The 128,859-nt window shown below is 43.6% G+C and overlaps 2 protein-coding genes and 1 pseudogene across 5 annotated transcripts; 1 reads left to right on the top strand and 2 right to left on the bottom strand.

Annotated features, from left to right (window-relative positions):
* Window positions 1-21,539: 21,539 nt before the first annotated feature.
* On the bottom strand, window positions 21,540-53,470 carry LOC100677068 (CTP synthase 1-like; annotated as a pseudogene).
* A 17,772-nt stretch (window positions 53,471-71,242) lies between these two features.
* Window positions 71,243-73,506, top strand: LOC135228448 (schlafen-like protein 1). Its single transcript, XM_064274244.1, has 2 exons — window positions 71,243-71,626; window positions 73,195-73,506. Exons 1-2 carry the CDS (start codon window positions 71,312-71,314, stop codon window positions 73,504-73,506), a joined length of 627 nt encoding a protein of 208 aa, XP_064130314.1. The 5' UTR covers window positions 71,243-71,311.
* LOC100676789 (CTP synthase 1-like) lies at window positions 71,944-115,861 on the bottom strand. Of its 4 annotated transcripts, XM_064274595.1 has the most exons (19): window positions 115,722-115,860; window positions 111,750-111,928; window positions 109,587-109,757; window positions 98,850-98,950; window positions 97,922-98,038; window positions 95,101-95,184; window positions 94,517-94,597; window positions 89,195-89,346; window positions 87,289-87,421; window positions 86,027-86,115; window positions 85,120-85,214; window positions 84,346-84,408; window positions 82,268-82,311; window positions 81,878-81,974; window positions 80,578-80,633; window positions 80,383-80,479; window positions 79,724-79,868; window positions 78,807-78,901; window positions 71,952-76,958 (listed from the first exon to the last, which is right to left on the bottom strand). In XM_064274595.1, the coding sequence occupies exons 2-18, from the start codon at window positions 111,913-111,915 to the stop codon at window positions 78,817-78,819; spliced, it is 1,776 nt and encodes a 591-aa protein (XP_064130665.1). In that variant the 5' UTR covers window positions 111,916-111,928; window positions 115,722-115,860; the 3' UTR covers window positions 71,952-76,958; window positions 78,807-78,816. The 4 variants fall into 4 exon arrangements, 3 of the variants coding, with proteins under 3 accessions (XP_064130666.1, XP_064130667.1, XP_064130665.1); XM_064274596.1 differs by lacking the exon at window positions 80,383-80,479 and having other exon boundaries at window positions 71,944-76,958; XM_064274597.1 differs by lacking the exon at window positions 115,722-115,860 and having other exon boundaries at window positions 71,950-76,958.
* Between the last annotated feature and the right edge of the window lie 12,998 nt (window positions 115,862-128,859).

The following is a 128,859-nucleotide window of genomic DNA, read 5'->3' as shown; positions in this document are numbered from 1 at the left end:
TTTTCCTGCCTTCTCTGGGGCCTAAGTGCCAAAATTTGGCCTGTGTTCTTTGAGAAAGAAGGCCCAAATTAAGTGGTTTTGAAACTGGCTGATCCACAGAACTTCAGGCAGTTCATTTCTAACTTAGACTTGGCTTATAATGACCCAGTAATTGGGAGCTCTTTGCAACAATTTGTTGATAGAGAGCTGCTAAGATATTTTTGTAGGATTTTCCCTACTTTCATAGTGACTGGTGTTTTGAAAGATTTGGGACTAACTTATCCAAGAGGACATTCAGAAATCTGTCCAGAGATGGAGGAGAGGTGACTTCTCCTGGGCCATAGAAAGGGAGAAGAGAGAGTGTAGTGGAGGAGACCATTGAACAGCGAGGCTTCCTTTGGAATTTATTCCATGTGTTCCAAATCCAGTGGAAATTGTGGGATGCCTGCCACACCTAAAACACCAGGCACCAGGAGACTGATAAAAGAAGTACTCAATGAAACACACTCACAAACTAAAATACCTGTAGGGATGAGACAGGTAAGACAAATGAGTAAGTGGATGAAACCAAGAAGCACATGGCACCCAGGTCTTATATTTACCTATGTTTGAAATGTCTAACTTTTCTTTTTCCTTTAAGTAAACAGCACACCATAATGATTCCGGGCAATTGATTCTACTTTGGTATCAAGAACACAATAGAGGGCTGTGTGCACCTTGGAAAGTACAGGTCCCATCTAAGGTGGGTAGGAGAGGCAGCCTCTATTAGTCTCTGACTAAAGTTAAGGAGCCCTGGTGGCTTGATGGTCAGCCCCTGGACTGCTAACTCTAAGGTTGGCAGTTCAAACCCACCCAGTGGCTCCTTGAGAGAAAAGATCTGGTGATCTGCTCCTATAAAGATTACAGCCTGGGAAACCCTATGGGGAAGTTGTGCTCTGTCATATAGGGTTGCTATGAGTTGGAATCAACTCAACAGCATACAACAATGACATAGTCAAGTCACTGAGGTGGTTCAGGTAACAACATTATTACTATTATTAAAAGGGCAAGTGGTTGTCTCAATCATGTTGAAAGCTGATTACTGAAAGAGAATTTTTATTACTTTCTTTGTATATTTCATATCAAGGGAGAAAAGCCATCATACATATAATAAAGGAAATGAATTCCATTAGACAGCTGGGTTCAAAACTCATCTTGATCACTCATCAGCCACTAGTCTTGGCAAGTTACTTACATCTGAGAGTCTGTTTCCTTCTTTTCCAGCCAGATCAATAATACCTGCCTCCCAGGCCTCACAGAACTACTGAGAGGTGACATGGGATAGTGGTTTGAGAAAGATCTCAAGTAATATTCCAGTGAAAGGCATAATTGTTTCAATGCAGGAAGATGAGCTTCTGGGGGCGGGTTTTGATTTGTGTTTCAGCTTGGGGGTAAGTGTAAGGAAAATCATTTCCTTCCTGCTCATTTTTTTAACCCTAGGGCACTTTGGCAGTATTCAAAATGTTGATTGATTTTGCTAAGAAACCAGCTAGGAATACTGAATCTCACTCATCTCTCTCTTTCCTTTGTCTTCCTCCAGTACCTTTACTTGGGTTTGATTTTCCTCCCATATAATTTTATTTCATTGTTGGCAGGGACTATTGGTTTCATCTATTGTGCTCCACATGCCTAGAGCACTAAAAGTAACTAACACTCTTCTTCATTGGATGTCAAAGCGGGAATTGCTTTGCTTTCAGAGAGCCATAGAAAGCTCTCTGCATTGGAAGGGTGCCTGCAAAAGCCCCCAGGGCAGGGTGCAAATGTTTCACAAACCCCTCAACAAATTCCACTAGGCTTAGGAGCAAGTTCAGAATCCTCAAAGTGACCTTGGATGCCTTCCTGGATTAGGCTCCTGCCTGTGTCTCCAGGCCAATATCAAGCCTCTTCACATGATCATGTTGTTTAATCATTTCCCCTTTGTCTGCCTGGGTATGTTTCATCTTAACCACGATCATTCTGTCCTGACTGAAAAATGTTCCTCAAATGTGGCCCTGTTCATTAAGATATTCCCCATAAGCCTACTCACCCTGAAGATGAGGCCTATTAGCTCAGCAAGGTGAAGAAAACAATTATTATTAACCAAAGCTCCTCAAGAAAACACGCATAAATCCTTGCAGAAGAAAGACTACTCAATTGTGGGTGGTCAGAGCCCCTAGAAGAGGCTTGATAGGAAGGGGGCAATGTAAATGGAAAAGTCACAGTCTAGAGGCACTCAAGAGAGATGAGGAATGATGGGGCCAACACACATTCTCAGAAACAAAAGGTCAGGATGTAAACCATTTAGGAAGAGTGTGTCAAGATGTAAATAATTGTTCTTGGGAAGAATGTGTTCATAACTAATCTAATTGACCAGGATGTGAACTATTCGGGAAGAAGATGTAAACAATTTGCTCCAGAAAACTGTGTTCATGACTACAGTTGTATAATTGAACCTCACCTAAGTGGCAATTCATTCTTTCCTAGCCAAGTGGCCCGCCTTTACATTTCGAAGGGTTTCAAGATGAAGTGGATCTCATCTTTAATCCTTTGGTCACCCATTTCAATTCTCTATCAAACCATTACTCTGATGGTGGTATGCAACATGTTATGTCCATTTAATGTGATGTTTCTTGGCCCACCGCTGCACCCTGTGGACTGTAACGTGTGATCCTTGGTCTGATGAAATTTAACTCAGTGGCTCAAATTGGTACACTATTTTTGTTTCAATCCCTAATGATGTTTTTGGCATTTGCATTTGTCACAGGATATGCAAAGCCCAGTCCAGATTAAGTATCTGTTCCCTTGAGGACCCATTTGTAGCAATTCAGTGTTATTGACATCACTGGTCCAATGTAATCAACTTGCCAGCTATGTGCAGGGCCTTCCCCCTAGGGAATCTGCCCCATAGCCATCTACGACCTCTGTCTTTCTTGCTGGCACAAAGAGCAATCCTTATTGGCATTTTGTGCCTCAGAGGGTGCAAGAGGGATGTGTCTAAATTCCGCCCATCTCTGCATTGCTGCAGCACCCCCATGTCCACTCATTTCATGGACCCAATTGGCCAAGAAAAGTGAGCATAGCATACCAATAGGTCCACCTGCTGATCTAAATCACCTTCCAATCCAGGAAGGGGCTTCTTTGGATGGGCGTTGACATGTCCTACAAAATACGCCCTTTAAATTCCCAGAGTGCTTTCCATAGGTCCGTGCCCCACGTGGGTGTCATTAATAGTCCAATTTTTCATTGCCCATTTGCCTGACCATATAGTCAGGCCACTGGCTACTACCAATGAATCAGTAAAAATCCAAACATATGGACTCTCACCATTGTGCAATTTTGCCATCACAGCTAGGAAGACAGCATGCAATTCACCCCTGAGCATTGAGCTGGTCTGTTCTTACCTTCTTCAATCAGAGTTTTTTCATCTCCTGGTCTGAACGCAGCAGCTATCCACATAACACGTCCACGTAACCTGGAACTGCCATCGGTGAACCAAGCAGCCTTCTGCTGGTCAGCAGAAAGTTGTTTTCAGGACACTGTCCATGTAGCAATGAGCCCAGGCAACTTCTCAGGTGGTTCCAGGGTAGGACCTATGGGAAAAGAGGCTACCTGCTTGTGGATACAGTGGGTGTCTCCCTGCATTCCCCCAGTAGATTGTTCTTGTATGAGCCATTTTCATTTTATTACGAAATTCTTTTGGGCACTATCTTCCTCATTAGAGTGTTTCTTTGACATTGCCCAAGTCATTATGGATATTTCAGATCTTATGATGATGTTATGTGCTTCTGTTATCAAGGCAGTCTCAATGAATGCCCAAGACCAGGCAAGTAATTGTCCTTCAAATGGCATGTATCATGCTACCCAAACAGTTTCTGTAAATTTTCTAGTCCAGAATGCCAGTGGTCACTGTGCAGCAGCATTCTCAGGTTTTGCCATAAGCTTGTCTGCATAAGCACATGTGGCAGACAACTCCAAAATCATCTCTGAATGTGGATCATAACAGCCTAAATGCAAGGAGCGTGAGACTACTTCCTGTAATTTAGACAGCCTGCTGTTGCTCTGGTACCCATTCGAAACCAGTTTTCTTCCAAGTGGTTTTATGGATAGGGGCGAGTGATATTCCCAGGTATGGAATATGAGTTCTCCAAAATTCAAATAAATCAACCAATTGTTGGGCCTCCTGCTTAGTCTTGGGGGCAGGTATCCACAACTTGTTCTTGGTTGACTGTAAAATGTCCTGGGTTGCTTAAGCCCAAGTTATTCCCAAGAATTTCACCATTTGGGCAGGGCCCTGGATTTTTGCTACATTTATTAACCAGCCTCTGTTGGTCATGTGGGCCACCACTGTGTTCAAATCAGGCCTAGCTTGTTCTTCGGTGTTTGATATTAACATAATATCGTCAATGTAATGTATCATTACACTTGAGATCTGCACTAAGTCCAAGTCTCTTCTAACTAAACTATGACAGTAAACCGGTGAATTCAAATAACCATGTGATGACGCAGATAATGTCTACCTCAAAGGGTGGTGGTTGTTGAGAAAACAGCAGGGGGTTGTGGCACTTTATCATCAGGTGAGTGCCCTGTCTCTCCAGCCCATGGCACAGAACAGCTGCTGCACAGGGTCTGACTTCCATTCCAAGTGCTCCTCACACCCGGAAAGGATTCCTGCCCTAGCCTTTTCCCTGCTATCTCCACCAGCAGAGCCAAAGACACTATTAAAACTAATGCCCAATCATGTCACTCCTGTGCTCAGACCCCTCCTAAAGCTCCCCATTTCATCAAGAGCAAAGGCCAAGTAATGGCCTATACAATCCTACATGACATGGCTCACCTGACCGCAACTCCTCAGTCTGCCCCTTGTTTATGCCACTCCAACCATCGACCAACTTGTTTCATGAACTCCTGCATCAGGGCCTTTGCACTGGCTGCTCCTCTCCCACTAGAATACTCTTCCTCCCAATACCTGCATGACTTCATTTCCTCTCCTCTCCACCTGCAAGTCCATGATCAACTTTCTAACCACCCTATTTTAAATTATACCTCCCTTCCCAGCACTTTCACTCCCTCCTTCCATCTTTTTTCTCCATAGCACTTGTTACCATCTGACACACTATGGCTTTTGTCTATTTCCCCTCACTGGAATACACACTCCAGGGGACAGCGGCGTTTGGTCAGCATTGTTCACTGGTATATCTTCAGAACCTAAAACTGGTATATCTTCAGAACTTAAAATTGGTATATTTTCAGAACCATATGCCGGGCATGTGGTAGACACCCAATGAATATTTGCTGAATGAAGCAACCAGGGTACTCCTGAATTTGGGTCTGAGGCACTGGGAAATCATGGATTCTTGTTGAACAGGGCATTTAACAGGACTGGAGTACCACTGAATACACTTTAGTTAATCTCTCACATCCTCCAGGTCTATAGGGAGTAGAGGTAGACATAGAAGATAACAGCTTTGGAACTCCAGCCCCTCCAGTCACTAGCAAGGTGACATCTACTGAGCCAAACACAACTTTTCTGAGACTTGATTTTCCCTCTTAGCAAACAGTTTACAGCCCCTGCTTTGGCCATCACTCACGCTGGTTACAGGGACCAAAGGTGAGAATGGATGTCTGTCTCACAACAGATTATCAAACTCCTGTCATTCACCCCACTGAGCTACCCTAGTGTCACCAACCACAGAGGCTAAACCAGGTTTTTCAAAGGCAGTTTGAGAACTGCACGAACAAAGGACTCGTTACTCAAGAAGTCAGAGGAACAGACATTTCTGAGCACCTCCCACGTGCCAAGGACCAAACTAGCTGCTAGCCCAGGCCTCACAAGGAGGAAGGGAAATGGGACTTCAGCAATCCTCAGAAATGGCAAACAGCTGGTTTCTACAAAGGCAGGAGAGTCATGTTTTCATTCAACTGCTCCGGACAACTGTGAGCCTGCCCAGATCATCCAGGTGAGGAGTTTACTGTAAGGACCCAGAAGCAGTTCTGCCTGTTTCCTCCCCACCAAGGAGAGGCCCGTGGGCACTGGTTAGTCAATAGTAGGCTGCAGCTGAGTGTCAAGGCCAACGGAGCTTTGAGAGCTCCTGAGAGCCACTTGGGGTCCCTTTTCTCAGAAAGGGTTTGTAATTGGCCGCCACACAACAGTTAGTTGGCTGAGGCTTTTAAATGCAAGGCGCAAACATTGATGGCCAGAGGATTTTCAAACCAACCATGCCCAACCAAATGTCCTCTTCTATAAAGGGAGCTCTATTGGCACCAATGGGAATGTCAATGCACTCAGTTTGGGGAATGGTTTTAGAAAAATCATTAAAAAAAAATATGACTGAAGGCTGTGTGACAGGACCACTAAGTGGGAAAAGAGGCTAACATTATGCCAAATCAACCACAAAGTGCCAAGTCTGAAGACCTCTGTATGATGGAAGATGTTTTATTTTTTTAATATGTAAACATTTTTATTCAATTCAGAAAAAAATGTATATATATATTTTTTCGCGGTTACAGTTTGGGATCAGGATCAGGAAGCATGTAGGCAAAGGGTCCCTTCTTCAGTGCAGTACAACTCTCTCTGTTCCTCTCGGCCCTCTAAGGACAGGCTTCACTCAGCCACCTGAGAACAGGCTCCCTCTCTTGGCCTACAGCCTGGCCTCTCTCCTGCTCAGTCAAGTGTTACAAAGCTCTTTAGCTCCTCTGATAATGGAAGATGTTTTATTTTAAACATATGAGAAATGGAGATGGACGAAGGTAGCTTAGTTGCACTTCATCAGGAGGCAAGGAACACGGGCTTCCAGGTGATGGTGGCCTTAGGCTAGTGAGTGGAAGAATAAAAGGGAGCCCACTGCGTTTCTGGGTCTTTCTCATGTAGGACTTGGGCCAGATGGCAAGAAAGAAAAACCGTCTTCGCCCCAGTCCCTAGTGTCAAATTTCAGTGTAGTAAAGCCTGTTGAACACTAAGCATGCCGGGCATGTGGTAGACAAGCAATACGTGCTGAACAAAGCAATCACAGCTACTCCTAAATTTGGGATCTGAGGCACTGGGAAATCATGGAACTTATCAAACAGGGCATTTAATACGACTGGGTTCCATGGAGCTCAGTTTAGTTAAGCCCCTCACACTCCTTCAGTCTCCAGGAGTAGGGGTAGACACAGAAGAGACCAGCTGTGGAACCCCAGTCTGAGATCTGAGCCCGTACCTCGGACAGACTTCTTTGTGGAGGATGCTGCTCATTCCTAAGTAGGTGTGTTCAGTGGCTAGAGGGTGAAAGGGTACCAATGTCACCAATGCCCTACAAAGAGCACAGATTCAATGGCATTAATGTCACTTTCCACTACTTGTCTGTCAGTTTGTCGTACTGTGGTGGCTTGCATGTTCCTGTGATACTGGAAGCTTTCCCACTGGTATTTCAAATACCAGCAGGGTCAACCTTGGTGGACAGGTTTCAGAGGTGCTTTCAGGCTAAGACAGACAAGAAAGAAAGACCTGGCAGTCTACTTCTGAAAAAAGCTGGCCAGTAAACCTTATGAACAGCAGCAGAATATTGTCTGCTATAGTGCTGGAAGATGAACCCCTCAGATTGGAAGGCACTCAAAAGGTAACTGGTGAGGAGCTATCTCCTCAAAGTAGAGTAGACCTTAATAATGTGGATTGACTCAAGCTTTCAGGATCTACATTTGCTGATGTGGCATGACTGAAAATGAGAAGAAACAGCTGCAAACATCCACTAATAACTGGGACGTGGAATGCACGAAGTATAAATCTAGGAAAACTGGAAGTCGTCAAAAATGAAATGGAACACATAAAGATCGACATTCTAAGCATTAGTGAGGTGAGATGGACTTGTATTAGCCATTTTGAATGAGACAATTATATGATCTACTATGCTAAGAATGACAACTTGAAGAGGAATAGCATCTAGTTCATCGCCAAAAAGAACATTTCAAGATTTATCCTGAAAAACAATGCTGTCAGTGATGGGATAATATACATACGCCTACAAAGAAAACCAGTTAATATGACTATTATTCAAATTTATGCACCAACCATTAAGGCCAAAGATAAAGGAAATTGAAGATTGTTACCAACTTCTGCAGTCTGAAATAGATCAAACATGCAATCACAATGCATTCATAATTACTGGAGACTGGAATGCAAAAGTCAGAAACAAAGAAGGATTAGTAGTTGGAAAACATGGCCTTGGTGATAGCAACAATGCCAGAGATCGCATGATAGACTTTTGCAAGGCCATTGACTTCTTCATTGCAAATACCTTTTTTCAACAACATAAATGGCGACTATACACAGGGACCTTACCAGATGCAATGCACAGGAATCAAATTGATTACATCCGTGGAATGAGATGATGGAAAGGCTCAATATCATCAGTCAGAACAAGGTCACGAGCTGACTGTGGAACAGACCATCAACTGCTCATATCCAAGTTCACGCTGAAGCTTAAGAAAATTAGAACAAGTCCATGAAAGCCAAAATATGACCTTGAGTATATCCCACCTGAATTTAGAGACCACCTGAAGAACAGATTTGATGTGTTGAACACTAATAACTGAAGACCAGACAAGTTATGGAATGACATCAACAACATCACAGATGAAGAAAGCAAGAGGTTATTTAAAAGAGAGAAAAGACCAAAATGGATGTCAGAAGAGCCTCTGAAAGTTGCTCTTGAACATAGAGTAGCTAAAGTGAAAGGAAGAAATGATGAAGTAAAAGAGCTGAACAGAAGATTTCAAAGGGGGGCTTGAGAAGACGAAGTAAAGTGTTAACAATGACATATACAAAGATCTGAAGATAGAAAACGAAAAAGGAAGAACACAGTCAGCATTTCTCAAGCTGAAAGAACTGAAGAAAAACTTCAAGCCTTGAGTTGCAATTTTGAAGGTTTCTATAGGGAAAATATTAAAAGACACAGGAAATATCCAAAGAAAAGGAAAGGAATATAGAGAGTAACTGTACCAAAAAGAATTGGTCGATGTTCAACCCTTTAAGAAGATGGCTTATGATCAAGGCCTGATGGTATGGAATGAAGAAGTCTAAGCTGCACTGAAAGCGTTGGTGAAAAATGAGCCTCCAGGAATTGATAGAATATCAACTGAGATGTTTCAACAAATGGATGCAGTGCTGGAAGTGCTCACTTCTCTATGCCAAGAAATGTGGAAGACAGCTGCCTGGCCAACCAACTGTAAGAGATCCATATTTGTGCCCATTCCTATAAAAGGTGATCTAGCAAAATGCAGAAATTATTGAAGAATATCAATATCACGTGCAAGCAAAATTTTGCTGAAGATCATTCAAAAGTGGTTGCAGCAGTACATCGACAGAGAACTGCCAGAAATTCAACCTGTATTCAGAATAGGACATGGAACAAAGTATATAATTGTTGACGTCAGATGGATCATGGCTGAAACAGAGAATACCTGAAAGATGTTTACCTGTGTTTTGACTACGCAAAGGTATTTGACTGTACGGATTATAACAAATTATGGCTAACAGTGAGAAGAATCGAATTTCCAGAACACTTAATCGTGCTCATGAGGAACCTGTACATAGACCAAGAGGCATTCATTCGAACAGAACAAAGGGATACTACATGGTTTAAAGTCAAGAAAGGTGTGCATCAGGGTTGCATCCTTTCATCACGCTTATTCAATCCGTATGCTGAGCAAATAATCAGGGAAACTGGACTATATGAAGAACGTGGCATCAAGATTAGAGACAGACTCATTAACAACCTGTGATATGCAGATGACACAACCTTGCTTGCAGAAAGTGAAGAGGACTTGGAACACTTACTGATGAAGATCAAAGGCCATAGCCTTCAGTTTATATTACATCTCAAGGTCAAGAAAACAAAAATTGTCACAACTGGACCAACAAGCAACATCTTAACAAACAGAAAAGACTGAAGTTGTCAAGGACTGCATTTTACTTGGATCCACAATCAACACCCATGGAAGCAACAGTCAAGAAACCAAATGACGTATAGCACTGAGCAAATCTGCTGAAAAAGATCTCTTTGAAGTGTTTGAAAGCAAGGATGTCACTTTGAGGACTAAGGTACACGTGACCCAAGTCATGGATTTTTCAATCACCTCATATGCATGTGAAAGCTGTAAAATGAATAAGGAAGACCAAAGAAGAATTGACACATTTGAATTATGGTGCTGACAAAGAATACTGAATATAACCTAGACTGCCAGAAGAATGTACAAATCTGTCTTGGAAGAAGTACAGCCAGAATGCGCCTTAGAGGCAAGGATGGTGAGACTCCATCTCACATACCTCGGACATGTTATCAGGACAGACCAGTCCCTGGAGAAGGACATCAAGCTCAGTAAAGCAGAGGGTCAGCAAAAAAGAGGAAGACCCTCAATGAGATGGACTGACACAGTGGTTGTTGCAAGAATGGGCTCAAGCATAACAATTCTGAGGATGGCAAAGGACCAGGCGGTGTTTTGTTCTCTTGTACATAGGGTCACTATGAGTCGGAACTGACTTGATGGCACCTAACAGCAACGTCACTTTGAGGGGAGAAAATCACCCAGGACAGCGCCGTTGAGCTGCTGGGTCTGTACTCAGGAGGCTGGGGGTGGAGGAAGAATTGCTGGTTAAAGCAGTCCTACTGGTTAACACACAACCTATAGTCCAGTGCTCCTTGGCTATGTGGGTGAAGTGGCCAAGTCCAGTGCCTGGCCAAGTGACACACCTCCATAATAAACACTAAATGCCCATTTCCCGCCCCTCCCCCTTTTCTAAGTCAACCAGCATAGTCAACATCCATAACTTTTCATCTCTATCATTCTGTCCCCAATGTGTCCGTCAGTTTGTCGTATTGTAGGGGCTTCTGTGTTGCTGTGATGCTGGAAGCTATGCCACTGGTATTCAGGTACCAGCAGGGTCACCCATGGAGGACAGCTTTCAGCTGAGCTTCCAGACTAAGACAGACTAGGAAGAAGGACCCGGCAGTCTACTTCTGAAAAGCATTAGCCAGTGAAAACCTTATGAATAGCAGCAGAACACTGATATAGTGCTGGAAGATGAGCCCCCCAGGTTGGAAGGCACTCGTCTGGGGAAGAGCTGCCTCCTCAAAACAGAGTCGACCTTAATGACATGGATAGAGCAAAGCTTTCGTGACCTTCATTTGCTGATGTGGCATGACTCAAAATGAGAAGAAACAGCTGCAAACATCCATTAATAATCGGAACCTGGAGTGTACGAAGTATGAATTTAGGAAAATTAGAAATCGTCAAAAATGAAATGTAACACATGAACATTGATATCCTAAGCATTAGTGAGCTGAAATGGACTGGTATTGGCCATTTTGAATCGGACAATCATATAGTCTACTATGCTGGGAATGACAACTCAAAGAGGAATGGTATTGCATTCATCATCAAAAAGAATGTTTCAAGATCTATCCTGAAGTACAATGCTGTCAGTGATAGGATAATATCCATATGCCTACAAGGAAGACCAGTTAATACGACTATTATTCAAATATACACACCAACCACTAGGGCCAAAGATGAAGAAACAGAAGATTTTTATCAGCTGCTGCAGTCTGAAAATTGATCGAACATGCAATCAAGATGCATTGGTAATTACTGGCGATTAGAATGCGAAAGTTGGAAACAAAGAAGAAGGACCAGTAGTTGGAAACTATGGCCTTGGTGATGGAAACAACGCAGGAGATAGAATGATAGAATTTTGCAAACCAACGACTTCTTCATTGTGAATACCTTCTTTCACCAACATAAACGGCAACTACACACATGGACCTCACCAGATGGAACACACAGAGATCAAATTGACTACATCTGTGGAAAGAGATGATGGAAAAGCTCAATATCATCAGTCAGAACAAGGCCAGGGGCCAACTGTGGAACAGACCATCAATTGCTCATACGCAAGTTCAAGCTGAAACTGAAGAAAATCAGAGCAAGTCCACGAGAGCCAAAATATGACCTCGAGTATATCCCACCTGAATTTACAGACCATCTGAAGAATAGATTTGACCCATCAAACACCAGTGACTGAAGACCAGATGAGTTGTGGAATGACATCATACATGAAGAAAGCAAGAGGTCACTGAAAAGATAGGAAAGAAAGAAAAGATCAAGCTGGATGTCAGAGGAGACTCTGAAACTTGTTCTTGAGCATCAAGCAGCTAAAGCAAAAGGAAGAATTGATGAAGTAAAAGAACTGAATAGAAAATTTCAAAGGGCGTCTCAAGAACACAAAGTAAAGTATTATAGTGACAAGTGCAAAGAGCTGGAGACGGAAAACCAAAAGGGAAGAACGCGCTCGGCGTTTCTCAAGCTGAAAGAACTGAAGAAAAAATTCAAGCCTCCAGTTGCAATACTGAAGGATTCTATGGGGAAAATATTAAACGACGCAGGAAGCATCTAAAGAAGATGGAAGGAATACACAGAGTCATTATACTAAAAAGAATTAGTTGATCTTCAACCATTTCAAGAGGTGGCATATGATCGGGAACCGATGGTACTGAAGGAAGAAGTCCAAGCTGCTCTGAAGGCATTGGTGAAAAACAAGGCTCCAGGAATTGATGGAATATCAATTAGATGTTTCAACAAACAGATGCAGCGCTGGAGGTGCTCACTCGTCTATGCCAAGAAATATGGAAGACACCTTCCTGGCCAACTGAGTGGAAGAGATCCATATTTATGCCTATTCCCAAGAAAGGTGATCCAACCAAATGTGGAAATTATAGAACGATATCATTAATATCACACGCAAGCAAAATTTTGCTGAAGATCATTCAAAAACGGCTGCAGCAGTATATCAACAGGGAACTGCCAGGAATTCAGGCTGGTTTCAGAAGAGGACATGGAACCAGGGATATCATTGCTCATGTCAGATGGATCCTGGCTGAAAGCAAAGAATACCAGAAGGATGTCTACCTGTGTTTTATTGACTATGCAAAAGGCATTCGACTGTGTGGATCATAACAAACTATGGATAACATTGTGAAGAATGGGAATTCCAGAACACTTAATTGTGCTCATGAAGAATCTTTACATAGATCAAGAGGTGGTTGTTCGGAGAGAACAAGGGGATACTGATTGGTTTAAAGTCAGGAAAGGTGTGCGTCAGGGCTGTATTCTTTCACCATACCTATTTAATTTGTATGCTCAGCAAATAATCCGAGAAGCTAGACTATATGAAGAAGAACGGGGCATTAGGATTGGAGGAAGACTCATTAACAACCTGCGTTATGCAGATGACACAACCTTGCTTGCTGAAAGTGAAGAGGACTTGAAGCACTTACTAATGAAGATCAAAGACCACAGCCTTCAGTATGGATTGCACCTCAACATAAAGAAAACAAAAATCCTTAAACTGGATCAAGGAGCAACATCATGAGAAACAGAGAAAAGACTGAAGTTGTCAAGGATTTCATTTTACTTGGATCCACAATCAACAGCCATGGAAGCAGCAGTCAAGAAATCAAAAGACCTATTGCATTGGGCAAATCTGCTGCAAAGGACCTCTTCAAAGTGTTGAAGAGCAAAGAGGTCACCTTGAAGACTAAGATGCACCTGACCCAAGCCATGGTATTTTCAATCGTGTCATATGCATGTAAAAGCTGGACAAGGAATAAGGAAGATGGAAGAAGAGTTGACGCCTTTGAATTGTGGTGTTGGCCAAGAATACTGAATATACCGTGTACTGCCAAAAGAACGAACAAATCTGTATTGGAAGAAGTGCAGCCAGAATGCTCCTTAAGGCAAGTATAACGAGACAGCATTTTACATACTTTGGACATGTTGTCAGAAGGGATCAGTCCCTGCAGAAGGACATCATGCTTGGCAGGGTACAGGGTCAGCAGAAAAGAGGAAGACCCTCAATGAGGTAGATTGACACAGTGGCTGCAACAATGGGGTCAAGCATAACAAATGATGGTGCAGGACCAGGCAGTGTTTTGTTCTGTTGTGCATAAGGTTGCTATGAGTCGGAAGCGACTCGATAGCAGCAAACAACATCATTCTGTGCTGAGAACCTCTACTTGAAGCCTTCTCAGAAAATTCTGATTCCTATTAGAAAGACAGGCTTCCCTCTGAGTTTTTGAACAAATGATCCCTCACTGAAGGCTGCTCACCTGGAGGGGAGCCTCCACCACAGTTCAGCAGACTGAGCACAGGCACATCCCGCATAGTGCTCAGATATTTCCACCTAGCCGAGGACAGAAAGAGAATGAAGAGCAAACCATGCCTCTCATTCTGCATTATTTATTTCTCATGTTAGAGAGCACATGTTAATTCCGGCCAGAACACAGTAGGCATACAGCTGTGGCTATAGTTACATCACACTAAGGAAATAGCTTTTCATATCGCATTTCAACTGCAGTAACACCATTCTGGAAAAAAGATTTCCCCTTGAGGCAAAGCTGTCTCTCCATGAGGGTTTCAGAGGCAGTTTCTCAAAGTTTTTTGTTTTTTTTTTAAAGCAACCCCTTGATGCAAGGAGTATCTCCCAGCTCCAGGAAGAGGAAGCATGGCCAAAGGCATGGGGGTTTAAAGTTGCACTTCAGAGAGGAAGATTTCTCAACATTTCATGTGACATCAAAGTGACTGTCCCTTTGGACAAGTACCAGCCACAGTTGGCACTGAAAGTTCCCATAGCTCAGGGCAGTGTCTACATTTTGACTCTGGTTTCACTATTCTTGGCGGCAAGCAATGCCTTCAAGGCACCAGCACCAAAGTGTGCTAAGTACTAGCTAAGCATACCTTTCCATGCTTTTAAGTCCACGTGGCACACTTTCTATAATGGCCCAGGCATTCAAGGGAAAAGGAACAGGTAATGCACTCGAATCCACAATGACACAAGGTAGTTGGAGAAACATGATGGAGGGGCGCTCTACCAGGCCCCACCTATCATCAGCTCCCTTCCAGACCTGCTGCTGCTCTTCACAGAAACTCAAGAACTGCACAACAGTGTCAACAGCAGTACACTGCATGGGAGTCAATACACATAATTGACATAGCAATGGTTAAGACTGTGTGTCAACTTGGCTGGGCCGTGATTCTCAGTGGTTTGGCAGTCATATGATGTTGTGATCACATCCATGATGGGATCTGCTGTGAGTAGCCAATCAGTTGAAAGGGAGCTTCGTTGGGTGTGTAGCCTTCATCAAGTATGTGGACATTCTGGCAAGGCTCATGGTTTTGCTCACTCTGGATCCTGCAGCTAGCTCCCCTTTGTCTGACCTCTGGTTCTTGGGACTCGAGCCAGAACCTTACCTGCGGCCTTGCCTGCCGATCTTGGGATTCATCGATCTTCGCAGCCTGTGAGCAACACCCCTGCTTTCTGACCTGCCAGTCTTGGGTTCATCAGCCCCTGCAGCAATGTTAATCAGGAGAAGCCTCTAGCACGACCCACGGACTTGGGACATTCTAATCTCTCCAACCACATGAGCCATTTCCTTAATAAATACGTACATATTTATACATTTTACTGGTTTTGCTTCTCTAGAGAACCCAGCCTAAGATGTTTGGTGCCAAGACTGGTTCTAGAGAAACAAAATTGTAAGGATGAGTTTTCTAAATTGGTTCTCAAGTCCAGTGAAAGATGCTGATGGCTCAGCTTCCAGCAGTAAAAAGGGCACTGCTAATCTATGGCATGAGGTGGCAATACAAATATGCAAAATATCACCAAAAATCAGGTAGTGGTGAAAGGCGAGGCTCTGGGTGAACACGTGTGATACCTTTCTACAGTTTTGTCATAACAAGAAGTATAAGGGAGCTGGTTGGTTGGTCCTACTTTCACTAGACAAACTGGTGAAAGAGATGAGGTCAGGGCTTCAAAGTAAAACTCAAGTGCCACATAAACAACCTTAAAGTTTTTACTTGTGCCTTGAAAAGAATGCCTGATTTCTTGTAGAAACAGAGCTGATAGTGCCCAAAACCAAACCAAGTCTTTTTGTAAAAGTGGCTAAATTACAACATCAACTCAATTGCCAATCCTGAGAGGTGTCTGAAGTTAAAGTGAAGGCATTGACTGGAAAGAAATGGGATCCCGAAACTTGGGATGGAGACATATGGACCGATAATCAGGAAGCTGCAGACACTGAGCCCCTAAACTCCATTGAATCATTCCTGCCAACAGAACTAGCCCTCTCACTCCCATCTGAAGAGTTTATTCCATATTTGTCTGCTAAACTACCCTCCCCAGTAAAATCATTAGCCCCTCCACCCCCATCTAATGAGATCAAACCAGCTGCATCTAAAGACCCTTTGAGTCATCATTGCCTGGGGCATCACCTGAGGCAGATGCTAGAGGGAGACAATACTGAATGTGCTCAAAACACTTCCCCACCTATTTTGGCTTCTAGACCTATAACTAGACTTAAGACCCAGCAAGCCTTAAAAGGTGAAGTATAAAGTGTGATCCAGGAGGAGGTACACTACACGCCAAAAGAACTGTTTGACTTTTCTAGTATGTGCAGACAGAAGTTAAAGGAATATGTGTGGGAATAGATATTACAGGTGTGAGATAATGGCAAAAGGAACATAAAAATGGATCAGTTTACTGACATGGGCCCACTAAGCACAGATTCTTCATTCAATGTTTCAGCTCGGAAGTTAGGAAGGGATCTAATAGTTTATTTGGTTGGGTCGCTGAACCATGGGTTACACAGTGGCTTACGCTAAATCAAGTTGAAGTACCAGACCTGTCTTGGTATACTGTAGAGGAAGGCATCACTTGAAAGTGGACAGTGGCAGCACTACAGCCCCTTTCTGGGACCTCCCTGAAGGACACTGGTGAAGGGAAATCCTCCCAATGGGCAGAACTTCGAGCAGGGCACCTGGTTGTTCACTTTGCTTAGAAGGAGAAACAGCTAGATGTATGATTGTATATTGATTCATGGGCTGCGGCCAATGGTTTAGCTGGATGGCCTGGGACTTGGAAGGTACATGATTGGAAAATTGGAGACAAGGAGGTATGTGGAAGAGGTATGTGGATAGATCTCTCTGAATAGGCCAAAGGACTGAAGATACCTGTCTCATGCGAATGCTCAACAAAGGTGACCTCAGCAGAGAAGGATTTTAACAATCAAATGGATAGGATGACGTATCTGGAAACCAGTCTTCTTTCCCCAGGCACACCCATCAGTGCCCAGTGGGCTCATAAACAAACTGGACATGGTGGCAGAGATGAAGGTTATGCATGGGCTCAGCAACATGGACTTCCACTCACCGAGGCTGATGATTTAGCTGCAACCACTGCTGAGTGCCCAATCTGCCAGCAGCAGAGACCAACAATGAGTGCCTGATATGGCACCATCCCTCAAGGTGATCAGCCAGCAACCTGGTGTAAATTGATTACATTGGACTGCATCCATCATGGAAAGGGGAGCTTTTTGTTCTTACTGGAATGGACACTTACTCTGGATATGGATTTGCCTTCCCTGCATGCAACGCTTTTGCCAAAACTACCATCCGTGGACTCGCATAATGCTTTATCCACTGTCATGGTATCCTACACAGCATTGCCTCGGATCAAGGGACTGACTTCACAGCAAAAGAAGAATTCCACGCTCATGGAATTCACTGGTCTTACCATGTTCCCCATCATCCCGAAGCAGCTGGCTTGACAGAACAATGGCATGGCCTCCTAAAGACACAATTACATCGCCAGCTAGATGGAGATACCTTGCAGGTTTGGGGCAATGTTCCCCAGGGGGCTGTATATGCTCTAAACCAGCGTCCAATATATGGTGCTGTTCCTCCTATAGCCAGGATTCATGGGTCAAGGAATCAAGGGGAGGAAATGGGACTGGCACCACTCACTATTACCCCCTAGTGACCCACTCGCAAGATTTTTGTCTCCTGTTCCTGCGATGTTATGCTCTGCAGGTCTAGAGGTCTTAGTTCCAAAGGCAGAAATGCTCCCACCTGGAGACACATCACTGATTCCATTGAACTGAAAACTAAGAATGCCACCTGGCCATTTTGGGCTCCTTATGGCTCTGGATCAACAGGAAAAGAAGGGAGTTACCATACTGGCTGATGTGATTGATCCTGATTACCAAGAGGAAACCGGATTGATATTACATAATGAAGGTAAAGAAGAGTATGTCTGGAATGCAGGAGATCCCTTAGGACATCTCTTGGTACTACCATGCCCTGTGTTTAAAAACAGTGTAAAGCTACAGCAACCCAATTGTGACATGACCACTAATGGCCCAGACCCTTCAGGAATGAAGGTTGGGGTCACCCCACCAGACAAAGAACCACCACCAGCTGAGGTGATTCCTAAGGGCAAAGGGAATACAGAATGCATGGTGGAAGAAGGTAGTTCTAAATACCAGCTACGACCACGAGACCAGTTGCAGAAACAAGGACTGTAATTGTTATGAGTATTTCTGCTTTGTATGTGTGCTTCAAATAATTTTTGTTTTCTTCTCTTATAAAATATGAGATGTAAACATAGCTAGTGCATTTTTGGTTGTATTGTGTTCATTGTATCATGTTAGGTGTATGTATGACTTTATAATTGTCTTTATTCAGAGATTATGCATGGTTTAAGGAGATGTGCACAGGTGCCAGACTGACAAGGGGGGCTGTGATGATTAAGATTATGTGTCAACTTGGCTGGGCCATGATTCTCAGTGGTTTGGCAGTCATAAAATGTTGTGATCGCACCCATGATGTGATCTGCTGTGAGTAGCCAATCAGTTGAAAGGGAGTTTCCTTGCGTGTGTGGCCGGCATGGAAAATGTGGACATTCTGGCAAGGCTCACAGCTTTTGCTCACTCTGGATCCTGCAGCTGGCTCCTATTCCTCTGACCTCTGGTTCTTGGGACTTGAGCTAACAGCTTACCTGCAGTCTTGTCTGCTGCTCTTGGGATTCATTGACCTTTGCAGCCTGTAAGCAACAACCCTGCTCTCTGAACTGCCTGCTATGGATCATCAACTTGACTAAGCCACGGTTCCCAGAATTATGTGATTCCCCATCAGTTAGTCTTCTGATGTGATTTTCCTATGTGTTGTAAATCCTATTACTATGATGTTAATGAGGTGGGATTAGCAGCATTTATGTTAATAAGGCAGGACTTAATTTATAAGATTAGGTTGTTTTAAGCCCATCTCTTTTGAGATATAAAAGAGAGAAGCCAGCAGAGAGACATGGAGACCTCATACCACCAAGGTAGCAGTGCTGGCAGCAGAGTGCGTCCTTTGGACCCAGGGTTCCTGCACCTGAAAAGCTCCTAGACCAGGGGAAAACTGATGACAAGGACCTTCCTCCAGAGCTGACAGAGAGAAAGCATTCTCCTGGAGCCGATGCCCTGCATTTGGACTTCTAGCCTACTAGACTGTGAGAAAACAAACTTCTGTTTGTTGAAGCCATCCACTTGTGGTATTTCTGTTATAGCAGCACTAGATAACTAAGACATTGCCAATCTTGGGTTCGCCAGCCCCTGCACCTATGTGAATCAGTAGAAGCCTCCAGCCTGACCCCCGGACTTGGAATATTCCAGTCGCTACAACTGCGTGAGCCATTTCCTTATACAAAGCTCTCTCTATGTATTTATACACTTCACTGATTTTGCTTCTCTAAAGAACCCAGCCTAAGACAGACATGCCGGTAACAGTTTTCCAAACACACTTCTCTCATAATAAAATAATTTTAATAAAAACAATTTAAAGGAAGTGTCAAAAGCTGAGTGTAAAATCAAATCTGTAAACTCTATCGAAGTTCAAAGGTTCTCTTGAAGAATCATCCCTGTTTTAAAAAAAAAAAAGCAAACATTTCAGCAATTACATGATGTCTGTTAAGGCAGAAACGTTAGGAGTTATAGTCAGTTGCCTGGTAAACTATACACCTGCTTTTTACTGAAGAACAGTCGTAGGAGTCTGGTATAAGTAAGAGCTAAAGCCATAATTCCTACAGAAGCATACATTTTCAAGATCTTCCGTCAACTCCTGCCTCCGCCCCTGTAATACAAGTGTTCTATTTCACAGCACCCAGCCTCTTAACAGTGCCGCCAACGGGGAATTCTCTACTTAGCAAGGCAGTTAGAAATTCCATATAATTGACCAAGTATTGGCCACCTTTACTGTTAAGGTTTCCTTTCTCTTTATATCAGCAGCTTAGACTGTCAAATAGCCTATGGCCAAGGGCAGGTTACCCAATAAGCAAGGTAAGCACAGGCTTACTGGTGCTTACTTAGTAATCTGCAGTGAATAGCTTTACATTTTTTCACATCAAAGATTCTGCTTCTAGGTATGGCTGGCCTCTGTCTCTCTCCCAACCCGTAGAACCTTCTTACAGAATCAAATGCTCTTCTCAAATTTACAGTTCCTGACAGGGACAGATTACTCAGTAAGCAAGGTAAGTACAGGCTGACTTGTGCTTACTGATCTGTAGCAATGGGGTAAAAACCATGTGAAATTGTTTACTACAAATTAGTAAGTATACACAAGTCAGCCCATATATACCTTCCTTATCGGGTAATCTGACCTAGATTCTCATACCCACTCACATACTTAAGGTTAAGGCCAAGTGGCTTATCAACCAAGGCAGAAGGGAAAACATGCCAATCATGTGATCATGCAGATCAGACCAGCACAGTAAGAGGCCAGCAGATAGGCGGTGAAAGGCATGCAGGATTCAGGGAGGCCTGCCTACCCGAAGGAAACCCTGGTGGTGTAGTGGTTAAGAGCTACGGCTGTTAACCAAAAGGTCAGCAATTCAAATTCACCAGGAGCTCCTTGGAAACCTATGGGGCAGTTCTATTCTGTCATATAGGGTCACTATGAGTTGGAATCAACTCAACAGCAATGGGTTTGGTTTGGTTTTGGTTTACCTAACCGAAAGGAGCCCTGGTGGTGCAATGGTTTGCTTCCATAAAGATTACAGCCTCAGAAACCCTGTGGGGCAGCTCTATTCTGCTCTATTGGATGGGTATGAGTTGGGATCAACTCATGGCAATAGGTTTACCTGCCTGAGCCTTGGGGCAAGAACTCGTTTCACCTGTGGTTGGACCCCAATTGTGGAGCCACACCCATAAACCTGGTTCTCCTTTCAGAGCCCACAGATTCCTGATCGACACCCCAAACCCCTTCTGATAGATACCCTCCCCAGCAGAATATGCTGTTCTGCTGACACCATCCTATCAGGTCACCTTAACAGGGCTTTATACGACCCACCGCACTGCCCATATAGTCACTCCACGTCACAAATCTACAGACCTTGTCACTATAAAGACAAATATTCAAAGTCTGTTCAATAATTGTTCAGATTTTGAAGGATTTCAGAATAAGCAGCAATTAACATACAAATTTTATTTTATAAGCAATATCAGGTTTGAATCACTACAACTGATGAAAACATGAGGTTTGGCAAAAATGACAAATGCCGTAACGTCACCCCGTCCCCTCCTTCAAGATCTCCCAAGATTATGACCAAGTAAAATAAAGAAGGTTCCCCTAGAACTGATCAGACTGGCACCTGCATGTACAATCAGGAAATGAGGCAACAGTATAAATCAGCTGAAAAAACGAACTACCCAGTGCCTGGTGCCCTCCCCTTCTTGAGGCCCCCAAAGCAGGGCAGATAGGTGCAGTGTAACCTGGAGGAGGTGTCCTCTTCCCTCACCCTCCTCAGCAAGGGGTACCTGTCCCTCATCTGACGTCCACAGTGACTTTGCCACTCTCATTCTCTGGCAGATAAAAATTTTCCGCACTAAACTTCCTTGTAATCCTACTATATTATCACCATTTAAAATCAATAATAATAAATATCACTTACATTGCCAGGTTCAGTCATGATTTATTGATGGGAATTTCAATTCCATGATTTCAGAGTCAGGGGAGCTGCTTTCACTTCTGTCACTGTAGGTGTCCCTGTAGAATTCAGATGGTTAAGTCATCATCTCCCACCCAAGGCTCACTTTACTTCCCTGATTTTGTAACCACCATTACTTAGGGCCCTTGTCTGTACACAGCAGGATTAGAAAGACTCCTTACTGCATTACACATTTAGCATGAGGCTGGAGAGGGATTTCCTTCTAATTACTGAAGACACACCATCAATTTAAACTTCAGTCATGATGCCCTAGTCATCAAATCAGAGAAAGTAACTGGTGTCTGATAAAGGTGGCAATGGGGTGTGATCCGCCCCCGAGCATTGACCACAGGGTCCTACTGCCAAATGTGATCAGTTCAGCATCGCCGGAACCCAGATGCTGCAGGAGGGGGACCTGGCCACTAAGCTGGGGCAGCAGAGGCAGCACAGCAGCAGCCTGAGCAAACCCTAGGAAAGGGAATGTATGCGTAGATGTGAGGAGGAGCACAGGGCATGCCGCCCAAGGACCCTCGGCAGGAAAGATGCCCTGGTTCCCATGGCTTTTCTCAATAATAACCATGTGATGCCTCATCACAATGGGTTAGTGACCACCTAAAGGACTGAAATGAGCCCTCACGGCACAGCGGTTAAGCAAGAGCCTGGCTGCTAAACGAAAGGTCGGCGGTTCCAACCCATCAGCTGCTCCACAGGAGAAAGATGTGGCAGTCTGCTTCCATAAAGCTTAACAGTCTTAGAAACCCTACGAGGCAGTTATACCCTGTCCTATACGGTTGCTATGAGTTGGAACTGACTCGGTGGCAACAATTTGGTTTTTGGTCTTTAAAGGACTGGAGAGGATGAGAAATTGGTGACTGGGGGACCAGTGAACCCACCTGGGTGAGAGCCAACAGCCATTCTGGAGGTAATGTGGGAGCCTCCCTACAGAGGCCAGGAGAAGGCCCAAGTAGGGTGGGGAAGGCTTGATAGGTCTGGGCAGGAACTTAGGGTAGTACTGAACCCCAACAAAAAAAGGATGATCTGAAACAGAAATTCACAAGAAACAGCTCCATTATGAATGTTAGAGACGGTAAAGAGGATGAAAAAAAATCGCGTTAAATATTCCTATTTCCATCAACCCTAACTTATTAAAAAATAATTTAGTCGTAGGCAAAAAGCAACCCCAAAACATGAGAGATTTATGACCTTTCCTCCAACAGAAGGGTCTCCTCTCCTGGCTCTTGATCCCTGCTTCCCTAGCTCCCATGACTTTCAAAGGACTGGGTCATGCATTTCCTGTAAGATCTGAAAGGGCTTTAATACCAAGTCCAAGTATCATTTGAGAACAAGGAACTGAGATCTAGAGATTAAACAGCTGCCCGAGGAAAACCATGGTACAAAGATGAACCTCCCAGGGTTCCAGACACATTGTCCACCAAGGCCCTTCCTAATTCTGTGAGGTCATGGCAACACCTTGCATTCTTATACTTTCCCACATGCCAAGAAACTAAATTTTCCATTAAATACAACTACCCAAGTAATCACCTTCCAACTCCACAATTTCCAACTCTCTCCTTCCACATCCTGGCCAACAAACTTCAAGCCTTGCTCTTCCAAAAGCTTTTTTTTTTTAAATAATTTTTATTGTGCTTCAAGTGAAAGTTTACAAATCAAGTCAGTCTCTCACACAAAAACCCATATACACCTTGCTACACACTCCCAATTACTCTCCCCATAATGAGACAGCCTGCTCTCTCCCTCCACTCTCTCTTTTCATGTCCTTTTCACCAGCTTCTAACCCCCTCCACCCTCTCATCTCCCCTCCAGGCAGGAGATGCCAACATAGTCTCAAGTGTCCACCTGATCCAAGAAGCTCACTCCTCACCAGTATCCCTCTCCAAACCATTGTCCAGTCTAATCCATGTCTGAAGAGTTGGCTTCGGGAATGGTTCCTGTCCTGGGCCAAAAGAAGGTCTGGGGGCCATGACCACCAGGGTCCTTTCAGTCTCAGTCAGACCATTAAGTCTGGTCTCAAGAGAATTTGGGGTCTGCATCCCACTGATCTCCTGCTCCCTCAGGGGTTCTCTGTTGTGTTCCCTGTCAGGGCAGTCATCGGTTGTAGCTGGGCACCATCTAGTTCTTCTGGTCTCAGGATGATGTAGTCTCTGGTTCATGTGGCCCTTTCTGTCTCTTGGGCTCGTAATCGCCTTGTGTCCTTGGTGTTCTTCATTCTCCTTTGCTCCAGGTGGGTTGAGACCAATTGATGCATCTTAGATGGCTGCTTGCTAACATTTAAGACCCCAGACGGCACTCTTCAAAGTGGGATGCAGAATGTTTTCTTAATAGATTTTATTATGCCAGTTGACTTAGATGTCCCCTGAAACCACGGTCCCCAGACCCCTGCCCCTGCTACACTGGCCTTCAAAGCATTCAGTTCATTCAGGAAACTTCTCTGCTTTTGGTTTAGTCCAATTGTGCTGACCTCCCCTGTATTATGTGCTGTCTTTCCCTTCACCTAAAGTAGTTCTTATCTACTATGTAATTAGTGAATACCCATCTCCCACCCTCCCTCCCTCCCCCCTCTTGTAACCACAAAAGGATGTTTTCTTCTCAGTTTAAACTATTTCTCAAGTTCTTATAATAGTGGTCTTATACGATATTTGTCCTTTTGCAACTGACTAATTTCACTTAGCATAATGCCTTCCAGGTTCCTCCATGTTATGAAATGTTTCACAGATTCCTCACTGTTCTTTATCGATGTGTAGTATTTCATTGTGTGAATATACCATAATTTATTTATCCATTCATCCATTGATGGGCACCTTGGTTGCTTCCAGCTTTTTGCTATTGTAAACAGTGCTGCAATAAACATGGGTGTGCATACATCTGTTCGTGTAAAGGCTCTTACTTCTCTAGGATATATTCCAAGGAGTGGGATTGCTGGATCATATGGTAGTTCTATTTCTAGCTTTTTAAGGAAGCGCCAAATCGATTTCCAAAGTGGTTGTACCATTTGACATTCCCACCAGCAGTGCAGAAGTGTTCCAATCTCTCCACAGCCTCTCCAACATTTATTATTTTGTGTTTTTTGGATTAATGCCAGCCTTGTTGGAGTGAGATGAAATCTCATTGTAGTTTTGATCTGCATTTCTCTAATGGCTAATGATCGTGAACATTTCCTCATATATCTTTTAGCTACCTGAATGTCTTCTTTAGTGAAGTGTCTATTCATATCTTTTGCCTCTTCCAAATACTTTTTCAAGACTGGATTTACCTGTTGAAGCATGAAAGATAATTCTTCTGGTCTCTCAGCTGTGATTCCAGAGTAACAGAAAGGAGAACATTTTAAAGGTCACAGGCTCAAATCTTCACCTCAAATCTGTGACAGTGCCTCTCCTCCCTGAATTCTGGATCTCCATAGAGTTTTCCTGGCAAACAAGCATCTGATGTAAGAAACTCTCATTTCACCACATAATGTGTTCACGACCACACCCTGCTCCTAGTTTCCATTTCATCATCTATACTGCCAGGCTTATGAAGGTAGTTTTGCGATTCTCCTACCAACCACATTCACCAGCTTTTAACAGCACAATTTAGACTATTCTCGGGCTACCGACTCTTTCTGAGCCCTCCAAGGAAAATCATAACAGATGCAGACTTTTCCCACCACCCTCAAACACACGATCAGTGAAGTACACAGCACTATTCTACTGCAAACTGCCATGGAAAACAAATCAGAATGTACCAAACGGCCGAAGCCCTGAGAGTGAACAGGGAAAGGAAGACATTTTAAGAGCTACACAGAAGACGCTCAGGGCCAGCACCGTGCGGTTCAAGCCACAGTGCCTCACAGCATCGAAGGTGACTGGTGGCTGTGGGTGAGCAAGCTCTGCATTTGCAAATGGGCTGGTTTACTGACTCATTCGCAGCCACCTGGTGAGATCCCCAAACCACAGAACATTGGAGTTGAAAATTTCAAGACTTGAAGATCATCTACTCAAGTGATTCTCAAAGTTTGCTGCTATGAAACCCCCAGTCAGACACAGGGGTGCTATTGCTAACAGATTAAAGGTGGAATTTGCCCAGCCGGCAAGTAAAAAAATCCCAGCTAATAGAGTATTTTTCTTAAATATTTCCCTCGTTCAATTTTCCCTAAATCTTTAGCACCTATTAGTAATTTGTTATAATAAAATCTATTTAGATTGAGGATGGCGCAGGACTGGGCAGTGTTTTGTTCTGTTGTACATAGGGTCGCTATAAGTAGCAACTGACTCGGTGGCACCTAAAAACATTTAGATCGAACCGTATGAAACTGCCGTTTTTGTGGGATGAACATGGTCAAATATCAGCAATTCCACACAGGTCAACCTAACAGTATAATAAAGGAACAGATTATAATGGACTGAACCCAACTGCCTCATTGCAGTGAGTGGTCCATAAGCAAGGTGCCCAGGTCTCTGTGTGCATAGCCAGTGACGTTTCCCAGACCCACACTGCTTCTTTGGCTGTCATAGCGCATTCTGAAAGAGCAAGAATAGGAGTGGAATAAATAGAACTTTAAAAGCAAGAACAAAACCAAAAAAGCCAGCCTGGTCTTTCAGAGCCATGGCACCACCCGAGTCCCAGGTGTGCTGAGCCAAAGACCCAGGTTGGCACGAGGCAGCTCTTACTCATGACTGAGTTCTTGGTCTGGAACACGGTTCTCCTCTTGCCCAGCCTCATGGTTCCGCCCATCTGCCCAGGATTGTGTTTGGGCATGTCTATGACCTGAAGGTGTTCAGAAAACAAACATGGAATGCCCAAACTCTACTTGTTATGAGACAGACTGCCTTGTGGAATGAACTAAGCCAGTGAGTAGGTTCTATTTCCCAGCCTTTCCTTATAAGAGCTGCTTTGTCACAGGGTAAAGCACCCCTATTATCATGTGAAAGCTTTTGTTGGGTAGGAGTTTTACACTTCAGCCTATCCTTAGGGTCTGCAGGACTGGACACAGCTCCCTCCTCTAGCCATTCCCATTCCCACCTCCAGCACTGTGGATCACTACTGCGGCTAGAGAGCACATTCCAGTGAAGACTAATACAAGAGAGTGTGTCTGAGACTAACCAGTGATCAGCTACCTTTGAGTCGATTCTGACTGATGGTTATTCCATGTGTTTCAGAATAGAACTAAACTCCATAGGGTTTTCAATGGCTGATTTTTTGGAAGTGGATTGCCAGGTCAGTCTTCCAAGGTACCTCTGGGTGGACCTGAACCACCAACCTTTCAGTTAGCAGCCGTGCACGTTAACCGCTCGGGGACTCCAGTATAACACTATATGTTATACCGTGACATGTCTGTCTCCCCCACCAGACGATGAGCTGCTCTAAGGCAAGAATGTTCATCTCTGGTCCGCTGTGTCAGGAGCAGGGCTAGCTGTCAGCAGGAGCTTGGCAGGCGACTGTGAAATGAATGACGAGGGAGTGGGTCGCCATGGTATTCCAGCAGTGACGCCTCAGCTCAGCTCACAGGGCACCACTCCTCTGAGCACTGCTGACCTCAAGGACCTTCCCTGTGCCCTGGCTCCCCACTCCCGCAAGGCTCCACACTTCAACACCTGTGCCCTTCTTCACGTAATGGCCTGGTCTTTGTAACCTAACTATATCAATAAGTGAGGAGTGGGTATATATATGTGTTTCATATCAATATTATTATAAAGTGCTCCTAGGAGCTGAGAGGACCTGGGGTGGAGAAGTATTTTAAACAGGAATCCCCTGCAGCTGGCTATGGCGGTACCTGTCTTAAAATTTTCTGTGGCAAATTGGGAAGATTACTAAAGAATTATATAATGAAAAGTAGAAGTTTTTCCTGTCCAGTAAGCCTAAAAGAGCAAACCTCAGGGTTCTCTGGGATGGACTGAAGTGGTCTCACTTCCTGTTTCTAACCATCCATCCCTTTCATAAAAGGCCCTTCCACACCTTCTAAGTCGTACTGAGATTTGAACACTGGACTCACCACCAGGTGACTTGTCTTAGAGTCAAACTCTGTAGAATTGGCATCTGAAAAATCAAGGTACCTGTGTCACAAACAAAGCCGTTTATTTAATGGTTTCATTCCTAAGCTCTAAACTGCAACTGCCCTCCTCAGTTTAGAGTCATTCAGTGATTAAAACAGAACCCAGGGACAGCAGTTTTAAGGCTTGAAATACTCAGCACGCCAACTCCAGTCAATTTTTCTATTCAACCTGCAACTCTCTGGGAAGTCGAGCGGTACAAAATGGGGACGCCAAACCCAGTGGCATAACCCAATAACCTCTATTTAGAGAATGCATCTTTGTGACAGTTCTTATATTACTGTCTTAGTTTTTTCACTTTTTGTTTCAAGACTCTCTCTCCATCTCCATTTCTTTCATCCTCAGCATCTAATACATTGCCTTATTCACTCGCCTTGCTCAATAGCGAAATCAGAAACTAACTGATTTCAAAACCCAAATAGCCTTTCTATCCTTCACTGAATTTACCATCTAACCATACGCAAAAACTAATGACTAAAAGGGAAGGAACCAATTTCCTGGTACTGCGTGTCTGGTTCCTTCTGTGTCAAAGATAGGTACTATTCCCTCCTGGGCCTGAACTGGGGCCGAGTCTCAACTGAAGGGTAAGCTCATGCCCAGGTCAGTCACCTATCTGGGAACCAGAGTAGGAGGCACGGGGATCACAGCTGGGAAGGTCCAGGGTGCCTGGAAGGCCAGCTCTGGGGTACCAGGTGGTAAGACAGTACCTGTCAAGAGCTAAGAAGTCAGAAACCAAAGGACATGCCACCTACAAAACTGAGCTCCCGCCCCTCGGGGTTACTGTGAAGCAGCCTCAGGAAAAATGCAAAATGGGAGCCCAGCCTAACAGCAAGCTGGCTTCAGAGTACATTCCTGCAGGTTGCTTTGTTTTTCTTAGAACTTATAAAGTCTCTCTGAAAATCTAGTATTTGTTGGTCAAGCTAAGGAAATGAAGGGGCTGTGGCCGACTATGATATCAGAGGCCCCATGAACCACATCCTCATGTACTCCCTTCCACACTGACTCTGGGCTTGGCCATGTGACCTGATGGCACGTTGGGCTTGTCATTTTGGAAGCCAGCCACCATGCCATGACGAAGTTTGGGCTGAACTAGCAAATAGTGAGCTGCCACATGGGAAGACCACCTCGAGGTCCCTGCCTGAACACAGGGCAGGAGTGGTCGCAGATACACCATGTGGAGCAGAGAAAGTGTCCCCCCAGTCCAGTCAGCCCAGGGAACACTGACAAATACTAAAGCACTGCCACATGAAGCCACTCTGTTGGGGGTGGTCTGTTACGCAGTATTGCACAGCTAGCTAGGCGGAGAGCTGGTATTACTGGGCATTTTCTATAGGCCAGGCAGTGCTGAGGACTATTTACATGAATTATTTCACTTAGTTTTTACAACCATGTGAAGTAGGTGCCGTTGTTATCCTCAGAATACAGAAAGAAACAAACAAAAAAAGGCCCAGAGAAGATAAGGGGCAGGGAAACCAGACTACTGGAAATGGAACAACCAGAACAGAAAGAGAATGTTGACACACTGAGAAAAATGTAGCTAATGTCACTGAACAATTTGTGTGGAAATTGTCAAATGGGAACCTAACTTGCTGTGCAAACTTTCACCAAAAACACAAGAAAATATTAAGAAAAAATTTAAAAAAAGGCTCAGAAAGCCTGAGTAATTTGCCTAAAACCACTCAATTAATTATCCACTTTAAGTCAGAATTTGAGGCCAGGTCTGAAGGCTCCAGAGCCAGAGTTCCCAGTAACTAAGCTTCACTTAGGCCCGTTTCCTCACTGGGCACAGCCCCATGATGGTGGCCATGGTAACCACCATGATTCAGGAACAGAAAGCTGGGCTTCATGCTCAGCAGTGCTCCCTCCTTCCTGTGCTGTGGGCCTTGAGGAACCAGGCTCCGCCTCTACGAACATGACAGTCCCCCTGTGCTGTACCCTGTGAGGCACTGAGAAACCAGGCCTGTCCCCTTCCTCTGCTCCCACTGCCCAGTGGGCAACAGGCTTCCCACCCTTCCAGGGAAAATGTGAGCGGGAACTTAAAGTGGTCTAATATTAGGCATAAGGTTTTAAATGGACACTTAACCTTGCCATCCCAGCACATTTCTTGAGAATTCCACCACAGCCAGCTGCATTCCTAAGCACACACCTTCCGAGTGGGGAGGAAAACAAATGAAGCTCCATTGAAAAGGCACCTCCCATGTTTCTAACCAGCTGCTGTGGACTTTGTGCCCCATTTGGTCACAGAACTACAGTCACGATCAAACTTCCACCATCTCCTGCTATAAACAAGACCCCCTGCCCTTAGGTTTTATCTGTATCAGACTCCAAACACTGGGTCCAAGTGCATATAAGGCTTTCAAGTTTGGGAAAACTATTCCATTTACAGATAAGCAATATTATTTCGACACTTAAAAATTCAGGTTAACTTATGGACCACAGCTACCACAGGCTCCACCAGACTAAGTCCAGCACAACTAGATGGAGCCCAGCTACCATCACTGACTGCTCTGACAGGAATCACAGCAAAGGGTCCGGGATATAGCTGGAGAAAAATGTAGAACAAAATTCTAAATCACAAAAAAAGACCACACTTACTGGCCTGACAGAGACTGGAGAAACCCCGAGTATGGCCCCCGACACGCTTTCAGCTCAGTACTGAAGTCACTCCTGAGGTTCACCCTTCAGTCAAAGATTAGACAGGTCCATAAAACGAAACAAGACTAAAGGGGCACACCAGCCCATGAGCATTGACTAGAAGGCAGGAGGGGACAGAAAAGCTGGTGATTGAGAACCCAAGGTCAAGAAAGGAGAGTGTTGACAAGCTGTGGGGTTGGTAACCAATGTCACAAAACAATATGTGTACTAATTGTTTAATGAGAAGCTAGTTTGTTCTGTAAACCTTCATCTAAAGTACAATTAAAAAAGAAATTCAAGTTAAGAAAACCTTTCATCAAGTCCCCACTTACAACTGATCAGGGTGAAAATTACTAAAATTTACAGCACCAGGAAGCATCCTAAGTCACGTTGTCCAATTACAGTCAGCTGGCATGCCAAGTGAGAAGGTTTTAATACTCGATATTACATGAATGATCAAATAGTCCTTAAGTGGACAGAACTTCCTAATTGATATTTCATCCCACCCAAAATTCCATGACATCTACATGTAGCTCCCAAGCTTGTACATTTTGAAGGTGAGTTTGAATTTCTCCCCAACAGAACCAACAAGGCTTCTTGAGCTTCTGTCTAGAAAGAAAGCATCTATGGTTTGTTTCAATGACCTTCCAGTGTTATGTATGGGTGCTCTTTCCTGCTCAGGCTGGAGAGTGCACTGAGTAGCTCCTTACCTAAAGAAGGCTTTTTCTGTTTTCAAGCCCAGCCAATTGCTTGGATTTTTCCTTCCACTCCTCGAACACCGAACCTGCCTGGAACCAGCACTCCACTGCACAACAGAACAAACCACATGGCAACTCCCCTTCCACCAGTCCAGCCTTCAGTACACACCTACCCAGCCATTACTGAGACACTGGCGCCATGAACATACTCCATGTATTTTGTGCCTGGGACTGTGTTATTTAAAGACTGCCAACGAGCTGTGTGCAAACACCATGAACTTAAAAAACAAACAAAATCATGGACTCTTCTTAATAACATTAGAAAATGCTTATAACAAGTGAAAAAAAAATACAATATACACAATAAAAAAACACAGTAACTGCACAATTAATATTTGCCCCAGGTACTGATTCTTTCATAATTTTACTTTCTATTAACATCATTTATTTTACCTCTTGGCTTAAAGTACTCCCCCTCTATAACGCACCATTTCTATGTGTGATGGAGTAGGAAGGGCCTTTCCACATCAGCTCTGTGTGCCAAACTGGCCAAAAGTCTCAGTAATAGCTGCAGTGGCTCCATAACATTCAATTGTTTAGCAAAATAGAAATTATTCCTAATTTTTCATTATTATAAATAATAGCTGCCCAAAGCAAAATATTTTTTAGAGTCTATTTTATTGAGGGGCACTCATCGAATACTACAGATAAAAAAATCTTTAAATAAGCCTCATCAACGTATACATGTAGCAAAGAAGACCAATAAAATGAGGACATGTTTTCCTCAGGCTGAACTATACTGGTAAATTGTATTTTTGTAAGGCTTAAACCATATAGCATATAGCCTTTTTGGTCAAGGGCTATGGCTGCCAACCAAAATGTCAACAGTTCGAATCCACCGCCTGCTTCTTAGAAACCCTATGGGCAGTTCTACTCTGTCCTATAGAGTCACTATGAGTCAGAATTGACTGGATGCCAACAGGTTCAGGTTTTTATAGTCTTTTCAGTAATAAAAATATTAAAACAAGTAGAGGCAGTTGTTTGGACAGTACAAGGAGATACTGATTGGTTTAAAGTCAGGAAAGGTGTACGCCAGGTTTGTATTCTTTCACCATACCTATTTAATCTGTATGCTGAACAAATAATACGAGAAGCTGGACTATATGAAGAAGAACGGGGCATTAGGATTGGAGGAAGACTCATTAACAACCTGCGTTATGCAGATGACACAACCTTGCTTGCTGAAAGTGAAGAGGACTTGAAGCACTTACTAATGAAGATCAAAGACCACAGCCTTCAGTACAGATTACACCCCAACATAAAGAAAACAAAAAACCTCACAACTGGACCAAGGAGCAACATCATGATAGACGGAGAAAAGACTGAAGTTGTCAAGGATTTCATTTTACTTGGATCCACAATCAACAGCCATGGAAGCAGCAGTCAAGAAATCAAAAGACGCATTGCATTGGGCAAATCTGCTGCAAAGGACCTCTTCAAAGTGTTGAAGAGCAAAGATGTCACCTTGAAGACTAAGGTGCACCTGTCCCAAGCCATGGTATTTTCAATCGCATCATATGCGTGTGAAAGCTTGACAATGAATAAGGAAGACGGAAGAAGAGTTGACACCTTTGAATTGTGGTGTTGGTGAAGAATGTTGAATATACCATGGACTGCCAAAAGAACGAACAAATATGTCTTGGAAGAAGTGCGGCCAGAATGCTCCTTAGAAGCAAGGATGGCAAGACTGCATCTTACATACTTTGGACATGTTGTTAGGAGGGATCAGTCCCTGGAGAAGGACATCATGCTTGGCAGAGTACAGGGTCAGTGGAAAAGAGGAAGACCCTCAACAAGGTGGATTGACACAGTGGCCGCAACAATGAGCTCAAGCATAACAACGATTTTAAGGATGGCACAGGACCGGGCAGTGTTTCGTTCTGTTGTGCATAGGGTCGCTATGAGTCTCATGAGACTCAACAGCACCTAACAAAAGCAACAATAGGACACAAAAGCATAGTATTTTGTTCTTTAAAAAAAGAAAAAAACAGGAAGCCAGAGGTAGAGAACACGACTTACTGAGCACTGCAGAGCTTCTGACACACTTCGCAGTACAGGCTGGGATCTTCGTGTAAGGTGCTTGGCTCCAGGTCTGTAAAATCTCTGCACTGGGGGTTGTTCAGACAAGAGAGGAAGAAGCCGGCTCATGTCTCCAGAGCCACATTCTTCCACAATTAAAAAAAAAAAAAAAAAAAAATTTTTTTTTAATTTTGTCGATACTCCATCTTTCTTAGTTTTAAAAGAATAAAGTCAATATGTTTATAATTAATTATAATTTTAAAATAAATTTGAAAATCTTTCTTATATTTTAAAATACAAGAGTTTCCTTCAACATCATCCAGCTCCCATATCCAGCTCTCCATCTGCACATACTTGAGTCTGCTTAGGATCCCGTCTCGGCTAAGCCACTGGAATAGGCTCTCAAGTGTTCTCTATCCAAGTGACACTTTCCCTACTTCATCTTCCACCCAGATTCTTTTCATTTTTCAAAACTTTACTGAAGTATAATTTTACATATGATAAAATGTAAAAATTTAAGTGGACACTTCTATGACTTTTGTCAAATGTATACACATGCCCCAGTCATCCTCAAAAGAAAGGTATTATCACTATCTCTTTTTAAAGATGACGGATATGAGGCACAAAGAAGGTGAAGTAACCTGCCAGGGTCACACAGCTCATAAGTGGCAGGGACAGAATTTGGGCCACCTGGCTCCAGGGCCCATGCTCTGAACCTTGACACTCTACTGCCTGTGTAGAGGCCGGGAGGGCCACTGCCCTCACATTCCACAGCTCAGCTGCTGCTCACCACTTTACAAACCAGAACATAAGAACTACTACTGACCAAGTGCCACCCATGTTCCAGGCCCCAGTTTATGAGATGGATATTATTACCCCCACCTTACAGATGAGGAAAATGGTACCAGCACAATTTAAGAAAGGGAGTCCAAAGATTCAGAGCCTCAAAGGCATGGCCTCAGAATCACAAGGCATCTAGAATGGCTCCTAGGCAGTGTCTTCAACTGTGCAACCCACCTCTGGCCCATTTCCATGGGCTATTTTACTGGGTCCCTGATATTCAGATCCAAGCATTCACTCTCATCCAGTGTCTACTCTGACCATGTCTCCCCTTCACTCTTTCATCAAAATGCCCTACTGCTCTCTCAAAGCCAGGAGCCGACCACAAATCTTTTCATCCCTAAAGAGAAACTCTGAGGCAGGGCCAAGATGGTGGAGTAGTCAGATGCTTCCTGTGGTCCCTCTTACAATAAAGACTCAAAAAAAAAAACAAGTGAATTGAATATATATGACAATCTAGGAGCCCTGAACATCAAAGACAAAGTTGAGGAATCAGGCCAAGCTGCAGGAGGAGGGAGAGACAGTTCAGAAACAGCAACGAGTTGCCAGATCTGACCTGGCCGGCACCAGCACACGGCAGGCTGAATTGGCTAGCGCGAGTAGTGAGGCAAGCAGTGGCACTCAGGATACATCTTCCACATCAGGAGAAACCAAGAGGCAGAGAGTCTGCTCAAACCTCTAGAACCACCGAGAAACTGGGCTTGGTTGGCAAAAGAGAAGTACAAGTGTCTAATCTACCGCACAGATCAAAATACAAAGATTAAAAAAAAAAAAACCTTTTGGGATGTAGATCTTTCCCATTTACCCACCCCCTCCCTGCTCTCCTTTGGGTCCCAGTCTGCTTCAGCGATTGCTGCTCTCCCTGGGCTGGAAGTAGGACCCGTCACACGCTCTGAGCCATTCTCCTAGCTTTGGAGAGGGAACAAAGTAACTAACAGGAAAAAAAGAACCTGCCAGCTACCCTAAGCCAGGAACTCAGGGCAGACATAGCCCCTTTGCCTAAGCACAGGCATAAGGGGCCCACGGACTTTGAATGCCTTTCACCCCTGCATAGACCTGTGTGGGCCCATTTCAAGAATGCAGGCCCTCATTAGCACAGTATAACACAGTATATACCCGAAGCCTATTTTCATCTGCATCTGCTATAAGGGGGAGTGGCAGATTCATGACACTTGACACTGCCCTGCCCATTAAGCAGGATCCTCACCTATTCACATCAGAGGCCTGAGGGCTGGTGGCTCCACCCACTCCACCCAGCCACCTACAACAGGGGTCCAAGAATAAGTGGTGACTCCAAGTTCTTACAGCCAACAGCATTGGGTACCCATAGTCCGACTGCAAAATCCACCTACCTATGCACTGTAGGGACATACCTTTCACCCAGACAGGGGTAGCAGTCAGCCCCCTGCCTTGATCAGCGCATGACCCCCTACTCTAGCCAGATACCTGTGTCTAATCCAATTACCCCTGCTCGTCTAGGGCTGTAGGCGAGAGCCTGCACCACACACTTGGTGGCCGACTACCTGGACTCCTGAGCTGAATCCACACAAGAAAAGTAAATGCACTCCTGGGCTCGCATACCTAGTAACAGCTCTAGCCACTTGGAGACAGGACATGAGAGCTTCAAAGATGCCAATAATCAAACTAGTTCACATGACCAGCTTATTTGGGCATATCAAAACAAAACAAGAAGCTAGGACACAGTAAGCAAACATAAAATAAATATATATAATAACTTATTGATGGCTCAGAGACAACAGTCAATATCAAATCACATAAAGAGGCAGACCATGATGGCTTCAGCAAGCCACCAAAACAAAGAATCAAACCTTCTGGAGGAAGATAATTTCTTGGAATTACCAGAGGTAGAATTCAAAAGACTAATATACAGAACTCTTCAGGAGATCAGGCAAAATGCAGAACAAGCCAAGGAACACACGGACAAAGCAACAGAGGAACTTCAGAAGGTTATACAAGAGCATAATGGCAAATTTAACAGGTTGCAAGAATCCACAGACAGAAAACTGAAATCCAAAAAATTAACAATAAAATTTCAGAATTAGACAACTCAACAGAAAGTCATAGGAGCAGAACTGAGGCACTGGAAGTCAGAATTAGTGAGGCTGAAGATAAAGCACTTGACACCAACTTATTTGAGGAAAAATCAGATAAAATAATTTAAAAAAATGAAGAAACCCTAAGAATTATGTGGGACTCTAATATCAAGAGGAATAACCTATAAGTGACTGGAGTACCAGAACGGGGTGGGGGGGGGGATAACAGAAAATACAGAGAGAATTGTAGAAGATTTATTGGCAGAAAACTTCCCCGATATCATGAAAGAAAAGAAGATACCTATCCAAGAAGCTCATCAAACCCCACACAAAGTAGATCCCAAAAGAAAGTCACCAAGACACACTATAATCAAACTTGCCAAAACCAAAGATAACGAGAGAATTTTAAGAGCAGCTAGGGATAAATGAAAAGTCACCTACAAAGGAGAGTCAATAAGACTTAACTCTGACTAGTCAGCAGAAACCATGCAGGCAAGAAGGCAATGAGATGAGATATATAAAGCCTTGAAGTAAAAAACTCCCAACCAAGAATTATATATTCAGCAAAATTGTCTCTCAAATATGAGGGTGAAATTAGAACATTTCCAGATAAACACAAGTTTAGGGAATTTGTAAAAACCAAACCAAAATTACAAGAAATACTAAAATGAGTCCTCTGGTTAGAAAATGAGTAACATCAGGTAACAACCCAAGACTAGAGCAACTAGATATCAACCCAGATAGGGAAGTCACAAAAATAAATCAAAGCTTAACACTGAAAATGGGGAAATAGATATGTCAATATGTTAAAGAAGACAACATTAAAACAAAATAGAGGGACTAAAAAATGTAGTCCTAAAGAGAAATTCTGAGCTCCAAAAGTGTGAAGCATGTATGCACAGCATCTGCTCATATCGAATCTGCCACCCTGTTCACCCCTTGGCTGCACCCACACCATTCCACCTTACCTTGATTTCCAATTTGTGGTTAATGGCCAGCACAGAGTGCTCCAAAGCTTTAGTGACAGATACATATGAGTTCAAGTTTTTGGTGTATTTGCCCACGAGGGCAATAGAGCAGGTCTTGAGTAAGCAATCATCTCTACCAAACAAAGGTCAACAAATACCCGTTTACTTAGACTGTACATAACCTCTTCAGACCACACTTGCTTTTTTAAGGAGAAGAAAAACATGTTGGGAAAAAATATAATAGGAGCAGATATTAACTGATTTCTATGCACCGACCAGCAAATAGGATGCAATTTTCAGATCAATATGGAAGGCTATTTAAAGAAAGTAGATTTCAGAAGCTGTTACAGACTATTTGAAAACCTCATATGAGAGGGTGGGGTGAAAATAACAGAGTAGTCAGACACTTCCTGTCGTCCCTCATAATGAAGACCAAAAACAAAAAGTGATTCGATTATATATGACAATCTTGGAGCCCTGAACATCAAAGACAAAGGTGAAGCGTTGCCAGTTGCAAGGTCGCCAGCACCTTGCTGCCTGGGTTGGTAGGCACATGAGGGCTGAGGTGAGCAGTAGCATTTGAGATGCATCCCGCCACACTGGGGGAGGCCAGGTGGCAGAGTCTACACAAGCCTCCTGAGCCCATGCAAGGGCAAAATAACCCCTCCCCCACAGTTTCACGAAGGGAGAGGTGCTTCTTTCCCCTCACCCACCCCCAACTGGCTCCACAGCAGTCCAGCAGTATTCAACAACTGCCATGCCTACTAAGCCGGTACTCAGGATAGGTCGGGGGGCCCTGCCCTTTCATCCAGCCACTGGTATGAGGGGTCCACAGATGCACAGCACCCTTCACCCCTGCCTAGACCTGTATGGGCTGATTCAATACTCTAAGTCCTCATTAGCATAAAACAGCAGGGCACACACCTGAAGCTCATTTTCAACTGCAGCAGCCAGGGGGGAGCTGCAGATTTGATCATATTTGACCCCACCCTTCCCCTTCAGCAGGGACCTCACCCACCCATAGCAGGGGCCTGAGGGCTGGCAGTACCACCCACTCTATCTAGCCACCCACAACAGGAGTCTGAGAATAAGTTGTACCTCCCAGTCCTTTCAGCCAACAGCACTGGGTGCAATACCACCCACCCAACTATACACTCTGGGAGGTAGGGACAAGCCCTCCACCTAGGCACCTGGGAGTAGCCTTCTGCCCCCTGCCTTGCTCTGCACATAGCCTCCTCCTGCAGCCAGATACCAACGCCTGCTCTGAACACCCCTATATAGCCCTGCCCATGTAAGACTGTAGGTGAGAGTCTGCACCACATGCTCAGTGACCAACGACCTGGATACCTGTGCCACACCTGCACAAGAAAAGTGAACAGGCTCCTGGGCTCATGCACCTGGTAGCTGCACTAACCACCTGGGGACAGGATGTGAGAGCTTCAAAGACACCAATAACCAAAGTAGCTCACACACACCCAGCCTACTGGGGCATATCAAATCAAAAGAAAACAAAAACCTAGAACACAGTAAACAAACACATAATAAATAAATACGTTACTGATGGCTCTGAGGCAATAGTCAATGTCAAATCATATAAAGAAGCAGGTCAAGATGGCTCCAACAAGCAGCCAATATAAAGAACCAGGAAACCTTCGGGAGGAAGACAAGGTCATGGAATTACCTGAGACAGAATTCAAAAGACTAACATACAGAGCTCTCCAAGAGATCAGGAAGTATATCAGGCAAAACTCAGACCAAGCCAAGGAACACACAGACGAAGCAATACGGGAATTCAGGAACATGTTACAGGAACAAAACGACAAATTTACCAGACTGCTAGAAACCATAAAGAGACAATAACTAAAAATCCTAAAGATTAATAATAAAATTTCGGAATTAGACCACTCAGTAGAAGGTCATAGGTGCAGAATTGAGGCAACGGAATGCATAATTAGTGAGACTGAAGATAAATCCCTTGACATCGATTTGAGGAAAAATCAGAAAATAGAACTTAAAAAACGAAGAAAGTGTAAGAATTATGTGGAATACTATCAGAAGGAAAAACCTATGAGTTATCAGAGTACCAGAACAGGGGGGAAGAATGGAAAACACAAAGAGAACAGTTGAAGATTTCCCAGCAGAAAACTTCCCTGATATTATGAAAGATGGGAAGATATCTATCCAAGAAGCTCAACAAGCCCCATAAAAGGTAGATTCAAACTTGCCAAAACCAAAGACGACGATAGACTCTTGAAAGCGGCTACGTATAAATGAAAAGTCACCTAAAAAGAAGAGTCAATAAACTAAGCTCTGATTAATCAGAAGAAACCATGCAGGCAAGAAGGCAATGGGATGACATACACAAAGCTTTGAAAGAAAAAAATTGCCAGCCAAGAATTACATATGCATCAAAACTGTCTCTCAAATATGATGGTGAAATTAGATTTCCAGACAAACGGAAGGTAAGGGAATTTTTAAACACCAAACCAAAATTACAAGAAATATTAAAAGAGAGTCCTCTGGTTAGAGAACCAACAATATCATACAGCAACCCAAGACTAGAACACAGGACAGATCAACCAGTTATCAACTCAGATAGGGAAGTCGCAAAACAAAGTCAAAGCTAAAAGACTAAAAACAGGGAACCAGAGGTGCCAATATGTAAACAATGACAATGTCAAAACTGAAAAGAGGGAATAAACAGTACAGTCAGAACTTCTATATGGAGAGGAAGTTAAGGTGATAACAAGAAATAGAAGTTTAAACTTAGAAAAATAAAGGTAAATTTTAAGGAAACTAGCAAACCTACACATCAAAATAAAAAAGAATAAAAACATAAGGACTGAGCAAATACAAAAGCAATAATAATGAAAAAGATGAAAACAAAACACATAAAGAAAAACAACTCAGCACAGAAAATTAAGTGGAAAAAGAAACTGTCAACAACACAAAAAAACACATCAAAATGACAGTAGTGAACTCATGCCTATCAATAATCACACTGAATGTAAATGGACTAAATGCACCAATAAAGAGACAGAGAGTGGCAGAACGGATTAAAACAAAACACGCTTCATCTATATGCTACCTCCATACCTTAGATTTAAAGACACAAACAAACTAAAACTCAAAGGATGAAAAAATATATATCAACCAAACAACAACCAAAAAAAAGAAGGAGTGGCAATATTAATCTCTGACAAAATAGATTTTAAAGGAAAATCCACCACAAAGGATAAGGGAGGACATTGTATAATCATTAAAGGGTCAACACACCAGGAGGACATAACAGTAATATATGTTTATGCACCTAATGACAGGGCTCCAAAATATATAAAACGCACTCCAACAGCACTGAAAAGAGAAATAGCTCCACGATAATAGTAGGAGACTTCAACACACCACTTTTGGTGGAGGACAAAACATCTAGACAGAAACTCAATAAAGATAGAGAAGATTTAAATGATTACATCAATCAACTTGACCTCATAGGCATACACACAACACTCCACCCAACGGCAGCCGAGTATACATTCTTTTACAAAGCACATGGAACATTCTCCAGAACAGACCACATATTAGGCCACAAAGCAAGCCGGAACAGAATCCAAATCATCAAAATAATACAAAGCATCTTTTCCGACTATAATGCCATAAAAACAGAAATCAATGCTAGAAGCAGCAAGGAAAAAAAGATCAAGTACACAGAAACTGAATAACACTTTGCTCAAAAACAACTGGGGGTTACAGAAGAAATCGAGGATGGAAAAAGGAAATTCATAGAACCAAATTAGAATGAAAACACATCTTACGAGAACCTTCGGGACACAGCAAAAGCAGTGCTTAGAGGTCAATTTATATCAACAAATGCACAAATCTGAAAAGAAGAAAGGGCCAAAATTAAAACATTAACCCTACAACTCAAACAAATAGAAAGAGAGCAGCAAAAAAAGCCCTCGGGCACCAGAAAAAAAGGAAATAATAAAAATTGGAGCAGAAATAATGAAATACACAATAAAAAACAATTGAGTCAACAACACCAAAAGCTGGCTCTTTGAAAAGATCAACAAAATCGATAAACCATTGGCCAAACTGACAAAAGAAAAACAGGAGAGGAAGAAAATAACCCAAATAAGAAATGAGACAGGCGTTATCACAACAGACCCAACTGATAAAAAGGATTACAACAGAATACTACGAAATACTGTACTCAAACAGTTTTGAAAACCTAGAGGAAATGGGTAAATTTCTAGAAACACACTACCTACCTAAACTAATACAAATCGAGGTAGAAAAACTAAATAAACCCATAACAAAACAAGAGATCAAAGAGGTAATTAAAAAAACTCCCAACACCAACAGAAAAAAAAAACTCTGGCCTGGGCTTCTTCGCCTTAGAATTCTACCAAACTTTCCAAGAAGAGTTAACACCACTACTACTAAAGGTATTTCAGAGCATAGAAGAGGAAAGAATATTCCTGAACTCATTCTACGAAGCCAGCATAACCCTGATACCAAAACCAGGTAAATACACCATAAAGAAAGAAAATTGCAGACCAATATCCCTCATGAACATGGATGCAAAAATCCTCAAAAAATTCTAGCCAATAGAATGCAATAATATATCAAAAAAATAATTCATCGTGACCAAGCGGGATTCATACCAGGTATGCAGGGATGGTTTAACATTAGAAAATCAACCAATGTAATCCATCGCATAAATAAAACAAAAGAGAAGAACCCCATGATCTTATCAGTTGATGCAGAAAAGGCATTTGACAAAGTCCAACACCCATTCCTGATAAAAACTCTCAGTAAAATAATAGAAGGGAAATTCCTTGACATTATAAAGGATGTTTATAAGAGCCAACAGCCCACATCATTCTAAAGGGAGAGAGAGACTGAAAGCATCCCCCTTGAGAATGCGAACCAGACAAGAATGCCCTTTATCACCATTCTTATTCAGTATTGTGCTGGAAATCCTAGCCAGAGCAATAAGTCAAGAAAAAGGAATAAAGGGCATCCAAATTGGTAAAGAAGAAGAAAAGGTGTCCCCATCTGCAGATGATACAATCTTATACACAGAAAACTCCAAAGAATCCACAAAAAAAAAACTACTGGAATTAATAGAAGATTTCAACAAAGTATCAGGATACAAGATAAACATACAAAAATCAGTTGGATTCCTCTACACCAAGATGAGAAGTTCAAAAAGAAAATCATCAAATCAATACCATTTACAATAGCCCCCAAGAAGATAAAATACTTACGAATGTATCTAACCAGACATGTAAAAGACCTATACGAAGAAAGTTATAAGACACTACTGCAAGAAACCAAAAGAGACCTACGTAAATGGAAAATCATACCTTGTCCATGGATAGGAAGATTCAACATTGTGAAAATGTCTATTCTACCCAAAGCAATCTATAGGTACAATGCAAATTCCAATGGCATTTTTTAATGAGATGGAGAAACAAATCACCAACTTCATATCGAAAGGGGAGACGCCCCAGATAAGTAAAGCATTACTGAGTAAGAACAAAGTGGGAGGCCTCACACTACCTGATTTTAGAACCTATTATACCACCACTGTAGTCGAAACAGCCTGGTACTGGTACAACAAGAGACACACAGACCAATGGAATAGAATTGAGAACCCAGACATAAATCCATCCACCTATGAGCACCTGATATTTGACAAAGGCTGAAAGTCCGTTAAAGAGGGAAAAAACGGTCTTTAACAAAAGGTACTGGCATAACTAGATATCCATCTGTAAAAAAATGAAACAGGACCCATACCTCACACCATACACAAGAACTAACTCAAAATGATCAAAGACCTAAATATAAAATCTAAAACGATAACAGATCAGGGAAGAAAAAATAGGGACAACACCAGGAGTCCTATTACCTGGCGTAAATAGTATACAAACTGCAACAATGCACAAACACCAGAAGAGAAACTAGATAACTAGGAGCTCCTAAAAATCAAACACTTATGCTCTTCAAAAGACTTCACAAAGAGTAAAAAGAGAACCTGCAGAAAAAGTTTTTGATATATCTAATAAGGGTCTAATCTCTAAAATCTATAAGATACTGCAACACTGCAAAAACAAAAAGACAAATAATCCAATTAAAAAATGGGCAAAGGCTGTGAACTGGCACTTGACCAAAGACATTCAGGCGGCTAACAGACACATGAGGAAATGCTCATGGTCATTAGCCATTAGAGAAATGCAAATCAAAACTACAATGAGATACCATCTCACTCCAAAAAGGCTAGCATTAATCCAAAAAACACAAAATAATAAATGTTGGAGATGTTGTAGAGAGGCCGGAACACTTACACACTGCTGGTGGGAATGTAAATGGTACTACTTTGGAAATTGATCTGGCCCTTCCTTAAAAAGCTAGAAATAGAAGTACCATATGATCCAGCAATCTCACTATTTGGAATATATAGTAGAGAAATAAGAACCCTCACACGAATAGATACATGCACACCCATGTTCACTGCAGCACTGCTCCCAACAGCAAAAAGATGGAAACAACCTAGATGCCCATCAACGGATGAATGGATAAACAAATTATGGTATATTCACACAATGGAATACTACGCAAAAATAAAGAACAAGGATGAATCCACAAAACATCTCACAACATGGATGAATCTGGAAGGCGTTATGCTGAGTGAAATTAGTCAGTTGCAAAAGGACTAATATTGTATGAGACAATCATTGTGAGAACTCAAGAAAAGGCTTAAACACAGAAGAAAACATTCTTTAACGGTTATGAGGGTGGGAGGAAGGAAGAAGGGTATTCACTAACTAGATAAACTAGATAGTAGACAAGAATTATTCTAGGTGAAGGGAAGGGCAACACACAATACAGAAGTCTGCACAACTGGACTAAACCAAATGCTAAGAAGTTTCCTATTCAACAACCAAACACTTAGAGGGACAAGACTAGCAGGGGCAGGGGTCTGGGAACCACAGTTTCAAGGGACATCTAGGTCAACTGACATAACAACGTTTATTAAGAAAATGTTCTGCATCCCACTTAGGTGAGTGGCGTTGGGGGTCTTAAAGCTAGTAAACAGCCATTTAAAATGCATCAATTGGTCCAAACCAACCTGGAGCAAAGGAGAATGAAGAACACCAAAGACACAAGGAAAATACATGCCCAAGAGACAGAAAGGGCCACATAAACCAGAGACTCCATCAGCCTGAGACCAGAATAACTAGATGGTGCCCATCTACCACCAATGACCACCCTGACAGGGTACACAACAGAGAATCCCTGATGCAGCAGGAGAAAAGTGGGGTAAAGAACTCAAATTCTAGTAAAAAGACCGGACTTAATGGTCTCACTGGGACTGGAGGGACCCCAGAAGACATGGCCCCTGGACTCCCTGTTAGCCCAGAACTAAAACCACTCTTGAAGCCAACTTTTCAGACAAAGATTAGACTGGACTATAAGACATAAAACGATACTGGTGAGAAGTGGGCTTCTTAGCTCAAGTAGACACATGAGACTAAATAAGCAGCTCCTGTCCAGATGCAAGATGAAAAGGCAGAAAGGGACAGGGGCTGGTCGAATGAACATGGGAAATACAGGGTAGACACACAGATACAGGGTGAACATTATAGGGAGAGCAACTAGGGTCACATAACAATGTGTGTATAAATTTTTGTATGAGAAACTAACTTGAACTGTAAACTTTCACTTAAAGCACAATTTTTAAAAAATGAAAAATTATAATTATAAAGTATAATTAGTAACAGCAAAATGTTTGTAATGTTTTATGAAGAAAAGATCATAAAAACATACCTGTAAATGGACAAACTGAATGAGAACAGGTCAGAGCAATGGGAGGAGTGCTCCCTTCCCAAATGCTAAAACCAGGCACACCCACCGCTCTGAAACACTGTGTGATGGGTGTGGATGATTAGGCAACGTAAGGCATCACAGAACTTCAACAGGAAACTGGAGTGGAGACAGTCCTTCAGGTAATGAGTTTCGGCGCAATAATAAGAGAAGGGCATCCCTGGGGGGTGCACATGGTGAACATGCTCGCTGCTAACCAAAAAGTAGGTGGTTTGAATCCACCCGGAAGAAAGACCTGGCAATTTACTTCTGAAAAAAATTAAAAATCTGTCACTGAATATCCTGTGGAGCACAGCTCTGCTCTGACACACATGGAACCGTCATGAGTTGGAAACAACTCAGTGGTAACTGGTTCTTTTTTTTAGTAAGCCTGCGCACCCTTGCTGATCCCTTCTGGTGTGGGTGAGCAGCATGTTCCCAAACACAGAGTGCTCCAGCCAGGGTCGGCCCAGAAAGAGGAGCCTAATCTAGGGCTTCAGGGCTGTGCGCCAGCCCACTGCACTAGGACGTCTTGTCTGAATTGATTTGCTAGCTCATGAGAGACAAGTGTGATAGAAAGTAATCTGGACTTGCTGTCTGAGACCTGGGACCCGGCCCCAGCTCTACCAGGACTCCCTCAACCAGAAAGCAACTTCCTGACAGCTAAGAGGCCCTCTTAACAACCGTGACATCTCTTCCCATTAAAACCTTTTCCAATACACGTTGACAGCAGAAACGCTGAAGTGCAGCAGCGAGAGCTGGATTCCCTGAGGCCTTACAAACAAGAAAAATAAAGCTCCTTCTAGAGCTTTTCACTGAGGCATACCTGTCAGCCATCTCTTTCCACTTCCTCAGCATTTTTTGTGGCTGCCTCTTAATAGGGAGATTGAGTCTTCGAAGAAAATAATCTGAGTCTTGGAAGAAAATAATCTACAACCCCTTGTTCTTCTAATAACAAGGGGACTCAGTAGATGAGTGAGACAGCGTGAACACAGATGGCCTGTTTTAAAAAAAGAAAAAACGCTATTTAATAAAAACAAACAAAAACTAATTGGCGTCATAGCCTCCTACTGGCTGTATGTTCTTGGGAAAATATCTGTTCTCAACTTGAAAACATAAAAATGACCAATTTCTCAAAAAATGTAAATAACTGAAGCCAACTCAAAAAGAAGAGAACAGAAAATTAATGGCTACTCTATTAAGAAAATGGATTTAAAAAAAAAAAGTCACAAACTAAACCATAAATGTAATAACACCATACCCAAGTAAGACCTGTTCCGAGAATGCTGGAATAGCTTACCAGAGGACCAGTGGTTCTCAGACTAGGCTGTTTGTTAGAATCACTTGGGAGCTTATATAAATCCTGAAGCCCACCCTGCACCCCAGGCCGCTTCACTCAGAATCCTGGGAGGAGGCAGCCCAGCACCCCAGGCTGCTTCACTCGGAATCCTGGGAGGAGGCAACACCAGCGTGTGTTAAAGCTCCCCGAGTGATTCTGATGTGTAGCCAAGTTGAGACCCACCTGTTACAGAATGAACCGTGTCCCCCAAAATTACATGTGGGAAATCCTCACTCTTATGCCATGGATGTAATCCCATTTGGGAATAGGGATTTCCTTATGGTAACGAGGCCAAGTCAGTGCAGGGTGTATCTCAAGCCCATAACTTTATGAGATACAAAAGAGCAGATCAGGCCCAGAAGCACGCAAGCACTAATGGAGAAGGACTGATGCCACGTGGAGACCACCAAGGAACCGAGGAAGAAAGGCTGAAGGAGACGAGGATTTCCCCTCAGAGCAGACAGAGCCTATACCTAAGGCCAGCACCCGAAAGTCAGACTTCTAGCCTCCTAAGTTGTGAGAACATAAATTTCTATCCATTAAAGCCTGTGGCATTTCTGTTATAGCAGCACTAACAAACTAACGAATGACCACATAGGAAATTTAACAGTGTAATTCAAGTATCCAATAACCTAGCCTCAAAATTCCTTGATCATAACTTCCCATCCCCTCTGCTTCAGCTAAACCCGAACGACGCCACCATGTCAACTTATCACCCCCTAGAATTTCCATACTAAGCACCATGCTTACATATATTACAGGTTCCAACATTTTGGATTTCCTGCACCACAGGTCCCCACCATGAGCACAGCTAATAGAAAGACTAAAATATGTCTGACAGCCTACAACGCCCTCTACAACTGGCACCAGGTACACAAGGTTGATGAGCGGGTCTTTACCCTGAAGAAGCTCACAGTCTACTAAGGGAGGCAAACAGAGACACACACATTCAGGGGCCATGTGATAAGCTCAATCCCTGGGTTGTGTAAACAGTTCAGCGCTCAGCTATTAACCAAAAAGTTGACAGTTCAAGCTCACACAGAGGTACCTTGGAAGAATGGCCTGGCGATCGACTCCTGAAAAATTAGCCATTGAAAACCCCATGGAGCACAGTTCTACTCCGCCATAAGTTGGAATCAATTAGACTTCTACTCGTACTACTTCGATAAGCTCACTACCAGCAGGTATGACACACACAGGGGGCCTCAAGAAGGAAGTGGTTAACCATGAAGTTTGAGGTCAAGGAGGTCTGGCAAGTAAAGCTTTTCTGAAAATGCCATGTCCTAGCTAGGCCCTGAAGGATGACAATGAAGAAGAGATTGCTAGACCAACAGGGAGAGAGAGCACTGATTGCTCACAGAAATCAGGAAGTGCAAAAACCCAGCAAGGAGAAAAGAGGCAGGAGTGGTAAAGGTAGGACTGGGGAACCACAAGAGATAAGAAAATGATGAGTCAAAAAGCCCAGGGGTATCAGTTCTTCTAGGAACCGTCTACTGTCTCAAACTATAAAACAACTGGTTAGGAGACTCTAGGACAATGAAAAGCAAAAAAGATTTACATGGAGATCGAATTGCTACTTGCTCGCTTAGGTTCAGCATGACAGAACATCGATATTTTGTCTTTCACTGATGTCTTGAGAGGATTTGAGCACCCTCACACAACCTAGCAGTAAAGAAAACAAGTAGGTTTAGATAGAAATAAGGGGTGACAAAGTTGTTTTATTCCTGAATGAAATTAAAGCAGACATCACATTGCTAAGATGGATTAAAATGTTAACAATGAGCAAAACACAAGTAAACTATGAAAACATATTTTCAGAACTTAAATCCCTAAACCCCAAATGCCAAGAGAATGGCAATATAAATGGCAGGATATTAAACAGACAGATGAATGAAACACACGAGCTAAGTGGGGTTTTCCTCCTTCGTTGCTGTTCTTAGGTTGGAAGGAAAAGAGGAAATGAAGGAATGAGAGGAGAGAGAAGGCATGGAGAGTCCAAGGCCTCACACATGCCAGGTACGGAAATCCTGTAAAGTAAGAGCCCAGTTCAGAGCACTGTACCTATTTTCTCCACCATCAATTAAAATCCAAAGCAGGCCAAGAAAACAAAGGTTTTATCTTTCATGGAGGAGAGATCTGAATCAGACATATAAGATTACACCGAAACCAGGTAATCAGAAAATCTTACCAGATCTGGGGAAAGCCCAAGCTCTCTAAGTTTCTGAACACTGTACTGAGTGGGTTTACTCTCTTCTGTTCCCATGTGGAGCTTAGCTATTTTACAGAAGAAAAAGAGAATTAATTTCTTTATAATAAGGAATTTTCAAGTATGACTTTTCCCTGAACACTTTTTTCTAAGGAAATAAATAATTTGACCATTTGTAGAATTTAATTTTAACTGTTGTCAAAGTGACACTGGCACACATTTTAAAGTCAAATAGTTCTAAAGGTTTGTCTTAAAGAACGGTGGTACCCAGTCCTCATCTACCCCCTCCCATTCTCCAAGCCCCACAGGCAACCACTCTGCAACTCTTCTAACTGATCCTTCTGGCACGCTTTATTGCTATGCCTTGACATTTAATTTGAGACATTTTCTACTGATTTCACTGGTTGACAACGATCCCACCCTCTCTCCTTCCCCTACCCCCACTACATGTATACCCCTCCTGTGCCTGCAGCCCCAGTTCAGGATTTTGGTTAGATCTCTCAGCAGGGTTCACATATTTTTGAGTATTTAATTGCTATTCAATTAAACCTTGTCCCATACTTTTCCGTTCTGGTCTAATTTTTTGTTTTCCCTCACATTAATAAATATTTTGTTTCTGTCATTTTGTTTTTGGTACTCTCAAGTTTTTTTTTTTTTTAATTGTGTTTTAGGTGAAAGTTCATAGCACAAATTAGTTTATCATTCAAAAATTTTATACACAAATTGTTCTGTGATATTGGTTACAATCCCCACAATGTTTCAGCACTCTCCCCCTTTCCCTTAACACCCTGGGTTCTCAGTGTCCATTCATCCAGTTTTCCTGTCCCTTCCTGCCTTTTCATCTTAGCTTTTGGGTAGGTGTTGCCCATTTGGTCTCATATACTTCATTGAACCAAGTTGCACATTCTTCATGAGTGTTATTGTGTGTTTCATAGGCCTGTCTAATCTTTGGCTGATAAGTGGACTTCCAGAATAACTTCAGTTCTGAGTTAGCAGAGTGTCCAGGGGCCACAGTCTGGGTGGTCAGTACTCTGAGTTTTCTATGTACTAAATATCTTTAGTCTCCTTTCACATTTTAATCAATATGTTTGCTGGGTATAAAATTCTAGGTTGGAAGTCCTTTTCCCACACTAGCTTTAAAGAAATAGCTTCGTTATCTTTAAGTTGCCAGTACTGAAAAGTCTAATTCCATTCTGATTCCTGATGTTTCTCTTTAGAAAACTTTACTTTTCTCTTTAGAGGCTTTTAGAATTTCTGTCCCGTTACTCTCAAAGTTCACGATGACGTGCCTTTGTGTGTGCATGTGTATGTGTTCTTGCAATAAGCTGGGAATTCAGTGGGCTGTTTCAAACTAGAAGCTCATCTTTGGAAATTTCCATGGACTGTTTTGTTCAAAGGTCAGAATATGTTTTCTGTAATGGGCCAGATAGCAAACATTTTAGGCTTTGTGGCCCACAGAGTCTCTGTCACAACTCTGCTGTTGCACTGCAAAAGCAGCCATAGACAATACGGAAACAATAGGCATGGCTCTATTTCGATAAATCATTGTTTTACAAACAGGTGGCAAGCTGACTCCCGGTGCAAATTGCCACTTCTCTGTTTCTCTGTTTATTTTCTGGAACTCCTATTATCTGGTTGTTAGAACTCCTGGACCAGTTATCTAATTTTCTCTCCTGCTTTCTGTCTCTGCTTTCTGGGATATTTCCTCAGCTTTCTTTCTCTTAAGTTTTTCATTTCTGGTAACCAACTTTTAATATCCTAGAGTTATTTGTTGTTCTCTGAGTTCCCCTACGGCATTCACATCTTGTTTAATGCATGTAGTTTCTCTCCTCTGAATTCTCAGAGGACATTACTGACAGGTGTTTTTTTCTAAGTTTCCTGCTCCCCGCAGAGCCTCAGTTTCCTCTAAGGATCCCGTTATCCAGTTGTTTTGGCCTCTTACATGTTAGAAACTTTCTCCAAATGTCTGGGGACCACTGGATGCCACCTCCTATTAAAGGCCGAACTGTTTCACTGGGAAGCCCCTGAGACAGGGCTGTTTCTCCAGGGCTAGTCAGATTTTCAGAGAAGACTCTTACAGTCTCTTCTAGGAACCAAGTGGCAGAAGAAGAAAGGGTATCTCAACAGCACTAAGTTGCACTTAATCCTCATGTTTTGAGTTCAGTACTACTGCCCTCAACTGTCCCTAGTGTGTGCCCATCCAGAAACTCTCTCTATAGAAAAATCCTACAGTTCTCTGCCAAGGTGGGAGAGGGGCTGATGCCAGGCTATACACATTAGAGAAGAAAATATGTGGGTCTAACCATAACAGCACTTATGAGTCCTTCCCCTTCCCCCCCACCACTGACCCCACTTACAGATGTGTCTGGTGCTGCCAGTTCCTAAGCCTTCTGGGGTTCTACGAGGCGAACAGGGTTGCTTCTCTACTTTCCAGGATTCAGTTCCCCCAGGTCTGCTAGGTTGGTGTCTACTTGCCCATCTGCTTTCCAGCTTCTAATTTTGTTACTATTGACTCCTCTCACATTCTATTTATCTTTGTAAATCTTTGTGCTAAAATAAACCCTCTACTTTAGTTACAGTGAGGTTTTTCCATGTAGTAAAGACAAATGCACACGTTCAACCCACTGTCACTTAACCGCAACTGCCCTTTCAAATGTTTCCATCTGAAACTTTCAAAAAATATAATTATAATTTTTAATTCACAAAAAAGTTCTTTTTCCCTGCTTCCTGCACTTAAAAATGTCAGAAAAGGAGTGAAAATTATCCTTTTCTCCCTCCTGTCCGCTTTTCCCAAAGTACAACTTGAATACCTTACCTCAGGACTAGACTGACAAGAATATTACAAAAGTTCTCTCTTTTCACTTTGAATTGGAATTGACAGAAAGCCTCAATAAAAGGTCTGCTTTCTATATTTCCCACTGTTCCACCGAGCTGGAAGAACAAAGTTATTTTAGAGGTTAACGCTAAACCTTCCTCTGGTGGTTTCATTATTTAACAACTGTTTCCTGTCATCTCAATCCAATATCAGTAACAGCAGTAATACAGACAGACTCTCTAGCCCTGTACAATGTTAGTTAACTGTAATCAAACATTTCCTTGTGCTAAAACATAACTTTTCAGACAGGCTCACCATTCCTCAAGGTTATGGATCCTTCTGTATCACTTCAAGAAAAAGGTCAGGTGAGAGAAGTACTAGGAATTTTGCTTGTATGGGGCTCACAAAGCAAAGAAGCCTAAAGCCTATCTCCTTAGGTAAACACAATTAACTTTCGTATTGAAAAGCATCAATTATAAACAAACCACTGGAACTTTTGAGTCTCCCATCTTTGAAGGAACACTGCAATCCAATAGCCTAAATCAACATTGCAAGAGCACAGAAAAGCCCAAGAGCTTCAGTGGTAGTTGTCTCACTGGTTGTTGATGACTAAGGAAATGAGTGTGTATGCTTGTTCATATAGACAGGAACTATAGAATTTAGGAAAGACGCGTACCAACCTCAATAACACACACTTGAGGTTCCAGGCCATCTTCGTCTACAGGAATTAACGCCTGTCTCGTTACCCACTCCTGGATTGCATCCGTGACATGAGGGACAACTGGGAAAGAGAAATGTGTCACCTACACTTTTCCATCAGCACTGATTTTAACCAGAGGGTCCAGTCAAGATCCAGGCAGATACAGCTTGTGTTAAACTGCTACACTCTGCCTTAACAGAATAGCAGTAGGGTCACTTTTTTCACTGGTCCCAAAAAATCTTTGGCTTCACACTCCCGACTGCTTCCTTTCCAGGTTTCCAGGTTGTGGCTGGAACCACCACAAGGGAGCAAGGCCAAGCTCGGCATCCTAAGCCACACCAGGCCATCTGTCCCTCTACATTTGCAGAGTCCATCCTCGGGATGCATGCCAGCATGACAGGCCACACAGCCACCCATGTTGCTTATAGCCAAGGCTGAAAGTGGGAACATCACACCTGAGTGCTTTCCCAGACTGCTGGGACCCTGTTCCACCATGTTTCTAGTCACCACGGGTTGACACTCCAGTGCAGAGGGCATTACAGGACAGCAGTGGTTTGGGCAGAGCACCTGGCGTCAGAATGCCTGCATTCCAATCTCAGTTCCACCACTCATTAGCTGTGATCTTTGGGCAAATTATGTTAACTATTTCTAAGCAACTCTTCCTAAACTCAGTTTCCCCAACTGTTAAGTGGAGGTAATAGCTCCAATTAACACAAAGCTGTGGAAATTTTATGAGATAGAGCTTATAAAATGCTAAGCAAAGTGCTCAACAAGTGCTGGCTATTGTTAAAAACTTGGTAAAAATCATAGTCATAGAGCTGAGACTGCAAGTTAAGGTGCAGAGATTACAGTTGAATTTGCTAGGCACGTAACCAGCAGGGCCTCAGGCACAAGGATAGTCATTATCTATTTCATATACAGGAGTCAAAGCAATCTTTTAACAATGCAAAGCTGAATTCATCGAAGCCCTCCCTCTGCTCCTTGAGCAACCAAGCCCTTTGTGGCCTTGGGCCTCTGCACTTGCCAAGGCCACCTCCCCCGCTCTTCCCATGGTGGGCCTCTTTCCATGCCATTCACAGAGCCATCATGGCCTCTCCAAGTAATTTCTGAGTAAACTGCAAACAACTCTAAATTATCAACTGAAGCCATATTTCAGTAACAGTACTTTGACACATCCATGCTGAAATTACAGAAAACGTAAATGTTTGTACTTAGATGGAAATAAACATCTCAATGGTAAATCCAACATTACCTTGGAGTGTTTTTCCCAAGTAATCTCCGTTGCGTTCCTTGTTAATGACGTGCTGGTATATCTTTCCAGTGGTCAGACTATTGTCCTGACCAGATGTAAAGGAAACGTTCATAGTTACCCAGGTCAAGGTCTACTTCCCCACCATCATCCAGCACAAAAACTTCCCCTGCAGGGAACAGTAAACTGTTTAGGTAAGATATACACATATATTAAGGTCATGTTGATTATAAATCACCTCTGGGCTACACTGTAACCCTAAACAAAGTTGTGAAACTGAAGTTTCCCCTTACTCCTTTGCTGGGCATTCTTTCCTTGAATCTTTGTTTTAGAAATTTTACACAGAATGGTTCATTGCCACCATCACAATGGGTGACAAGCTTAAAAGTCGGGACAAAAAAATGTCTCATATTCCCCTTCAAATAGCTCATCCCTTGCTCAAGAATTTTGTATTAAATATCGCTCCAGTCTGTCAGGCTTTTCTTGACTCTATTTGTTACAAAAAGATTTTTGCTCTATTGATACTTATCCTTTAAAACTTAGAGGTATGTTTTAACAGCACATTTACTCCCAATTTTAAGCAATCCAACCTTTAGGTATTGTCTTAATTATCTAGTGTTGCTATAACAGAAATACCAGAAGAGGGTGGCTTTAACAAACAGAAATTAATTTTCTCACAGTTTAGGAGTCTAGAAGTCCAAATTCAGGGCACCAGCTCTAGGGGAAGGCTTTCTCTCACTGTTGGCTCAGGGGGAAGGTCCTTGTCTCTTTTCAGCTTCTGTTCCTTGGTTCCTTGGCAATCTTCATGTGGTGTGGCATCTATCTTGCCCCATCTCTGCTTGCTTCTCTCTGCCTAACCTGCTCGTGTTATTTCTCAAAGGTTACTGTCCTGAGACACACGCTACACTGATATGGCCTCATCAACACAGCAAAGAAAACCCTATTCCCAAATGTGATTACATCCACAAATATAGGGGTTAGGATTTACAACACATATTTCTGGGAGACACAATTCAATTCATAACAGGTATCTGAGACAAGTTCTTACAACACATCATCGATGTTGTTGGTAGGTGCTGTCGAGTCAGTTCCAACTCATAGCAACCCTATGTACACCAGAACAAAACACTGTCTGGTCCTCCACCATCCTCACAATCGTTGTTATGCTTGAACTCACTGTTGCAGCCACTGTGTCAATCCATGTCGTTGAGAGTCTTCCTCTTTTTCACTGACCCTCCACTTTTTGAAGCATGACGTCCTTCTCCAGGGACTGATCTCCCCTGATAACATGTCCAAAGTATGTGAGATGAAGTCTTGCCATCCTTGCTTCTCAGGAGCACTCTGGTTGTACTTCTTCCAAGACACATTTGTTCATTCTTTTGGCAGTTCATGATATATTCAATATTCTTCTCCAACCCCACAATTCAAAGGTCTCAATTCTTATTCAGTCTTCCTTATTCATTGTTCATCTTTCACTTGCGTATGAGGTAACAGAAAACACCATGCCTTGGGTCAGGCACACCTTAGTCCTCAAGGTGACATCAACACGTTAAAGACATCTTTTGCAGCGGATTTGCCCAATGCAATGCGTCTTTTGATTTTTGACTGCTGCTTCCATGGGTGTTGATTATGGATCCAAGTAAAATGAAATCCTTGACAACTTCAACCTTCTCTCCACTTATCATGAGGTTGCTCATTGGTCCAGTTGTGAGGATTTTTGTTTTCTTTATGTTGAGGTGTAACCCATACTGAAGGCTGTGGTCTTTGATCTTCATCAGTAAGTGCTTCAAGTCCTCTTCACTTTCAGCAAGCAAGGTTGTGTCATCTGCATAATGCAGGTTGCTAATGAGTCCTCCTCCAATCCTGATGCCCTGTTCTTCTTCATACAGTCCAGCTTCTCAGATTATTTGCTCAGCACACAGACTAAATAAGTATGATAAAAGGGTACAACCCTAATGCACACCTTTCCAGACTCTAAACCACACAGAATTCCCTTGTTCTGTTTGAAAGACTGCCTCTTGATCTCTGTACAGGTTCCTCATGAGCACGATTAAGTGTTCTGGAATTTCCATTCTTCGCAATGTTATCCATAATTTGTTATGATCCACAAATTCGAATGCCTTTGCATAATCACTAAAACATAGGTAGACATCTTTCTGGTATTCTCTGCTTTGAGCTAGGATCCATCTGACATCAGCAATGATATTCCTAGTCCCACGTAATCTTCTGAATTTGCCTCAAATTTCTGGCAGTTATTTCCTGTGGCTATACTGCTGCAGCTACTTTTGAATGACCTTCAGCAAAATTTTACTTACATGTGATATTCATGAAATTGTGCTGTAACTTCCACATTCAGTTGGATCACCTTTCTTGGGAATAGCCATAAATGTAGATCTCTTCCAGTTGGTTGGCCAGGTAGCTGTTGATAGGTACTTAATAATAACAAACTAGTACAATACTATTTTTCTACCCTCCCTTAACAGCTTCAACTGTTGCACTCACCTTAAAGAGCCTGGCTTATATTGTCCAAGATGCATTACCAAAACAGAATCTCCAGCTTACAGGTCATCTAAACCCAGCATCTGTCTGTTGCTTGAATTCCCTACAAAGTAGCCATTTAACCTCTGACTGAACACCTCTTCCAATACGAACCCATGACTTCTTAAAATTGGTCACCACACTATTGAAGAGCACTTGCTAATAAAAAGCTTCCCACAGGCTGTCAGCCAGAACCCTTTGATCGTGCAACGTCCGCCCTGTGATCACAACGTTCTCCGCTGCTGGTAGTGCGACCCCAGCCCATTTCTTCTGCTGGGACTCTGGACCTAGGATCACCTGCAGTGTCACCCCGGCCTCTAAAAGGGAAGTCCAAGAAAGAAGACTGCTGGGCGCTGACTCCCTCCTGAGTCCCTTTTACCCACATCTCCCCTGACACTGGCTGCTTTAGATAAACAAAGGGTCCAGAGACGTACGGGTCATCCAGCTAACATTCACTGAACACCCACAATGTGCCACGCACTGTCCTGGGCACCAAGGGACACAGCAGTGAACAAGACCGACACAGACCGTGTGCCCAGAGGTCTAAAGGTGTAGTTAAGACAGGCTAGAACCATAGAGCCATTTTTCTTAGCCTCAGGCCAGCTCCTCACCCAGCCCATTTCCTAGAGCTCTTTTTTCTTTTCCTCCTCAGAACCTTCTTAAAGATAAACAGCCACGGGCTAGCCGGAATCAGCTGAAACAGGTCCTGCTCTCCATCCTGACATTCCAATGACCTGTAGCTCATTAACTGCTTCATGCATAGTAAATTCTCTGCCCCTGGGTGGAGCTGGCGTGCTGATAAAAATGACTAAGTAATCTCCTGCAGGGAGAATCGAACCCAGGCATTAGAAAGTGCCTACTCATTCTAAAACGCCGCACGCCTGCATATGCGCCATTTTGTATTGTGAAACTGATCCTAGCTATATAACCACCCTTGACAAGCTGCCTGCGAGGCAGTCTTGGATGGCATGCGTCCCCGTCTGTCTCCTCACTTGGCCAACCAATACAGTTGCTTTTCCTTCACCCCAAGTCGGTCCCTGTCTTTTTGGCCCTGATGGAGTTATGCCAAGCAGAACCTGGAGTTCCAGGCAACATAGCGAGGCAAAATGATAAGCTAATTACACTATTTATTGCGATATTCATAAGTGCTTGGTGATGAAGCGCCACGTGGCCAGGGGAATCCCCAGCCGGGACTGACCAAGTCTGGTGAGGACTGGGCATACAGTTGGGAAGTCTTCCTGAAATGGTGACTTTAAAGCTGAGACCTGAAGTTTACTGGCAAAGAAAGGGGAGAGAGAGATGGGAGTAAGAATGCCTTAGGCAGAAGGAAAAGCACTTGTAAAGACTGAGGTGGAGGAGAGCCTAGGCCAGCTGAACTGAAAGGCCAGTGTAGTTGGTTGAAGATAGTGTGAGATCAGGCTGGAGAGGCCAACAAGGGCACACCATGCAGAGCATTAAAAGACCAAGTTAAGGATTTTTGTTCTCCTGAGGACAGCGGAAAGCCATAGAAACTTATCTGAGGAGGAGGTTTTGTTTTCTTTTGAATAGTGAATACATGCTCATCGTTAAATTTTTTTTCCCCAACATTACACCAGCATATACGTGAACACCCCAGTGCTCTTATCTTCTTCCCCAGAAACAATTTGTCACAAGTTCTTACATATTTTCAGTGAAGGATTTAAAGCAAGGGTGTGACATAATCAGATTATATTTCAGGGCAATTGAGACAGATAGGGTTAACCATGCTGGTGGAACAAAAGAGCTATTAAAAGGTTACCATCTAGAGGCTGGGTAAACAGGAACCACACCCTGTCAACATGAGACACTGTCTCCTTCTTAGTGTTTTTCTAGTCCCTCACCCTTTTTCACCCCTTTACAGGCTCCCTCATGTGCAGAACAAAGTGTGACCGCTGTTTAACATTCCTTAGACCTCCGAAGATGGTGATGTAGTGCCAAAGATCAGTGCGCTTATGCTATATCCCATAGTAAGTGATAAAAAGCGCTGCCGAGAGGACTCCATCTTGAGTATCAGCAGGTTCCATCTTGGATTCCAGATGCCTGGGCAACCTAATTAACATGCACTGCCATTCTGAGAAGTACCCACCCCTTGAAAGAAGCCCACTAAATATTCAGTACTCTATTGTCTCCACCAAACCCATGTAAGCCCTAGCCTTGCTTCCCTTTTCGAGTCAGTCTTTTGGAGAGGCTGAGATCCCCCCTGACTCCTTTTGCTTGACTCAAGCAAAATAAAGCTTACTGAAGATAGTTTGTCTTTCACCTGTATTCTTACTCAGGAAAAGACAAGGACCCTTTGTATCAGATTGGCGATTGGTAACACAATCACTCAAACAGATCCCAAGAGACCAGTTAGGAGACTTCTGCAGTGCCCCAGAAGAGAGGCTTCTGGTTCCTTCCATCTCTGGATCAACACTGCTCCTACCCTGCCAAATTGCCCAAGCTGCTCTCAGCTCCAAGTCTAAGAAATATTCAGGATGGGTTTCACAAGCTCTAGGGCCACATATTCTATGGGACATAAAAGACACTGAGAATGAACTTCCTGGAGTAATGAAGATGCTGTGGGAGATACCAGTATGAACCATTCACTTGGCAACTTTTCTGGATGACCACTTTAGACTATCCTTTTCTTCCTCAGACCTCTACTATCTCCTCCTTTATATACTGTCTCTCAGCTGATGGCCTTGCTTCCTATTTATTTCATTGAGAAAATTGAAGCCATGAGAAGAGAACCTTCCACAAGCTCCCACCACCATATCCATCAACCTACTTTTATCCCAACATGTAAGTTCTGCCTTCTCTCCTGTTACTGTGGACAAACTTCTCATGCTCTTGGAGAAGGTCAGCCTTTTCTGGTTGCATGGAGTACCCTATCATCTCACCAACTCAAGAACACCACCCTAGCAATTCTCCTCCCTCCTGCATCATCAATTTTTCCTTCTCTACTGGATTATTTCCACTAGCATGGTGCAAACATGGTGTAATTTCTTCCATCTTGAAAGAAAACAAAACCCCTCTCTTGACTCCACATCCTTCTCCGGCCACTCCTCCATTTCTCTCTGCTCCTTTTCAGCACAACTCCTAGAAAGAGTTGTTTGTACTTGTCACAGATTCCTTTCCTCCCATACTCTTCACTCACTCTGGTCGTGCTTTGCTCATGTATTTCCACAGAACCTGCTTTTGTCAGAAATTACCTCCATGTTCTCAGACCTCTTCTGGATACATTAACCCAAACTCTAACCTCTAATGCTTGTTCACAATGTTCACAAGCCTGAGATAAAGATAACAGTGTGGCAGTATGTGCATGGCATGGGTGCACGGTGTGTGTGTTTGCATAGTTGGGCTGTCCTCTCTCCCACCTTGGGCTCACAGACTCCCTGTGGGCTTCTGGGTACAGCTATATTGCCCCTAGAGCTGCCCCCAAACTGACCCTGTAACAGTATCTGTGACAGTTGGTCACTCCCTCTTGAAACATGTTCTTCACTAGCTTCTGGGAAAGCACATTCTCAGTTTTTCTCCTATTTCCCAGGCCTGTCTGCTGGGTCTCCCTTCCTAGATCCTCTTTCTGACCTATAAGCACAGGTGCGTCCCAGGGCTCAGTCCTAAGATCTCGATCTACAGTCATTCTCTACATGACAAGGTTATATACCAGACTTCTGGACTACTATTTATATTCTGATGACTCCCAAAGTTATAGTTCTAACCTGGACCTCTCCCCTGAACTCCAAGTATGGGGTCCTTCTAGGCACAGAGCCCTGAAGTCAGCCCTGTACAAGGGTATAAAAGGCCAGCCCCTTTGTCTTCAGGTGGGGCAATTCCATGGTGCCATTCGTGAGTTCTACAGCTGCCCATGGGATCTGGCTGAGGCTAGATTCAGCAAAACTGGGCATCAGCAAACACTTTCCTTAAAACACCAGATATTAAATATTTTAGGCTTCGTAGGTCATACAATCTCTGTTGCAGCTACTCAACTGTGTAGCTATAGCTCAAAAGTAGGCATAGACAATATGTAAATGAAATAAGTGTGGCTGTGTTCCAATAAAACTTTATTTACAGAAATAAATGGTGGGCCAGATTCAGCCCAAAGGCTGAAGTTTGCTAACCCCTGAGCTAAACAAACTTCTTGTCTAACTTCTTTCCTGCCCTTACACTCTGTTACAGCTTTCACCTGAGAGCGCTTCCTCAAATCATTCACTTGTTCAAGAATTCTGTCTCAGACTTTGTTTCTCAGGAACCCAACCTGAGACAGCACCCCTCCTACGTGCCTGTAGAGTGCCTGATGCTCACTCTAAGGCATTTATCACCAAAAAAAACCCTACTGCCAGCAAGACGAATCCGACTCATAGCGACCTTATAGGACAGAGTAGAGCTGCCCCGTAGGGTTTCCAAAGAGTGCCTGGTGGATTCAAACTGCGACCTTCTGGTTAGCAGCCATCACACTTAACCACTACACCACCAGGTTTTCCGCATTTATCACAGTGTGTTGAAATTGCTTATTGACACATCTGTCTCCTCCACACCAGACTGTAATGAGATTACTTAACCTTTCTGTGCCTCAGTTTCCTTATCAGGTACAGTGTCTATCTACCTTTTAATAACCAGGGTCTAACACATTTAATTCTCACTACTACACTATAATCCAAATGCCATCATTGTCACTGCATTACCCATGATGAAGCAAAAAATGAACGCATATCCATGATATAGGAAGGTTCACTTTGAATCCTCTTTCAGTTTTGCCCCCCTCTTCTATCCATCACCAAATCTTGCTAACTGCTTCTCCATCAAGGCTTCTCTGAGGAACATTTTTCCTGTTTACAGCAACATGTTGTCACTCTAGTATGGTATTTTCATAGATTATCTGGGTGGAAAGGGGGACAGGAGGGAGATGGCAATTATTGACTTGAATTTGTTGACTGGGGTTAATTATTCTAAAATTAAATTTTATTTAGTTTTCAATCTATAAATGGCACAAAATTCAAAAGGCAAAAACCAATACACAGTAAAAGCCTCCCTCCCATACCTACTCCCCCAGTCACCTAGCTTCCCTCCCAGAGGCAACCATGTTTATCCTTCTTGTTTATCCTTCAAAAGATATTCTGTGCATCTGTACATATCCTTCTTTGTTGATTCTATATTGCCTTCATTCAGGTGGATTATGTGGGATTTTCTTCACTTGAGCTAGCTTTCATTAATGGTATTATTAATGAATTAATTGGTTATACCCTTACCTGGTTCCAGAAAGTATTAAAGACCATTTACGTGTGTGGGGGGCAGGGGGGATATGAGAGAGGAATGAGGCAAAGAAAAAATAAGGGTAGGAATTTTTCTCTTCAGTGACACTCCATCTCCTTCAGGATAAAGTCAAAGCCATGATGTATGAGACATGCACAAACTGGCCTCAGTTTACCTCTCCAGTCACATCACCCCCTGTGTCTAGCCACACTGTACTCTTTCAGTTCTTTGAATATCTCATTGACAAACCAGATTAGGTTGCATGAGTGTGTAAGCGTGTATATCCGGAGAATGGAGAACATTCAAGGGATCCTAGAATGCAGCCCGCAAGGATGCATCCTTAAGAACTGGGAGCAGACAGTTGGACAGACATGGCTCTGGCAGCCTGCTTGTCTGTTTGCTACTTTTGCCTCTTTAAATATATGTCAAATAAAACCTTTCTTTTTGCTTTACTAAACTTTGTGGTGTTCTCACCCTACAACACTTGATGGTGTAGTTGTTGCAGAGATTCTAAAGCCATAAATCCAGTCGACCTCGAGGGGACCTGGACTGTGGAGCAGAAGCCAGCAAGCAGAGGTCCTGTCTTCTGGCCACATGTGTTCCCATTTCATGTCCCTTTGACACCAGCGGGGTGAGTGCTCTTGGAAAATGAGCCTTTGCTTATTCTTTTTGTTCTCTTTCTCATGTTTTCTTTAGTTTTGTTTGGCATATTTGTTTTAAAAACTGATTGATTAAGTAGAATCTTTCTTAGATTTTTGTTTGATCATTTGGTTAAGAGTGACATTTACTAACTCTGGATTCAGGCACTTGAAACATTAAAGAGGTAATTCTATTTCCAAAGAGTTCTGGGTCACTATAAGCTGCAAAATTTGGGCATGGGTCAACCAGTAAAAGCCATTAGGGTGGTCACCAGCGCTCATCATGAGCATTAAAGACTCCCATGACAGCATAAGATGGTCTCAAGACAGGCGAGAGCACTAGCCTGCCACCCAAAAGCCAACTCTCACTCAACAGAGGTACACATTGGCTCGAGCTAAACACTGTCCAGCCCCGAGGCATTCCCCATTAGGGTTCTTTTTGTGACTCAGAGAAAACCTGGGAAATAGTGCTCTATTTTGCCAAATTTACAGGGGGAAATAATAGCTCCTGACCTGTTTATGAAACGTGCAGGGTGAAGTGGTAGCTCCAAACCTGTTTTATGATAGTTTCTCAATAAAGAATCACGGTGTTAAAATTAAAATCACGGATACCTACTTTAAAATACTTTCCAGTTGAAGGAACTAGTATATTTAAGGTCTAAAATAAGAGACTAAGTCTCTAGCCAGCAGAATGAATTAAGTTCAAAAAGAAGAAAACCAAAGACTTGAATCTTAGAGCTTAACATCTTTGATAAATGAGCCTGGACTTTCCGCCTGCTACAAATTGAACACACGAGAAATAATTTGGAACTTCAGTGACCATGTTGGGAAAATGGGCTTGCATTTGTATTGTCTTTTCCTTTTCGGGGAACTTTTGCTTGATGCTCAGGTTTTGTCAGAAGCCCTAATATTCCTCCATCTGAAAAAAATGGGGCTCTGGCAAATTAGTAAGTTTTATCCAGAACCTGTTTTTTCCATTGAATTGAGTTGATTTTACCAAAAATTGCTATATACACTTTAAGAAACTAGGATCCCCACATCCTTGTTTTGTGTGGTATTGTCTGGTGAGTTTATGTGGTCTTTCTGTCGTGATTTGTTCTGAGAGCTTGCTTCTGGTCCACAACATTGTGTCTTAGTTTCTGTCTTGTATCACATTGGAGGCTATGGCTCAGAGTTACTGTTTTTTTGTAAAGCTGTTTCAGAACCTCAGTTCTTTCCTTGTCCCAGAAAAACTGTGCCTTGTGTCTGTCTTAGGATTTAGACTTTTAGTAGCTACTCTGAAAAACTTTACATTCTGTATGTCAATCTTAAAAGCAAAGCCTTTCTAACTAACTTAAGCTAGATATTATAAAATTTGTTTTATTTAAGGAAAAAGGATAATTTTGTCTTAAGGTAAAGCTAGCAGCTCCAGATTATGGAAATGGAGGCATAGGACAAGCCTAGGGGGGAAAAAGGCTAGCCAAGAATTGATGGATTTCTTTACAAAAGTGCTAAAGAGCTTTGATATTTATGGGGTAGATAAAAGGTTGTGATAAAGAGAAAGCAAAACTGCTTACCAAGAGAGTAAGAAAAGGGAAAGAAATTAGTTATCTTTTGCCCTTCAAAATGCCTAGGTCAATTTCAACATACGTAAATGAAGTTTGTTGTTGTTAGGTACCCTCGAGTGGGACCCTATGTACAACAAACCAAACACTGCTGGGTCCTGCGCCATCCTCACAATCTTTGTTAAGCTTGAGCCCATTGTTGCAGCTACTGTGTCAATCCCTCTTGTTGAGGGTCTTCTTCTTTTTCACTGATCCTCTACTCTACTAAGCTTGATGTCCTTCTCCAGGGACTGATCCCTCCTGATAACACGTCCAAGGTATGTGAGACATAGTCTCACCATCCTTGCTTCCAAGGAGCATTCTGGTTGCACTTCTTCCAATACAGATTTGTTCATTCTTTTGGTAGTCCATCATATACTCAATATTCTCCACCAACAGCACAATTCAAAGGCGTCAATTCTTCAGTCTTATTCGTTCCTTATCTAGCTTTTACCTGCATATGAGCTGATTGAAAACACCATGGCTTGGGTCAGGCACACCTTAGTCTTCAAGGTGACATCTTTGCTTTTCAACACTTTAAAAATGTCTTTTGCAGCAGATTTGCCCAATGCAATGCGTCTTTTGATTTCTTGACTGCTGCTTCCATGGCTGTGGATTGTGAATCCAAGTAAAATGAAATCCTTGACAACTTCAGTCTTTTCTCCGTTTATTGTGATGTTGCTTTTTGGTCCAATTGTGAGGCTTTTTGTTTTCTTTATGTTGAGGTGTAATCCATACTGAAGGCTGTGGTCGTTGATTCTCATCAGTAAGTGCTTGAAGTCCTCTTCACTTTCAGCAAGCAAGGCTGTGTTATCTGCATATCACAGGTTGTTAATGAGTCTTCCTCCAATCCTGATCCTGCATTCTTCTTCATATAGTCCGGCTTCTCGGATTATTTGCTCAGCATACCGAGTGAGTATGGCGAAAGGATACAACCCTGACGCACACCTTTCCTGACTTTAAACCACTCAGTATCCCCTTGTTCTGTTGGAATGATTGCCTCCTGATCTATGTACAGGTTCCTCATGAACACAATTAAGTGTTCTGGAATTCCCATTCTTTGCAATGTTATCCATAATTCATCATGACCCACACAGTCAAATGCATAGTCAATGAAATACAGGTAAACATCTTTCTGGTAGTCTCTGCTTTCAGCCAGGATCCAGCTGATATCAGCAATGATATCCCTAGTTCCATGTCCTCTTGTGAGTCCTGCTTGAATTTCTAGCAGTTCCCTATTGATATACTGCTACAGCCACTTTTGAATGATCTTCAGCAAAATTTTACTTGCCTGTGATATTAATGATATTGTTCAATAATTTCTGCATTTGGTTGAATCGCGTTTTTTGGGAATGGGCATAATATGGATCTCTTCCAGTCAGTTGGCCAGGTAGCTGTCTTCCAAATTTCTTGACATAGACGAGTGAGTACTCCCAGTGCTGCATCAATTTGTTGAAACATCTCAATTGGTATTCCGTCCACTCTGGGAGCATTTTTTTTTTTTTTTGCCAATGCCTTCAGTGCAGCATGGACTTCTTCCCTCAGTACCATTGCTTCCTGATCATATGCTACTTCCTGAAATGGTTGAATGTCGACCAATTCTTTTTGGTACAGTGACTCTGTATTCCTTCCCTCTTCTTTTCATGCTTCCTTCGTCATTTAAAAATTTCCCCGTAGAATCCTTCAGTATTGCAACTGGAGGCTTGAATATTCTCTTCAGTTCTTTCAGCTTGAGAAATGCCAAGCATGTTCTTCCCTTTTGGTTTTCTATCTCCAAATCTTTGCACCTGTCATCATAATACTTTGCTTTGTCTTCTTGAGCGGCCCTCTGAAATCTTCTGTTCAGCTCTTTTACGTCATCATTTCTTCCTTTTGCTTTAGCTGCTTGACATTCAAGAGCAAATTTCAGAGTCTCTTCTGACATTCATTTTGGTCTTTTCTTTCTTTCCTGTCTTTTTAATGACCTCTTGCTTTCTACATGTATGATGTCCTTGATGTCATTCCACAATACATCTGGTCTTTGCTCATTAGTGTTCAATGTGTCAAATCTATTTTTGAGGTGGTTTCTAAATTCAGAGGGATATACTCAAGGTCGTATTTTGGCTCTTGTGACTTGTTCTAAATTTCTTCAGCTTCTACTTGAACTTGGATATAAGCAATTGATGGTCTGTTCCGCGGTTGGCCCCTGGCCTTGTTCTGACTGATATTGAGCTTTTCCATCATCTCTTTCCAGAGATGTAGTCAATTTGATTGCTGTGTATTCCATCTGGTGAGGTCCACATTTATAGTTGCTGTTTATGTTGGTGAAAAAAAATTTTTTTCAATGAATTAGTCATTGGTCTTGCAAAATTCTATCATGCAATCTCAGACTTCATTTCTATCACCAAGGCCGTATTTTCCAACTACTAATCCTTCTTCATTACAACTTTCACATTCCAATTACCAGTAATTATCAATGAATCTTGATTGCATGTTGGATCAATTTCAGACTGCAGAAGGTGGTAACAATCTTCAATTTCTTCATCTTTGGCTAGTAGTTGTTGCAAAAATTTGAATAATAGTCATATTAACTGGTCTTCATTGTAGGCATATGGATATTATCCTATGACTGACAACATGGTACTTCAGGATAGATCTTGAAATGTTCTTTTTGACAATGAATGTGACACCATTCCTCTTCAATTTTTCATTCCTGGCATAGTAGATCCTATGACTGTCCAATTCAAAATGGCCAATACCAGTCCATTTCTGCTCAGTAATGACTAGGATATCAATGTTTATGTGTTTCATTTTTGGTGACTTCCCATTTTCCTAGATTCATACTTTGTACATTCCATGTTCTGATTATTAATGGATGTTTGCAGCTGTTTCATCTCATACCTTATGTGATGGTTAAGATTGTGTGTCAGCGTGGCTGGGTCACGATTCTCAGTGTTTTGGCAGTTGTATAATGTTGTGATCACTTCCCTGTTGAAATTTGATATGTGATCGTCCCCATGATGGAATCTGCTGAGTGGTACCAGCAGGGGTGGGGCCTGTGGCAGCTCACCATTCCCTCAGCCTTCATCTCTCTGTCTTCTACTGCCTACTTCCTTTCTGCTCACCTTGCAAACGTTGTTAGCTTGTTCTGGATCCAGCAGTTCTCTCGTCTGATCTCTGGTTCTTGGAACTTGAGCTAGCAGCTTACCTGTCCATCTTGGGATTCACTGATCTTCATGGCCTGCAAGCAAGAGTCTTGCTCCCCAACCTGTTGATCTTGGGTCTGCCAGCCCCTGTAGCTACGTGAATCAGGAGAAATCTTGTGGTCTTGCCTGCTAACCTTGGGGATTCCTTGACCTTCACAGTCTGTGAGCAGGAGCCCTGCTTTCCGACCTGCTCATCTTGGGTTTACCAGCTTCCACAGTTCCATGAATTAGGAAAGGCCTCTATCCTGACCCAAGGACTTGGGACATTCCAACCCCTACAATCGTGTGAGCTGTTTCCTTGGTATAAATTCTCTCTATATATGTTTATACACTTTACTGGTTTTGCTTCTCTAGAGAACGCAGCCTAAGACACCTTACAACGACATAATGAAAAGCACCTGTCAAAAGGTAGGTCTTCCCCAAAAAGATTTCTGCAATAATTAAGACTTGTGTGTCACCCAGGCCTTCATCCCTGTCATATAGCAGGTCACAACCTTGTCCTTCTAAAGCTAGGGCAATGCTTAACCTATCCCTCAGAGGTCTCTAGAGAGCAACCTCTATCCTGGGCACAGAGTAGGACCTGGTGCCAGGGGCCTCAGGAGCCAGCCCTGTGCATTCTGATCCCTCCTGGAACAGCTGGGCCTGCCAGTTCCAGGGGAGCCTGGGATCAGTGACCAAAGGGGAGCTGAGGGCTTTGGACTGGGCAGTGGGGTGGCCTGGAAAGAGAGGTGGCCTGGAGAGACATGACAGAGGGAAGAAGTGTGTCTTCAGCCATGGGATTCTAGGACTGCCCAAGAGAGCACCATGGCCAAGCTGTGTGAGTGGTAGGTGGGTAGCTGTATCTGCTCAGGCTGGGTGGGATGGAAGAAAAGTTTTCCTTTGGACTGCCCCCATTCTGCCTGCCTGAGGCTGGCCAAGAAGGCATTGTTGCCTCACATGAGATCACAGGGATAGGTGAGCTGGCCCCACCCATTTCCTCAGTCATGGCTCAGGCTGTCCCCCTGCCACGCTTGAGTGTGGGACCCAGTGCCCTGGGAGCTGCTGACCAGGAGACAGGCACTGTAGGTGCTCAGGGCTGGTTTTCCCCAGGAACCATCAGGACATGTAGGTCACAGGCCTCCCCTTTCCTCTTACTCCTGTTGGCCCTCCATGCACCCATCCTAGCTGTGGTGGCCCCCAGGCCCTGACTGCCTCAAGCATCGGATCTGAAAAGATGCAGTCTGGTGGGACCTACCATACAAGCCAGAGGCTGGGTGTGTGGGGGGTGAGTGGAGGGCCGTGTGTGCACATACAGGCACAGCTCAGGAGTGAGGCCCCCAGCATGGAGGAAGGCAAGAGTCCCAACTCCAACTTCTTTCTGCTCTGCCTCACTTCTCCTTTCTGGGCCCAAAATGGAGGACTTAGTCTAGACTGTTGTTATGTGTCATCACAGCAATTCCATGTGATGCAGTAGAACTGCCCTGTAGGGTTTTCTTGGCTGTAACCTTTATGGAAGCAGATTACCAGGTGTTTCTCGGGCAGGAGATGGCTAGGAGTTCTTAAACAGGATACCAGAACCTCCTAGAATTTTATGTATATGTACATAAGGCCATCTTTCGTGGGAGGAGGTACAGCTTTCATCTTATGCCAAAAACATCAGAGCTCTGCTCTAAGGCCCTCTGCTGCCGCCCTGACTCTCTCGTTCCAGAGCCTCTGCTGGGCTCAAGCTGAGCTGCAGACCAGCCAGAGAGAGAAGCAGTCATGGGGTCTCTGGTCAATCCTCCCCTAGAAGTAGACTTAAGGCCTCCTTTCCATAAGGCCCTCTTTTACAAGTTTCTCTGGTTCCTGGAGGCAGCAATCGTCTTCTGATGAACAGGAAACACTGAGGGCACGTAGGTGGGCAGGCCTGTGGATAGGAAAGGTTGGAGAAGATGAGGTCTCTGGGACTGTTGAAAGAATACCAGTGGGGCCCTATAACACCTGAGTCTTGTGGGCCTGTCTTCCCTTCTATGAAAGGAAGGGGCAAGGCCACATGCTCTGTTCACTGGCACAGCCCTACATGACTCTCCTCTTTCCTGTCCTAGGCTCAGTTAGGTGACCAGCCCTTTCCTGTTGGTCCTCTGCTTTCCCCCTCCCACCACGGCCCTGCCCAGCCCCTACTAATTGGTCGGCCTCTCAGGAGCCTTGGCATCCTCTGAGTCCCTCTGGGAGGCTCTGGACCCAGCTGAGAGCCCAGGGCCCTGGGAGGAGCAGCCAGCGATGAGGAATTGAGGAATGCCTTCTGAGGGAGACTCCTCCAGAGACCCCCAGGAAGAGACCATGAACACAGGTGCTGGAGCTTCCCATAAAGCCCTTGGGCGCATGGCCCTGCAGGAGCCCCCCACAATGGAACCCTGCCTGAGAATGCGGACCCTGAAGCGGCCTTCACAATACATGCTCTCTATGTGGGCCACCTGAACCCCCAGTTCTTCACTACAAGACACCCTGGAGTAGCTTGAGGGGCCTGTGGTCAGGGAGCACATTGGGGCGGTGAGGTGACTGTGAAAGGCCCATGCAGTGGTGCAGGTAGCCACCCCTGAGGCCACCATGGCCTCACTCCCCTGGCACTTGCAGGCGGCCCCAGAGGTGCATCTGATCCTCAAGAAGCTGGCAGCCCAAGGGAAGGAGCTGGTAGTGAGGGCCCAAAGCCGCAGAGAGATAAGTGGACCTCCCCCAGGCCACTAGGCCCATAAGCCCCAAAGCCTCACCCAGGAGAAAGGCCTGGGTGTGGACAGTCTATGCTGGGTAGGGGTGGGGGGGTGTCTTGGTGGAGCTGGGGACACATCTGCAAAGTTGGGGGCTGCTACTGAAATGATCATGGCCTGAAGCTGGTAGGGCAGGCGTCCACCCAGAGGTTTGCTGACCCTCACGGTTTGCCTCCAGTCTGGAAGCACATGTGAAATGGCCTGTCTTGTGAAAGCTCAGTGTAGGACTCATCTCTGGGTCCCTTTGCATCCCTGCCTCTGGGCCAGGGCACACAGGGGTCCTGGCTTTCTCTTTGGCCCACCTCACTCATTCAGTTGACAAACGACATGCCCGCCTGTCCCAGGCAGTAAGTCTGAGGTTAAAAGTGGGGCCCTGCCCTCCCGAAGGAGCCCTCATCTGTGAACACAGCCAGACAGCCAGTTTACAAAATTGCCAGGTGGCTGCCTCAGACTGGGGAAGGAGACAGGAGGCTCTGCACTGCCCTCCTGGGACAGATTTGCGGAAAAAAAAAAAAAAAATCCAACTCATAGCGACCCTATAGAACAGAGTAGAACTGCCCCATAGAGTTTCCAAGGAGTGCCTGGTGGATTTGAACTGCCAATCTTTTGGTTAGCAGGCACAGCACTTAACCACTATGCCATCAGGATTTCACAGGCAAAGTGAAATCCAAGCTGGGACTCGGAGTTTGACAGGCAGGCACTCAGTGGGGAAGTACATTCCAGAGGGACACTGCACATGCAAAGACACAGGCTGGTTCCTTTCCCTTACAGAAGGGCAAGTTATTCAGCATCGTGGTGCTCAGGCTGAAAGCTACAGGGGGGACTGAGGAAGACAGTTGGGCCTCTGGCCAGGGCAGGCAGGGCTGTGAGGCCAAGGCAGAGCAGAGAGTCAGGGAGAATACTCAACTGGCTGTGGTTGTGGTGTGTCGTTCCCTGAGACAGGTAGTCTCGGTTTTCCCTTTTGGGGGATGAAAATGCCATGGTGTTTAAACTATTGCAGAACTAAACAGACCTGCCTGCCTGACGTCCCGTTTGTATGAGTCTTATCATGCTTCTAAGGATGATGCAGTTGCCTTCCGGGGAGCTGCAGGGCTTGTGGGGATGTGACCCTCACATCCATGGCCAGCCCGAGCTTGGCTCCTAGCCCTGTAAGCTGATTAGGGAGGCCTGCAGGCAGCCAGAAGCCAAGGAAGGGCTGTAGAGGGGAGTGACTTGATCTGACCTGCATTTGGGGTCAGCAGGAAGAATGATGGGTTGGAGTGGGCTTGGATGCAGGGACACCAGTGAGGGGCTAATACGGTCATCAGGGGCAGACTGATGAGGCCAACTAGGGAAGCCACATGCCCAGAGTGCTGAAACACACAGATGATAGCCCAGGAAGGGGACTCAAGAGGCACAGAGGAAGGGGGAGTCAGGAGGACTTGTCAATAGTCAGGAAAGTGATGGGCAAGGGTTTCAGGGAGATTAGGAAGGGGTCAGGTCTCTGGGCTCCTCTCACTTTGGGGACCTCAGGGTGCTAATAAGGCACCTCCTGGAATGATTCCATTCTGGGCCTCAGAAGTCTGACCACAATCCAAGTGAGAAAAGGTTGCTCCACAGGTTTCCCAGCTCCCAGAGGCCCAGCCGGCAGAGAAAGGAGCAGCTGCTAGTTTGAGCCTTTGACCCAGCTGATGGCTTGGGCCCTCCAAAGGTTTCCAGCATTGGCTGGGGGGGTGGGGACAGAATTGGGCTCCTCACCAGGAGGGTCAGGTCCCAAAAGTGGAAGGAGGCGGGTACCCTAGTAGTCAGGCCTTCACATCACCCAGGCAAGGGCTCCGACTCTTGCCTTGCCCCTCACATCCACTCTCGATCTTCCCCTCCCTTTTTTCCGCAGAAGGAAGACTGCAGCCTGAGCCTGGGTCCCAGGCCCTGTGCTAGATCTGACTGCAGTGGGAGGTCCTTGGTTCCACCTGCAGAGACCCCACCCAGCCCGTCCTGAGCCTCTGGCGGGGTGGAAAAAAAAAAAGAGGGGGAAACCATCACCTCCCGCCCAGCAGTGGGCGCGCCGACAGCGTCATCGTGCGCTAGGAGATGCTAGGCCAAGTGCAGCTTTTCCAGGGCGCCTTCCTGGGCAGCGAGAGACACAACGTGGAGTTCAAGCACAGCAGCAGCCAGGACCTGAGCCTAGCGCCCAAGCATCACATGCAGTGCTGTGCGTGTGCCCCCAACAGCGGGGACAGCAACCTTTTCATGGGCATCGAGGACAGCGGCTTGGTGCAGGGCATCCGCTGCAGCCCCCACGACCAGGACCTGCTGGTGGACTCCATCCTGCAGGGCTTCAAGCCCCAGGCCTTCCCCGACACCTACACCCTCACTTTCAACCCAGTGATCAGCGGACCCCTCAAGGTAAGCCTGTATGACAGCAAGGTTTCTCGGTCTGTTTTGTCAGCTGTCATCACTTAACAAATGATGAGGGCCATCTACTCTGCTAAACCTGGAGCTGAGCAACACTGGCCCAGGAGGGTGGTAAAGGGGAGTTGCTGGAAGGAAGGCTGGAGAACAGGCTGAAGGAACCCTGCCCCCACCCCACCAGGCTCCCTAAGGAACTGTGAGCAACGTGGTCGCCATGTAGGTGGAATCTGGGGCTGCAAACTGTCAGGTGCAGAACCCCCAACTGCTGCTGCTGCCCTTATCAAGGTGATCCACCTGCACGTGCATGCACCCAAGGCCCAGAGCGAGCCGCAGCTCTAGAAGACCCAGAGGGGGAGGTGTTGCTGCTTCAACGCAGGCAGAAGCATCCGGGGCCCACTATCCCGCAGCGCCACCCAGGAGTGATGCAAGCAGTTAAGGAGGGCAGCTGCGGAGGGCAGATAGGAGCCATGCTAACCAAAGGCCCCTTAGGCTGCTTGCTGTGCAGTCCTGAGCAAGCCACTGTTTCCCTTGGTCCTCCACCATCACCCACCAAGTACACCAGAGGGGGCGGACTGAATAATCCACTACATCCTGTAGTCCACTGGCCTGTGCCTGGGGGTGAAGGCCCCTGGCTACTTTCTAAAATCTACATCCCACCTTCCATGCCTGGAATACCCCACCTCCTTGGTCTAGGGGTTAAGGCATTCAATTGTTGAGTGGCTGGGAAGCGGGAGGTTGGACTATCTTGAAGTTACGAGAAACCCTGGAGGACTGGGTGCTGCTTCTTAGGGGAGGCCTGTAAGAGGGGTGGCAGGTCACACGGAAAGGCCTTTTCAAGAAGCAATCAAGTGGTGGCAAAGCAGAGAGGGCCAAGGGGCTGACAGGGAGTGAGGAAAGGACTTGGCCACAGGGTGGCCAACCTGTCCCTACCCATGGTTCTTGGTGAGGCTGCAGAAGATGGGTCCACTCAGGGGCAGATTACTCAATAAGCAAGTAAGCATGGACTTACTTGTTCTTACTTCCTAATCTGTGTGAACAATTTTACATGGGTTTGACCACATCTGTGAAATTATTCACTACAAATCACGACGGAGGCACAGGAAAGCCCGTGCTTACCTTACTGAGTCATCCACCTGTCAGGGATTATAAATTTGTAAAGAGGCTTTGATTCTGTAGGAAGGTTCTGTGGCGTTGGGAGAGAAACAGATGCCAGCTATACCTAGAAGGAATATCACTGATGTGTTGAAAAAATGTGAAATTGCTCACTATGGATGATCTGATAAGCAAGGTAAGCACTATTGGAGAATCCATTCCTGGGTCTACCCCAAGGTCTGGGATACTGGTAGGGCCTTCACATCAGGCAGCCTCCCTCAAGACTCCAGAGCCAACTTGGTCAGAGGTGGTGGCATGGCCAGGGGACCTGGCTTCCCCCACCTAACAGTGCCAACATGTTGCCCAGTGGCTGTGAGCAAGGCTCATCAGGATCTGGGAGGTGGGGTTGGGAGGCAGACAGGCCTGAGGGCTCAGCTTGGACATCTTCTGCTTCTCTGATGTCCCCTCAGAAATGGATGGCAGAACTGGGCAAGGTGGAAGAGAAGGTAAAGGTGTTGACACTGGAGAGCGAGCAGCTCCAGCAGGAGCTGAAACAGCTGGCTAGCCTCCTGTACCTGCTATGTCTTGTGAGGCACCTGAAGCCAGGGCAGGAGGGGCCAGTGCACCACACAGGAGAGGTGCAGTACTTCCTACCTGTGCCCGAATTCTGCCAACAGACTCCATCTGGGCTGACCAGGGAGGTGGTGCTGTGCTGCTTAGAGATGGCCGGGAGTGCTCTGCTTCCTCTCCTCCAGCAGCCCTGCACGTGGCACTTCAACTAGCCCTGTGGGGCTTCAACCCTGAGCAGACCCCAGTATGGGTGGCTAAGAAATTGCTCTCAGCTCAATCCCCACGGAACCCTTACTTTTAGAAAGAAGTTGGCCAGAACTACCCAGGGTTGAGCTGTAAGGGACTGTCCCTCTCCCTAAAATGCTGGTTTTGACTGGGCTGGGATCTAGGACTCCAGATGACTAAACGGGGCTAGAATGGAATCTGGCATCTTCCACAGAAAGTAAGGCACATTCAATAACTGGTTACAGGCCAAACAGATGACCCTGCAACCCTCATTCCTGGCTGTATGGTTAAGATTGTGTGTCAACTTGGCTGGGCCATGATTCTCAGTGTTTTGGCAGTTGTGTGATGTGCTCACTTCCCTGTTGAAATCTGATATGGGATCACCCTGATGATGGGATCTGCTGTGAGTAGCCAATCGGTTGAAAGGGAGTTTCCTTGGGCACATGGCCTGCATCAAGCGTAGGTGGACGTTCTGACAATGCCTGGGGGCTTTTGCTGGTTCTAGGTCCTACAGATGACTCCTGTTCTTCTGACCTCCAGTTCTTGGGACTTGAGCTAGCAACTCACCTGCAATCCTGCCTGCCTATCTTTGGAATTATCGATCTTCACAGCCTGCGAGCAAGAGCCCTGCTCCCCAGCCTGCTGATCTTCGGTCACCAGCCCCTGTGGCTACATGAATCAGGAGAAGCCTCTATCCTGACCCACGGACTTGGGGCATTCCAGCCTCTAAAACTACGTGAGCCATTTCCTTGATATAAATCTCTCTATATATATTTACATGCTTTACTGGTTTTGCTTCTCTAGAGAACCCAGCCTAAGACACCAGCTTGCTGGAACTTGTGACGTCTATGGCCCTTAATAAATCACATGTACCTGGGGTGAGAATGTTCTTTCTAGGATGCTTGACCAGTCTGTTAGGTGCACCTGTGTGCAGGGGACAGCACCAGCCCTGGCCCTGATCACACAGAGTGGTCAGGATACAGTCAAGCTCTGCCTTAAAGACTGGGTGCCTTGGGGCACACTGCTACACCACTTTGCTTCAGTTTCTTCACCTATAAGATGCGCCTGACCCAAGTCGTGGTGTTTTCAATCGCCTCATATGCATGTTAAAGTTGGACAATGAATAAGGAAGACCAAAGAAGAACTAACACATCTGAATTATGGTGTTAGTGAAGGATACTGAATATACCCTGGACTTCCAGAAGAACGAACAAGTCTGTCTTGGAAGAAGTACAGCCAGAATACTCACTAGAATAAAGGATGGCGAGACTTCCTGTCACATACTTTGGACATGTTATCAGGAGGTACTAGTCCCTAGAGAAAGGGTATCATGCTTGGTAAAGTAGAGGGTCAGCAAAAGAGAAGACCTTCAGTGAGATGTACCGACACTGCGGTTGCAACAATGGGCAAAAGCGTAACAACTGTGAGGATGGCGATGGACCAGGTGCTGTTTTGTCTGGTGTTTCATTGTGTTGTTCGTAGGGTCCCTATTGAGTCAGAACTGACTTGATGGTACCTAACAACAACAACAACGTCACTTTGGAGGGAAAACATCATCCAGGACAGTGACCTCGAGGTGCTAGGCCTATACTTGGAAAGCCAGGGTAGAAGAAGAGCTGGTGCTTAAAGCAGTCCTGCTGTTGGGACACCATCTTCAGTCCACTGCTCCCTGGCTCTGCAGGTGATGCACCCAAGTCCAGTGCTGGGCCAAGGGAAGGGCCTCAGTAATGAATACTAAATGTCCATTTTTTCCCTTTTTCAAGGTCAGGCAGCATATCCAACACCCATGACTTTCATCTCTATCATTCTATGCTGAGAACCTCTATTTGAAGCCTTTTTGAAAAATTCTGGTTCCTATTAGAAAGAAAGACTCCTCCAACTGAAGGCTGCTCACCTGGAGTGGTGCCTCCATGAGAGCTCAGGAGACTGCACGCAGGCATGTCCTGCATCACACTCAGAAGGTTCCATCCGGCCAAGGACAGAAGGAGAGTGAAAAGCAAGCCATGCCTCTCTTTCTGCATTATTTATTCCTTAAATTAGCATACGTTAGGTCCAGCCAGAACACCGAAGGCATACAGCTGTGGCTACTGTTACATCACATTAAGAAAATAGGATTTCTTATTGCATGCTAACTGCAGCAACACTCATCTGGAAGAAAGAAGTTCCCTCGAGGTAAAGCTGTCTCTCTATGAGGGTTTCAGAGGCAGTTTTCCAAAGTTCTTTGTTCTTTTTCAAAGCAACTCCTTGATGCAAGGAGTGTTTCCCAGCTTCAGGAAGAGGAGGTGTGGCCAGAGGCATGGAGGGTTTAAAGTCACACTTCAGAGAGGAATAGATTCGTCGTTTCATACGTCATCAAAGTTGACTGTCCCTTTGGACAAGTATCAGCTACAGGTGGCAATGAAAGTCCCCATAACTGAGGGCAGTGCTGAGATTTTGACTTTGGTTTCAGTGTTCTTGGTGGCAAGCAATGCCCTCAAGTTACCAGCACCAAAGTGTTCTAAGAATTAGCTCAGCGTATCTTTCCGTGCTTGTAAGTCCACGTGGCACACTTTTTATAATGGCCCAGGCAGCCAAGAGAAAAGCAACAGATAATGCACTCGAATCCACAATGACACAAGATGACTGGAGAAACATGGCAATCGAGGGCCACTCTACCAGCTCCGTCCATCATCAGCTCCCTTCCAGACCTGCTGCTGCTCTTCTCAGAAACGCAAGAACCACACAGCAGTGACAACAGCAGTACATTGCACAGAAGTCAATACACATGATGGACATTGTGATGGTTAAGACTGTGTGTCAATTTGGCTAGGCCATGATTCTCAGTGGTTTGGCAGTCATATGATGTTGGGATCACCCCCATGACGGGATCTGCTGTGAGCAGCCCATCAGTTGAAAGGGAGTTTCCTTGGGCGTGTGGCCTGCATCGAATATGGGGACATTCTGGCAAGGCTCATGGCTTTTGCTTGCTCTGGATCCTGCAGCTGGCTGTCAGAACTCTCGCTCTTCTTGCCAGCTGATCTTGGGATTCGTCGATCTTCGCAGCCTATGAGCAAGAGCCTGCTCTCTGACCTGCTGATCTTGGGTTCACCAGTCCCTGCAGCTACGTGAATCAGGAGAAGCCTCCAGCCTGACCCACAGACGTAGGATGTTCCAGTCTCTACAACTTAATGAACCATTTCCTTGATACAAATCTCTATATATATATAATTACACGCTTTACTGGTTTTGCTTCTCTAGAGAACCCAGCCTAAGACAGGGTTCAAAGTTTTCCAAATACCTACTCCCCCAGTAACAAAGTAACAAAGTTTTCCAAATACCTACTCCCCCATAATAAAATAATTTTAATAAAAACATAATTTAAAGGAAGTGTCAAAAGCTCAGTGTAAAATCAAATCTGTAAACTCTATCAAAGTTCGAAGGTTCTCTTGAGGAGTCATCCCTGTTTTAAAAAAAGCAAAACATTTTAGCAATTACATGAGGTCTGTTAAGGTAGAAACGTTAGGCGTTACAGTCAGCTGCCTAGTAAACCATACGCCTGCTTTCCAATGAAGAATAGTAGTAGGAGCCTAGTGTGAATAAGCAGCAGCTAAAGCTGTAATTCCTACAGAAGCATCCATTTTCAAGATCTTCCGTCAACTCCTACCGCCACCCCTGCTACAAGCATTCTATTTCCATAGCACCCAGCCTCTTAACACTGCCGCCAACCGGAAATTCTGAACGAGGCAGTCAGAAATTCCATATACTTGATGAAGTACCTGCCTTCTTTACTGTTAAAGTTTCCTTTCTCTTTATATAAGTGGCTTAGACCATCAAATAGCCTACACCCAGGGGTGGATTACCCAATAAGCAAGGTAAGCATGGGCTTACTTGTGCTTACCTAGTAATCTGTAGTGAATAGTTTTATAGTTTTTCAACATATCACAGATTCTGCTTCTAGGTATGACTGGCATTTGTCTCTCTCCAAACCCCACGGCACCTTCCTACAGAATCAAAGGCCTTTTCCAAATTTATAATCCCTAACAGGGACAGATTACCCAGTAAGCAAGGTAAGCACAGGCTTACTTGTACTTACTTATCTGTAATGAATAGCTTCACATCTTTGATGGGGTGAAACCATGTGAAATTGTTCACTACAGATTAGTAAGTAAGAACAAGTCAGCCTGTGTAAACCTTGCTTATTGGGTAATCTGACCTTGCTTTTCATACCTACTCTCACACTTAAGGTTAAAGCCAAGTGGCTCATCAACCAAGGCAGAGGAAAGCATGCCGATGGGATCATGCATTCAGACCAGCACAGTAAGGGGTCTGCAGGTAGGTGGTGAAAGGTGTGCAGGATTCAGGGAGGCCTATCTACCCAAAAAGAGCCCTGGTGGTGCAGTGCTTTCCTTCCATAAAGATTATGGCCTTGGAAACACTGTAGGGTAGTTCTCTGCCCTACAAGGTGGGTATGAGTTGGGATCAACTCATGATAATGGGTTTACCTGCCTGAGCCTTGGGGCTGGAACTCGTTTAACCCATGTGGTTGGACCCCTCACATTGTGGAAACACACCCATAAACCTGGTTCTCCTTTTAGAGCCCAGAGATTCCTGACAGACATACCAAACCCCTTCTGATAGCTACCGTCACCAGCAGAACGTGTTGTTGTACTGACACCATCCTATCGGTTCATCTTAACAGGACTTTATACAACCCATGGCACTACCCATATTGTCACTGTACTTTACAAATCTACAAACCCTGTCACTATAAAGACATTCAAAGTCTGTTCAATAATTGTATGGATTTTGATGGATTTACAGAATAAGCAGCAACTGACATAAAACTTTGTAAGCAATATCAGGTTTAAAGCACTCCCTGAGGCTTTAAACGTGAGGCTTGGCAAAAATGACAAATGCCATGTCACCCCTGTCACCTCCTTCAAGATCTCCCAAGTTTATGGCCAAGTAAAATAAAGAAGGTCTAAGAATCCAGTTCCCCAAGAACTGATCAGACTGGCACCTGTGTGTAGCCATCAGGAAATGGGACAACAGTACAAATCAGTTGAGAAAACAAACTCCCCAGTGCCTGGTGTCCTCCTGCTCTGAAGGCCCCTGAAGCAGGGCAGGTAGGTGCACTGTGACTTGGAGGAAGTGAGTCACGTTGCAAGGGGTGCCTGTCGCTTATCTGACGCCCACTGTGACTTTGCCACTTTCATTCTCTGGCGGATAAAAATTTTCAGCACTAAATTTCCTTGTAATCCTACTATGTTATCAGCATTTAAAAACAATAATAATAAATATCACTTACATTGCCAGATTCAGTCATGATTTATTGATGGGAATTTCAATTCAGTGATTTCAGAGTCAGGGGAGCTGCTTCCACTTCTGTCACTGTAGGTGTCCCTGTAGAATTCAGATGGTTAAGTCATCATCTCCCACCCAAGGCTCACTTTACTTCCCTGCTTTTGTAACCACCATTACTTAGGGCCCTTGTCTGTACACAGCAGGATTAGAAAGACTCCTTACTGCATTACACATTTAGCATGAGGCTGGAGAGGGATTTCCTTCTAATTACTGAAGACACACCATCAATTTAAACTTCAGTCATGATGCCCTGGCCATCAACTCAGAGAAACTAACTGGTGTCTGAGAAAGGTAGCAATGGGGTGTGATCCGCCCCCTAACATTGACCACAGGGTCCTACTGCCAAATGTGATCAGTTCAGCATCGTCGGAACCCAGATGCTGCAGGAGGGGGACCTGGCCACTAAGCCGGGGCGGCAGAGGCGGCACAGCAGCAGCCTGAGCAAACCCTAGGAAAGGGAATGTGCAAATGTGAGGAGGAGCACACGGCATGCTGCGCAAGGACCCTCGGCAGGAAAGACACCCTGGTTTCCGTGGCTTTTCTTGATAATGACCATGGGATGCCTTGTCACAATGGATTAGTGACCACCTAAAGGACTAAATGGAGCCCTGGTGGTGGAGTGGTCAAGCACTTGGCTGCTAACAGAAAGGGTGATGGTTGAACCCACCAGCTCTGTGGGGGAAAGATGAAGCAGTCTGCTTCCGAAAAGGTTTACAGCCTTGGAAACACTACGGGGCAGTTATACTATGTCCTGCAGAGCTGCTATGCGTCCAAATCAACTCAATGGCAACGGTTTGGTTTCTGGTCTTTAAAGGACTGGAGAAGGTGAGGAATTGCTGAACGAGTGATCAGCGAACCCACCTGGGTGAGAGCCGGCAGCCTTTCTGGAGGTAATGTGGGAGTCTCCCTGCAGAGGCCAGGAGAAGGCCCAAGTAGGGTGGGGAAGGCTTGATAGGTCTGGACAGGAACTCAGGGTGGTACTGAACCCCAACAAAAAAAGGATGATCTGAAACAGAAATTCACAAGAAACAGCTCCATTATGTATACTATGCATAGAAGGTAAACAGCATTAAAAAAAAAAAATGCTTGTTAAATTTTCCTATTTCCATCAACCCTAAATTATTAAAAAATAACTTCTTAATTTGGATGTAGGCAAGAGGTAACCCCAAAATACAGGAGATTTACACCCTTTCCTCCAGCTGAAGGGTATCCCCCACTATGACTTCCAAAGGACTGGGTCATACAGTTCTGTGAGATCTGAAGGTGCTTCAATACCAAGTCCAAATCTCATTTGAGAACAAGGAACTGAGACTGAGAGGTTGAACAGCTGCCCGAGGAAAACCATGGTAAAAGGATGAACCTCCCAGGGCCCCAGATACACTGTCCACCAAGGCCCTTCTCCTTACAAGGCAGTGCTGCTTCCTAATTCTGTGAGGTCATGGGCAAGACCTTACATTCTTCTATTTTCCATATGCCAAGAAACTAAATTTTCCTCGAAATTCAACTGCCCAAGTAATCACCTTCCAACTCCACAATTTCCATTCTCTCTCCTTCTACATCTTGGCCAACAAACTTCAAGCCTTGCTCTTCCAAACACTTTTTCAAGACTGGATTCACCTGTTGAAGTGTGAAAGATAATTTTGCTGGTCTCTCACCAATGATTCCAGAGTAACAGAAAGGAGAACATTTTAAAGGTCACAGGCTCAAATCATCACCTCAAATCTGTGGCGGTGCCTCTCCTCCACGAATTCCGGATCTCCATAGAGTTTTCCTGGCAAACAAGCAACTGATGTAAGGAACTCTCATTTCACCACATAACGTGTTCACGACCACACCCTGCTCCCAGTTTCCGTTTCATCATCTATACCGCCAGACTTGTGAAGGTAGTTCTGCAATTCTCCTACCACCCACGTTCGCCAGCTTTTAACAGCACGGTTTAGACTAATTCTTGGGCTGCTGACTCCTTCTGAGCCCTCTAAGGAAAATCGTAACAGACGCAGACTTTTCCCACCACCCTCAAACACACGATCACTGAAGTACACAGCACTATTCTACTGCAACCTGCCATGGAAAACAAATCAGGATGTACCAAAAGGCCGAAGCTCTGAGAGTAACCAGGGGAAGGAAGACATTTTAAGAGCTACACAGAAGACACTCAGGGTGAGCACCATGCGGTTCAAGCCACAGTGCCTCACAGCACCCAGGCTGACTGGTGACTGTGGGTGAGCAAGCTCTGTATTTGCAAATGGGCTGCTTTACTGACTATTCGTGGCCACCTGGTGAGATCCCTAAACCACTGCATATTGGAGTTGAAAATTTCAGGACTTGAAGATCATCTACTCAAGTGGTTCTCAAACTATGCTATTATGAAACCCCCGGTCAGACACAGGGGTGCTATTGGTAACAGATTAAAGGTGGAATTTTCCCAGCGGACAAGAAAAAAAACCCGATTAAGAGTATTTTTCTTAAATATTTTCCTCCTCCAATTTTGCCTAAATCTTTAGCACCTATTAGTACCTTGTTATAATAAAGTCTATTTAGAGTGATGATGGTACAGGACTGGGCAGTGTTTTGTTCTGTTGTACACAGGGTTGCTACAAGTCACAACTGACTCGACGGCACCTAACAACATTTTGACTGAACCGTATGAAATTGCCATTTTTGTGGAACAATCATGGTCAAATATCGGCAATTCCATATAATTCAATCTAACAGTATAAGGAAGTGACAGATTACAATGGACTTAACCTAACTGCCTCATTGTAGTGAGTCGTCCAAAACCAAGGTGCCCCAGGTCCCAGTCTGTATAGTCAGTGATCTTTCCCAGAACCACATTGCTTCTTTGGCTATCACAGTGCATTCTAAAAGAGCAAGAATAGGGGAATAAAAAGAACTTCAAAAGCAAGAACAAAACCAAAACAGCCAGCCTGGTCCTTCAGAGCCATGGCATCACCCAAGACACAAGTCCCAGTTGTGCTAAGCCGAAGGCCCAGGCTGGCACGAGGCAGCCCTTACTTATGACCGAGTTCTTGGTCTGGAACAGGGTTCTCCTCTTGCCCAGCCTCATGGTTCCGCCCATCTGCCCAGGATTGTGCTCGGGCATGTCTATGACCTGGAGGCGTTCAGAAAACAAACAAGTCTTAATTATTTTAATCAGGAATCCCCTGTAGCTGCCTATGGTAGTACCTGTCTTAAAATTTTTCTGTCACAAATTGGGAAGAGTACTGAAGAATTACATCATGAAAAATAAAAGTTTCTCCTGTCCACTAAACCTATAACAACAAACCTCAGGGTTTTCTGGGATGGACCAAAGTGGTCTCACTTCCTGTCTCTGACCATCCATAACTTTCATAAAACGCCCTTCCACACCTTTTAAGTCGTCTGAGATTCAAACGCTTGACTCACCACGGGGTGCGTTGTCTTAGAGTCAAACTCTGTAGAATTGGCATCTGAAAAATCAAAGTACCTGTGTTAGGAAAATTGTTACAAACAAAACTGATTATTTAATTGTTTCATTCCTAAGCTCTAAATCGCCAACTTCCCTCCTCAGTATAGAGTCATTCACTGATTAGAACAAAACCCAGGAACAGCATTTTTAAGACTTGAAATACTCAACACACCAACTCCAGTCAATTTTTCTATTCAACCTGTAACTCTCTGGGAAGTCAAACAGTACAAAATGGGGACACCAAACCCAATGGCATAACCCAATAATCTTTATTTAGATAATGCATCTTTATGACAGTTCTTATATGATTGTCTTAATTTCTTCACTTTTTGTTTCTCTAAGATGGACAAGTGCTATTTCGTCTCCATGTCTTGCATTTTCCACATCTAATATGTTGCTCTTACTCACTTGCCTTGCTCAATTGAGAAATCAGAAATTTAACTAATTTCAAAATCCAAATAGCCTTTCCATCCTTTACTGAATTTACCACCTAACCATGAGCAAAATCACTAAAGACTAAAATAAAAAGAACAATTTCCTGGTACTGCATATCTGGTTCTTTCTGTGTGAGTGGTAGGTATTGTTCCCCTCCTGGGCCTGATCTGGGGCCAGGTCTCAACTGAAGCGTAAGCTCATGCCCAGGTCTGGCAACCTGAGTAGGAGACAGGGGGATCACAGCTGGGAGAGGTCCAAGGTGCCAAGAAGGCCAGCTCTGTGGTGCTGGGTGATAAGACAGTACCTGCCAGGAGCTAAGAAGTCAGAAACCAAAAGCCGTGCTGCCTACAAAACTGAGGAACCCAGCCCAACAGCAAGCTGGCCACAGAGAACCACCTGTACTCTGTAGAGCCAGTATATTCCGTCAAGTTGCTTTATTTTACTTAGAACTTATAAGGTCTCTCTGAAAATCTAGTTTTTGTCAGTCGGGCTAAGGAGAATAAAGTGGCTGTGGCCAACTATGACATCAGAGGCCCCATGAACCACACCGACTCTGGGCTTAGCCGTGTGACTTGCTGGCACGTTGGGCTTGTCATTTTGGACGCCAGCCACCATGCTGAACTAGCGAATGATGAGCCACCACACATGAAGACTATCTCGAGGTCCCTGCCTGAATGCAGAACGGGAGTGGTCGCAGGTACACCACGTAGAGCAGAGAAAGCGTCCCCCCAGTCCAGTCAGCCCAGAGAACACTGACAAATACTAAATCATTGCTGCATGAAGCCACTATGCTGGGGGTGGTCTGTTATGCAGTACTGCACAGCTAGCTAGGCAGGGAGCTGGTATTACTGAGCATTTCCTATAGGCCAGGCACTGCTGAGGACTATTTACATGAATTATTTCACTTAGCTGTAACAACTATGTGAAGTAGGTGCCATTTTACAGAAAGAAACAAACAAAACAAAGGCCCCCAGACGACAGAAGGAGGGAAACCAGAGTACTGGAAATGGGACAACCAAAACACAAAGAGAATGTTGACACATTGTGGAAAATATAACTAATGTCACTGAACAATTTGTGTGGAAATTGTCAAATGGGAACCTAACTTGGTATGCAAACTTTCACCAAAAACACAATGAAAATATTAAGAAAAAAATTTTAAAAAGGCCCAGAAAAGCTAAGTAATTTGTCTAACATCACCCAATTAATTATCACTTTAAGTCAAAATTTGAGGCCAGGTCTGACGGCTCCAGAGCCAGAGTTCACAGTAACTAAGCCTCACTTAGGCCCGTTTTCTCACGAGGCACAGCCCCGTGATGGTAGCCATGGTAACCACCATGCTTCAGGGGCAGAAAGCTGGGCTGCATGCTCAGCGGTGCTCCCTCCATCCTGTGCTATCGGCCTTGAGGAGCCAAGTTTTGCCTCCATGAACACAGCAGCGCCCCCGTGTCTGCACCCTATAAGGCACTGAGAAACCAGGCCTGTCCCCCTCTGCTCCCACTACCCAATGTGCAACAGGCTTCCTGCCCTTCCAGGGAAAATGTGAGCGGGAACTTAAAGTGGTCTAATACTAGGCGCACGTTTTCAAATGGACGCTTACCTTGCCATCCCAGCACATTTCTTGAGAATTCCACCACAGCCAGCTGCATTCCTAAGCACACACCTTCCCAGTACAGAGAAAAAACAAATGAAGCTCCATTGAAAAGGTAGCTCCCAGGTTTCTAACCAGCCTGCTGTGGACTTTGTCCCCCGATTGTTCACAGAACTACAGTCTCGATCAAACTCTCATCATTTCCTGCTATAAACGAGCACCCCCTGCTGGTATGCTTTCTCTGTACCAGATTCCAAACGCTGGGTCTAAGGGTACATGGGGCCTCGAAATTTGAAAAGTTTCTTCATTTTACAGATAAACAATATCCTTTTCAGAACTTAAAAATTCAAGTTAAGGAAACCTCTCATTAAGTCCCACTTACAACTGATCAAGGTGAAAAGTGCTAAATTTACAGCACCAGGAAGCATCCTAAATCACGTTGCCCAATTACAATCAGCTGGCATGACAAGTGACACGGTTTTAATACTCGATATTACATGAATGCTCAAACAGTCCTTAAGTGGATAGGACTTCCTAATTGATATTTCATCCCACCCAAAATTCCATGACCTCTACATGTAGCTCCCAAGCTTGTACATTTTGAAGGTGAGTTTGAATTTCTCCCCAACAGAACCAACAAGGCTTCTACTTGAGCTTCTGTCTAGAAAGAAAGCACCTATAGTTTGTTTCAATGGCCTTCCAGTGTTATGTATGGGCGCCCACATGGTACCTTCTCTTGCTCTTTCCTGCTCAGGCTGGAGAGTGCACTAGGGAGCTCCTTACCCAAAAAAGGCTTTTTCTGTTTTCGAGCCCAGCAGATTGCTTGGATTTTTCCCTCCGTTCCTCGAACGCCAAACCCGCCTGGAACCAGCACTCCACTGCACAACAGAACAAACCACATGGCAACTCCCCTTCCACCAGTCCAGCCTGCAGTACACACCTACCCAGCCATTACTGAGACACTGATGCCATGAACGTACTCCATGCATTTTGTGGCTGGGACTCTGTTATTTACAGACTGCCAATGAGCTGCATGCAAACACCATTAACTTAAAAAACAAACAAAATCACGGACTCTTCTTAATAACATTAGAAAATGCTTACAAGTGAAAAAAATAACATACACAATAAAAACAATACAGTAACTATACAATTAATATTTACCCCAGGCACTGACTCTTTCATAATTTTTAATTTCTTTTAATATCATTTATTTTATCTCTTGACTTAGAGTGCTCCCCCTTTATGATGCACCATTTCTACATCTGCTGGAGTAGGAAGGGCCTTTCCAGGTCAGCTCTGTGTGCCAAACTGACCAAAAGTCTCAGTAATAGCTGCAGTGGCTCTGTAACACTCAAGTGTTCAGTAAAATAGAAAGTATTCCTAACTTTCTCCGATTATAAATGATAGCTGCCAAAAACAAAATATTTTTGAGAGTCTACTGATGGGCACAAATCTTTAAATAAGCCTCATTAATGGACAGATGTAAAGAAGTAGACCGATACAATGAGGACAAGTTTTCCTTAGGCTCAACTATATTGGTAAGTTGTATTTTTTTTCTAAGGCTAAAATCATATAGTATATAGTCTTTTCAGTAATTAAAAATATTTAAACAAGTAGATGACTCACTACTAGGACACAAAAGCATAAAATAAAACCCAGGAAGCCAGAGGTAGAGAATACGACTTACTGAGCACTGCAGAGCTTCTGCCACGCTTCATGGTACCGGACAGGATCTTCTTGTAAGGTGCTCGGCTCCAGGTCTGTAGAATCTATGTACTGGGGGTTGTTCAGACAGGGGAGGGAGAAGCTAGCTCATGACTCCACAGCCATATTCTTCCATACTTTTAAGATAATATTATCACTACTCCATCTTTCTTAGTTTTAAAAGATTAATTTCAATATGTTTAAATCTAATTATAAGATAAATTTGAAAAACTTTCTTATATTTCAAAATACAAGGGTTTCCTTCAAAATCATCCAACTCCCACGTCCAGCTCTCCATCTGCACGCACTTGGGTCTGCTTAGGGTCCCGCCTCAGGTAAGCCACTGGAATAAGCTCTCAAGTGTTCTGTATCTGAGGGGCACTTTCTCCACTTCATCTTCCATCCAGATTCTTTTCATTTTTTAAAACTTTACTGAAGTATAATTTTACGAACAATAAAATGCAAGCATTTTAAGTGGACACTTTTATGAGTTTTCTCAAACGTACACACACACCCCAGTCATCCTCAAAAGGAAGGTATTATAACTATCACTTTTTAAAGATGAGGAAACTGAGGCACTAAGAGGGTGAAGTAACCTGCCCAGGGTCACGGAGCGTATAAATGGTAGAGCCACAATTTGGGCCACCTGGCTCCAGGGTCCATGCTCTGAACCTCGATCCTCTATTGCCTCGTGTAGAGGCCGGCAGGGCCACTGCACTCAAATTCCACAACTCAGCTGCTGGTCACCACTTTACAGACAGAACGTAAGAACTACGACTGACCGACTACCGCCTATGTTCCAGGCCCCAGTTTATGAGATGGATATTATTATCCCCACCTTACAGATGAGGAAAATGGTACCAGCATAGGTTAGAAAGCCCAAAGAGTCAGTGCCTCAAAGGCGTGGCTTCAGAGTCACGAGGCATCATGAATGGTTTCTAGGCAATGCCTTCAACTGTGCAACGTGCCTCTGGCCCATTTCCATGGACAATTTTATTTGGTCCCTGATATTCAGATCCAAGAATTCACTCCCTCAGTGTCTACTCTGACCACACCTCCCTTTCATTTTTTGCTCAAATTCCTCACTGCTCTCCCAAAGCCAGGAGCCAACCAAAAATCTTTTAATCCCTAAAGAAAAATTCTGAGCTCCAAAAGTACGAACCAGATATGCACGCACCATCTCTGCCAGTATGGAGTCTGCCTCCCTGTTCACCCATCGGCTATACTCACGCCATCCCTCCTTACCTTGAGTTCCAATTTGTGGTTAATGGCCAGTGCAGAGTGCTCCAGAGCTTTAGTGACAGAGGCGTACGAGTCAAAGAGCTTGGTGTATTTGCCCACGAGGGCAATAGAGCAGGTCTCCAGTAAGCAGTCATATCTACCAAACAAAGGTCAACAAACACCCATTTACTTAGACTGTACATAATCTCAGGAGATCAGACTTGCTTTTTAAAGAGAAGAAAGACATGTCGGGAAGAGCATAATAGGATATTAACTGAGATATTAACTGAGTTCTATGCACAGACCTGTAAACATGAGACAATTTTCAAATCAACATGGCTGGCTATTTACAGAAAGTAGATTTCAGAAGCTGTTATAAAGTGACTATTTCAAAACCTCATACGAATTGGTTAAAAAAATTAAAACCTCAAAGGGAGAAAAAAATTAAGACACAAACAATTCACAAGATTCCTGTGATTAGTATACCAATGTAACGAAAATTGTTTACCCAGCTAGTAAATCAAGAGAAAACCACATTAAGAGAAAATGTATCTTATAACCCTTATATCAACCAAAAATCTTAAAAAGTAATAGTACTTAAATGCTGACAGGTGTAGACAGAAACTGTTACACTAAACAGTTACTTCTAGAAAGAAACTGAGTAACATGTATTAAGAGCCATAAGAACCATTATGTCTTTCAGTTCAGGAGTTTTACGTGTTGGAACCTATCCAACTGGTATGAAACAGTCGGGGACAGGAGGATGGGAATAACTACTATATAATTAAATATTTCCAGCACCAAAACTTGACAGTCATCTCAAATTCTTTACAGAACAAGGCACAACATGAAAAAAAATTAACACAAAATAAAATCTGAAAAACTGTCAACAACCTAAGTGCCTAAAAAAGGGAAAATTCAAATAAACTATGGGGCAGCCACATAAAAGAACATTTTATACTCATTAAAAATTAAAAAGTATCATTAGTAACAGAGGAAAATGCTTGTAATGTTTTCTCAAGATCACAAAACTATGTGCCATTTTTGTAGCTACATAAAGGTACACCTATAAATGGATAAAGGCTGAAGGAGAACAGGTCAGAGCAACAGGAGTGCTCCCTTCCCAAACGCTAAAACCAGACACACCCACTGCTCTGAAACACCCCGTAGAGATCCTGGATGTGGATGATTAGGCAATGTGAGACATCGCAGAGCTTTAAGAAGTGGAGTGGGGACAGTCCTTGAGGTAATGAGTTTTGGCAGCAATAATAAAAGAAGGGTGCCCCTGGGGGGTGCAAATGGTGAACGTGCTCACTGCTAACTGAAAGGTATGTAGTTCGAATCCACCCGGAAGAAAGGCCTGGCAATCTACTTCTGAAAAAAATTTAAAAATCTGTCACTGAATATCCTATGGAGCACAGTTCTACCCTGACACACATGGAACCGTCATGACTTGGAAGTGACTCCACGGTAACTGGTTTTTTTAGTAAAAGAAGACTGCGCGCCCTTGCTGATCCCCTCTGGTGTGGGTGAGCAGCATGTTCCCAAACACAGAGTGCTCCAGCCATGGTCAGCCCAGAAAGAAGAGCCTAGTCTGGGGCTTCAGGACTGTGCGCCAGCCCACTGCACTAGGATGCCTGTTTGAATTGATTTTCTAGCTGATGAGAGACAAGTGTCAAAAAAGTAATCTGGACTTACTGTCTGAGACCTGGGACCCGGCCCCAGCTCTACCAGGATTCCCTCATCCAGGAAGCAACATCTTGACAGCTAAGAGGCCCTCTTAACAATCCTGACATCTCTTCCCATTAAAACCTTTTCCAACACTCATTGACGGCAGAACCGCTGAAGTGCTGCAGCAAGAGCTGAATTCCCTGAGGCCTTACAAACAAGAGAAATGAGGCTCGTCCCCCAGCACCTCACTATGGCATACCTGTCAGCCATCTCCTTCCACTTCCTCAGCATTTTTTGTGGCTGCCTCTCAATAGGGAGATTGAGTCTTCGAAGAAAATAATCTACAACCCCTTGTTCTTCTAATAACAAGGGGACTCGGTAGATGGATGAGACATCCTGGACACAGATGACCTGTTTAAAAAAAGAAAAAAAGTTTAGCCTCCTACTGGCTGCATACCCTTCGCAAAATATGTTCTCCATTTGAAAACAGAAAAAAGACCAATTTTTAGAGAAATATAAATAACCAAAACCAACTCAAAAAGACCAGAATAGAAAATTAATGGCTACATTCTTACGAACGTGGATTAAGAAAAACAAATACCCAAGTAGGATGTGGCCCAAGAATGCATGAACGGCTTAACAGAGGACCAGTGGTTCTCAGGCTTGGCTGCTTATCAGAATCATTCGGGCAGCTATGAAAACCCAAAAGCCCACCCTGCACGCCAGGCCACTTCACTCAGGATCCTGGGAGGGAGGCAGCCCCGCACCCCAGGCCACTTCACTTGGAATCCTGGGAGGAGGCAGCCCTGCACCCCAGGCAGCTTCACTCAGGATCCTTGGGGGGAGGCAGCCCCGTGCCCCAGGCCACTTCTCTCAGGATCCTGGGGGGGAGGCAGCCCTGCACGCCAGGCCGCTTCACTCAGAATCCTGGGGAGGAGGCAATACCTGCACCCCAGGCCGCTTCACTCAGAATCCTGGGAGGAGGCAGGCCCGCACCCCAGGCCGCTTCACTCAGGATCCTGGGGAGGAGGCAACACCTGCACCCCAGGCCACTTCACTCACAATCCTGCGGGGAGGCAGCCCCGCGCCCCAGGCCACTTCACTCAGAACCCTGCGGGGAGGCAGCCTGGCACCCCAGGCCACTTCACTCAGAATCCTGGGAGGAGGCAGACCCACGACCCAGGCCACTTCACTCAGAATCCTGGGAGGAAGGCAACCCTGCATTCCAGGCCACTTCACTCGGAATCCTGGGAGGAGGTAACACCAGCATGTGTTAAAGCTCCCCGAGTGATTCCGATGTGCAGCCAAGTTGAGACCCACCTGTTACAGAACGAACCGTGTCCCCCAAAATTACATGTGCGAAATCCTCACTCTTACGCCATGGATGTAATCCCATTCTTTATGGTAACAAGGCCACATCAGTGCAGGGTGTATCTCAAGCCCATCCCTTTCTGAGGTACAAAAGAGCAGATCAGGCCCAGAAGCATGCAAGCGCTAATAGAGAAGGACTGATGCCACGTGGAGACCACCAAGGAACCGAGGAAGAAAGGCTGAAGGAGACAAGGATTTCCCCTCAGAGCAGACAGAGCCTTTACCTAGAGCCGATACCCTAAATTCAGACCTCTAACCTCCTAACCTGTGAGAACACAAATTTCTGTTCATTAAAGCCACCCATCCATGAGTTTCTGTTGTAGCAGCACTAACAAACACATGACCACATAGGAAATTTAACAGTGTAATTCAAATATCCAATAACCTAGCCTCAAAATTCCTTGACCATAACTTTCCTTCCACTCTGCTTCAGCTAAACCTGACCTGCGCCACCATCTCAACTTATCACCCCCTAGAATTTCCATACTATGCATCCTACTTAGATATATCACAGGTTGGAACATTTTGGATTTCCTTACCACAGGTTTATACATATGGACCCACCAGATGGAACAAACAGAAATCAAACTAACTAAATTTGTGGAAAGAGATGATGGAAAAGCTCAATATCATCAGTCAGAACAAGGCCAGACTGTGGAACAGACCATCAATTGCTCATATGCAAGTTGAAGCTGAAACTGAAGAAAATCAGAGCAAGTCCACAATAGCCAAAATATGACCTTGAGTATATCCCACCTGAATTTAGAGACCATTTGAAGAACAGATTTGATGCATTGAACAATGGTGACCAAAGACCAGACAAGTTGTGGAATGACATCAAGGACATCATACTTGAAAAAAGCAAGAGGTCATTGAAAAGACAGGAAAGAAAGAAAAGACCAAGATGGATGGCAGAGGAGACTCTGAAACTTGGTCTTGAACGTCGAGCAGCTAAAGCAAAAGGAGGAACTGATGAAGTAAAAGAACAGAAGATTTCAAAGGGCTTCTCGAGAAGACAAAGTAAAGTATTATAATGACATGTGCAAAGAGCTGGAGATGGAAAACCAAAAGGGAAGAACACACTCGGTGTTTCTCAAGCTGAAAGAACTGAAGAAAAAATTCAAGCCTCGAGTTGCAATACTGAAGGATTCTACGGGGAAAATATTAAACGATGCAGAAAGCATCAAAAGATGGAAGGAATATACAGAGACATTATACCAAAAAGAATTAGTCGACATTCAACCATTTCAAGAGGTGGCATATGATTGGGAACTGATGGTACTGAAGGAAGAAGTCCAAGCTGCTCTGAAGGCATGGGCGAAAAACAAGGCTCCAGGAATTGATGGAATATCAATTGAGATGTTTCATCAAATGGAGGCAGCGCTGGAGGAGCTCACTCATCTATGCCAGAAATATCAAAGACAGCTTCCGGGCCAACTGACTGGAAGAGATCCATATTTATGACTATTCCCAAGAAAGGTGATCCAACCGAATGTGGAAATTATAGAATATCGTTAATATCACACGCAAGCAAAATTTTGCTGAAGATCATTCACAAATGGCTGCAGCAGTATATCGACAGGGACCTGCAGAAATTCAGGCTGGTTTCAGAAGAGGACGTGGAACCAGGGATACTGTTGATGTCAGATGGATCCTGGCTGAAAGCAGAGGATACCGGAAGGATGTTTACCTGTGTTTTATTCATTATGCAAAGGCATTTGACTGTGTGGATCATAACAAACTATGGATAACACTGCGAAGAATGGGAATTCCAGAACACTTAATTGTGCTCATGAGGAACCTTTATATATATCAAGAGACAGTTGTTCAGACAGAACAAGGGGATACCGATTGGTTTAAAGTCAAGAAAGGTGTGTGTCAGGGTTGTATTCTTTCACCATACCTATTTAATCTGTATGCTGAACAAATAATACGAGAAGCTGGACTATATGAAGAAGAATGGTGCATCAAGATGGGAGGAAGACTCATTAACAAGCTGCGTTATGCAGATGACACAACCTTGCTTGCTGAAAGTGAAGAGGACTTGAAGCACTTACTAATGAAGATCAAAGACCACAGCCTTCAGTACAGATTACACCTCAACATAAAGAAAACAAAAATCCTCACAACTGGACCAATGAGCAACATCATGATAAACAGAGAAAAGACTGAAGTTGTCAAGGATTCTGTTTTACTTGGATCCACAATCAACAGCCATGGAAGCAGCAGTCAAGAAATCAAAAGACGCATTGCATTGGGCAAATCTGCTGCAAAGGACCTCTTCAAAGTGTTGAAGAGCAAAGATGTCACCCTGAAGACTAAGGTGTGCCTGGCCCAAGCCATGGTATTTTCAATTGCATCATATGCATGTGAAAGCTGGACAATGAATAAGGAAGACAGAAGAAGAGTTGACGCCTTTGAATTGTGGTGTTGGCAAAGAATATTGAACATACCATGGACTGCCAAAAGAATGAAAAAATCTGTATTAGAAGTACAGATTTGCTCCTTAGAAGCAAGGATGGCGAGACTGTGTCTTACATACTTTGGACATGTTGTTAGGAGGGATCAGTCCCTGGAAAAGGACATCAGGCTTGGCAGAGTACAGGGTCAGCGGAAAAGAGGAAGACCCTCAATGAGGTGGACTGACACAGTGGCTGCAACAATGAGCTCAACCATAACAACAATTGTAAGGATGGCGCAGGGCCAGGCAATGTTTCATTCTGTTGTGCATAGGGTCACTATGAGTCGGAACCGACTCGACAGCACCTAACAACCACCACCACCACCACAGGTTTCCTCTGTGAGCACGGCTAACAGAAAGACTAAAATATGTCTGACAGCCTACAATGCCCTCGACAACTGGCACCAGGTACACAAGGCTGATGACAGTGTCTTTGCCCTGATGAAGCTCACAATCTACTAGGGGAGGCAAATATAGACACACACAAACACTCAGGGGCCGTATGATAAGCTTGTTCCCTGAGTGGTGCAAACAGTTAAGTGCTCGGCTATTAACAAAAAGGTTGGTGGTTCGAGTCCACACAGAGGCACCTTGGAAGAATGGGCTGGTGATCTACTTCTGAAAAATTAGCCATTGAAAACCCTGTGGACCACAGTTCTACTCTGACACACATGAGTCGCCATGGGTTGAAATCAATTTAACTTCTACTCATACTGGTACCGTAAGCTCACGACCAGCAGGTATAAAACACACAGGTAGCCTTGAGAAGGAAGTGATTAACCATGAGATTTGAGGTCAAGGAGGTTTGGCAAGTAAAGCTTTTCTGAAAATGCCATGTCCTAGCTAGGTCCTGAAGGATGACAATGAAGAAGAGACTGCTAGACCAACAGGGAGAGAGAGCACTGGTTTCTCACAGAAATCAGGAAGCGGAAAAACCCAGCACTAAAAAGAGTGTGGGGTGTTGTCTTAGTTACCTAGTTCTGCTGTAACAGAAATACCTCAGGAGGATGGCTTTAACAAAGGAAAATTTATTTTCTCACACTCTAGTAGGCTAGAAGTCCAAATTCAGGGCATCAGCTCCAGGGGAAAGCTTTCTCTGTCTGTCGTCTCTGGAGGAACGTCCTTCTCATCAATCGTCCCCTGGACTAGGAGCTCCTCCGCGCAGGAACCCTGGGACCAAAGGACATGCTCTGCTCCTGGTGCTGCTTTCTTGGTGTATGAGGTCCCCCTGTCTCTCTGCTCACTTCTCTCTTTTATATCTCAAAAGAGATTGGCTCAAAACAAAATCCAATCTTGTAGATTGAATCCTGCCTTATTAATATAACTGCCACTTACCCCACCTCATTAATATAGAGGTAGGATTGACAACACATAAGAAAATCACATCAGATGACAAAATAGTAGACAATTACACAATACTGGGAATCATGGCCTAGCCAAATTGATACACATATTTTGGGAGGATACAACTAAATCCATGACAGGTGATAAGAGACCTGAAAGACATTCAGCATGGCGGAGGCATAAAGTACAAGGAGCAAAGAGAAAAGAGGCAGAAGAGGTAAAGGTACGTTTGGGGCACCACAAGAGCTAAGAAAACAATGAGTCATAGAGCCCAGGGGTATCAGTTCTCCTAGGAACTGTCTACTGTCTCAAACTACAAAACTACAAGCCTGGTGAAATTGGTTAGGAGACTCTAGGACAACGAGAAGCAAAAAAGATTCACATGGAGATTGAATTGCTACTTACTTGTTCAGGTTCAACGTGGCAGAACATTGATATTTTGTCTTTCACTGATGTCTCAAGAGGATCTGAGCACCTGCACACAACCTAGCGGTAAAGAAAACAAGTCAGGTTAGGTAGAAAGAAGGGGTGACAAAGTCGAGTTTTATTCCTGAATGAAATTAAAACAGACATCACACTAGGATGGATTAAAATGTTAACAATGAGCACAACACAAGGAAACTATGAAAATATATCACCTATTTTCAGAACTTAAATCCCCAAGCCCCAAACCCCAAGAGAATGGCAGGATATTAAAAAGAACCACACAAGCTAACTGGGGTTTTCCTCCTTCATTGCTGTTCTTAGGTTGGAAGGAAAAGGAGAAATGAAGGAATGAGAGGAGAGGTAAGGCATGGAGAGCCCAAGGCCTCACACACGCCAGGTACGGAAATCCCGTAAAGTAAGAGCCCAGTTCAGAACACTATTTTCTCCACCATCAATTAAAATCAAAAGCAGGCCACAAAAGCAAAGGTCCTATCTGTCATGGAGGAGAGATCTGAATTAGATATGTAAGATCACATGGAAACCAGGTAATCAGGAAATCTTACCAGATCTGGGGAAAGCCCAAGCCCTCTAAGTTTCTGAACACTATACTGAGTGGGTTTACTCTTCTGTTCCCTTGTTGAACTTGGCTATTTATAAAAGAAAAAAAAAAGTTAATTTCTCTATAATAAAGAATTTTCAAGTATGACTTTCCCCTGAATACCTTTTACTAGGGAAATAGATAATTTCACCATTCATAGAACTTAATTTTAATTTGTCAGAGTTACACATGCATATAGTTTAGAGTCAAATAGTTCTGCAAGGTTTGTCTTAAAAAACAGTGGTATCCAGTCCTCATCCACCCCCTCCCATTCTCCAAGCCCCAGAGGCAACTAGTCTGTAAGCCTTCTAACTGATCCTTCTGGCATGCATTATTGCTACGTCTTGACATTTAGTCTGAGATATTTTCTGATTTCCCTTGTGGATGACGATCCCACCCTCTCCTTCCCCTGTCCCTACCACAGGTACACCCTTCCTGTGCCTGCAGGGCCATCTCAGGATTTTGGTTAGATCCCTCTGCAGGCTTTATATATTTTGGGGTATTTAATTGCTACTCAGTTAAACCTTGTCCCGTACTTTTCTTTTCTGGTCTAATTTTTTGTTTTCCTTAACGTTAATATTGGTACTCTGAGGTTTGTTTTTTTTGGAAATTGTGTTTTAGGTCAAAGTTTACAGCACAAATTAGTTTGTAATTCAAAAATCTTATACACGAATTGTTTTGTGACACTGGTTGCAATTTCCACAATGTGTCCGCACGCTCTCTCTTTCCCTTTCCACTCTGAGGTCTCAGTGTCCATTCACCCAGTTTCCCTGTCCCTGCCTGCCTTCTTGTCATTGTTTTTGGGCAGGTGTTGCCCGTTTGGTTGCATATACTTGATCGAACCGAGATGCACATTCTTCATGAGTGTTATTGTGTGTTTCATAGGTTTTCTAATCTTTGGCTGAAAGGCAGACTTCGGGAGTGACTTCAGTTCCAAGTTGGCAGAGTCTCCAGGGGCCACAGTCTGGGAGGTCAGTACTCTGAGTTTTCTATGTACTATCTTTAATCCCCTTTCACACTTTAATTGATAGATTTGCCGGGTATAAAATTCTAGGTTATAAATCCTTTTTCCTTACTATTTTTAAAGAAATAGCTTCAATATCTTTTAGCTGCCAGTATTGAAAAGTCTCATGCCATTCTGATTCTTGATGTTTCTCTTTAGAAAACTTTATTTTTCTCTCTAGAGGCTTTTAGAATTTCTGCCCCATTATTCTCAAAGTTCACGATGACATGCCTTGGTGTGCATGTGTGTACATGTCACTGTTCGTGCAATAAGCTGGCGATTCAGTGGGCCCTTTCAATCTAGAAGCCCATCTCCGGAAATTTCCTTGAATTGTTTTGATCAAAGGTCAGAAAATGTTTTCTGTAATGGGCCAGACAGCAAATATCTTAGGCTCTGTGGCCCAGAGTCTCTGTCACAACTCTGCTGTTGCAGTGCAAAAGCAGCCATAGACAATATGGAAACGATAGGCATGGCTCTATTTTGATAGAGTTTTACTTTAAAAACAGGCCATAGGCTGACTCCTAGTTCAAATTACCACCTCTCTGTTTCTCTGTTCTTATTTTCTACAACTCCTATTATCTGGCTCTTAGAATTCCTGGACCAGTTAACTAATTTTCTTACCCTTACTCTCCTACCTTCTGGGGTATTTCCTCAGCTTTCTTTCTCTTAACTTTTTCATTTCTGGTAGCCAACTTTCAATATCCGAGAGTTATTTGTTATTCTCTGAGTTCCCCTACAGCATCCTGGTCTTGTTTAATGCATGCAGTTTCTCTCCTCTGAATTCTCTGAAGACATTACTGACAGGTGTTTTTTTTCTAAGTTTCCTGCTCCCTGTGGATCCTCAGGTTCTTCTAAGGCTCCCTTCATCTGGCTGCTGGGTCTCTTACATATTAGATGCTTTCTCCAAATGTCTGGGATCACTGGGTGCCAACTCCTATTAAAGGCTGACTGGAAGTGACTGAACTATTTCACTGGGAAGCCCCTGAGACAGGGTTGTTTCTCCGGGGCTAGTCAGATTTTCAGAGAAGAATCTTACAGTCTCTTCTGGGAACCAAGTGGCAGAAGAAGAAAGTGTGTCTCAATAGCATTAAGTTACACTTAATCCCCGTGTTTTGAGAGTTCATTACTACTGCCCTCAACTGTCCCTAGTGTGTGCCCATCCAGAAACTCTCTCCATAGAAAAATCCTGCAGTTCCCTGCCAAGGTGGGAGAGTGGCTGATGCCAGGCTGTACCCATAAGAGAAGATGTGGGGGTGTAACTGCATCTGAAACAGCAGTTATGAGTCCTACTCCCCACCCCCTCCGCTTACAGAAATGCCTGGTGCTACCAATTCCTAAGCCTTCTGGGAGTTCTATGAGGCAAAAAGGTTGCTTCTCTGCTTTCCAGGATTGAGCTCCCCCAGGTCTGCTAGCTCAGCTTCTACTTGCCCATCTCCTTTTCAGCTTCCTGATTTTGTTACTATTGACTCCCCTCACATCCTATTTGTCTTTATAAATTTTTATCTTAAAAAAAATCCCTCTACTTTAGTTACAGTGAGGTTTCGCCCCATAGTAAATACAAAGGCACATGTTCAACCCACTGTCGCTTAACTACAACTGCCCCATCCCATTTGTTTCCATCTGATCCTTTCAAAAAATATAATAATAATTTTTAATTCACAAAAAAATTCTTTCTTCACTGCTTCCTGCACCTTGAGCACTTAAAAATGTCAGATAAGGAGTGAAAATTATCCTTTTCTCCCTCTTGTCCATTTCTCCCAAAGTACGACTTTGAATATCTTACCTGAGGGACTAGACTGACGTGAATATTACAGAAGTTCTCTCTTTTCACTTTGAATTGGAATTGACGGAAAGCCTCAATGAAAGGCATGCTTTCTATATCTCCCACTGTTCCACCGAGCTGGAAGAACAAAGTTATTTTAGACGTTAGCGCTAAACCTTCCTCTGCTGGTTTCATTATCTAACAACTGCTTTCTATCATCTCAACCCAATGTTGCTAACAGCAGTAATACAGACTCTCTGGCCCAGTGGAATGTTAGTTAATGGTAATCAGACATTTCCTTGCGCTAAAGATGACTTTTTTGGACAGGCTCACCATTCCCCAAAGTTATTATGGATCCTTCTATATCATTTCAAGAAAAATGTCAGGTGAGAGAGGTACTACAAAATTTTACTTGTATGGGACTCACAAAGCAAAGACACTTAAATCTTATCTCTTTAGTTAACCGGGATCACCTTCTGTATTAAAAAGCATCAATTGTAGTAAACAAAGCTGTTGGAACTTTTGAGTCTCCTATCTTTGAAGGAACACTGCAACCCAACAGCCTGAATCAGCATTGCAGGAGCACAGAAACTGAAACCAAGTGATGCTCACTTAGAGATAGCTGTTCCTACACAAGTCTGTGGACTTCCTCAACAGGGAGATGAAAATGTGTCACACCACCCTTAGTGGTACGGTCAGTACTAAACGAATCTATAAATGCGGACAAAGGACAATCACTTGGATGAAGTACTGCTGTCTACGTGTGGCCAGTGCACATGACTATGACCTGACCTGCCATACTGCAACATAATTCACTGACAGAGATAGGAGGCCCAAGAGCTTCAGGGGTAATTATCTTACTGGCTGGAGATGGCTGACTAAGGAGAAGAATATGTATACTTGCTCAGGTAGGCAGGAATCACAAAATTTAGAAAAGAAGCATACCAACCTCAATGACACACACTTGAGGTTCCAGGCCATCTTCATCTACAGGTATCAACGCTTGTCTCATTACCCACTCCTGGATTGCATCTGTGATGTGAGGGACAACTGGGAAAGAGAAAAGAAATGTCTCACCTACGGTTTTCCAACAGCACTGCGCTTATGCCATGATAGTGGGCCAGTAGTTTTCTGACACCATCTTTTTAAAAGCAGAACACTTTTCTCAAATGTACACTTGTGCAAAACCCCAAGTACATCAAACAGACCTACGTGGAGCTGTGAAGTGAAAGTAAGACACAGCCTCCACAGTGCTGCATTAAAAATCCTGTTTTCTCAAAGACACAAGGTAATTATGAGCCCAAGAGGCAGAAAGGGCCACATAAATCAGAGACTACATCAGCCTAAGACTGGAAGAACTAGATATCGGTGGCCTGGCGACCACCGATGACTGCCCTGACAGGGAACACAACAGAGAATCCCTGATGGTGCAGGAGAACAGTGGGATGTAGATCTCAAATTCTCGTAAAAAGACCAGGCTTAATGGTCTGACTGAGGCTAGGACCCCAGAATTCATGGTTCCCAGACCTTCTGTTTGCCCAAGACTGGAACCATTCCCAAAGCCAACTCTTCAGACAGGGATTGGACTGGACTGTAAGACAGAAAATGATACTGGTGAGAAATAAGCTTCTTGGCCCAAGTAGACACATGAGACTATGTGGGCAGCTCCTGTCTGGAGAGGAGATGAGAACGCAGAAGGGGACAAAAGCTGGCTGAATGGACACGGAGAACAGAGTGGAGTGAAGGAGTGTGCTGTCTCATCGGGGGAGAACAACTAGGAGTACATAGCAAGGTGTATATAAATTTTTGTATGAGAGACTGACCTGATTTGTAAAGTTTCACTTAAAGCAGAATAAATAAAAATTAAGAAATCTTGTTTTCTTTGTTTGGCTTCCTCCTCCACAGTGTTGCATTAAAAATCCTGTTTCCTTTGCAGGGCTTCTTTTCCCCCTCCCACCGCCCCGAGCTTTGCATCTGATTCCTGCTTTTGCTTGGAGGTTGTAGGTAATCCCCACTGTGCCTGCACAGTATGATTAAGAATGTTCCTGACGTAACTCATACGAACTCCTAATGTGTAAACCCCTTAAAAGTAACTTGTCTGCTCGCCCTTGGGGAGCAGTCTTAGTAGCAGCAGCTCTGACTGACTCCTTTTCCTTGTACAACGAAATAAAGGTACCTTTCCTGTTCTCCCACCTTGGTCTCCCATTTATTGGCCGATATGAGTCATGCCACACAAGAACCTACAGTTTCCCCCCAATATCATTTCTGGTGAGCCAGCCAGGAGTCGACAAAAGACCAACCCGGATGTCTGGCACCACCAGGAGGTTCCTCTTGGAGACCTTGGAGCAGCTCTGAAAGCCAATTCACCTGGGACCCAAAAGGTAAGTCTGTGGGAGGCACAAAATGCACCTGGGTTGTTTGGTAAATACTTAGGTAAGGCCTTAGAAGAATCCCAAGAAGTGGGAGGAATTGACCACTGAGGTACCTTTAAGTTGGTGCACTGGATTAGGTTGTGTGAGTATGTTAAGTGTGGGTATTCGGAGAATGAGGAACGTTCAAGGAATCCCGGAACGTAGCCCACTGAGATGCATCCTTCAGAACTGGGAACAGAGGTTTGGACAGACGTGGTTCTGGCAGCATGCTTGTCCCTTTCCTACTTTTGCCTCTTTAAACATATGCCAAACAAAACCCTTCTTCTTGATTTACTAAATTTTGTGGTGTTTTCACCCCGTAAGAGTTAATGGTGTAGTTATTGCAGGGATTCTAAAGCCACAAATCCAGTTGACCTCAAAGAGACCTGGACTGGGGAGCAGAAGCTGACAAAGAGAGGGCCAATCATCTGGACCTACGTTTGCACTTCATGTCCCTTTGACACCGATGGGGTGAGTACCCTCGAAAAACGAGGTTTTGCTTGTTTTTTTTGTTCTCTCTCTCATGTTTTCTTAAGTTTTGTTTGGCATATTTGTTTTGAAAACCAGCTGTTTGATTAAGGAGAATCTTTCTTAGATTTTTTTTGCTTGATTGGTTGGTTAAGAGTGACATTTACTCTTTTAGTGAACTGCAGTTTAGTGTCCGGATTCAAGCGCTTGAAACATTAAAGAGACAATTCTATTTCCAAAGGGCTCTGGGTCATTATAAGCTGCAAAATTCAGGCACAAGTTGACCAGTAAAAGCCATTAGGGCTGTCACCGGCGCTCATCATGAACATCAAAGATTCCCATGACAGGATAAAGCGGTCACGAGACAGGCTAGACACTAGAGAAAACCTGGGAAATAGTTCTCTGTTTTGCCAAATTCTCAGGGGGAGGTGAGGGCTCCTGACCTACTTTATGAAATTCTCAGGGAGAAGTGGTAGCTCTGGATCTTCTTTTATGATATCGTTTCTCAATAAAGAATCACAGTGTTAAAATTAAAATCATCAGTAGCTACTTGAAAATACTTTCCAACTAAAGGAACGAGTATATTTAAGGTCGAAAATAAGAGACTAGGTCACTAGCCAACAAAATGAATTAAGTTAAAAAAGAAAACCAAAAGCCTAAACCTTAGAGCTTGACGTTTTTGATAAATGAGCCTGCATTTCCCGTTACTGAGACACTGGTTTAGGGTTCATATTTAAAACACCATAAACTGAATATATTAGAATCAATTTAGAATTTCAGCAGCCACTTTGGGAAGTGAGCTTTCCATCTGTGTTGTTCTATCCTGTCTTTCTCAGGGAACTTTTGCTTGATGCTCAGTTTTTGTCAAAAAAGTCTTATATTCTTCCATCTGAGGTTCTGGCAAGTTAATGTTTTATCTAATACCTGGTGTTTTTTTTTTTTTCCTTCTGTGAATTGAGTCAAGAGAGTGAGGGTGGTGCAAGATCAGGCCTTCCCAGCCGCTAGGCTCAGTAGCCAAGATCTGACAGATTCATTTACAAAATCGCTAAAGTGCTGTGGTATTTACCAGGTAGACAGCCCTTCAAAATGCCTAGGTCAACTTAAATACATATAAATGAATTGGGATAACCCAATCTTGTCTTCCCTGAGTCAAGAGAGTAAGGGTGAGATAGGATCAGGCCTTCCCAGAACCCAGTCTCTGAAGTCATATATCTCTAGGGAAGCTTTTGAAAGAGACTTCCGACTAAGTGGAAACTTTTTTAAGACAAAAGAAAATAAGAAAAATTTGCAGCTTTACTATTAAAAAAAAAAAAATTTTTTTTTTAAAGTTACCAAAAATTAGAGAGATCTCAATCATAAAAGAACTATAAACAAGTTCTCTCTACCATAAAAGAACTCTAAAAAAAACAAAACCCACCGTCTTCGAGTCAATTCTGACTCATAGCGACCCTACAGGACAGAGTAGAACTGCACCATAGAGTTTCCAAGGAGCAACTGGCGAATTCGAAGAGCCAACCTCTTGGTTAGCAGCCATAGCACTTAAACCACTACGCCACCAGGGTTTCCCAAAAGAACTCTAAGAATAAAATAAAAATAAAAATCACAATGAGACACACCTAAAATGGCCTAGAAAAATGTTTCCACCCATAGCCAAAGACTTAAGGTTATACCCATCTCAATGAACTGGTCAGTTGAACAGAAACTTTCTGATTTCCAAAGCTGGTTGATAAAAATCTTTACAGGCTAAAATTAGATTGAAAAAAATAGTAAAATTTAAATAACTTGGAATGTTTGAATAAACTTCATTCTTCATTTCAACAATTATGTTTGCTGGTATACACGCTTAAAATAATTTATATACCTTTTAGGTAACTTACAGGTATTAAAGTGAGTAAATAGATATTCATCATAATTTAAGGTTATATACCTCCGCTTTTCATAGCACACACACAATAAAATGTGTGTGTGTGTACACATATATATATATATATACATATGTCTGCTAATGAGTTATGTTCATTTTTGTCATTTTAAAAGGATGTACTATAAGAGATACAGGACAAAAACAACCTTTAGGAGGTTTATTAAAAAGAAATTTAATATAGTCAAAGGTTTTATCTGACTGAAGTTTAATAGTTTAATTTACAAGATTTTTAGGAGCTTTAATGTTAAATAACATATAAAGCAAAGAATTGTGTTTCTCACTGTTAAAATAACAAAAACTGTCTTTGATTTCTGAGTTAAAGGGTTAATTTATTCTCTGTGTAATCTGCCTCAAAGACAAAGGTGCGGCCTCTCATTAAAATAAAATTCCTGAGTTGAAAACCAAGCTACATGGCTTGAGGAAAAAAAAAAAAATTATATAAAGGAAATGTATAGTCAAAATCAAGAGAAATGCTTGATTCTCTTTGGGTCAAAATTTTTATGTTAGTATTTCCTCTTATGTTTTTGCCTAATATTAAGACAGCAAACACAAATTATACCATAATTTTATTATTATTTCTTTATTGCTAACTTGGCCTCAACTTTATATTTCGAATCTAGCATCAAAGCCAATGGTTTGACTGGGGAATTCACATCACTTACCTGTGTAATCTTTTTATTACTATTCAGGTACTTAGAGACTTGATAATCCTGGCATTTCCTGACTGTATCGTATTATGTCTCAAAATTATTATATAGAATATTATATCGGAAGCTCTTTAAAAATAAGATCAATCATTATATTTGAAAATATTTTTGTTTGAAGTTTTTTTAACTGACTTTGAATTTTATAATTAAGAGTATTATGTTTATAAATTAGTCATGACCATATTAAGATTTGTCATTTGCACCTAAGTTTTTTTTCTGCTGATTTGCTGAAAACGTTTGACCAAAGTATCTCAACAAAAAGATGGACTACATTAGACTTATGAAAGGAACTGTGACTAGACTGAATCAAGATTTCCAAAACTCTTATACAGAAGCTGATGGATTCAGACTGGCTGATCCAGAATCACGTGGAACAGAAATTAACTACATAAGACTGAGTAAAGGAATACTATGAGTTTTATGTGGGAATACTGCTGATGTTTTAAGGTCCTACTTTCCGGAAATAAGAAACCATTTTCCTTTCTCCTAAATTATTTAACTAATGGGTTTATTTATTGTAACTCTTGAATTAGAAGTTATTACTGGTAAACTTGGCAAAGTTGTAAAGATCATAGCCAGAGAAGTATTTGAAATTCATTTGAGTCATGATTTTACGAAAAAGAATAGCATAATTCCTATTAGTTCTCTCAAAAAACCATTTTGTGACACTTCTGCTTCTGAGAAAATGACCCATGACTGTTAACAGGTAAACCAAGGAGGAGCAGCTTGCTCTCGAGAAGAACGCTTAGTATGTTTTAAACAGATTAACTGAAGACCTCCAATAGAAGAGGTCCATCCCGTATTACCTTGCTAATCATGTATTCTCCAACGAAAATCTGCTGTCACATTTAAATTTTTCTATACCTCCTGTTTCCTCTAGATAAACTTTGTGTGTTCCTTATGGATATACCTTTTTGTGTGGTGGGTCCAACTACACTAGTTTAAATGATCCCTTTCTAACGGACAGTGAGTTTACAGGAGCAAACTCTTGTTTAGATTCCTGGTGAATGAACTGGTAACACACTTCAGAGAATATTAAGACTACCTTTAGATATTCATAGTAATGATGCTAGTAAATACTAAAGAAGTAATATTAAATTGTTACACATTATAAAACAACAGTCAAAAAGAAACCCATTGGTCCAATACTAAGGGTGGGGTTGGTAGCTTTAATGTCTTATTATGCTATAGTTAAATTGAAAAAAAACTTTAAGAAATTTATCAATCATAACAGACACATGGACCAATGAACAGAATTGAGGATCCAGACATAAATCCATCCACATACGAGTAGTTGATATTTGACAAAGGCCCCAAAACAGTTAAACAGGGAAAAGACAGTCTTTTTAACAAATGGTGCTGGCATAACTGGATATCCACCTGCAAAAAAAAATGAAACAAGACCCATACCTCACACCATGAACAAAAACTAACTCAAAATGGATTAAAGACCTAAATATAAAATCTAAAACGATAAAGTTCATGGAAGAAAAAATAGGGACAACGTTACGAGCCCTAATACATGGCATAAACAGTATATAAAACATTATTAAGAATGCAGAAGAAAAACTAGATAACTGGGAGCTCCTAAAAATCAAACACCTATGCTCATCCAAAGACTTCACCAAAAGAGTAATAAAACTACCTTCAGACTGGGAAAGTTTTTAGCTATGACATTTCTGATCAGCGCCTGATCTCTAATATCTACATGATACTGCAAAAACTCAACTACAAAAAGACAAATAACCCAATTAAAAAATGGACAAAAGACATGCATAGACACTTCACTAAAGAAGACATTCAGGTAGCTAACAGATATATGAGGAAATGTTCACGATCATTAGCCATTAGAGAAATGCAGATCAAAACTGCAGTGAGATTTCATCTCACTCCAACAAGGCTGGCATTAATCCAAAAAACACAAAATAATAAATTTTGGAGAGGCTGTGGAGAGATTGGAACACTTCTACACTGCTGGTGGGAATGTCAAATGGTACGACCACTTTGGAAATCGATTTGGCGCTTCCTTAAAAAGCTAGAAATAGAACTACCATATGATCCAGCAATCCCACTCCTCGGAGTATATCCTAGAGAAATAAGAGCCTTTACATGAACAGATATATGCACACCCATGTTTACTGCAGCACTGTTTACGATAGCAAAAACATGGAAGCAACCAAGGTGCCCATCAACGAATGAATGGATAAATAAATTATGGTATATTCACACAATGGAATACTATGCATCGATAAAGGACAGTGAGGAATCTGTGAAACATTTCATAACATGGAGGAACCTGGAAGGCATTATGCTGAGTGAAATTAGTCAGTTGCAAAAGGACAAATATTGTATAAGACCACTATTATAAGAACTTGAGAAATAGTTTAAACTGAGAAGAAAACATTCTTTTGTGGTTACGAGAAGGGGGAGGAAGGGAGGATGGGAGAGGAGTATTCACTAATCAGATAGTAGATAAGAACTACTTTAGGTGAAGGGAAAGAGCACACAATACAGGGGAGGTCAGCACAATTGGACTAAACAGAAAGCAAAGAAGTTTCCCAAATAAACTGAATGCTTCAAAGGCCAGCGTAGCAGGCACAGGGGTCTGGGCACCATGGTTTCAGGGGACATCTAAGTCAATTGGCATAATAAAATCTATGAAGAAAACATTCTGCATCCCACTTTGAAGAGTGCCGTCTGGGGTCTTAAATGCTAGCAAGCAGCCATCTAAGATGCATGAGTTGGTCTCAACCCACCTGGATCAAAGGAGAATGAAGAACACCAAGGACACAAGGCAATTACGAGCCCAAGAGACAGAAAGGGCCACATGAACCAGCAACTACATCATCCTGAGACCAGAAGAACTAGATGGCGCCCGGCTACAACCGATGACTGCCCTGACAAGGAACACGACAGAGAACACCTGAGGAAGCAGGAGAGCAGTGGGATGCAGACCCCAAATTCTCATAAGACCAGACTTAATAGTCTGACTGAGACTGGAAGGACCCCAGTGGTCATGGCCTCCCGACCTTCTGTTGGCCCAGGACAGGAACCATTCCCGAAGCCAACTCTTCAGACATGGATTAGACTGGACAATGGGTTGGAGAGGGATGCTGGTGAGGAGTGACCTTCTTGGATCAGGTGCACACTTGAGACTATGTTGGCATCTCCTGCCTGGAGGGGAGATGAGAGGGTGGAGGGGGTTAGAAGGTGGTGAAATGAACACGAAAAGAGAGAGTGAAGGGAGAGAGTGGGCTGTCTCATTACGGGGAGAGTAATGGGGAATGTGTAGCAAGGTGTATATAAGTTTTTGTGTGAGAGACTGACTTGATTTGTAAACTTTCACTTAAAGCACAATAAAAATTATTTAAAAAAAAATTTATCAATCATTATGGGACAAATAACAGATGAAGTTGTTAATGAGATAAAAACACAACAGTCATCTCTGACCTCATTAGCCAAGATGACATGAGACAACAAAACAGCCTTAGATTTTTTAGCCCAAGAAAGGGCAATCTATACGGTGGCAAATACTGTATTCAGAAAAAAACACAAGAGAAACAGAACAGAATATACATAGAATTAAACAAGCTACTTGGGCACACACTATGACACCTTTACAAACACCAGATTTATTTGGTTAGTTAACATCAAGAATAGATACATGAGCTAAATCACTATTGTAAGAAATAATAATAATATTCTTAGTCTGCATCCTGATAGTATTAGGCGTAAGAAAATTTATCTTTTATCGTCTTACACACTTAAAAAGGCCTCAGACTAAAATGCTGATGTACACTGAGTCTGCTCACTTCGGCAATGGATTGATGGGAACGTTGCTCTTACTTAAGATTCTGGTAAAGAACCGGGTGGTAGCCGGTGGCAAACAGCACCATGAGTTTAAAGAGCCTAACGTGGCCACCATCTAAGGGTTCAACTAAGTCCAGGTATTAATCATCAATGTGTTATCTCCAATCTCCAATCAAAAGAAAAGAATAATTTAGGAGATAATATTGGAGCCATTAACTCCCTGTTCCTGAGCATAAAGAATGTGACCCAGCTGGAGCTGGATTCACAAAGACTCATAAAGACACATCAACTGGACCCTAGTATAAAGAAAACATTGCTAAGACAATCTTAAAAAAAAAAATCTTTTAGGGAAACATTCATATAACAGGACATAAAGCCACTCTTTTTCTTTTAATACTCGGTAAATAGTTATAAACCAATGAGAGGTCAGTAGCCACAATGAAAGGCCTAGGTCCAATATTTGCCCCTCCCCAAGAATATGCCAAACAACTCCGAGCCAGGCTATCATTCAAAATGGATACTGGGTCCTGAATGACTAACGTCCAAAAAGAAATAGAAGGAGTGAGGCAGACCCTCCACAGTGTTACATTAAAAATCCTGTTTTCGCTAGCAAGCAGGCCATCTAAGATGCATCAATCAGTCCCAACCCACCTGGAGCAAAGGAGGATGAAGAACACCAAAGACACAAGGAAAATAGAGCCCAAGAGACAGAAAGGGCCATATTCCATCTACCACCAATGACTGCCCTGACAGGGAACACAACTAAGAGTCCCTGACACAGCAGGAGACATGTGGGGTGCAGAATTCGAATTCTATTAAAAAGGCCAGACTTAATGGTCTGACTGCAACTGGAGGAACCCTGGAAGACATGGCCCCTAGAATCTCTGTTAGTCCAGAACTGAAACCATTCCCAAAGCCAACTCTTCAAAGATTAGACTGGACTGTAAGGCATAAGATGATACTGGTAAAGACAGTACTTCGTAGTTCAAATAGATACATGAGACTAAATAGGCAGCTCCTGTCCAGAGCGAGATGAGAAGGCAAAAAGAGACAAGAGCTAGTTGAACGGACATGGGAAATCCGGGGTGGAAAGGAGGGGTGTGCTGTTACATCATAGGGAGAGCAATTACGGTCACATAACAATGTGTTTAATTTTTTTGTATGAGAGACTAACTTCAACTGTGAACTTTCACTTAAACCACAATTTTAAAAAAATTTAATGTAAAAAGAATAAAAAAATTTTCAAGATGATGATGTTAAAAAAAAAATCCTACAGGATCCATCAATATGCTGTCTACAAGAGACACACCTTAGAAGCAAAGATATAAATTTATTAAAAACCAAAGGATGGAAAAAAATATATCAAGCAAATAACTTCCAGAAAAGAGCAGGAGTGGCAATACTAATTTCAGATTAAAAAAAAAAAATTCTGTTTTCTTGCTTGGCTTTCTCCCCAACAATGTTGCATTAAAAGTCCTGTTGCCCTTGCTGGGCTTCCTGCACCCCAGCTTTGCATTTGAATCCTGCTTTTGCTTGGAGGTTATATGTAAACCCCACTGCACCTGTGTAGTATAATTAAGGATGTTGCTGACGTAACATATATGAACTCCCTACTTGTAAACCCCTTAAAAGTAACTTGTCTGCTCGCCCTTGGGGAGCAGTCTGGGCAGCAGGACCTCTGACTTCGTTTCCTTGTACAACAAAATAAAGGTGCCTTTCCTGTTCTCTGGAAACCCTGGTGGCATAGTGGTTAAGTGCTATGGCTGCTAACCAAAAGGTCAGCAGTTCGAATCCACCAGGCGCTCCTTAGAAACTCTATGGGGCAGTTCTACCGTGTCCTATAGGGTTGCTATGAGTCGGAATCGACTTGATAGCAACAAGTTTGGGTTTTTTGGTTTATCCTGTTCCCCGCCAACCTCCGTCTCTCATTTATTGGCCTATATGAGTCATCCTGAGCAGAGACCACCTTCTCAGACATCACCCCCCAGCCCATGTGGCACTGATGATGGACAGCCTGAAAACCACAGCACACAATGGATGTCCATTTCCCTATCACCGCCTACACACAATAAGTCCAGATCTACAGCATACACATCACCTGGGTTAATGCCCTAACCTAGTTGACTGCATCATTTCACAGCTCTCAGGGCTCACGTCATACCACTTAGGCTGGGCTAACAGCTTCGATGCCATTTACAGAGCATCATGGCCTCTCTAAATGATTTCTGAGTAAACTGCATACAACTCTATCAACTGAAGCCATATTTCAGTAACAATACCTTGACACTTCCATGCTGAAATTACAGACAACGTAAATGTTTGTACTTAGATGAAACTAAACATCTCAATGGTAAATCCAACATTACCTTGGACAGTTTTTCCTAAGTAATCTCCATTGCGTTCCTTGTTAATGACGTGCTGGTATATCTTTCCAGTGGTCAGATTATTGTCCTTGGTGAGGCGGATGTCAAGGAACCGCTCATAGTTACCCAGGTCAAGGTCTACTTCCCCACCATCATCCAGCACAAAAACTTCCCCTGCAGGGAACAGTGAAAATGTTTAGGTAAGTCACAAATATGTGTACCGTGGCACAACTGGAGTTCCAAAGTGTAAACACTCGAATAGAACAAAGTCTGCCTTAATTTGATATAAGGCAAAGAAATGTATTCCCAGAAAACTAAATATGCACAAAAGAAGGAAAAATTACCGATCATTCTCCAAAAGGTAATGTCATACTCCCAGCCTGTCAACACTCTCACTCTTAATCAGGAGTTAGGCAATAGCAAGGAGTGGAGGACATCACCATCTGGAAGGCTGTGGCTACATCAGACTCTATGGTGGGAAGCTACTGTAGTATGGTGTCTGCTGCTTACAGAAAAAGAATTTTCAAAATACTCTAATTGAGAAAACTAAAGTTTGAAATGTGATAAAAGTATGATTTGATTCAAAATTTATATAAGATACATATATTTAGGTTGTGTCGATTATAAATCACCTTCTGGGCTACATTTTAATCCTAAACAAAGTTGTGAAACTGAAGAAGTTTACTCTTACTCCTTTGCTGAGGATTCGTTCCTTGAAGATTCATTTCAGAAATTTTACACAGAACGGTTCATTCCTACCACCACAATGGGTGACGAGCTTAAAACTGGAAAAAGAAAAATGTCTCATTTTCCCCTCCAAAGAAATAGCTCATCTTTTGCTCAAGAATCTTGTATTAAATATCACTCCAGTCTGTTGATCTTTTCCTGATGTTATTTGTTACATGAGGATTTTTGCCCTATTGAAACTTATTCTTATAGATTTTTACCTCAACATTAGACAGTAAGACAATAATTTTATAAAATTTTAAAGCTTAGAAGTATGTTTTAATAGCACATCTCCTCCCAATTTTAAACAATCCATCTTTTAGGTAGCGTCTTAGTTATCTAGTGCTACCGTAACAGAAATACCACAAGTGGGTGGGTGGCTTTAACAAACAAATTTATTTTCTCACAGTTTAGGAGTCTAGAGTCCAAATTCAGGGCACCAGCTCTAGGGGAAGACTTTTTCTCTCTGCTGGCTCTGGAGAAAGGTCCTTGTCTCTTTCCAGCTTCTGTTCCTCGGATCCTTGACGATCTTCATGTGGTGTGGCATCTATCTTGCCCCATCTCTGCTTGCTTTTCTCTGCCTAATCTGCTCATTTTACTTCTCAGAGGTGATTGGCCTAAGACACACACTGCACTTATATGGCCTCATCAACAAAGCAAGGGAAACCCTATTCCCAAATGTGATTACATCCACAAGTATAGGAGTTAGGGTTTACAACACGTATTTTGGGGGGATACAATTCAATCCGTAACAGGTATCCGAGACAAGTTCATACATCATGCCACTGAAAGGTACTCAGTAATAATGAAGTAGTAAAATGGTATTTTTTTACCTGCTCTTAATGGTTTCACCTGTTTCACTTGCCTCAAAGAGCCTGGCTTATATTGTCTAAGCTGTTTTAGCAAAACAGAATCTCCAGCTTACAGATCATCTAAACTCAGCATCTATCTGTTGCTTGAATTCCCTACAAAGTGGCCATTTAGCCTCTGACTGAACACCTCTTCCGACGGGAACTCATGACTTCTTGAAGTTGGTCACCCCACTACTAAAGAGCACTTGCTAATAAAAACCTCTGGCTTCTGTTGGGCCAAAATCTGTTTCTCTACGACTTCTGTCCTCCAATCCTATCTCAATGTATGGGGCCACAAAGAATAAACATAATTCCTCTTCTCAAATATTTGAAGAAGGTTATCATGCCACCAGGTTTTGTTTTTCAAGAGAACTGACAAACTTTCAGTCAGCCACCAACAGACTATTTTTCTTGCTTCCTCTAATCAAGCAAGAAAACCACCATTCTGTACACTAAGGACCTTTTGAAAAGGCAGGAAATGAATGTTATGTAATGGAAAACATACATAAAACTTCTAAGGGCTACATGCTCTTCCATATATTATACAATCATTATTTAAAAAAAAAAAAAGGAAATGCATTTGGCTTACCATGCTCGTAAGGAGAGAAGGTGCCTGCATCAATGTTAATGTACGGGTCAATTTTAATTGAAGTTACACGCAAACCACATGACTTCAGAATTGTGCCCACGCTGCTGGCAATGATTCCTTTTCCAATTCCTGATATAACGCCGCCAGTAACTAGAATGTACTTCATTTTAATTTCTGACCTGGGAGAAAGAAAAATTATAAATAGATCTCAACCAGTCAACTTAAAAACCAGAACGAGTTGCTGTCAATTCCAACTCATAGAGGCCCCATGCGTGTGAGAGTAGAACTGTGCTCCACAGGGTGTTCGATGGCTCATTTTTAGGAAGTAGATTATCAGGGCTTTCTTCTGAGGTGCCTCTGGGTGGACTTCAACTGCCAACCTTTTGGTTCGCAGCCAAACACTTAACCCAGGAGAAAGAAAATTATAAATAAAATACATCTCAACCAATCAACTTATCCGGGTTCAAATACCAGCTCTGCCACTACCTATAGCCTTCTTGGAGCCTTGGTTTGCTCGTCTGTCAAAATGACTACTGAAGGTTGTCAGGTTTATATGGGATCATAACAAGCATCTGGATCTTGGAACACTGAGTAACTTTAGTCAAATATGAGTTAAAAAAACAAGTGCTACTCAAATAACATAGCTTTTTTTAAAGCTTTGATAACTAGCAACCTTGAGAGTCAACCAACTAACAAAACAAAATACCTCTACGCTGTTGATAGAACACTATGCCCCAAGTATTGGCTAGCATTACTGCTTAAAACCCAAAAAAACCAAACCCAGTGCCATCGAGTCGACTCCGACTCATAGCAACCCAATAGGACAGAGAAGAACTGCCCCACAGAGTTTCCAAGGAGCACCTGGCAGATTCAAACTGCCAACCCTTTGGTTAGCAGCTGTAGCACTTAACCACTACACCGCCAGGGTTTCTGGCATCACTGCTAGACACTGGCATACCCAGCTGCCTGGTTAATCTTCTTACATGAGAAAAAAAAAAAAATTTATTTCAATCTTGGATAAATACTCCAATCCACTGAAAGAAATCTCCTTGGCTAAACTACAATGTATCGCCAAGAAAATGCACCTCCTCTAGGTTACAGGTAAGAATAAAACTTCAACACTTAACAGTTGCAGATAAACCTAAAATTTTCTTTTAATTACTGGCAGTTCTCATCTGTAATTTAATAACAACTTGCTCCTTGTCACCAATCTCTCCCAGATATGCCATGAAGAGAGTGTGTGTGTGCTGGGGGACAGGGACATCAGATAATAAGCCTACAGGAGGTACATCATGAGCAGAGGACTCAGAAGGTAGATTAAAGTCAAAGAGTAGTAAAGTCACGGCAGGGAACAGAAGGACACACTGGATGAGAGATAAAACGACAGATACAAAGACAGCCGAGTCAAGAGGCAGGTGAAAACAACACAGACAAGAGGTGAGAAGATATCCACAGGCTTGTCAGGGAGGGTTTATTGCTGTTCCCCAGCTTCAGAGGCCCAAAAACATCATTTGGTCAGCAAACCCAAATGTGATCAAATTGAGAAACACAATCGCCACCAAGTAGCACAGAATGCTTGCTTGGTCACGGTCAGGACATCTTCCTCCTCTGGGAACACTCCATGTGAAGCCAAGTTATAGAAAAAACAAGCTAAGAAAGGAACAAGGAACTGAGAAGTTCTGCTTGAAGCATCACCCCCGCCCTGCCCCACTTCTCCCCTGCACTGCCCCACTTCTCCCCTGCACTGCCCCACCTCTCCCCTGCACCGCCCCACTTCTCCCCTGCCCCACAGGCTCCCTGAGCACCACAAGGAGGTAAGAACGCTCAGAACGTCTTTCCTGTCATACGGCGAGGCAGCCACCCCAACCACGTCCTGCTCTTTCTATCCTGTTGCAGCACTCCCAAAAGCAGGTTCTGTGGCTCCTACAAAGTGCATATGGGATCCCCTAAAGGGGTTTTATGGATAAAGAAATTGGAGAAATGCTGGTTAAACAAAATCAACTGGCTTTTTTACCGCCTTCAAGCGTATGCTGTGATCTCCCAAAAAGAGTATACAGTATGCCATTTCTTGTTTGACCCTCCAGCCCTAAAAGTCCCTATTATTTGCGGGAAATACCACCCTGCCCATCACCTTACAGTTGAAAGGTTCCTATTGACACATGACTATCAGAAATGGCTACCTCATAGATATGAGCTAAACTGACATAACCCTTGCTGAGACTGGACCCTGGATTCACTGGTTAAATTTTGGATGTTCCTAGGAATTCTTCAGCCACCTTTTTTACTGGCTGGGTTACTTCTACAGAAGACTAATCTCATCCATTTGCATTTGACGTGCCCCAGTTTTAATCTTTTGGGAAGGCTCTTGCAGTCTCCCACAGTGCCTGGCAATAAATATTCCCACGCACTCAAGGACCAGGTGGGAGGCAGGCAGGACTCACCTGCTCACATTTACTGGCTACCTACCATGTTTGAACTACTGCACTAGACACTGTGGGAACCACAAAAATCAATCAGATTTGGGTCTGTATCTCAAGTTGCGGCTGTTCAGCTAGAGGCATAAAACATTTAGAAATAAATGAGCAATCCCGTGGTAGTCAAAAGCATATGGACAAAATGCAGTATAAAAGAACAAAGAAGAGACAACAGAAAGCTTTCCCTGTGGAGACCAAGGTGAATACCATGGCCCATCAGAGGAGGGTGAGCGAAGTAAGTCCAGCTCGGAGAATGCTCCTGCTTTGCAGACCTGAGACTGGCAATGGCCCTTGAAGGACTAAGTAGCTGAAAAAGTTTGGGAAAGGATACAGGGAGAGCAGCCTGTGTAGGAAGCAGAGGGACATCTACTGAGAACAGCGGTAGGGCCAATTTTGCTAGAGGAGGATGGTGAGGGGACTGTGAAAATAAGTTGGAAAAGTAAGCAAGGGGCCAAATGATGCAGGAACTTGAATGCCCAACTCAGAGCTTTATTCTGAAGATGATGGGGAGACACCAAAAGGCTTTCCTGCACACAAGTAATACAGATCAAGCTTCAACAGAGGAATTCAACAACGATGGGGCGGGGGAACCACAACGTAGAAATTGAGCTTTTTTTTTTTTTAATGTTATGAGGTCCAGATGCAGCTCCACCACTTGTGCACGAGACCACAGTCAAAGTCACCCAAGCTGCCAAGAAGTCTGAGTTCTCACATCTGTAAAATGGGGTGATAATCTCTGCATCGCCTGTATCACAGGACTCCTGAAGATTCAAAATTATAATGACTGTGGACATAAGCAGGCGACGAAAACCCAGTGAACTTCTTTAAAATGAGAGCATGCAGCCGGAGGGAGAGGAACAGCTGTGGGGTCTAAGGGGACGGCGGTGGGCGGGCCGGTGAGCTCAAAGGCACCTTCCACCCACTGGAGCTCGGACGGGCCGCATCCCTACGTGTACGAAAGGGCTGAGGGGGCCGCCGCTAAGGCCCGAGCCGCCTTCCACCATGGAAGGCCTGCCTGCGGTCTTGCCCTCCCATCCCAGGAAGGCTAGGCCGGTGCCTTGAGGCCGGAGGATCAGGGCGGCCCGGATAGAGGTGGCCGCCGGGGCTCTCTCGAGGGAGGGAACGCTGAGAAAAGGGGGCTCCCCCGTCTCGGCGGCCCTCTCCGGCCACGAGCCACAACTGGCTCAGCCTACACAGGCCGGGCCAAAACGAGAGCTGTCGGGCCCTGAAGCCCAAGCCCCGCGGCCTCTGCGGCCGGCCGCCCACGCCCCTTAGGCCTCCGTCTCAACAAGACGCTGCCATGCGGTCCCGCCGTGGAGCCGGCATCTAGCTGGCCCGGGCAACTCCTGTCAGGCACGCAGCCCATTGGCCAGGAGGCCGGGCCACCCTCACCCCTGATTGGTGGGGAATAATGTCTGTCAACCGGCGGGGCGGCTGTCCCGCGCCGAGCTCCGCTCACGCCGCTGATTCCCGCGTGGGATCCCTGGAGTCTGCCTACCTGACACCAGCTTGAAATCAGGCAAAGAAGTAAATCGGTGACGCGCGCAGTGACCCCCCGCAGCCAGTGAACAAGCCCGGCCGCTCGCGCCCGGCAGCCTTTCACCACGGCGGGCTCTAATCGGTGCGCACGCAGAGGGCGGGGGGCGGAGCCAGGAGTGCGCCGGGCCGCAGGGCTCCGAGTGCGCAGGTGCGGGGTAGTCGCAGCTTTCTGACTGGCCGGGGCCGCTGTGCTCCAGGGAGTCCTCCAGGCGTGCTGACCCGGCGGTGGAGACTTAGGGCTGGCCAGCTCGAGTAGGCTGTGGCGTTTCTGTGCAATTTTTATCGCAGCCGATAGTCCAAACTTTTCTGTTGAAAGGGAGGAGGCCGTTTCGGGACTCACACCTAGCCAGTCCGTCGCCTGGCTCCAAACCCCTTCCCCAGCAGCCTGCTGGAGTTCTTGCCACCCGCTTCCCCCGGGGTGCTATCCAGATCCACCTGATGGTGCACTTAAGCGTCCACACTGTGAGCAGGACGTTCACAGGTGCTGGCCTCTCCCGCCTGGCATCTGGAGCTAAGGTCACCAGCAGTGTCACCCCGGCCTCTGACAGAGACGTCCAAGAGAGAAGGCTGCTGGGCGCTGACTCCCTCCTCTGAGTCCTTTTCCCCACATCTGCCTTGTGATTTAGAAAACATTGGACTCATTATTCCCTGTCCTTGAGCATAGAGAATGTGAGTGACCTGCTGGAGATGGGCCCACAAGGATTCACAAGGACACATCAACTGGGCCCTGACATAAAGACAGTAGATGGGACAATCTTGGAAAATATCTTTTAGGAAAGTTTTCATATAAGACAGAACAGAAAAGACTTCCCACTCACCTTTTTCTGTTAACATTTAGTGAATAGAAATTTGTTAGACCAATGAAGACACTCCTGACTGTCATCACTAAAACCTGTACCAATGATTCAAAATGTAGGATCACAGCCTCTGGCCAATCTGTGAAAATGTGAAGCTTTCCATTGGTTTTGCCAGTTTTGTAATGTTGATACATACTGATGATTCTGTAACACTCTTTGGACTCAGGCAAACATGGCTGTGGCAGCGTGCTTGTCCATTTTCCCATTCTTGCCTTTTCTGTAATATTCCTTGGACTTGGACAGACATGGCTCTGGCAGCATGGTTGTCCGTTTCCCACTTTTGTCTTTTTGAATATATGCAGAATAAAACTTTCTTTGTGAGTTACTAAGCTTTGTGGTTTTTTTACCCTACAACACCTGAAGCCAGCTGCTCTAGATGAATAAAAGGTCCAGAGACATATACGTCATCCAGCTAACATTTCTTGAACACCCACTATGTGCCACACACTGTGCTGGGCACCAAGGGACACAACAGTGAAAAAGACCAACACAGACCCTGTCCCCAGAGGTATAAAGATGTAGTTTAGACAGGGCTAGACTGGTACTGGTACTGGTACAACAACAGATACATAGACCAATGGAACAGAATTGAGAATCCAAATATAAATCCATCCACATATGAGCAGCTGATATTTGACAAAGGCCCAAAGTCAGTTAATTGGGGAAAAGTCTTTTTAACAAATGGTCCTGCCATAACTGGATATCCATCTGCAAAAAAATGAAACAAGAACCATACCTCACACCATGCACAAAAACTAACTCGAAATGGATCAAAGACCTAAACATAAAATCTAAAACAATAAAGATCATGGAAGAAAAAATAGGGACAACATTAGGAGCCTAATACATGGCATAAGCCGTATACAAAACATTACTAAAAATGCAGAAGAGAAACCAGGTAACTGGGAGCTCCTAAAAATCAAACACCTATACTCATCCAAAGACTTCATCGAAAGAGTAATAAGACTACCTACAGACTGGGAAAAAGTTTTTAGCTATGACATTTCTGATCAGTGCCCGATCTCTAAAATCTGCATGATTCTGCAAAAACTCAACTACAAAAAGACAAATAACCCAATTAAAAAATGGGCAAAAGACATGAATAGACACTTCACTAAAGAAGACATTCAGGTAGCTAACAGATATATGAGGAAATGTTCACGATCATTAGCCATTACAGAAATGCAGATCAAAACTGCAGTGAGATTTCATCTCACTCCAACAAGGCTGGCATTAATCCAAAAAACACAAAATAATAAATGTTGTAGAGGTTGTGGAGAGACTGGAACACTTACACACTGCTAGTGGGAATGTAAAGTGGTACAACCACTTTGGAAATCGCTTCCTTAAAAAACTAGAAATAGAGCTACCATAGGATCCAGCAATCCCACTCCTTGGAGTATATCCTAGAGAAATAAGAGCCTTTACACAAACAGATATATGCACACCCATGTTCATTGCAGCACTGTTTACAAGAGCAAAAAGTTGGGAGCAACCAAGGTGCCCATCAACAGATGAATGGATAAATAAATTATGGTATATTCACACAATGGAATACTACGCATTGATAAAGAACAATGATGAATCCATGAAACATTTCATAACCTGGAGAAACCTGGAAGACATTATGCTGAGTGAAATTAGTCAGTTGCAAAAGGACAAATATTGTATAAGACGACTATTATAAGAACTGGAGAAATAGTTTAAACAGAGAAGAAAATATTCTTTGATGGTTACGAGAGGAGGGAGGGAGGTAGGGAGGGAGAGAGAAGGGTTTTCACTAATTAGACAGCAGATAAATTTGATTTTAGGTGAAGGGAAAGACAACACACCATACAGGAGAGGTCAACACAACTGGACTAAACCAAAAGCAAAGAAGTTTTCTGAATAAACTAAACGCTTCAGAGGCCAGCGAAGCAGGGGCAGGGGTTTGGGGCCCACGGCTTCAGGGGACATCTAAGTCAATTGGCATAATAAAATCTATTTAGAAAACATTCTGCATTCCACTTTGGAGAGTGGCATCTGGGGTCTTAAACACTAGCAAGCGTCCATCTAAGATGCATCAATTGGTCTCAACCCACCCGGAGCAAGGAAGGATGAAGAACACCAAAGACACAAGGTAATTATGAGCCTAAGAGCCAGAAGGGACCACATAAACCAGCGATTACATCATCTTGAGACCAGAAGAACTAGATGGTGCCCAGCAACAACCGATGACTTCCCTGACATGGAACACAACAGAGAACCCCTGAGGGAGCAGGAGAGCAGTGGGATACAGACCCCAACTTCTTGTAAAAAGACCAGACTTAATGGTCAGACTGGGACTAGAAGGACCCCGGCGGCCATGGTCCCCAGACCTTCTGTTGGCCCAGGACAGGAACCATTCCCGAAGCCAACTCTTCAGATGGGGATTGGACTGGAATATGGGATAGAAAATGATGCTGGTGAAGAACGAGCTACTTGGATCAGGTAGACACATGAGACTATGTTGGCATCTCCTGTCTGGAGGGGAGATGAGAGGGCAGAGTGGGCCAGAAGCCGCCCGAATGGACACAAGGAAAGAGAGTGGAGGGAAGGACTGTGCTGTCTCCTTAAGGCGAGAGCAATTAGGAGTGTATAGCAAGTTGTATGTAAATTTTTGTATGAGAGGCTGACCTGATTTGTAATTTTTCACTTAAAGCACAATAAAAATTAATTAAAAAAAAAAAAGACAGGGCTAGAACCATAGATCCATTTTTCTTAGCCTCAAGACAGCCCCTCACCCAACCCATTTCCTAGAGTTCTTTCTTTTCCTCCTCAAAGAAAAACAGCCGCCAGCTAGCCAAAATCAGCTGAAACAGAACCTGCTCTCCATCCTGACATTCCAGATGACCTTTAGCTCATTAACTGCTTCATGCATGATAAATTCTCCACCCCTGGGTAGAGAGCTGACATGCTAATGAACAAAAATGACTAAGTTTCTCCTGCAGTGGGAATCGAACCTGGGCCTTAAAAAATGCTTACTCATTCTAAAATGCTCCACGCCTGCGTGGGTGCCATTTTGCATTTTGAGACTGATCCTGCATATATAAGCCAGCTTCAACAAGCTGCCTTCGAGGCAATCTTGGATGGCACACAGTGCTGTGTGTTTCCTTGCTTGGCCAACCAATAAAGTTGCCTTTCATGCTCCCCAGCTCGATCTCTGTCTTTTTGGCCCTGATGGAGTTACGCGGAGGAGAGCCTGGAGTTCCTGGCAACATAGGCAAACTGATGAGCTCATCAGTCTATTTATTACAATTTTCATAAGTGCTTGGTTATGAAGTGCCCCCTGCCAGGGGAGTCCCCATCCGGGACTGACCAAGTATGGTAGGGACTGAGGATTCAGGCAGGGAAGTCTTTTCCCTGATATGGTGACTTTAAAGCTGAGACCTGAAGTTTACTAGCAAAGAAAGGGAAGAGAGAGATGGGAGTAAGAATGCCTTAGGCAGAAGGAAAACCACTTGTAAAGACTGAGGTGGAGGAGAGCCTAGCCCAGCTGAACTGAAAGGCCAGCATAGCTGGTTGAAGAGGCCAACAGGGGCACACCATGCAAAGCATTATAAGACCAAGTTAAGGATTTTCATTCTCCTGAGGACAGTGGAAAGCCATAGAAACTTATTTAAGGAGGAGGTTTTGTTTTCTTCTGAATAGTGAATATATGCTCATGCTTAAATTTTTTTTCCCAAAAATTACCCCAGGGTACACCTGGAAAGTAAGTCTCCCACCTCTGTACCCCAGTGTTCTTATTTTCTTCCCCAGAAACAATTTGTCACGAGTTGTTATATATTATCCTTGAAGGATTTAAAGCAAGGGTGTGACGCAATCAAATTGTATTTCAGGGGAATTACTCAAACAGATTCCAAGAGAACAGTTAGGAGACTTCTGTAGGGACCCAAAGGAGAGGCTTCTGGCTCCTTCAAACTCTGTAAGGCAGAGATCCCCAGGCTATGGAAAATTCCACTATCTCAAGCAGCCTTGCATCAGAATCCTGGTTTCTTTGCTTAGCTGACCCAGTAGCTTTTGCTTCAGAATCCTGTTTCCTTGCTTAGCTTCCTCCCCACAGCTTTGCATTAGAATCCTGCTTTCTTTGCTTGGCAAGCCCTGTAATTTTACATTAAAATCCTGGTATGCATGAAGTTACATGTAAACCCCATTGCGCCTGCATAGTATGATGAAGAATGTTGCTGAAGTAACTTGTATGAACTCCCTACTTGTAAACCCCTTAAAAGTAACCTTTCCCCTCACCCTCAGCGAGCAGCCTTGGCAACAACAGCTCCAAATGACTCCTTTCCTTGTGCAAGGAAATAGAAGTGCCTTTTCTATTCTCTCACCTCAGTCTCTCGTTTATTGGCCAATACAAGTCACGCTGAGTTATGGCGGTTTGTAACATCTGTATCACCACTGCTCCTACCCTGCCAAATTGCCCAAGCTGCCCTCAGCACCAAGTCTAAGAAATGTTCAGGATGGGTTTGGATGTGCTCTATGGCCACACATTCTATGGGACATAACAGACACTGAGAATGTATTTGTTGGAGTAATGAAGATGCTGTGGGAGATACTACAATGAACCATTCACTAGGCCACTTTTCTGGATGACCACTTTACACTTTCCTTTTCTTCCTCGGACCTCTACTATCTCTCAGCTGATGGCCTTGTTTCCTTTTTATTTCACTGAGAAAATTGAAGCCACAAGAAAAGAATCTTCCACAAACTCCCACCACCATATTCATCAACCTACTTTTATCCGATCACATAAGCTCTGCCTTCTCTCGTTACCGTGGACACACTGTCCACGCTCCTAGAGAAGGTCAACTTCTCCTTGTTGTATACAGTGCCCTATCCTCTCACCAACTCAAGAACATTACCCAGCAGTTCTCCCTCCTGCATCATTAATTTTTCCTTCTCTACTGGATTTTTCCACTAGCATGGTGCAAACATGCTGTAATTTCTTCCATCTTAAAAGAAAACAAAACCCCTCTCTTGACTCGACATCCTTCTCCAGCCACCCCTCCGTTTCTCTCTGCTCCTTTTCAGCACAACTCCTAGAAAGAGTTGTTTGTACTTGTCACAGATTCCTTTCCTTCCATACTCTTCACTCACTCTGGTCATGCTTTGCCCATGTATTTCCACAGAACCTGCTCTTGTCAGAAGTTACCTCCACGTTCTCAGACCTCTTCTGGGTAAATCAGCCTAAGCTCTAATCTCTAATGCTTGTTCACAATGTTCACAAGCCACAGATAAAGATAACAGTGTGGCAGTATGTGCATGACATGAGTGCACTTGTGTGTGCATGTGTGTGCACTTGTGTGTTTGCATAGTTGGGCTGTCCTCTCTCCCACCTTGGGCTCACAGACTCCCTGTGGGCTTCTGGGTGCAGCCATATTACCCCTAGAGCTGCCCCAAACTGACTCCGTAACAGCATTTGTCACAGTTGGTCACTCCCTCCCTGAAACGGTGTTCTTCACTAGCTTCTATGGAAGCACGTTCTCAGTTTTTCTCCTATTTCCCAGGCCTGTCTGCTGGGTCTCCCTTCCTAGATCCTCTTTCTGACCTGTAAGCACAGGTGTGTCCCAGGGCTCAGTCCTAAGATCTCGATCTACAGTCATTCTCTACATGACAAGGTTATATACCAGACTTCTGGACTACTATTTATATTCTGATGACTCCCAAAGTTATAGTTCTAGCCTGGACCTCTCCCCTGAACTCCTAGTATGGGGTCCTTCTAGGCACAGAGCCCTGAAGTCAGCCCTGTACAAGGGTACAAAAGACCACCCCTTTGTCTTCGGGTGGGGCCGTTCATGTTCTAGAGCTCCCCGTGGGATCTGGCTGAAGCTAGATTCAGCAAAACCAGGCAACAGCAAACTTTTTCTTTAACAGGGCAATAGTAAATATTTTGGGCTTCGTGGGCCATACAGTCTCTGTTGCAGCTACTCAATTCTGTAGCTATAGCTCAAAAGTAGCCATAGACAATATGTAAATGAAATAAGTGTGGCTGTGTTCCAATAGAACTTTATTTACAGAAATAGGTGGTGGGCCAGATTTGGCCCAAAGGCTGAAGTTTGCTGACCCCTGAGCTAAACACATACCTTGTCTCACTTCTTTCCTGCCCTTACACTCCCTTACAGGTTTTGCCTGAGAGCACTTCCTCAATCATTCACTTGTTCAAGAATCCCATCTCAGACTTTTATCCTCGGGAACCTGGCCTAAGACAATACCTCTCCTACATGCCTGATGCTCACCCTAAGGCATTTGTCACAGTGCGCTGAAATTGCCTATTCACCCATCTGTCTCCTCCACACCAGATTGTAATGAGATTACTTAACCTTTCTGTGCCTCAGTTTCCTTATCAGGTACAGTGTCTATCCACCTTTTAATAGCCAGGGTCTAGCATATTTAATTCTCACTACTACACTGTAATCCAAATGCCATCATTGTCACTGCATTACCCATGATGAAGCAAAAAATGAACACATATCCATGACCTCTTGAGAACACATGGGAAAGTTCACTTCGATCCTCTTTCTGTTTTGCCCCCCTCGTTCTATCCATCACCAAATCTTGCTAATTGTTTCCCCACCAAGGCTTCTCTGAGTAACATTTTTCCTGTTCACAGCAGTACGTTGTCGCTCTAGTCTGCCATTTTCGTAGATTATCTGGGTGGAAAGGGGGACAGGAGGGAGGCGGCAATTATTGACTTAAATTTGTTGTTTGGGGCTAATTGTTCTAAAATTAAATTTTATTTAGTTTTTAATCTATAAATGGCACAAAATTTGAAAGGCAGAAAGGAATACACAGTAAAAGCCTCCCTCCTACACCCACTCCTCAGTTACCTAGCTTCCCTCCTGGAGGCAACCATGTGTATCCTTCTTATTTATCTTCAAAAGATACTCTACGCATCTGTATATACCCTTCTTTGTTGGTTCCATATTGTCTTCGTTCAAGTGGGTTATGTGGGATTTTCTTCACTTGAGCTGGCTTTCTTTTATGGTATTATTTCGTGAATTAATTGGCTATACCCTCATTTGGTTCTAGAAAGGATTTAAGGCCATTTATGTGTGTGTGTGTCTGTGTGTGTGTCTGTGGAAAAGATGAGAGAAGAATGAGGCAAAGAAAAAATAAGCATAGAAATGTTTTCTCTTCAATGACACTCCATCTCCTCCAGGATAGGGTCAGACCACACTATGATTTATGAGACATGCACAATCTGGCTTCAGTTTACCTCTCCAGCCACATCACTGCCTGTGCTCTAGCCACACTGAACTCTTTCAATTCCTTGGACATGCCATCTATTCCCTTTTTTACACATGGACCTTTGCATAGACCCCTGCTATAGTATCCTCTCCTCATCGTCTTGCTAACATCACTTCTCAGCTTGGTCATTGCTTCCATAAAATCACTTTTCTAGACAGCCTCTGTCCCCCAGGTTCAGGTGGGCACTTCTCTCCAATGCTTACACTGCTGCCTGTACTACCCTGAACCTATCAAACTGGATTTTAATAGTTCATTTTGTTGTCCAAATCCCTCACTTGTCTAAAAACTCTTTGAGGTTAGGGACCTGTTTACCTTACTCTTGTATGCCCAGTACCTGGCTGGTCCCAGCACATGTAGGCACTTGGTAAATATTTGTTCCACAAATGAATGAATCCAGAAATTAAATTAGATCCTAAATCCTATGCCCTTTCTAGAAGTGAGTCACAAATTGGATTTTTAACTTCCCAGCAGCCAAAGTGAAGAGGGCAATATGATCAAATAGAAAACCATACAATAATTGTTCAGGAGAAATATCACTTCCTCAAATAACCCTCCACTGGCACCCAAGTCCCCTTGACTGGCCCTCCTAGTCTCCCTGCTTTTCCTTACATTTATCAAAACTGTAATAATTGATGGAGTAATTGATTATTTGATATCTGTCTTCCCCACTAAACCGTATCATTTTCATTCATGAATCTATTCCTAGCACCTCTCACATTTCCTGGTTTATTGAATCAGTTAAAAGGACCATTATTCCAGCTATTGAGATCAGAAATCAATTTCTCCTGTGAGTCTTATGGAAAGGACATAGGATATATCATGGAAGGATGAATGGTCTCAATAACATTCTTACAGCGGACACAAAGGCAAGAATCACAGGGCTATTCCTTATAATACTCTCAGTAGAGACTGCTAGCAGCCCACACAGCACAATTCAGGCAAAGCAATCCTACAGAACCAATAGGGTACCAACAGGACACGGTCCAGGGAAGAAGCCATCTGATGGCCTGGCTTATCCAGGAGTAACCTACAGAGTATCTTCAGGGCTTCCTCTATAAAGGCTGTTCTCTAACCTGGGTGCTGGGTAGATTTTGAGAGACAGTGGAGTCAATATTATACTCTCTGAGAGGTACATGGGATGGAGCTATTCTGAGCTTCAAGTTACTTTCAGAATCATCTGAGCTGGAAGGCAAAATTCACATCCACCTCAGAATTAATTGATGCTGTCCCTTCCCAAAGAACACGATGGGATGTCAAAACAATCGGATGGAGATATCTGCCTCATGTAGGATAGATAATAATATGTAGTACTACTATATGACCATATCATATAATCATACTCAAGAACACATTTAGGGAGGGGAAAAATCCAATGAAAGAGAAAGAAAAAGACATTTTAGAGCATATTTTCTTAGTTGATAAAAAAATATCACAGCTAACATCATCACACATCCCAGGTTTGGGGGTAACAGTTCTGATTTCTGGAAATTTATTATTTTTAATAGAAGTAATGTCTATAAACTAAATGTGATTTTTGTTGTTGTACCCTCATAAGACTCTTCATGCAAACAAATGGGCAAATGAGAAAATAAATAATTTTTAGATTGTATGTCCTGACTTTTTGGTTCAGAAAACATGGCAAACAGGACTCATTTCTGGTGCCCCATGAGCCCTTCAAAACCCCTTCAAAAAAAAAAATTGCAGTGGGATCGATTCCGACTCCTGACAACCTAATGTGTGTCCGAGTAGAACTCTGCTCCACAGGGCTTTCGATGGCTGATTTGTCAGAAATAGATCACCAGGCCTTTCTTCTGAGGCACCTTTGAGTGGACTCAAACCTCTAACCTTCTGGTTAGCCACCTAGTGCCCCTTTGAACTACACCAAAAAAAAAAAAAACCCATTGCCATCAAGTTGATTCCAACTCACAGCGACCCTTTAGGACAGAGTAGAATTGTCCCATGGGGTTTCCAAGGCTGTAAATCTTTATAGAAGCAGACTGTCACATCTTTCTCCCATGGAGCAAATGATGAGTTTGAACTGCCGACCTTTAGGTTAGCAGCCCAGCACTTAACCACTGCGCCATCAGAACTCCTCTTCAACCATACCAACCAAAAAAACCAAACCCGTTGTCTTCGAGTTGATTCTGACTCGTAGTGACCCTATAGGACAGAATAGAACTACCCCATAGGGTTTTCAAGGAGTGGCTGGTGGATTCAAACTGCTGATCTTTGGTTAGCAGCCAATCTCTTGACCACTGCCCTGCCAGGGCTCCTTGAACCGCACAGGACTCTCAAATAAACACACAATCTAAGTAAAAGCTCTGTGCTAATTACGCAAATGCAGTTTCAAGACGAGCTCCCACCGCTTGCTTCCAACCAAATTGTAGCCCTTACACTCTTCCAGTATTAAAATTCTAGAGACAGAGCATTCAGTCCACGGTACTCATCACATCACTTGGCACATAGTAGGCCCTCAGTAAGTAATTGATAAACTTGAATTAAGACTGTAAAATTACCTTGTGACTTTTAACTTCCTTGTGGTCTGGCTTTTTTCCATCTATCTGACCAAAGCAATTACCACACTTCACCTGGTGGGAGGATACCACGAGAGCAACCCTTACATCCATCCAGCTCAATAATCCAAGGGTCTCAAATGTTTCCAGGCAATGTTTCTCCAGGATGCTTTGTGGACTAAGGGTTGCTCAGGGTCAGTACGTCAATATTCTCCAGATCCCCACTGAGCATCTAGCATTCCCCCAACTGCTACAGACTTTAGTCACCTAATGAACACAGTGACACAACGTGGATGGACGATCAGGAGACTGAAGATTTAGGAAGATTTAGATCCAGCAAGCCATAATTTATCTATAAAACTCAATAGTTATTTAAATTCAGTCTCCAGTGTCTTACTGAGGACAGGCTCCAGACATCTGTACCTAAGATCTATCTAAGAGATATATTTGTCCCTTTTTTTTTTAGAGCAAGGACTCATACTCCTTTCATTAACGCCTTGCTCCCTTGAGAGGCGTCTTTTAAATCTGGGGAAAAGCAGGGAATCAGAGGGTATCTAACAACTCCCACATTTACATAATCAGCACCTAAGATTCCTGCTACACACGGTGAGAGTTTGTCATTATTCAACCTTTTAAAATACCTGTATTCAACACGTATTTAGCTAATCCGAGCTCAAGAGGAGATGGGAAAATACCCACCTGTTTGGGAGTTTCAATAACTGGTAAGATTAACTAGGGTGATGTGCTAGGAGTGACGTTCTGGGAGAAGGAGGTTAAGGACGCCTCTATTGCAATTTTTTTGAAGCATAACATACATACAGAAAAATGCATGGCAGATTTTTCAGAAGTAGATCACAAGGCCTTTCTTTCGAGGCACCTCTGGGTGGACTGGAACTTTCAAGCTGTACGCTTAACATAAGTGTGCAACTTGATGAGTTTTTACGGTTGCGACCACACCATGTAACCATCACCCAGATCAAGAAACAGCATTACCCAGAAGCCCCCCTTGCTCCCCTTCCAGTCACCATTTCCCCTAGCACAAACATGTCATAACTGAAGCTTTATTTTCGTGTATTCCATTTTGGCCAGAACTTCACTGCCAACTAGAAAGAAACATGTATGCAAGGGTGATTTTTATGACTTCAGAGTAGATAAAATAGAATCAATAATGAAATCATAACAATAAATACACTTTAAATATAAATATACACCTTGATAACCCACAAGTATAAAAATCATCCTCCATAAATACTTTGTTCATAGACTATCTTTGTGGTGTCCTGAATTCCAGGATGTATCTAAGAGGGTTTACGTATGTTCCCTTAGTTACAGATATTTTCAAAGAGTTTATGTAGGAGCAACACAATCAAATTTTTGAAGAAAAATTAAGTATCACAGAGCAATTTTTAATATTGATTACATTTCATGTTCTACAAAGAATGAGTATTTCTTAAATATTACAGTGAAACAAATACACCTGCTTACAGATACGTACAATTTACTACTTTATACTTCAAACATGCAAGAAAAAAGTTATATATGTAATAGACATATATACAATTTTAGCTATAATAAACGGTATTGCTCTTGTGTTGGTCTTGCTGTGTCCTATGCATACCCAAGGCACACCCATGGCTTGTCACTGAACAGAGAAGGGACCAGCAGGGACAGAAGGGAACTCAAGCCCATGCTTGTTCCCATGTTGTCATCTTCAAAGCAATATTTTGAGTTCTGTAACTTACTGGCAGCTCCTTGGAAACCCTATGGTGTAGTTCTACTCTATCCTATAGGGTCACTATGAGTTGAAATCAACTCAATGGCAAAAGGTTTGGAACCCTGGTGGCACAGTGGTTAAGCATTCGGCTACTAACCAAAAGACTGGTAGTTTGAATCCACCAGCTGTTCCTTGAAAACCCTATGAGGCAGTTCACTTTGTCCTATAGGGTTGCTACAAGTCAGAATCAACTCAACGGCAACAGGTTTATAAGTTACTGTGGCTAGGTCAAAAATGTCTGTGCCTGCAGAGTAGCAGGGAAGGGGGTCTGGGGACCACGATTTCATGGCACATCTGGGTCAACTGGCATAATAAAATCTACTAAGAAAACGTTCTGCATCCCACTTTGGTGAATGGTGTCTGGGGTCTTAAACGCTGGCAAGCAGCCACCTAAGACTCATCAGTTGGTCTCAACCCACCTGGAGCAAAGGAGCATGAAGAACACCGAAGACATAAGGAAAATATGAGCCCAAGAGACAGAAAGGGCCACATAAACCAGAGACTCCATCAGCCTGAGACCAGAAGAACTAGATGGTGTCTGGCTACCACCAGTGACTCCCCTGACAGGGAACACAACAGAGAATCCCTGATGGAGTGGGAGAACAGTGGGATGCAGACCTCAAATTCTCATAAAAAGACCATACTTAATGGTCTGACTGAGACTGCAGGGACTCCAGAGGTCAT

Source organism: Loxodonta africana, chromosome 22 (genome assembly GCF_030014295.1).
Source record: "Loxodonta africana isolate mLoxAfr1 chromosome 22, mLoxAfr1.hap2, whole genome shotgun sequence".
Taxonomy (NCBI): Eukaryota; Metazoa; Chordata; class Mammalia; order Proboscidea; family Elephantidae; genus Loxodonta; species Loxodonta africana.
The sequence above is the reverse complement of the archived record's forward strand: the minus strand, read 5'-3'. Positions and strand labels throughout refer to the sequence as shown.

What these genes read in the sequence shown, in the direction of transcription:
- LOC100676789 (XM_064274595.1), bottom strand. Translation starts at nt 111,915, where the DNA reads ATGAAGTACATTCTAGTTACTGGCGGCGTTATATCAGGAATTGGAAAA. An exon ending in CTTAGGAAAAACTGTCCAAG is followed by an intron (nt 98,951 to 109,586) that starts GTAATGTTGGAT and finishes TCTCTTTCCCAG; the next exon opens with TTGTCCCTCACATCACAGAT. An exon ending in AAATGTGCTGGGATGGCAAG is followed by an intron (nt 82,312 to 84,345) that starts GTAAGCGTCCAT and finishes TTGATTTTTCAG; the next exon opens with ATGCCAATTCTACAGAGTTT.
- LOC135228448 (XM_064274244.1), top strand. Translation starts at nt 71,312, where the DNA reads ATGCTAGGCCAAGTGCAGCTTTTCCAGGGCGCCTTCCTGGGCAGCGAG. An exon ending in TGATCAGCGGACCCCTCAAG is followed by an intron (nt 71,627 to 73,194) that starts GTAAGCCTGTAT and finishes ATGTCCCCTCAG; the next exon opens with AAATGGATGGCAGAACTGGG.